We start from the raw sequence: 121,675 nt of genomic DNA, 5'->3' as shown, positions 1-121,675 counted from the left end.
CAGCTGCGCCGATCTCGTTTTTATTTATACTTGCACAACCCTGGCACGAGTAGGAACCTCAAGTTATTCTTCTGCAAATGCTCTGACGCAGCGAGTCCGAAACATCATCCTTGCAGCAGAGCTCTATAAAGTCTTCGAGACGCCGTGCTCGTCCCGTTAGATTCACGCAGTCACGACGATCCCTCGACTCCTCCCCAGAAGCTTTTCTCCTTTCTTCCTTCTCTTCCGTCGGGAAAACTGCCGCCACTCTCAGCCGCAGAAAGGGAGAAGGAAGAAGGGGCGCGTAAATTCGTCTTCGCTCTTTCCCGCCCCCCTCCCGCCTGAGGGGCAGCACTGCGGAAATAGCGCTGTTCCGCACTGGGGAAAGGCAGGTCACCTGGAGAGCAGCCGCCGCCGCCAGAGGGGCGGTACCTTCCGCGCCGCAAAGACGGAGGATCTTTCCTCCTCCTCCTCTAGAGCGAGTTTTGTACTCGCCTCAGAAGGGCGATTAACGCCCTTTCCCTGCAATGGAGCCGGCGGGAGCAGCTCTCTCTGGGCCGGCCGCCGCAGGAACCTCTGCACTCTTTTTGGCGGGGAACGAGCAGCAATATTTCTCCGAGCTCTTTTCGCTTTGCGGCGGCGGCCAGTCTGTTCCCGAGGTGGGACCTGGATTGGGCACCCCTGCTGTCGGGGGCAGTAAAGTGGCAGAATTGTTCAGGGCGTCGCAGCTCCCCGCGGAGATGCTCCATCAGGTACCTAAGAAACCCAGAGCCGTACGTAAGAGCGTAGGATTCCGAAGTCAGGAAGAGATGAGAGTATTCTGCCCGCATACAGAGTGCTTTTATCTCGGGAGAGACCACCTAGAACAGCTTTGGGGTGAGGATTTCGGGATAGAGGGTGTGCCTAGCCCAGACTGGAAATCTTACAGCTGGGGAAACTGCTGGTTTGCATCCTTTCTTCCTCTTAACTAGCGATATACCAGCAGATGTTAGTTATACTGAAACATGCTAATATGGTTAATTGGATCGTTCCTTACTGAATTAAAACGAGTGGTATAACACGCTGAATCAGAAAATAGCCTGACACATCTTGGCCAAGCATGTTGTATGAGCTTAACTGGTATACTTTATTCTTTTAGAGTTGTGAAAATTAATGTGCTTGGGTCAGTTAAGTAAAAACATGGTTTATAATGACTTTGAAACATGCTAGCAGGGATTTTTCATTGATTTCCCCCTCTCTTTTCACTCAAACACATCATTTCAGTGCAAATATGTTGCTGTAGCAAATATATAGTTGTTTTGTTCAGCTCAAAAACAGTTTGTTACCCCATCTTATTTGAAAGTACTGGGATTAACCATAGGTAAAAGACTTGAATCCTAAAACTGGTATGTATGCTTGGGCTTTCTATCTGATAATTGGAAGATGATCTTTTCAATACTGACTTACAGAAATACACTGGGTTGCTAAAGTTTGTAAAAGTTTATTCATCGACCTGCTATTATAAGAGTTTGTGTAGAAAAAACTAATATCCCACATATTGCCTGAGTGAACACATGCTCCAATTAATGCACACACCAGAATAATGGTTAAAACAGTTTCATATAAATCAACAATAGGATTTAAATATAAAAGCTATTAACCCTATGAAACATAGATACCCTATGAAAGATAATATACAAATTGGTCATTGGTTCTGCCCATTTTAATTTGGCACAAATTTTAGATTTGGTTTTTGAAATAATTAAAATTCAGTGCTTTTGCAAATATAATTTATATTGTAAATCTATTGTGAATCCCAAGTCATTAGTTTTGTTAGATGAAGTTCATACTATTTGAGTAACTATTAGGAAATTTTTGATTTTTGAATGCTGCTTATTAAATCTTATTTCTAATGTACTGCAATGTTATATATCCACTGGAGTTGGATTTGTATTTTGCTATGGAGAAAAGCCTTAATTTTATGTTGTGTCATCAGCCCACTAAGGGGGGAAAAACAAATGAAAACAAATCGTAGGTGTAGCAACACATTATTATCTTTGTCATGTTCCTCCTCCACTATCAAGTGCTGATTATGACGTCTTTCTGTCAGTGATTTTTTTTTATCTCCATTTTCTGGCATGAAATCCTTAGCCTTTGTGTCAAAATTTGACTCATAATTTTAACTTTTTCAATTTTTCAAATAACGTTTTATTATATTTATTACAGTTATTTATATGCTATCTTTTTGAATGACTCTAGGTAGCTTACATTGTAAAGATCCAACATACTAAAAATTGAAAATGTTTTAAATATAGACGTATATTCCATAAAATTCATTTCCCCTGAGCTTTATGGAAGAGGAAGATTTTTGTCTGCTCTCTAAAAGACAAAAGGTTGGAGGGCCAGCCTTAAATAAGAGAGTAAAATTCTTCCAAAGTGGGAGACTGCCTTGTTTTGGATTCCCATCCCATAGATATCTTTCAGGATGAGTACCAAAACATCTCCCAACAGTACATGTTTGCTTTCATTTTTAATGTGTGCCATTGTGCCCACAGTAAAAAAATACAGTAAAAGTTATCTGTCTAATAGTTTCTACTTAGAGAAGATAGTCCCAAGGAATGTCACATAAATCTTAGACATTTAGCATTTTAAACATTTGTTGCTCTTTCATCTTTAGGTTGTTTAATATTTTCATTGGGAAAGAGGGACATAATTATTAGTATGGCTATATGTACATGACATTAATTCTTTGTAATGAATTTAAGAGAGTGTTAGTTTGGTGTAGTGGTTAAGGCAGGCTAGAAACTGGGAGACAATTCTAGTCCTGCCTTCAGCATGTTGCTATGTGGGGGTAGCCTTGGGCTAGTCACTTTTAGCCCTAAAAAGATGACAAGGGGCAACCCCTTTTGAAAAACTTGCCAAGAAAATGAAGGAACTAAGCCAGGCTGTCCCTAGGAATCAATATTGACTTGAAAGGATACACAGTAAAACAAAAAGAATTAAAGAAGTATTAAAATGTAAACTCAGAGATAATTTTGAATTTTAAATATATTGGTCATAACAATAAAAAATTTACAATGGTTTGAAACTGAACTATATTCATTAGCTTTAGCTGTTATCTATGGACTTTACAGTTAAAAGCTGCAAGGAGAGAGATGCCTGCTCACCTATATATATATGTGATGCTGTTTTATTGAGAGACCACCTGGCCTTAAAAGGAATGTGCCCAGTCATTGATTGCTTCATTCTCAACTTTCTTTTATTCTACACAATCAGGGGGAAGAATGTGGGTAACAGAAAGTGTTGCAATTTTATTCTATCAGAGATAATTTTGTAATTACTGATTTTAGCTGGAATTATTCAGAATTAAGTGCATGCACAATTGCTGTCATAAGAATACATTTAAAAATTAGTTTACAAACTTTAAATTTCTTTTCATGTGCCTGCAGTAATTGGATTGTTCTTTCAAATTGTGTAAGCTGGATCACTATATGTTTTTTGCCCTCAGTTTTGTTAATGTATTAGAAAAATCTTGATAGGTGATTAAGGCTGGATTCCTAGATTTATAAATGAAGCTTCTGAATCAGAATATATGCATACAATGGTAGATACCTCTTTCTTATAAAGCTAATAGCATGGTGGTAACTTAATTCATTTTAACAAGATATTTTTATTGTTTATAATATTTTGAATTAATCCTTTATTTTTTACAGTAAGTAAACATAGAAGAAAATGTAGGCTTTGTGGGTTATATGCAGTTATATAAGCAACACTGTTCAAAACACTGCACAGAGAAACGGTGTTAAACTCTAACTTGGGAAGCAGGTAAAACTAGTTAAACCTTGAAGACTTTAATAACTGTGTTCTCTGTCTCCCATTAAACTCCCTGTCAGTTTATCATTACAAGAAGTTAGTAATTTCTTGAAACCTGTGTTTTGGTTTTTGGCATGTTTTTATAATACAGACTCTTATCTGTGTCACCTACCATGAAGTAATGGACCTCAGTGTACTTTGATCACTTTTGTGTGCAAAAGATAAGTCAATAGGGAACTTGATTTGCAAGCCTGGGAATATGTTTTTCTATTATTTGGGATCTTGCTCAAGATGTAATGAATCTTTCTCTATACATAGTGCTTAATGCTGTCCAAGTGTTAACTTGCCTCATCTTGAACAATGCTTTTGTTTCTTTACAAGTGTATTTAGAGCTATTCTTTTCTGCTGTAAGTATTAATAAAAATCAGACTTTGATATTAGCAAAATTGTTGTTTAAGCAATATATGACATGGGAATGAATTAACATAAAAATAGGCGAAACGAGCAATTCTCGGCGGTTTTTTTCCTGTTGTTTTACTTCATAATACTTGTTAAGCATTGGAATTTATTACTGTTCCAATCTAGCAGTTAAGACCTCAGAAGATTAGACAAAGGTTAATTCTGTCAAAATGTCAGTAACCCTTATGGAACTGAATCAGAAAATAATAGAATAGAGCTGGAAGGGATCTTGGAGGTCTTCTAATCCAGCCCCCTGCTCAAGCAGGAGAACCTATACCATCTCAGACCAGTGACTGTCTAGCCCACGGGTGTCAAACTCGTGATGTCATGTGACCTGTCACAATGTATTGTGACTTTTCCCATTGGCGGCAATGGGGTGGGCGCGGTTTTGGTGTGACGCATCTGGCCCGCTGGCTGGCAGTTTGACATCCCTGGTCTAGCCTCTTTTTAAAAATCTCCAGTGATGCAGCATCCAAGATTTCTGGGGGCAAGCTATTCTACTGGTTAATTGTCCTCGCTGTCAGGAAGTTTCTCCTTAATTCCAGATTGCTTCTCTCTTTGATCAGTTTCCAAACATTGTTTCTTGTCCTGCCCTCTGGTGCTTTGGTGAGTAATGTGACCCCCTTTTCTTTGTGGCAGCCCCTCAAGTACTGCAATACTGCTATCATGTCTCCCCTATTTCTTCTTTTCTTTAGTATGTTGTTGAAATAAAAATCTTCAGAGTCCAGTCCAAGCCGGGAATAAGCAAAATGGAGACTGCTTAAGAAAGAAGGTTGTAGTTTATTGAAGAACAGAACCACAAGACATGTGACTCTGGAGCAGCTGGCCACATGTTGCGGGGAGTGGTGGATTTTTATACCTTCTTGGGTTTTTGTGTTTGGAGTTGTTCCTGTGGCTTTGTATTCCCTGTGTCATGTACTTTGACCTGAGTCTGAGTGTGCCCCTTTTGGTAGTGGTGGGTTAATCCTATTATATTCTAAAGGTCATGTTTCCTGTCCTCTGTTTTTCTAATCCCCTCAGCTCCAACCTTCCTGCCCCCAACCTTTCTGAATAGGATTACCAATGTGCATTTCTACAGAGCTGGCCTCTGCCTTGGGGAGAGCGACTGGGGCTGGTTTCTGTCTTTTAAGATTTTCTTTATCCATTATTCTATTCCTTTGGGGAAATATAATATTCTGCCTTTTTAATATCCCCCAAAATATTTCCTTCTCTGGGGGCGGGGGGTGACTTCCCACAATATAAAATGCTTTTAAATTCACCATGACTCTGAATTGGTAACGCATGGAGAACATTCTTAGCAAAAATTCCATTTTTACATGTGCTTTAGATACATGCTTAAGGATTTATAGCCTTATGGAAACTGTTTCAAAATCTGTAGAAAAGAAGAGGTCATTTTGGTTTTGATATTTTGCTATCCTTTTTCAGGGCTAAGGATAATAGGGATAATCAAGAGATGCTCTTCTAAAATGTATTAGGGATGTGATATGACAATAATTAGGTAACACAAACGTTGGCAATAAAATATATACAAGATATACAAATGATATACACATTTTTGGAATGAGGAATCAGAACCATTTGTATATTAAAAGAATATGTGTTCTATGATTATTGATTTTAATGTTTTTAAGAGTCCAGAGTTATTGTATATGAGAGGGGTGACAAATTGCCTAAACTAACAAATAAATAAATAAATACATGGAAAAAGTCCCATATATTCTGGAAATTTATTAGGGAAAACATTGAAAAGGTGACTCAAAATATTCTTCATTTAAATTGTACCTCTTCATATTCAGTAGTATATCTTCTGATATGTTTATCAGCCAGTAAAAACAGCATATGTTGCTTTACAAATCAACATATTAATTGTAACTACTATAAAATGCTCAATATAGCTTTAAAGAGTAAAAATTTCAGTTATGCAGACCAACCACAAATGATGCAATTGTATATTGTATTTTTGATTTCATACATTTTGTTCAACAAATAATGGTAGAACATTTTCAGTGGCTAAAATCCAAATAAGCATAATTAGAACAAAAGCAGAAATGATAATTGATAATTTTGCAATGACAAATTCAAGATGTTGCGTTTCTAAGTTTTTTTGTGAAGATAAAGATAAAATAATATTCTAGATGAGCTCCAGTATAATTTGGTCTGACAATGAATCTTTCTAGGAAAGCTGATTTATAAATTGGATAAAGCTCTAAAATAAGTTTATTACCAGAATTAACTTGATAACTTCAGGATTATATTCTTTAAAATTTACTGAAGTGATGACAAAATATACTAATTTCACTCAACAGATGCTGACTGGCTATTGCGATAGTTTAAAATGTATGACCACTTGTATGTGACTTGACTTAACAGAAACTGTGAAAAGAGCAGTGCAGCTGCTGTTACTGTATTGTGAACAAGAAATATATGCTTAGATAAGCACACAGACTCAATTTTGATCTAAGGCAGGGGTCAGCAACCTGAAACAGTGAAAGAGCCACTCGGAACTGGTTCCCTCACAAAGGGAAAAACTGGGAGCCGCAAAAAATGTGTGCACATGCACGTACATGCGCACATGTGCAGAACAGGGTTTGACTGAAGAGTGGAGACAAGGCAAGATATGCACCTACCCTGCATATTTGAATTGATTGGTTGAACTTTTTTAGTCCCACTTTTTTTTGGGGGGGACTGCACATGGCAGAGGACTGAGAGCTGCAGGAGACGGCTGAAAGAGCCACATGCGGCTCCGGAGCCGCGGGTTGAAGACCTGTGATCTAAGGAATTTTTTTTTTTTTACAGCATTGTGACCCATTTTTTGACTATTCTGGTAAGAACTAATATATATTTCATAGCTTATCAAAGCATCAACTTGATACAATGGGCATCATGTTAAAATTTAAATCTCATATGAGCTAATCTCCAAAACTGCTATTTAAGTTTTCAGTCTGTTGGTTAATTAATTAGTTAAGTCCATCAGTATGACTTCAGCCATATAGATAGACCCTGCCAGGTTAATTTGTCCCCAAATCAGCCCTTCAAGTTCTTCAACAGTGTAGCTGTAACTCCACTATTCTGCTGGTCCTCTTTTTTGAAATCTATGACTTTCCTGGTTTTGCTTCCTTTCTCTTTTTGGTACTTCCTCTGATTGTTCTGATATTCAGTTTGCTATTTCTTGGCTTATTACAGTCTCTTTACATTTATCGTTAATAAGTTTATTTATTTCATTCCATGGTGTGTCTGATTTCCTAACAATGAGATTCAGAACCCCAAAGCAATTCCTGATATACTTGAAAATGGTAGGTATGTAATCAAGATCATAACATGTAAATGAATTAACTCGGTTCTTCCACTTTACCTTGAATTTCACTTGCACATTTGCAGTTTGTGATCTGTTCCACACTTGGCCATGGCAACATTTTTGGAGCTATAAATGAACTCTTCCATGTCCTTCAAACCAATAAGACAATTTATTCCTATGCGCAGCATCTGAGGATGTTCATATACCATGTTTCCCAGAAAGTAAGACCTATCCTGAAAATAAGCCATTGCTTGATTTTGGGGGGTGGGCCTAATATAAGCTCTACCCCAAAAATAAGCCCTAGTTTTGGGGCGAGGTGCATGTGTAAAAACCTAGGGGCAGGGTTGGGGGGCTGGAGCTGCCCCACACACCCTGCACCCACTTACTTTACTGATAGGACCACTGCAGCCAGGCCTCCCACACTCTGACAGTTGTTATGCCATGTGACTCATCATGCCAATGCCGCTGCATGTGGCAGGCCATACAGTGCTTTGGGCCATTGCCTCTGCTCATGGCAGGCTGCATGGTACTTCTCGCCAGTGCCACAGTTCACTGCAGGAAGCCATGCGGCGCTTCGGGCTGTTGCCAATACTCGGGCAGGAGGCTGCATGGTGCTTCACAAGGAAGCCATGCAGCACTTCAGACCGTTGCCCTGACACAAGGCAGGGCACTGCGCAGTGCTTTGGACCATTGCCACTGCTTGTGGCAGGAGGCTGCGTGGTGCTTCACGAAGGTGCCACCGTTCATGGCAGGAAACCACACAGCACTTTGGGCCATTCAGGAGGCCTCATAGTTCTTCATGTTGGTGCCGCCACTTGCAGCAGGAAGCTGCATGACGCTGCGGGGCTGTTGCCACTGCTTGCGACAAGAGGCTGCATGGTGCTTAACGTCAGTTCTGCTGCAAGAGGCAGTATGTTGCACAGCACTTTGGACCATTGCTGCTTGCAGCAGGAGGCTGCATGATGCTTCATGCTGGTGCCGCCTTGCAGCAGGAAGCCACATGGTGCTTTAGGCCATTGCTGATGTTCACCACAGAATACCGTGTGGCGCTTTAGGACATTGCTGCTGCTCTGAGCAGGAGGCCACAGGGTACTTCATGCTGTTGCTGCCGCTCACGGCAGGAAGCCGTACAGTGCTTTAGGCCGTTGCCACTGGTCATAGCAGGAGGCTTCATGATGCTTCATGTAGTGGCGCAACAGGTGTTGAGGTGTGGGATGCCTGGCTGTGGAGGTCCTAAGGTAAGCTGGTGAGACATTCCCTGAAAATAAGACCTGGTGCTCTTTTGGAGGCAAGAAAAATATAAGCCTGGTCTTATTTTCAGGGAAACACGGGTACTACATTCTTCCAGACTTAAGAAAAAAATGGTTATGCTTGATAAGTCACTTAAAAATGTTAGCTTTTAATGCTTTAGTAATTGAATTGGGAGTTTACATTATATAGTTTAATGTCAACTTTAAGGTAAAAAAGAGGTATCAGTATAATGATTCTGAGCTTTTACAAGCAGAATATTTCATCAGCTAAATATGGCTGCATCTTTCACAATTCTAGTATAAATTTGATTTATCTACATCAAACAACAAATACATGAATATTATGCATGTTTTGTTTTTAATATGGTTATTACATATTTTTTTCAACATTATTTGCCAAGAAATTCATTTCAAAAAATGAGAAAAGGGTTCTAAAAAGCATCATTTATTTTGTGGACACCACTGTTACAATATTTTTCTCACATTTCAAAGCAATAATTTTTCATGGATAGGAAAGTATTTTGTTGCACTCAGTATCTTTGTTATGATTTCAAGTACAACAGAATTGGCCTATATCTTGTGATTCCTTTAAATAGAAAAGTCTTTATTTATATTGATTATGTGCCATCAAGTCATTTTCAACTCCTAGCAACCATATAGACAGGTGTCAAGCTATTAATCCTACTGCCTTTAGGACCACAGTGTACTTCTAGCTTGCCAACAGAGTGGGGAGGGAGATGGGGAAAGCTTTGAATCCACAGGTGTTCTTATCATCTTGAGAAAGCTGGAGCTATGGAGGAGTTTTTTCTCATAACAATTATTGACATATTGGATAATGTGACTTGAATTGTCAGAGAGGAGAGGAGGAGATTCATTCTTTTAATTGCTTGTTTCCCGCTTTTTCTTCAGAGCTAGCTTTCACTTTGAACCTACCGAAATGATTCTGCTCAATAAAGATTACATTAGAGGACTTAATGGCTCTGGTGTTTTTCTTAGTTGGGTTTTTTCAGCCCGAGGTTGACAGTAGATTTTCTCCATGGCAATTTATTCCTGTTCTTTAAGGACTTTCAAGAGAAGTTATTGTTGTAACTGAGTCTTATCTACCTTGCTGCTGGCGTCTTCTTCACTTTCCCTCCGTTTTCCCTAGCATCTGAATGTTCTCACATAATATTACTTTTCTAAAAATAATTGTATCACTTTATCAAAATATAAAATGCAAAAAGAAATTAAATGAATAGAGAATTAGAAAAAGGGGAAGGGAAAAAAAGAAGATAGTGTTTGAAAAGAAGAAAAGAAAAAGGCACCAACTTGACACAGTAAAAGATAACATTACAGTCACAACTTTTTGCTTTTACACAATAGTATGTACAAACTATTTCTACAACAATACATCTATCTGATTAACAAAACAAATTTTCTTTTTCTTTTTCATTGCAAGCAGAAAATCGAAGCAGTTTCAAAATAGGAGCAAACTTAAATGTATTCTCATCTTTGGATAAAAGGGTCAGTTTAACTATCTATGCTTCTCATTGCTGTGGGGGATAACATATGCCTCTATTGATTCATTAACCTTTATCCTAATTCATATTAAAAGAATCTTCAATATAGATTCAATCCTAAAGAGAGAAAGCACTTTTCTTAGTTTTAATACTTTACTAACTTTAAATAATATTTAAATATATATAAAAATGAAAACAACAAAACTAAACAACAAAAAAACCCTTCATTTTAAATCCAAAATTACATTAGGGCTTTCACAGTTTTTACAAAAGAAACAGACAAAGCAAAACAAACAAACAAAACCACCAGAGGACATACATTTACAAACTTACTGTATGCATATAAAGCTATCTTAATGCTTTCTTTCAATACATATGTCAAAACTTATAAAAATCCATCCTAACTAATTCAATCATTAAATCTAAGTCACTCCCTCCAGGTTGTCTTCATAGAATGATTTTTTTTCCTCTCAGGGGTGTCACTTTTCTTCAAGAAGTTCTAAGCCTGTAAAGTTTCCATCTCTTAAGATGTCAATCATATCTTTCTTTCTCAAAGAATTCTTCACCTTGTTGATGTCCATAAGGAAAAAGTCACAAACTTGACCTCTTAATAGTTGAAAATTTATTTGACACTCTTGTTTCAGTTGCATTGGGAAGCTTTTATTCAAACCATCATCATAATAGAAACTGATGTCAGATTTATATTCCAAAGGTACAGTTAGGTTATTTGCGTTATCCAGCATTTGTAGAGTTGACACAGTGGGTTGATAGTTTCCTACAGTGGGTTGATAATCTTTTTTAATCTCCTCTGTATCTTTGACATCTTTAAACCCTAAAGAGTTTATTATATATTTGATTTTGTATATGTCTTTTATATCTTTAATAACAGATTCCAATTCAGTGTTAGATGTCTTGATGTTTAACTTCAGCTCCCTCTAGTGGTCACAAATTTCTTTCTTTCTTTCTTTCTTTCTTTCTTTCTTTCTTTCTTTCTTTCTTTCTTTCTTTCTTTCTCTCTCTCTCTCTCTCTCTCTCTCTCTCTCTCTCTCTCTCTCTCTCTCTCTCTCTCTCTCTCTCCCTCTCCTCTCCTCTCCTCTCCTCTCCTCTCCTCTCCTCTCCTCTCCTCTCCTCTCCTTTCCTCTCCTTTTTCTGGCCAATCAGAGCTCATAGAAATCGGAAAATTTCAACCACCAACACCACCCACCATGAGATTACAAATTATTTTAAATGTAGCAAATTAAAAGTCCCATCTTTTATCCTTATATTTCACCAGAAAAAGTACTTCACACTTCCTTCTTTTGGTTGCCTACAGCAACTCTCTTCCTTGTCATTTAACAACAAAGGAGTCTCCAAAATGGCATCTAACTTCAAAAAAGAGTATTAAGCTGTAGTTAAAGAGAGCCTCTTTTAGCTCATATAGGTAATAAGCTCATAAATTGATTGAGAAATGAAGGGCACAGCTTATTGGCTGTTTAAAAAATAAATTCCAAAAGGGCTGTTTTATCCATCTCCAATGTGATTTCTGCCCCTCCTCCCAGCTTCAGCTCACCCACTGTCCTGAAGCACAACTTCTAAAATGGCTTGCAGACTGATGCTGTTATTGGAGGATCTTGAGGGATGATTCTGAGACACTCCCTAATCCAGGAGGGTCAAATAAACAAGATGAAGCCTGGTCCTTCTGTTGCTGAGTTGGAAAAATGACATTCCGGGGTGGGGTGGGGGGTGATCAAGAATATCCCAATGGAACTGCTTCAAAAGTTCTTGGGTGCGTCTAGCGGTGTGTGGGTGAGCATTATCATGAACATCACCACACCGGAAGTCAGCATGCCCCAATGCTTGTTATGGATGGTTTGCCTTAGTTTTTGTAACATTTCACAGTAGACTTCTGAATTGATGGTCAAACCATGCTCCATGAACTTCACTAGCAGTACTTTTGGGGCATCTTCACATTAAGCGGGATTTTCTATGGCACCACTTCCAGTGTGTTGATTCATGTTAATGCTCACCTGCACACTGCTAGACATGTCCAAGAACTTTTGAAGTAGTTCTGTTGGGATGTTTTTTTATCACCCCCCCTCCCCGATAGCCCAGATTTGGTGCCGAGCAAGTACTACTAAGGAATTTCAAACCTTTTAAGACGTTATGACAATTGCCTCAATCTGAATGGTGATCATGTCAAAAAGTAATGTAGTGTTGTAGTTTTCAAATGTGTATAATAAAAGTTTTGTATCTGCGAGTGTCTGTCATTGATAAGAAATAAGAAATAAACCTCCAAGCGAAGGTTTATTTCTGAATTGCCCTTGTAGTAAATGCAATATTTATCAGTAGCTAAGCCAGTGATGGCAAACCTTTTAGAGACCAAACCCACTTATGTATCATCGGGTGCCAGGTGGGTGTGGCCCATTGGGTGGGTGTGGCTGCGGTGGTAACGGCAGACTGGGCGGGACTAAAAAGTTCAATCAATCAATTCCAACTTTCCGAGATCTTTTTTTTCCCCCACGAGAAGTTGAAATTGATTGAACCTTTTTTTTTTGCACATGTCGGTGGAGGCCTAAAGAAAAAGATTTTATAAAACTCAGCTGAAGGCCTAGGACTGGGCTGAGGGGGCGCGTGCCCACAGAGAGGGCTCTGCATGCCACCTGTGGCACGCGTGCCATAGGTTCGCCACCATGGAGCTAAGCCATTGCAGTTTTGACTTTGCAGTATATGTGTAATCTGACAAATAAACCTTTTTCACATCCCTTGATATTATAATTTTTTATTTTTCTTAAATCATTTTATATTGTGAACTCCAATATCTTCTTGACTATCACACATTTGTCCACAAACACACGAAAGGCAATAGTGATTAGCATAATCTAATATTGACATATACAATGGGACTTAAAAATATGTGAACCTTTTGAATTTTCAACGTTTCTCCGTAAAATGACCTAAAATATCTAAAAACTAAAACTAAAAGCAAGTCTTAAAAATTGGGTTAACAGAACCTAAGTAAACAAATGAGTAAAAAATAATATGCTTGTACATTCATTTATTGAGGAAAATGATCCAAAACTGTGTTATATTTCCCAGGAGTGTTCAACCAACCAAAGTCACACCAATATCAAGGTGCGTACTACTTTGGGAACCCAAGGGAACATCCCCAGGGAACAACTTAGGAATTAAAGGCCTTTCTTGCCAATGTCAATGTTCACGAAAACATTACTAGGAGAACAGTAAACAATAATGCTGTGCATGGTAAGATTGCAAAGAGAAAGTTACTACATTGTCAACGGGATCCACAATATGCCATTCCTGCTGGACCTGATGGGATAGGTAGATGTGACTGGATGGTTCCTCAAATAAAGGAAGTTTTCAAGCTTTCTTTAATTGGCACTTTCAGCTGAAAGCCATATAGAATTTTGAACTGACTGATGAAATAGGAAACGTACTTCATTTTATGCTTAAAATTTTAACATTTATTTTCTTGTGTATAATTCCAAAAGGAAATAACTCTGATTATACTGAGACTAAGAAGATTCATTTTATGGTTGGATCATGGGAATCCTGTTTGCTCTGTCCAGTACAACAAAAAATAGTGCTTAAAGCAACTATAAACAATAAAACAATAAATTAAATAGTATTGAAATAGACAAATTAAAAACTAATATTAAAACACGTTTACAAAACAACATTCTCATTTTATATCAGATTGAATAAAGCTATTTTTGACTTCTGATATATGAATAGCGAAGAAGAAATTATTTTCAGTTTCATAATCTAAATCTATTTCAGTGCTTAGGAACTGCCAGCCACTAAAACCCATTTTTTTAACAACCTCAACTAATTGTGTTTTCAATAGAAGAAGAGACTGGATCTTCTTTTCTTTTCCTTTCCTTTTGTTATTTTCAGGAGAAAAGAATAATGATTTATAGCATACATTTTGGAATGGAGTAGTTTGCAGCAATGATTCTTAAGTAACTTTCCCTTTTTATATATTGTTTGATCAGAGTTGTGATATTACTTAAATGGAAGTACCGGTAATGCAAAGATTGTTAGTTGAAGATTGAACCTTCTGGGATAGGTGGCATGCAAATAAATAAAATGGTGTTATTTGCTGTGCCTGAACTCAAGAACATGTAATAAAATAAATTATTTTTATTTATTTTTGGATAAAAAACCAGTGATGTCTGGGTAGCTCTGTTAATAAATTTACATTTGTGGAAGATTCCTTCTTCATTTATGCTTTTATATTTTTAATCCTGTATAGATCCTGCAAATTATGCATCCCCAACTGTCTAGAAATATATGGGAGATACAGCAAAATTGCTCACATCTTTTTATTAATGGAAACCTTTGAATGTCAGAGAGCAGAAAGTAGGGAGGCCACCAAATGCAGCTGCCTTGCTTATTAAGTGCAGTAATATTCAGTTCCATTAGGTGTTAAGACCAAATTCTAAAAATATTGAACTTTTCCATTTGCTGTATCTACCTTTTCATTCCATCTATATTTTCAAATACCCCATCTTGTATATATCAGGTTCCCAAACCCCAGTCCGTGTCATGCTAGAAACCAGGCTGCACAAACAAGCGCAGTCCCATCCGCAGGATGCAGACAGCATGCAAAACCATGCCCCCTCTGGTCCACGGAAAAACCTCTCTCCACAGAATCGGTCCCTGGGGTCCAAAACGCTGGGAGCCGCTCTTGTATATGCAAAAGAACGAAGAATTGGCCATTATTTGGCCTATGAAGAAGGGCTGTAGGACTTGGATTTGGCTAGTCTAAAGAAAAGAGGAAACGGGGGTGACATGATATCAGTGTTCCAGTATTTGAGGGGCTGCCACAAAAAAGAGGGCATTAAACTATTCTCCAAAGCACCAGAGGGCAGGAGAAGAAACAATGGTTGGAAACTGATCAAAGAGAGAAGCAACCTGGAATTAAGGAGAAATTTCCTAACAGTGAGGACAATTAACCAATGGAACAGCTTGCCTCCAGAAACCGTGGGTGCTCCATCACTGGAGGTTTTTAAGAAGAGACTTGTCTGAAATGGTATAGGTTCTCCTGCTTGAGCAGGGGCTGGACTAGAAAACCTCCACGGTCTATTCTATTCTATTCTATTCTATTCTATTCTATTCTATTCTATTCTATTCTATTCTATTCTATTCTATTCTATTCTATTTATTCTATTATATTCTATTATATTCTATAATTAAATAAAAATAATCATTTTAGCCATCGTCTTGTCCATTGCAGGATGAAGGCCTGTTCCGCATGCTTCCAACCAATACGGTCCTGAGCTTTCTTTCGCCAACTGGGCCCACAATAGTTGCTGATGTCAGTTCATCTTGTTTTAGGTCTCTCTTTGTGGACGCTATTTATCGAGTAGGATCCATTCTGTGACTGCCTTCATCTACCTGCCATCAGTTCTTCTTGCTATGTGACCAGCCCATTCCTATTTCAATTCTTTTACTCTCTTGATGACATTGTATACTTTGATATTGTATACTTTCATTTATTCTCTAATCCATGTGCAGGTCTTTCTTATCTTGTAATGCCGAGCATGTATCTTGCCATGGCTCTCTGTACCACTTGTAGCTTTTGTATCAATTGTGAGAATGGTGTCCATGTTTCACCAGCATATGTTAGAGCAGGTAGCACACACTGATCAAAACCTTTTCAGGCATAGGGGGAGGTTGTTCTTGAAAATTACGCTTAGCTTGCTGAATGCCTGCCACACTCCATTCAATTTCTTCAATTTCTTCCATTGAGATCCCTTGGCCAAGGTAAATAAATAAAAACAAGTAATATAACTTCAGCTGCTATCTTGATTTGAGAATGTTGATACCTATGTTTATATATCATTGTAGATATGAGCCAATATTTAGCATTTTTTCATAATGCTCTGGAGTCTTGCATAAATGCCTCTTTCCATAGCTCATTCAAGAATATAATGAGAGGGATTTTATAGCAATGAAGATACATTCCAGTCTTCTCTATCACACTTAAAATGTTATGACTGTCTTCGCTTTATTTGTAAAAAAATACAGTGAATGGTTTTAAAAAGTCCCCAACATCCAGGTATGGCTTCTCATATTTTAAAATAAAGAATGGTATTTTTGGATCTATTGGCTCTTGTCCATTTAAGTCTTAGTAATATATCATATATACTTAACAAAACAATGGAACATCTGGTATCTGTTTCTACATTTGTTTTTCTTCCAAATCAAGGAAAGAATCATAGAGCTGTTTCTAAAAGTTTCTTGCATGTAGTCACACATTGCTTAACCCTAAAGCCAACTTTGGCTGAAGTCCAGAAACAATACTCTAGACTTTATTATCATATGTTGTTTCAAAGGACAACAACTTTTATTGATTTTTTCCCTGTTGGAATGACATGTCTTATAATAAACATTTACTTTCTTTTTGTGGAATGAGAATTCCTTGAAAAATGAGTTGGATGTTATTTATGAAAAGAGAATAGTGCTGCTGCTTTGCCTCTTAAAATACATCTTTATTGTATAAATCACATATTTTATTTAAAGACGTTTATGCCAAAATTGTGCCTTCTGCATTTTTATTGAAGATTTTTGACTCTTAAAAGCTTATTTTTTAAAAAATCTAGAAAGTTATTGAATACATACCCTGCTATCATTTGTGCTTCTTCTTATAAAATTGAGCCCAAATGGAATATAAATCTCTTAGTGGCCTAAATCTAAGACTAATACTTTAATAGCTTTCTAGAAAAATCAATTTCCTTTGTAAGACTGTCAAAATTTTGAGATGAGTTTGGTTGGGAAATGTTTTCAGTATAATAGTATGAGGTCTTTCTGGAGCTTCAGTTAATTATTGTGATTGTGTGAAGACCAGTGTGAAGGTAGATATAGTTTTGAGCTTGTTTTTTCCTCTGAATTAAAGGAAATGGTATATTTTTTGAATTTTCTTAAGTTTTATTTCCCCCATTTTACATTAGTTATCATCACTATTTTCCCCTTTTTACATCTGCTATGATCATAACATCTACGTGGAGCTGCAGTTTTAGAGTTCTCTGAACTATAAAGCTCCACAATAATTTTTAGAAGTTTTTAAACATAAAAAATAAAAGATTTCAAATGAATTGTTACGTTATAAATAAAATGAAAAAGTTAAGACTCTGCTGAGGAAGAGCATAATAGTGTTCCTTCTCCCATGATATTTAATTTGTTCTCCGCAACGGGATATGCTGTCCATGACTCTTGAAGGAAGAAAGAAATAACAAGAAATAAGATTAAGCTTGTCTGGTAATATGTGTTCAAATATTACTTTTCAAAAATAATATTTAAGACGATGTTCTATTACAGGTAGTCCTCAAGTTACAAATGTAATGGAGCCTGCCCATTCCATTTGTAACTCGAGGATTTGTAGGAGTGAATCTCATACTTTGAATGCGATTCACTCCCAGCTTTCGTCCATGTATTTGCTAATTTAATGCAAGGGCAAATGTGCGGCTTGTTAACTGAACATGAGGTATCTCAGAGTGGGGAAGGTCATGGGGGGGGACTAGTGATGGAACAGGAAACTGGCTTCAGAGCACCCAAGCTCCCACCCCCGTGATACTTCATGCTGCCTCCCCTGGGATCCCCACAATTGTTCCCCCACCCAATCCTGCTGTGCCGGGTCACTTACCTTGTGAAAATCAGTCTCCAGCCTCTCAGTTTCTTTCTCCGCTCCCGGCAGGAGCAGAGGGAGGCCTCCAAAGCCCAGAACAGGCCTCCAAAAGCACGTGGCTACCACCCATGGCCTCTGTTCTGGGCCTTGAGGCCCACAGAAGCATCCCCCCGGCTTCCCTTCTGGATGGCAGCAGCCTAGAAAAGGTCTGGATCGGGCCTCCAGAGGCCCACAGAAGCATCTCCTGGCCTCCTTTCCAGGCATCAGCAGTCCGGAAAAGGCCTTTGACACCTTGATCAGGTCCTGGAGGCATGCTGAAGTCTCCCCCGGCCTCCTTTCCAGGTGGCAGTGGCTCGGAAAAGGTCTTCGACGCCTGGATCAAGCCTCCGGAGGCTGGCTGAAACTTCCCCCGGCTTCTGTTCCATTCTCTGTTGCAGAGAACAGAGGCCTAAATTACCATGAGATCACAAAATCAGTAGTGTGAAATCTTGCACTACTGATCTCGCATGATCTTGTGTTACTTTAGGCCTCCATTCTCTGAACGCATTAAAGGCCTGGAGCATCCAAGAAAGCGAAGGATCTCTCGATCTTCACAAGGTGAGTATCCATAGGCCTAGTGCCTAGGGACACCCTGGGCAGGGGGGAAGGGAGGTAATAGGGTGAATGTTGCAGAGCCACTGTGCTCGTTCAAAAGGGGGAATGACTACCATGGTGTGACAACATTCATAATTTCGGGACTTTTCCATAAACACTAGGGGGTGCTTATCACGTAACTTCAAACGTTCACTAAGGGAATGCTCATAACTCTGGGATTACCTGTATTAACAGGCAAGTCCAACCAACCCCATCATGTCAAACAAAGAGGTAGCGCCTAGTTAAGATTATTGACCTTGAAAACTTTAAACAGTGCTGTTGGAACTGAGATTCCAGAAAAAAAATAATCCCCAAAGACATTACTATTTTATTATTACTGCAGAAGCCACACTTTTATGTCTAAGCAGAACAAGGATACAAGGTGAAATTTGGAATTACTGGAAAAACAATAATACTGTTCATACGAAATTCATTGTTCTTTTTGTTACTCTACACTATTGCATTCCTACAGTGAAAATCTAGGAAAGCTGTTTCAAATCTGAGGGATAATTAAGTTAGGTACCTGTTAAGTGGTTACAGCAAAAGCGAAAGCATGCCAGCAACCTTCCTGTCCCCCCCCCTTCAGCCAAATGGCAGGACACCAGTATGGTGGACCTGGTAGCTATGCTTGGGATATAGAAGATAGCAGATTTCCTCAGATGCACATAAACCTTATTTAATTTTCGGACTTCTGGTTTTGCATCACAGTGAGACGGGTGCAAGGAAGCAGAGCTGTGTCTCCCATGTCCAATTTTGCCCTGCTAGGGGTCCAAAAAGGGCCTAAAGTCGCCCCAGAGAGGCAACAAAGAAGGAGGCGACTTGTCAATCGCGATCAGGTGGCGGTGAACTGCTGGATCCAAGGAAGCCCTCTAAACCAGCAGGTGAAAGACTGGCTGCAAGCAAACAGCCAGTCAGAAGTTACAGCCAAAAAAAAAGCATGACCAAGTAGAAAAGCATCACGTCTGGAATTGGGTGAGACTAACCTTCCTGCTCTATAACTAAGAACCTTTTTTAAAAAATATCCCAAAAGCAAAGCTCCCAGAAGCAAGAAGATGGGGGGGGGTTTCTGGCACCCCTCCCACTAGAAGTAGCAGCGGCTCAAAATCTTTGGGAGAAAAGAAGATAGTACAAAACTAACTTGGAAACAATTTAAAATGGTAAGACTGAAAAATTTGGGTAATCTAAAACGGCTTTTCAACCTTTTAACAAATTGTACCACTTTTAGGACATGATAATATTTGAGTACCACGAGTGCTTAGCAAGGTGTGAAAAACTGGATGACTAAAAAAGGGGGGATTTTGGGTTTTACTGATTAGATTAATTTGTTCTTATAGAAATAGCTAGTTTATAATATTATGGAAAAGTAAAAAGTTGAGGTTCAATGTTAACGCTTCCTTCTACTACAACAGAAGAAGTCTGTTCTTTTTCCCTTCTCCCCCTCACTTTTCCCCCCTTTTTCCTCCCCATGTGTCATATTTGCTTTTGTATTTTTGTATTTTATTCTATAATAAAATACTACAAACTGTAGAAAAAGGAAAAAAGTACCAGTTTTAATTTCTTCAGTGGCTGTTCCTTTGCTGAGTCACTTTCCCTTTGCACTGACAAATGTATGATGAATATATCCATGTTTATTAATATGCACCACTAAGAGCTAGCTTAGGAGTCTTCAAACTTGGCACTTTTAAGACTTGTGGACTTCAACTCCCAGAATTCCTCAGCCATCATGGCTAGTTGAGGAATTCTGGGAGTTGAACTCCACAGGTCTTAAAGTTGCTCCAGAAATTTTGAAAGATGTGGTGCAACGTTTCTGAGATAACATCTGCCAGCTCTTTCAGTGACAGTTGTTGTTGTTGTTGTTATTAGTTGCGAAGTCGTGTCCAACCCATCGCGACCCTATGGACAATGTTCCTCCAGGCTTTCCGGTCCTCTGCCATCTTCTGGAGTCCATTTAAGCTCACGCCTACTGCTTCAGTGACTCCATCCAGCCACCTCATTCTCTGTCGTCCCCTTCTTCTATTGCCCTCAATCTTTCCCAGCATTAGGCTCTTCTCCAGTGAGTCCTTCCTCCTCATTAGGTGGCCAAAGTATTTGAGTTTTAGCTTCAGGATCTGGCCTTCTAAAGAGCAGTCAGGGTTGATCTCCTCTAGGACTGACCGGTTTGATCGCCTTGCAGTCCAAGGGACTCGCAGGAGTCTTCTCCAGCACCACAGTTCAAAGGCCTCAATTCTTTTGCGCTCAGCCTTTCTTATGGTCCAACTTTCACTGCCATACATTGCAACTGGGAAGACCATAGCCTTGACTATACGCACTTTTGTCGACAGGGTGATGTCTCTGCTTTTTAGTGTGCTGTCTAGATTTGCCATGGCTTTCCTCCTGAGGAGCAAGCGTCTTTTAATTTCTTGACTACAGTCCCCATCTGCAGTGATCTTGGAGCCCAGGAAAATAAAATCTGTCACTACCTCCATTTCTTCCCCATCTATTTGCCAGGAATTGAGAGGGCCAGATGCCATGATCTTGGTTTTTTTAATGTTTAGTTTCAACCCAAGTTTTGCACTCTCCTTCTTCACCCGCAACAAGAGGCTCTTTAGTTCTTCTTCACTTTCTGCCATTAGAGTGGTATCATCTGCATATCTTAGGTTGTTGATATTTCTTCCAGCAATCTTAATTCCAACTTTTGATTAATCTAGCCCTGCCTTTCTCATGATGTGCTCTGCATATAAGTTAAATAGGCAAGGCGACAGTATACAGCCTTGCCGGACTCCTTTCCCAATTTGGAACCAATCAGTGGTTCCGTGTCCAGTTCTCACTGTTGCTTCTTGGCCCGCATATAGGTTTCTCAAGAGACAAATAAGATGTTCTGGTACTCCCATCTCTTTAAGAACTTGCCACAGTTTGTTATGATCCACACAATCAAAGGCTTTAGCATAGTCAATGAAGCAGAAGTAGATGTTTTTCTGGAACTCTCTAGCTTTCTCCATGATCCAGCGTATGTTGGCTATTTGATCTCTAGTTCCTCTGCCTCTTCGAAATCCTGCCTGTACTTCTGGTAGTTCTCGATCCACATACTGCTGGAGTCTAGCTTGTAGGATTTTAAGCATAACTTTACTAGCATGAGAAATGAGTGCAATGGTGCGATAGTTTGAACATTCTTTGGCACTGCCTTTCTTTGGAATTGGAATGTAAACTGATCTTTTCCGAATCCTGTGGCCACTGTTGAGTTTTCCAAATTTGCTGGCAAATTGAGTGTAGCACTTTTACTGCATCGTATTTTAAGATTTTGAATAGCTCAGCTGGAATACTGTCACCTCCACTAGCTTTGTTGTTGCTCAGCTTTTCTAAGGCCCACTTCACTTCACATTCTAGGATGTCTGGCTCGAGGTCAGTGACCACCTTATTGTGATTATCAGGGACGTTAAGCTCATTCTTGTATAGTTCTTCTGTGTAATTTTGCCATCTCTTCTTAATTTCTTCTGCCTCTGTTAGGTCCCTGCCATTTTGGTCCTTTATCATGCCCATTTTTGCATTGAACGTTCCCTTCATCTCTCCAATTTTCTTGAAAAGATCTCTGGTCCTCCCTATTCTATTGTTTTCTTCTATTTCTTTGCACTGTTCATTTAAGAAGGCATTCTTATCTCTTCTAGCTATTCTCTGGAATTCTGCATTTAATTGGGCGTATCTTTCTTTTTCTCCCTTGCCTTTCGCTTCCCTCCTTTCCTCAGCTATTTGCAAAGCTTCCTCAGACAGCCATTTTGCTTTCTTGCATTTCTTTTTCTTTGGGATGGTTTTGGTTGCTACCTCTTGTACAATGTTGCGAACCTCTGTCCATAGTTCTTCAGGCACCATGTCTATCAGATCTAATTCCTTAAATCTATTTGTCACCTCTACTGTATATTCAACGGGGATATGATTTAATTCATACCTGAGTGGCCTGGTGTTTTTCCCTACTTTCTTCAGTTTAAGCCTAAACTTTGCAACAAGAAGCTCATGGTCTGAGCCACAGTCAGCTCCTGGTCTTGTTTTTACTGACTGTATAGAGCTTCTCCATCTTTGGCTGCAGAGCATATAGTCAATCTGATTTCTGTGTTGACCGTCTGGTGATGTCCATGTGTAGAGCCGTCTCTTGGGTTGTTGGAAAAGAGTGTTTGCTATGACCATCGTATTCTCTTGACAAAATTCTATCAGCCTGTGCCCTGCTTCATTTTGTACTCCAAGGCCAAACTTGCCTGTTATTCCAGTTATCTTTTGGCTTCCTACTTTAGCATTCCAATCTCCCATGATGATAAGGGCATCATTTTTTGGTGTTAGTTCTATAAGGTGCTGTAGGGCTTCATAGAACCGGTCAATTTCATCCTCTTCAGCACCGGTGGTTGGGGCATAGACTTGGACTACTGTGATATTGAATGGTTTGCCTTGGATTCGAACTGAGATCATTCTGTCATTTTGAGGATTGTATCCCAGTATTGCTTTTCCTACTCTTTTATTGACTATGAAGGCTACTCCATTTCTTCTGAGGGATTCTTGCCCGCAGTAGTATACCTGATGGTCATCTGAATTAAATTCACCCATTCCTGTCCATTTTAGTTGGCTGATACCTAAGATGTCGATGTTCAGTCTTGTCATCTCTTGTTTGACCACGTCCAGCTTGCCTTGATTCATGGATCTTACATTCCAGGTTCCTATGGAGAAAAAATCTTTACAGCATCGGACTTTCCTTTCACCACCAGACATATCCACAGCTGAGCGTCCTTTCAGCTTTGGCCCAGTCGCTTCATTCTTTCTGGCGCTACTAGTACTAGCCCTCTGCTCTTCCCCAGTAGCACACTGGACGCCTTCCGACCTGAGGGGCTCATCTTCCAGCGTCATATCGTTTTGCCTTTTGGTACTGTCCATAGGGTTTTCATGGCAAAGATACTGGAGTGGGTTGCCATTTCCTTCTCCAGTGGATCACGTTTTGTCAGAACTCTCTGCTATGACCTGTCCGTCTTGGGTGGCCCTGCACGGCATAGCTCATAGCTTCATTGAATTACGCAAGCCCCTTCGCCACGACAAGGCAGTAATCCATGAAGGGGTCAGTGACAGTAGGAAAGTCAAGGTAAGATCTGGGGAAAAGCCAGCCAAAACAGTATAGGTAAGCAAGCAATATTCCTCCTCCCACCAAAGTCATAATGTCCATTTGAAATCCAGCCAATCCAATCCATAATGTCCATTTGAAATCCAGCCAATCCAATCTGAAGAGCGGGTAACTGGCACAGTTGGCGTGCATCTCAAGGTCTTCTCTGGTTTCGTTTCTTTGCAACCATCTACATGATAAGGGAGACACATTCCTTTCTAAAAAGGATGGAAGCAGTAGAAAGCAAAAGTTATCCCAAGCTAATGCAGAGCTCCCCCTCCTCCTAGCAGAATGGCAGGCCCCAAAAGTAGAGTATATATGCAAGATAAAAAAATAGGGTTTGGGGGATCTGACAGATGTGTTTGGAGGAATGTATACATTTACCAATATTACTTCAAACTCCTCATATCTAAATTTCATAGCTAAAATAAATCGAAAACTTATCTTCATTATATAGTTTATCCCCCTGCCATCGCAATTCTTGCTTAATAAAAATACATAGACCACCAGAGGGTCGCCTTTTGTTCTTTGGTTTTTGGGCGGGGGAAGCCCATCCTTGAAAACCTGGAAGTTGTACTAATTCATCCTCTTCTGTTAGCCAGGTTTCCTACGGGTTACACTGGTTAGATTTAGAGAATTTGGAAATGGAGCTATTGAAATTTCAAGAAAACTATCTGGAAAAATAAATTCTGTGACCTGCGTGAAACACTTGAGAAGATAGAAGGGATGACAAAGGATAGCACAGTTAGTTCTGAAAATGAAATCTTTGTTGTTAGCTGCAAAGTCGTGTCCGACCCATTGCGACTCCATGGACAATGTTCCTCCAGGCCTCATGAAATCCTTAAAGTGGGGAATTCTCTGCCAAATAATTTTAAGTCAATGAAAGCACTTAGGATTGCTTTCCTTACTTCATTTGGATCATCTTATGCTTGTGAGCAACTGTTTTCAGCTTTGAATTATGTCAAATCTGACACCAGAAACAAACTAACAGATGACCTGAGTGCCATACGTGTTGCTCTCAAACTTAAAAAATATGAGCCAAGGTTAGATAAATTACTACTAACTCAAAAAACGAGGAGTGGAACAAGTGGATACCAAGGCAGAGAGGGCTTTACAGAAGAATAAGCACAGTGTACTGAAAATCTAGACAACGAAACAATAACTGCAAAACTGGAAAAGACCTTCTATACAAACCAGAACAAATTTGAGAAAATAAGTAAGACCAGATCAAATTGAAGTCAACTATATCAGAACAAACACGGGGATCTGGGATATCAGGGTGACAGCCTAGTGATTATAAATGGGCCAGACCTTTCAGAAAATTGGCAATGAGATGGTCTCCTTTGATTCAAATAATATATACAAGAATGAAGGGAGATCTATCTGATGATTTAAAAGCGCTGGTTGGCAAAAGAAGAAAGCTAGAATTAGGTTGAAAAACTGGGGCCTTTTGATTTATTAGAGAGGACCCTAAACTGTCCGCTAGTGGGCTAAAGGGAGATTTTGAGACAAAGGGAAATTTGATTACTAGATTTAAAATAGTTGGAAAATAGTAAAAAAATAAGGGATTTGTTTAATATTGAAGATTTAGATTTACAAGGGAAATGTAAACTATTACAAAACAGGTTTGAATTATTCACTAGCCCAGAGAATATAGATGATGGATTTGAACTAATAAAGGACACTCTATTATCAAGGTGGTGATGTATTAGGATGGGAAGTAGAAAATGTTTATGGAATAGAATAAGAATATAGTTAAGTAATTAATATGTGTATTTTAGACATTATAATTTTTATGTAGTGAGATAAAGGAAATTTGGGCTACCTGAAAGTTAAATACTATGGATATTAAAGGTCAAACTGGAAATACATAATTAAAAATTAAAATTAGGTAAAATTTAATAACAGGACATTGATTGTTCATCGAGATTTATTAAGATATGTATAAGCAAAAAAAATGTATTTATAAATCTGGTAATGAAGTTTATACTAACTTTTGATACAATTAGAAATTTGTTAGCTTAAATATGAAATAGCAAATGTTAAGGGAAACAGACAAGAAATATTTGATGATGTAACCTGAGATACCTACTAAAGATTGTATTACTGAACTATTGTTTAACCCAATTACCACATTGCCTTCTAAATACTTATATGTGAAACTGGAAAATCAATAGAATATCTTAGATCAGGGGTGTCATACTCAATTTCATTGAGGGCCGCATCAGCATTGCAGTTGCCCTTGGCGGGCCGGGTGGGCGTGGCCTACTGGGTGGGCGTGGCCAGCTCTACATCATTCGCATCAAGGGTGCCAATGGGGGCCTGGGCAGGAGTGGGACAGATCTGAGGGTCTCTGGCAGAAGAAGATGGGACCAGGGCAAGTGCCAAGGCATGGTCCACTGGAGGAGCCTCACTGTTCCTCTCAGGCCTTGGGGGGGGGGGGTTGGACGCTGGCATGGAGGTCAAATGCCCAGCCCAGCCATCAAGAACCCATGGCACTAAGCCCAGCTCCACTTCCCCAAGGTGGCGCCCAGCTGCACTTACCTCCTCCTCAAGGCTGCTGCTGCTGTGCTTGCTCTCCTTAGGCAGGTTGCTCATGATGGGTACAAGGGCAAAGTCAAGAGGGAGGCCCACTCCCTCTCCATGGGAGGAGACCTGGCTTTGTATCCAAAGCTTCCTTAGCAATAGGATCGGAGACCCCCCCAGGATAGGCCAGGAGGAGGGGGCAAGGGGATGGTGAAAGGGCAGCAGGGCAGGACTAAGGCAGGACTTCCCTCAGACCCTCCCTCTCCTTCCTTCCTTCCAAGAACAGAGTGGTAGGAAAATATTTGAGATGAGGGAAGGAGAAAAACAGGCAAGAAACACAGCTGGAGAAGTTTCATCCGTGAGGAATGAAGAAATGCACCATTGCCTGGAAGTGGCCAGCACATGGCCTTCGCCTACTTCACATATCCGGCTTGGTGGGCTCTGGGGTAGGGGATGCCATGAGCAGCGTGAGAGTCGATGTTACCTGTGCAATGCTGCCCAGCCCCCCAGCCTGCCCGGTTTTGGCAGGCAGTGGGGCACTTTCCTGACAGTGCTGAGAGGCTGAGCCGGGTGGCACGAATCTGAAGAGAAGCACAATGCTGCCCAGGCCCTAGCCTGCCCAAAGTAGGCAGGGTCATATGCTGGCCACTTCCAGGTGATGGTGCATTTCTTAATTCCTCATAAAGGGTGCTACCTCCCCAGTGTGCACCCAGGGGGCAGTGCCAACGTGGCATGGGCCGGTCCCTCACTGTTTCCAGCTGGCCTTGTGGAGCTAAGACTGAATGTATTTCAGCATAGATGACCACCACGAAATTGTACATTGGCTTCCGGCTGGCCGGGGCCAAGGCAGCGGGGGCCGTTCCCTCACTGTTTCCAGGATGGCTTCGCGGGCCACATGAAACCACTTCGCGGGCCGTATCCGGCCCCTGGGCTTTGTGTTTGACATGTCTGTCTTAGATTATCAAAGGTGGCTTTGATTGGTGGGGGTTGTTGTGGTCTCGGGGCGCCCCAATATCCCAGCGGCCATCCCATCTCATGGGAACATCCAAGGCAGGGCACCAAACATTGGCAGCTGCGGCAGCAGTTGACCGGTGGCTGCTCCAAGTTGAGGGCTCGTGGTCCAAACTCCCAGAATCAAGCCTGGTTCTGAGGGGGTAATTGGTTGGAGACTAGTTGTTCTAGCAGCAGCAGTCATAGTTTTTGGTCTAGATTGAGGCAAAAGAGTCAGTGTGGCTGCCACAAATTGACCAGACCCCATTTGGGGGGGTTAGGTCCAGCCTTTTGGTTGGTTTTCCTTGCACATCCAGGCCGCTGAATCTGTCTCAGCTGCTCAACCAATTGACTGCTGCATGTCGTCACATATCTTCACTCTGCCAGTCCTCCCCATTCCAAAGCCCTCCTCTCTTCCCATATGTAGTCCTGGGCAAACTCTGGTCCCAAGTAGGCCAGTGGGAACTCGGCTTCGGCTGCTTTCAATGTGCCTTCTCGCCACCTTTCCACTCCTGGCACACGAGTGAGTCCTGTCGAACCAGTCCACTCCAGCATCGCCAATGATGCCAACTTCTCCACTTTTACTTTCAGGTGGGTAATAGCTGGTTGGGCACCAGGGTCTCCCTGGGCCCCAACTAGAGTCACACCCGTCGCCTCTGTCCTGATTTTGGACGGCTGCTCTCCCTTTCGCTCCGTTTCAGGCAACTTCCCCCGAGTCTTTACAACCCCTCCGGATAGGGCCTAGGGACTCAGGACTCCTTAATGGAGTTGGAATTTTGAAATGAGAGCTGGTTTAATGTCAAGGTTCCGACTGATGAACCTAATGAATTAAGCATAGCTGAGATGATCCAGTCTCTAATGCAAAACTTTATTGAGCACATCATTTTGGCACAGATGAAAACCAGTTCTGGTTTATTGGCAGCAAAATCAGTATATTAAAAGTATAGATTCTCCATCCCCCTTAATTGTGCAGGTCACATTGTCCAATGAAGTGTCAGACAATTATTATGAGAGTGTTTCAGTTCTCAGTAAACAACTCTTGAGCGACTTTGGTTCTCACGGCTTAGTAGTCCAATGTCTGAAGCTTGCATTCCATTCTTTCTTCCTCCTCCCCCTCCCCCCCCGAATTTGTAGGCAAGCTAAGAAGTAGTAATGGATGCCACAGCATAGGTATTCTTTGCAGCTTGACATCAAAGAATAAAATGGAAGATGGTAAATGGAAGATGTCTAAATTCACCATTGTAGACATTGTATGAGAATTTCTTTAACAGGCTCTCAAAATCCCAATCTTAAAAATTAACTTTGATAGTGACTGAGAATCAAAACTGAGAAATTACTGTTGGCAAATATTTATATATTAGAAGACCAAGGTTGGAACTTTGCTTTTGTTAGTAGAAACTTGTGGATTTCACAGATGACAGCCAAGATTGCTATAATCTAGAATTACAGAATCTAGAATTTCAAGTACAGAAAATGGCACAAAGCAGGTGGCAGAATTTCTGCAGTATTCCTAAGTACTACCTGTGGACTTCCAAATTGAAATTATTTTTTTAAAAGAGAATAGAAATATTTTTTACAATCCAGTATGTTTATCTCTTCTTCACATGAGGAAATCATTTTCCAATCTATCCATTCATTAGAGAGGGGCATTTAAACTGTCATTTCTGCTTGCTGAAGTGTATGAACATCGAAATATAATGTGTATGCTCCAACTAGGTAATGATCAGTGTCCATTGGGGGAGAAGAGTGACTAAAGCAGCTTTGCAGCGTTGCGTGCAATCCCCCTCTTTTGTACTGTACATGGTAATATTGCATGCATGTACAAAGGTGCAGAGTTTGTGGTGTGATTCTGTTTCCACCTTTCAACAAAAGGAGCAAGATCCTGCTGGTGCCCTTAATACTTATTTAGTTTGCCCTATTTAGGCAGATTTATTGTTCAGAGGTTAAGCCACAGATATATTGCATGTTGCTGAGAATGGAGCCAAGAGGACAAAATATTTATATAGGAGGATTTCCTCTGTGATTTCTCTGTTTAATATAGCAGGTTTGAAGCTATAGAATGTAAACCAGATGTCAGCACCACTGGTTTATTTGCTGCCAGTTTTTTTTTTAACTACATATTTTTGTAGCTTCAGTAATTCTTTCACAGTAAGCACCAGTATTTTTGGCATATGCTCATATTCATCCCTCCTTTTTATCTTTCAGATTATAGACTTGTGTGATGCTAAACATGCCGGTTATTTTGGTCGTACTCAGTTTTATGCTGCTCTGAAGCTTATAGCTGCTGCACAGTCTGGTCTCCCAGTACGAATAGAAAGCATTCAGAAGGGTAACTGATTATACTTAATTGCTTTACTTTGGAAAATTTCATTGCATTATTTATTTAAAATATTTATTAAATTGTTTTTATGTTTTGTAAAAAAAATACAAAATACTGTGAAAGAAAATATAATATAAATGACCATAAGAGGGAAGAGAAAACTAATAATAAACGACAAAAGCAGGGTAGACTTCAATTCCCCTCACCTGCCTATCTTGTCTCATGTTTTCCCTTTTGGCCACCCTGCACTCTTGCTTCAGCTGACCTTTGCCATCTTCCTCCCACTGCTGACGAAGTACACCTGGGCTGGGCCTTAGTGAGGCAGCTGGTGAAAGAGGCCAGTCTGAGCAATCCTCATCAAAAACAGGAAGAAGAAGATGGCAAATATTACTTGGGGTTGGCAGGAACTGCAGAGTGCAGGGAGTTGGAGGGCAGAAGGGTGGCAGGGACAATGGAATGCAGGGGCAATTGGAGTGATGGAATGCCAAATGGCAGGGGCAATGGAATGTGGAGTGGCCAAAGGGGCAGAGGTGGAAGAGATAGGCAGGGGGAGTTGAAGTGGAGATGACTGCAACAGGGAAGGAGAAGCATGAGCCTAATGACTGCATCCAGGATTACCAACACTGCTGTCTCTAGGCATCCTTACATGACATTTTGCCTAGTGACCACATAACTCACCAAAGATTCTAGTACTAATTAGGCACCTTAAGTGAGGATTTCCTGTAAGGAAAACTTCAGATAATTTATATTAAGCTAGATTGGTTTCCAAAGTTTTAAAACTTCAACTAGTCCTTTTAATTTTGGTCAATGCAGGTAAGAACAATCAGTCCAATTGGCCCAATATGTCTTCATAATCTAGCTTTTCAACCATAGTTTAAATTATATGGCATAATTTTGCATCTTAGTTGAGTTGCTACTTGTATGCAATTTCCTGAAGTTGCATCAGTCTTCACACAAAAACAAATTATAACACAACATACCAAAACAAAAAACACCAAATACTGGGAAAGACAAACTAGACAACAAAAATTAAAATAAGCAAGAGAACACCTATCTAACCTTGACGAATATAAATCACCCGGACCCGACAGATCTTGATAACAGGCCCTATCCAACAAAATGAGTTTTAATGTGGAGAAAAGCAAAGTTTTACATTTAGGCAGGAAAAATCAACAGTATACGGTAAGTATAGATTAGGTGAGACCTGGCTCAAAAACAGCAATTGTAAGTGGGATCTTTGAGTCCTAGTGGATGATCACTTGAATATGAGCCAGCAGTGTGCAGCAGCCAAAAAAGCTAATACAATACTGCGTTGTATAAACAGAGGCATAGAATCAAGATCATGAGAAGTATTAGTATCACTTTATAAAACCCTAGTGAGACCACACCTGGAATAGTGCAATCAATTTTGATTACCATACTACAAAAAAGATATAGAGACCTTGGAAAAAGTTCAGAGAAGAGCAACTAAAATGATCAAATTATTCTCCAAAGCACCAGAGGGCAGGAGAAGAAAAAATGGTTGGAAACTGATCAAAGAGAGAAGCAACCTGGAATTAAAGAGAAACTTCCTAACAGTGAGGAGAATTAACCAGTGGAGCAGCTTGCCTTCAGAAATTGTGGGCGCTCCATCACTGGAGGTTTTTTAAGAAGAGACTGGACAGTCACTTTTTTGAGATGGTATAGGTTCTCCTGCTTGAACAGGGGGCTGGACTAGAAGACCTCCAAGGTCCCTTCCAGCTCTATTCTATTCCACTGTTGTAATGTGGAGCCCAGCAGCTCTGCCTTACTCTTGGGCAATTCCAGATCCCTGACCAGGTCATTTAGTTCACCCTGTGAAATTAGATGTGGTTCAAGAGGAGCATACAGTGGGCTAAAGTTTGGATCCACTGACATAAGCTGACATGGATAAGTTGCATCCTTTTCATTATCTTCATCTGAGTCTAGAGAGTAGAATCCTGGTGGGTCTGGAATTGGCAAGTCATCACTATGAGGTACAGGATGCAGTGCGGATGGAATGTTTGCATATTCTATGGTCTTTCTTGCAATCTCTTTTGCAATTGGTGGAACCATGCGAAAAGAGCAGTCGCTACTATGAATTGGTGGGTTCCCTCCACACCATTGGAACAGCAAAAGGCATGGACTTTTTCTTCTGGTTTATCCAATGACAAAGATACTGTAAGTTGCACATGTAATGCAACAATAATGAGGGGGCCCAACTCTTGTCCTGACCCCCTATTTTGCATCCAAAATATAGGTGGTATGCCTTTTTACCATTGCCTTCATACTGCACTTTTGAGATCCAAATATAACCTCACCACAAATGTAGCAGAGTTAATCTGCATTGTTTACACAGTTTTGAGGCATCTTGGCTTCTGAAGGAAAATATCAATCAGCTGTTCCTTGGAAATGTTAGACAATAATACTTTCAAAGCCACCAGATGTAACTATATGATGCGTAGATCTGACTAAGACAAATGTACCTTACAATAAAAAAACAATAAATTACAGTTAGGTAATAATCTTTGGTCTCAAATGGAAAATAAATTTATACACTTCCATGTGGTATCATTTTCATTGTTCTACCTTTGTTGAGAAATTACGAGGCATCGTGATCATTAGACACCTCCCTCCCTTGTAGGCAAATATACTCACCTATGTATAAATCTTTATTTGAAATTTCTTGAAAACTTTAGCCGATCAGCACCTTTATCACCTGTTTTCTAATTTATATAATCAAAATATGTAAGAATTACCACATTTTATCTCCGAGGTTGATAATTTCCCAAAATTTGTAAAACAGGGTTATTTCAGTAACAATTTCATTAAATTGTTGGAAGTCAGCCAATTTGACATAAAAGCTATTATAAATTACTTATATCTTCTTGGTTTTGACACTTTTCAATTATGTAATATTCTGCATGCATAACTTATCATACCCTTCTAAAGCCCAAACAGAGCAACTAGCTAGGACTAAATGAATTCTTAGTAAAACAAAATCCATTAATATTTTTATAAGTAATACAAGTGGTTCACATAGTAAGCCAGGGGTGTCAAACTCAATTTCATTGGGGCCGCATAAACATTCTGGTTGTCCATTCTGGTGGGCGTGGCTTGTTGGGCTTGGCTGCAGAGTGACCAGTTCGATGTGGCCAGCTTCATGTCACTCACATTGAGGGTCACCTGTGCTGGGCTGCAGGGTCTCAGAGCCCCAGGGGCTTGAGGGCTGGGTTGGGTGCTTAGCCTCCACTGCCCAGGGCTCCGAGCAGCCCAGGGGACCATCAACACTAACCAGGTACCTGGATCCTCCTCCGGGCAGCTCCACCCCCGGCCTCCTCTCTGCTCGAGCCTTGGGGTTCCCTCAGCCCTAGGGTTCTAGGCGCCACTGTCCTTCTTGATAGGGTAGCTCACACATCGCTGGGTACCTGGCCATTCCAGACTGCTGCTCTGCATCTGGAGTACCGTCTTCACCACTCTGGCCCTGCCATGTGACGGAGAGGGTGACCCGGAGATGGCCCCCGTTGGCACTCAGCTTGGGCCGCTCCAGTCTCTCATCTCCCCACTTTTCACCCCACAAGCCAGGCCCCATCTGCTGCCCAGTACATAGGCCAGGCCCCCTCTTTTGGTCTTGTGTCTGTCAGGCAGCAAATGGTAAGGGATAGATCCCTGCTGCCGGCCACCTGGCCTGTGGGATGAAAGGCAGGGAGACAGGAGTGTGGAGCAACACAAGTGGAACATCGGCGGGGGCTGGCTCTGGGTCACCCTCTCTGCTGCATGGCGGAGCTAGAGAGGTGAACACGGCACTCACACCAGATGCAGAGCTGCATCCTGGAATGGCTGGGTGCCCGGCAAGACACAAGCCACCCCGGCAACGACAGCTGCACCCTGGGGCATGGGGCAAATGGAACACCATGGCCCGAGCAGAGGTGGAGGCCAGGCACGAACCTGCCCAGAGGAGGATCTGGGCTCCCAGTTAGTGTTGATGATCCCCTGAGTTCCTCAGAGCCCTGGGCAGTGGAGGGCAAGCACCCAGCTTGGCCCGCGAGCTTCCGTGGGACTGGGACCTGCAGCCCAGCCCAGCCCTACTTCCCCAAGGGGCCGCCCAGCTGTGCTGACTTCCTTAAGGCTACTGCTACTGGTGGTGCCAGTGCTGCTGCAGGATGAGGCGAGGCAAGGCCTGGCAAAGCGGGGCCGGGTGAGGAGAGGAGAGGCAAGCAAGGGAAGGGAAGGTTAGGTCCAGCAAGGCAAGGGCCGGCCAAGGAGAGACTTGGCAAAGCAAGAGCCGGGTGAGGGCCGGATGAGGGGAGTTGAGGCCTGACAAGGCTTAGGGGAGGGGAAGGGAGACCCGCCAAGGTGAGGATCAGTCAAGGGGACTTGAGACCCAGAAAGGCATGGGCCAGGTGAAGGGAGGAGAGGCCTGGCAAGGTGAGGACCAGGAGAGGAGAGACTGGGCATGACAACGGAAGGCTGGGAGGGATTGGGTGAGCAGGGCAGGACAAGGTGAACGAGCTGCAGTTACTGCCGGGCACCACCAGCCCCCAAGTACTTGTCACCTCCTGTTCATTCTTGCAGGGTGCCTGGCTAGGTTGGAGTGGGCTGGGGCAGTGGGGGGTTCACTGTCTCTGGGGTGACCCCACGGGCCAAATCTGGGCCCATCGCCCATACAGTAAAAACAGAAATATAGTACTTCAGGAAGCATATTTGTACAGATATGGAAAATCAAGTTATACATTTGCATACTCCTTAACCCAAAATTGCATTTCATTTTGCCTTAATGTGAAACACTAAAACATATTTATGTTGAAGTAGCTTTTTGCCCAGTTTTATCACAGCAATGTTACCTACATTTTTGAACTTCTCCATAAATTTAGTGTTTTAATATTGGTGGGCATTCACTTTTTATCTGTACCTACTACATAAAGCAAGTTTTTAGGTGGGAAAACATAATTTAAATATTTCAAGTTAGCTAAGAATTTATTCCTGAAAAAGGAGATTCCCTTCCCCAAATTAATTTACATTTTTGTTTATCAACCCTCCTTCCAAATTAGTTTACTTTTTATTTGTCAGATCCATCTTGCTTTTGTGGTCAAGAAAGCTTATAGATTCTTAAAAATAATCATAGAGTAAAATAATCTCTTAAAGTTCAGTAAATACAAAAATGTTCTTTCTCTTTGTATTTTCTTACTAACTTGGTCTGTACTATAATTTAGTTTTCCTAGTAATATAATTAATTGTCAAAGGGAGTCATTTGATCAATAGATAAGCTAAACAATATAATATTATTTAAACATTTTTCTTTTGTATTTATTTCTATTGTTTAAGAATTACCTTTACCTCGATTTAGTGCTCTGAAAAGTAATAGTGAAATAAGGTACATCAGTCTACCAGAAGCACATGGAGCAAAGTTTCAGAATCCACATACAACCTTTGAGATAAATTGCTTCAGAAGATCAGATGAAGAAGAAAATCAGGTAAAGTCCCTTTTAAATATATAACTTTTATTGTGGGATTAACTACAACCTTTTTGTTTTATGATACCATACTGACAAAATCAGATCTTGATTAGTATTTTAGATCATTTTATAAAGTCTCTTGACACAAACTGGTAATTACAGCTAATTATTTAGTCATTGCAGATTCTTTCAACAAGAAATATCAGTTGCCTATTCTTAGAGGGTTAAGATTGCTCATCTCTTATATGAACAACTTGCTGTTCATCTTAAGCAGATGAACTACAGATGAATTTTCTTTTAGATACAAAGAATTTTTATTAGATATGTGGAAAATGTGTGCCAGTTGTGACCCTATCTGGACCGAGATGCCCTACGCTCGTGACCTCCCAGTTAGACTACTGCAACGCTCTCTATATGGGGCTGCCCTCGAGGACCACTCGGAGGTTTCAGCTGGTGCAGAATGCTGCTGCGCGAGTTGTGATAGGGGTTTCCCGATACTACCATGTAACACCTCTACTCTGCGAGCTGCATTGTCTTCCGGTTGCCCTCCGGGTGAGATTCAAGGTGCTGGTGATGACCTATAAAGCCCTAAATGGCTTGGGTCCTGGATATTTGAGGGAACACCTGCTGCCGGCATCAAGTTCCCTTCGTCCTGTGTGCTCCCACATGGAGGGTCTTCTCAGGGTGCCGCTGGTAATAGACTGCCGGCGGATAACACCCAGGGGGAGGGCCTTCTCAGTGGGTGCGTCTGCCCTTTGGAACCAGCTGCCCGTGGAGCTTAGGACTGCCCCCGACCTTCGGTGATTCCTCCGGGACCTGAAGACCTGGCTCTTTGAGCTTTCCGGCCCAGGCTGAGAGTTTTTAACTGGGGTTTTATATTTTTCATGGATCAAATTTAATTATTTTTAACTCTTTTTAACTTTTGTATTGTATTGACATTTTTAAATACTTTGTAAACCGCCCTGAGTCCTACAGGAAAAGGGTGGTATATAAATTCAATAAACTTAAACTCAATAAACTTAAAATCACTTAGAGCCAAATTCAGTAGCACATTCACTTTAGGAGAGCTGTTTTTTCAGTAGTACTGAGATAGAATTGCTCTTTTCTTCATCCTCAAAATCTACTATAGTAAATCAAAAGATCCTTCACAAGATATAGGGGGAGAGCCATAAGAAAGAGAAGAAAGTCTCAATATAAGTAGACTTTTGTTTACATAGTGCTTTTGCTGACTCTGTATGAAGCAATAAAGACTTACTAACAACTGTTCAAAGTGTAAATGTTAAAACTTTAGGTTGAAATTTAAATGCTTCAACCTTTCAGTTTGCTTTTTATGAGGTGTCAAGGTATTAGATAAGTTATTACCTAACAAAAGATTGTTCAATATTAAATTCCTTTCTATTTTAAGTATTCTATAATTCAATATCATTCTACTTTGTGGCACCCACTCTCTAGAACAGGGATGTCAAACTTGCAACCTCACGTGATGTGTCGTGACATATCGCAACTTTTTCCCCATTGCCGGCAATGGGGTGGGCATGGTTTCGGCATGACGCATCCAGCCCGCAGGCCGGCAGTTTGACAACCCTGCTCTAGAACATTATTCCCTGGAGATTACACTTGTCCCAATGCTACTGGCCTTTTATCTTATTTTTATTCATTGTTAGCTGCCCAAAGTCACATATTTGAGATGGGAAGCTCTATAAATTGAATAAATACCCCATTAAAATGAATTACTTTTCTTCAACTGCCAAGAATCAGGTACTAAATATTAATATGGAATATGAATATTTACAGAGGAAAAACTGTGTACAAATTTGTTTCAGATCAAACCAAAATTTTGCTGACTCTGTTAACTGACTTAAATTGAGCAATCCAATTACATATGTTATTACAACATTTCTCTTGAAGGAAGAAGCACAGTCTCCCCCCATGTCTCCAACTGGTTCCCATCCTGCTTCTCCCTCAAGTTATCAGAGAATTCCTTTGGGATATGGATATAATATATTGAGAAGTGGGCTTGAGCAACAGCATGGAGGTAAGTTAAATGATTACCTTTGCTGTTGTTGTAAGTGTAAGCAGCACTACCAAATGATGTGATCAGGAGACTTTCAAGATTGAGGAGGAGCTATGTAGAATAGATGGGAATTAATAAGCCATCTTTACCAGCAGCTGAACAAGTCACTCTAAAGGTTAGTTGCTATAAGGAGCAATTTTTGAACTCTTTAACCACACTGACTTAGCAAAACTGGCACAACTGAGCAAGGAAGAGTAAATATACATTTATTGCAGACACATGTTGTATGGATGGAAGAAATGCTTATGGGAGAAGGAGGATCACCATATGCAGTCTAACCCCCCCATCATATACAACCTAACTCTTCCAATTGTTAAATCTCATTTTATACAAAACCTCTGTGAATTATTACAGCCACCTGTGTGCAAAACACCTGACCTAGCATGCCAGAGGCAACATTTTAAAATATTTGTAACCTGCCCCAATTTCTTGGAATCTTCCTTGGGAGAAGGAGGGAGAGCGAGGTAGGAAGTTAGCAAAAAGGCTTTTTATTCTCTCTCCAGAGAATAAACTTCCTACCTCGCTCTCCCTCCTTCTGGCTTGTCTCTCCGGAAAAGAGAAAATAAAGTCTTCTTCCCCCAGTCGAACTTCTCTTCCCCTTTAAAAATCCCTCCCCAAGAGCCCCGCCACCAGCCATCGTGGAGGCAACCAGAGCTCCTGACTTCTCTGCCGAATTTGCAGAGCTCTGGCAAAGCCTCCCAGCCAGCGCCAATCCCAGTCAGCACCGATCTCCCCCCAATTCCCCTCTCTGCTACACTTTTTTCCTTCCTTCTCTCCTCATCTCTTTCCTTCCTCCACGCTCAGGAAGGGGTGATGGGAGGGGGAGAGATTGCCAGCACTGCCATATTGCTGCCGGTCTTGCTATCCTGTGTGTGGGGGGGTCTGTCCCACTGAAAAGAAAGCCTTGTGGCTTCAACTCTGGAAGTGCTGGGAAGGGGTTGGCACTGATCTACAACCTGGTTGCATCCATCAAAGCCAGAACATGCTCAGCCTAAGATCCATTGGAACCAGCAAGGACCTGCTGCCTCACCACTTCTGCCCTGCCCCTGGATGTGCACACAGGCGACGGCCAGTGACAGCATCCTGGGTGAAGTCAGCCTGTGGGACAAGACAGCCAGCCAGCAGGGACACCGGACTCCGCTTGTGTCCCAGGGGCCAGGGCAGGGCTTCCCCGTGGACTTAAGTCTGAGCGCGTTCTGGCTTTGATGGATGCAACCAGGTTGTAGATCAGCGCCCGGTCGGCCTGGGCCAGGCCGAGGTGCGGCGGGCCAGTCCTTCACTCTTTCCAGAGCAGGTCCTCAGGCTGGATGGAACCACATGTCAGGCTGGATGTGGCCTGTGGGCCTTGTGTTTGACATGTCTGGTCTACATCTATATCCAAATCTATATATCCATATCTCTCTATTTCTCTCTCCATGCACATTGATACATACACTGGCATTAGTTGATATTTTTTCTTCTCCACCCTTTCATATCAGTCCTTTCAATCCTTCAAAAATAATGTTTACAAATGAGGGAGACTATAATACAAAAAGGAATTATTGTGGGGGGGGAAGGAGAATTTTGATAATGAGGCATGACCAAGTATCACTATTCTCTGAATAGTACAATAAAAATAACTAATTGCACAACTTCCTCTTTTCTGTATTACTGAAATATGATAAGCTGAAGTCAAACTCACTACCAAGCACTTCAAAAGCAACGCAGATGAAACTGGGTGAGATCTGATCTCTTTACCCTAAGTACTTTCTCTTCCTGTAAAAGCTGTCTGAAGTATCTTTCCCCCTGTGAAGAGATTGGGAAGGGAATTTCTATCCCACCCTCTAAGAATAGCGGCGTCTGACTACCCAGGGGAATTAACGCATTAAAAGAACAACTTTAATCTAATTGGATTTATATGTTCCTGGAACTTGGGGACCAAAATTTTTCCTATTTTTATTGGAGACTCTTGTTTTTATCTACAAAAAAGAATAAAATTGGAAAAGGGATTATAAAAATTTTGGACTTAAAAAACCTTAAATGGCATCGGTGACACCTTGTGGCGAAGCTTGGTAGTACAACTTGTTATTTCCTAAAAGAGTCTTGACTTGAAGCCCAGACCTTAGATAAGACTTTTCTGACCTTGACACCACCTGTGAGAGACTTAGCTGTAAGAGAACAGCTGGGCAGCATAACTGGCCTACTTGAACTGTAAATGTAAAGGTAAACCTTTACTGGCTCTCAAAGCTATATGTGGGAAATTGCTTTCCTATCTCTTTATTTGAGGAATATTGGTCACTATATGAGATGTTTAAATACCTTGGACTATAAAGTTTTGTTTGACAAACGACTTCTATTAGAAAGACTATTTATAAACACGTGAAAGAGATGGATGAAGATCAGGAAAAGATCCTTTCCATGTTGAAAGCAATACATGAAACCATTCTTGCAGCTTGTGATAAACTAAGACCTAACATAAAAGATCAAGACACCAGCTGAGATACACAAACCCAAACTTTGACTACAACCAATGAACCAACAATGCAGAAGATAACAGAAGATGTGGGACAATCAAATAATAGGACAGAGGACCCAATTGACCAACCAATACAGCTGGTGGAAAATCCAGAAAACAAAGTGACAACACTGAAAATGGAAATGACTTTTTATATAAATCAGAAGAAATTTGAGAAAGAAGAACAGATTGAATGGAAGACAAACATATCAGGGCAAACATGGGGAATTGGAATAACAGGGAGACAGTTTAACAAATACAAATGGGCTAGTCCTTCCAAAAAAATGGCAATTAAATGGTGTCCTTTATTTCAAATAACATATATATTAATAGAGGAAGATCTATTTGACGATCTAAAAGATTTGATATGGAAGCCTAGTTGGCAAAGGAAGAAAGCCAGAATAAGGTTGAAGAAAAATGGGGTTTTGAGTTATTAGAGGAGATTTCATATTATTAATTACAGGGTTAAAGAGAGAGGTTGAGATAAGCGGAATTCTGGTCATTAGATTTAAAATACTTGGAAATTAATTGAAAATAAGGACTTTATCTGTTTAATATTTAAAAATTAGACCTAAAAGGAAAAAGAAAATTAATTATTATGATTATGCTTGATTTATTGATTAACCCAGGTAATATACATAATGGTTTTGATTTATTAAAGGGGATATTGTATTATTAAGTAGATGATTTAATATGGTGGAAAATAGATAACTCTTAGGAAATAGATTACATTCAAATAGTTCTCTGTAATTATACCTAGAAGAAATAGTTCTGGCTTAAAATCTACATGTTTTGTTAACATTTTCTCTAACCACATGTGTATTTTTGACCAAATTTTTTTTACTTTAGGACATTTCCATCAGAGGTGATAGTACGTGCCTGACATTTGCCTACATTTCCAACAATTACTAGAGATGTTTTTAATCATTTTTGCTAATCTTGCAGGTGGTAAATGCCATCTATAAAACATTTTATATAGATTTTCTTTATAAGTAGCTGCTGTTGTTATTTTATAGTTTCTCTCCCACAAGTTTTGCCATTTTTCTAATTCTACATTGTGCCCAAATTTTTTTTGCCCAATTTATCATTGTTTCTTTAACTTGTTCATCTTGCATATTCAGGTTTAACAAACATTTATAGAGTTTTGTAATCAGTTTTTCATTTGATGACAATAGTATCTGGTCAAACACTGTTTGATATTTATAAAAACCATATGTTTTAGCATCTTTTTCGTATCTCATTTGCATTTGCAAGTGTGGCCAATGCCCTGTTCTTCCAATTCTTGTTTATTTTGTAATTTCCCTTCAGTATTCAAAATGTGTCTGTATGTCACAAGTTTCTCTTTGTTGATTAAATTTGGGTGCACAAACACTTCCATTGTCAAGATCCATCCTGGTATTTTCATATAAATTTTCATGTTTATCTTTTCCCATGTCAAAAGCAAGGCATTTCTTATATAGTGATTTTGAAAGTATTTATGGATTTTGTTCTTCTCATACCATAGAAAAGCGTGCCATCCAAGTTGTAGGTCATGTCCTTCTAGGTATAGTGATCTTTTTTGTCTAAGGGTTATCCACTTTTTTAGCCATGTTAATGCAGCTACTTGTTAGTATAGAACCCAGTCTGGTAGCCCAAATCCTCCATTTTCTTTTGCTTTTTGTAACAATTTCAGTCTCATTCTGTCTCTTTTCCTTTGCCAGATAAATTTCAAAATCAATACATTTAACTCATCAAAACAAAAATATCTAATTTTATAGGTATTGTTTGGAATAGAAAAAGTAGTTTTGGTAAAATATTCATATTCTTCCCAACATTGATAGTTGTAGATTTCTTCCATCTTTCCAAATCTAATTTTATTTGTTTTAATAATTTAAGATAATTATCTTCTTTTAATGTCACACACCTTGCTGTTAAGTATATCCTCGGGTATTTAACCTTCTTAACCAGGGCTTTTCAACCAGTGGTATGGGTACCACCTGTGGTACATTGGCACCTGGCAGGTGGTACGCGACCATCCTAGAAAAGTGGTAGCGGGGGAGGGGAATGGCAGCACCACACAAGCCTGAGCGAGAGACAGCTGGAGCTGCAGGGCTGTCAGGGCTCAGTGGAAGTGCCAGGATCAACGCCAGGCTGCAGCTGGAAAGCGGCACTGATCCTGGCGCTTCGGCTGAGCCCAAAAGAAGCGCCGATCAGCTGGAATGTTTCAGCATCTCCAGGGTCTTGTGATTTACATTCAGATGCTTGGCAAGTGATTCATATTTATGACAGTCACAGTGTCCCAGGGTCATGTGAAGTGACCAAAACTGCTGCAACTACCCAGCAGACGGGGGGAATAAAAACCAAACACCCCACCCCACCCCCACTGCCAATCCTCAACAGAAATGGTCACAACAATGAAAACCTCGGACAGGAGGAAGAGCGCCGCCAGGCGGGCAGGCAGGTGTCTTGCTCGGCTGTGGCTTGGGGGACACTTTTTTCAGTGCCATTGTAACTTTGAACAGTCACTAAGCGAACTGTTGTAAGTCGAGGACTACCTGTACTTCATCACTTTTTTCCTTTTTTTTTTTTTGGTCATCAAGTTTTTGACACCTTGCTAGGCGACTGGTGGTATTCAGATGTTGCCATATCCTAAAAGTGGTACAATGGGTGAAAAGGTTGAAAAGCCCTGTTCTTAACTATCTGGAGAGCTGTTTTTTTGTTTGTTTATCTTTTTATCTCTGTTTATTTTCAATCTTGCTACTTCTCCAACTTCTTTAATCTTTATCAATAATTTAGGGTTTGTCTCCAAGGGATCTTCTAGTATGATTACCAAATCGTCTGTGAATGCTTGTAATTTATATTTTTCATCTTTTATCTCCATACCTTTAAGTCCTGGGTCCTGTCTAACATTTCTATTCAGCACTTCCAGAGTTAAAATAAATAATAATGGAGATAGTGGACACCCTTGTCTTGTGCCTTTTTTAATATTAAAATTCTCTGTAAAATCTCCATTTACAATTACTTTGGCCATTTGTCTATGGTAAATTGTTTTGATTATAAAGTTTTCTCCAAAGTCCATATAGTTTAATTGTACCATAAATTGCCAATTAACATTGCCAATTAAGCTTTCTGCGCATCTAAGAAAATTAATGCCATTTGTTTCCCTGGATGCATTTCGTAATATTTCAGAGTATCTAAAATCATTCTTAGGTTGTTCTTTATTTGTCTTTTTGGTAAAAATCTATTTTGATCTGGGTGTATAAATTCAATCAAAAATCTCTTCAGTCTTTCTGCTATTATTGAAGCAATTTGTAACCCACATTTAATAAAGATATTGGTCTACAATTCTTTATCTGAGTCAAATCTGAATCTTCTTTTGGTATTAAAGTAATATTGGCTTCTGTCCATGTATTTGGTAGTTTGGCCTCCACTAATACTTCATTACGTACTTCTTGCATTAATGGGCTTAGTATATCTTGTAGGCTTTTAAAAAATTCTGTGGGCCTGATGTCTTGTCATTTTTTTTGTCTTTTTACAGCTTCTGTCAGCTCCATCTTTATTTCCCCAATTAACATGTTTTTGAAATTCTGTGGAATTTTTGGTAGATTAGCATTTTCTATATATTGCCTTATTTTTTCCTGAGTAGTTTCTTCTATATCATAAAGTGTTTCATAAAATTATGTAATTATTTTTTTATTGTATCATTTTGGCATTGTAAATCGCCTCTCACATCTTGCAGCATCTGTTTTTTCTCTCTTTCTTTTTTCAGTTTATAGGCTAACCATCTACCCAGCTTATTGGCATTTTCAAAAAAAGTTTTGTTTTGCTCTTTTAATTTGATGGGCCATTTCTTCAGCTTCTATTAAATTTAATTTGTGTTTTATTATCTCCATTTGTTTCTTTTGTGGGTCTCGTAGTTGTAATTTTGTCAATTCTTAGCTTCGTTTGTTCTTGTTTTTTTTTTCCTTGTTCACTTTAATCTTTCATAGGTTCCTATGAAGCTAGGCATTCTATTCAAGATGGATTGACTTCAGGGAATTATGGCCCCAAATCAGTGCCAACACGCTCATCTATTCAGGTAATTTGCATGAGATGCAAAAATAATTGAAAATAAATCTTCTGCATGTGCTAAAACAATATTGAAAAATAAAATTTGATTTTTATAATCAATGTTACATGAACTTGTCTTGAATTAGACCAGTAGAAAGATTTTATTTATTTATTTATTTATTTTATTGCATTTATACACCGCCCTTTCCCTGAGGACTGGTAGTATTTTGCAGCAGAGGACAATTGCAATCTAAAACTAGTAAGGCATACCTGAGAGCTAATATGAGCTCTGGTCTTTAGAATATGTATGAAATGGAAGCATTTTACAATAGTACACAGGATCAGCTAGACCAGGGGTCCCCAACCCCTGGTCTGTGGACCAATCCGGGCTTCGGCATGGCAGCAACCGGTCTGTACAAACAAGTAAAGCCCCATCTGTGGGATGCAGGCAGCACACAAAAGCATGCCTGCTCCAGTCCACGGAAAAATCTCTTTCCACGTAACCAGTCCCTGGTGCTAGAGGATAAAGTGAGATTTTCTTCCGTCTATTTAAATACAAGTAATCTTCAGTTTATCTCCTTAGTTTATAAACCTTTCCACTGGAAAAGATTATACATTAAATATCCACAACATTCATTTTTGACAATTTTTGATATGTATGGCTTCTGGAAAATAATGTTTTGCAAATTCAACCAAAGTATCAATTCTATTTATTTTCAAAAGAATGGCATAGTAGCAACAGAGCATAGTTAATGCTTTGAAACCTCAGGTTGCTCAGCTTTTTTGTTATCCTTCCAAATAAAACATTTTCCTTTTTTGAAGTATCTTTCAATAGAAACAGAACCACAGGACAGCAGTAGTAATTACCCAGATAACCTTTGGAGGGTAACTGAGGAACAACGAGACTATTACATCAATCAGTTCAAGTCTTTACAACCAGATCTCAACTCTTTCATTTCAGGTAATGCCCTTTATAAACATAGAAAGTAATACAAGACAGAATCCTGGGCGAGTAAAAGAAATTCTTATAGATAAAGTACAAAATGTGTAACTCTACGTGTGTGTGTGTTGTCAGGGGTAGGGATGGGTTATACACAATAGATAGAACCTGGTTTCTTTCTATCTGTCTGTCTGTCTGTCTGTCTGTCTATATATTAAACAAATACATAAACATAAACATGGGATTATTTACATGAAATTAAATGTTATAGTAAATTATTTACTATAATAATTGGAGTTCTATATTGTCCTATCAAAGATATCTTTTAATAGCAATATAATATTTAAGCTCAAGAAACTAGAGTTTCCCCTATTTATGCTTGATAGAAGTAATAAAAAGCATTCTGATAAATAAGGACCTTAAATATGAAAGCAGTTTACTAAAAACATTGATTTGTAGTTGCCAATAAAACCAAACAAATATATGTAGAACATGTACAGAACAATTACTCAAAGCCATTATTTTATTTGTTAGTTTTAATCCTACAATAACATTCTTTTATTGCTGCTTTTAATCTTATTTTGAACGATAAGTAGCCAAAGAGGTGATTTTGAAATAAATCCTATATTTTAATGTATAATATTCAATAAAACATAAAAGAGGGTTGATATAAACAAAATTAAATGCTTTCAGGTCCCATGTGGAATTGGAATGCTGATGAAATATTTATATAAAGTTATGGAATTTTATTATTTTCAATTTTCATAAATCATACTTTATAACTAACAATATTAACACATCATAGTACATTTGTTCTCCCTTCAGAGATAAAAGTATAATAATAATAATAATAATAAGAATTGAAACAATGAGATTTAGAACCGCACAAAACAACAGAATAACATCCCCTGCTCTCTAACTTTTTACAAAGAAAAAGCTAGCAAACTATTAAAAGATGCCAATGCTGTAATATCAGATATAAGCATCAGCTCACTGCAAGAAACAAAGCAACCGATGGGCAGCATGGCTGTAGTTATAACTGAATAGCTGAGATACAAAATCAACAAACAAGAAAAAAAAACTAAATAGTGCATCACTAACATAGAAGACCAGGCTGGAACACAAGATCAGCAAGCTAAGATCAGATGCAAGCAAGGTAGAACCGATGACAGAAAAGAAGCCGAGTTACAAGAAGACCAAAATGTTTCTGATCAAGAAATACCACCTAGAAACAAGAAAAATTAAGGAAGCACTAGAAATAATAAAGCAGCGAATAACAGCTATAAAATAGTCCTTGACCTGTATGACTACACTGAACCCAAAATTTCCATTGCTAAACAAAACAGTTGCTAAGTGAGTTTTTCCCCATTTTGCGACCTTTCTTGCCACAGTTGTTAAAATGAATTCAGTTCAGTTCTTAATTTAATAACACAGTTGTTAAGTGAATCTGGTTTCCCCATTGACTTTGCTTGTCAGAAGTCACAGAAGGTGAACCATGACCCCAAGAGATTGCAACCATCATAAATATGTGCCAGTTGTCAAATGTCTGAATTTTGATCACATAACAGTGGGGATGCTGCAACGGTAGTAAGTGTAAAAATGGTCATAAGACACTTTTTTCACTGCCATTGTAATTTCAAATGGCCACTAAATGAACAGTTGTAAATCGAAGTCTACCTGTAGCCAAGAACATCAGCAGATATGAAGCTGATATTTGCACACTATAGGCAGCATCTCCAATTTCAGTCGAATCAGAAAAATTTCTACCAATCCGTCAATGGATGGACCTGACCAAAAAAAATACAATTCTGAGCATAGATATGGGACAACCTAAAAAATACAATAAGAATGCATCTTGGCTAAAAGAATAAGAATGGATAAGAATGAAAAAGAAGTGGAAATGAAAGAATTAGTAATAGTAACAGAAATGGTGGAAAAAAGAGCCAGGAAGATCAAGTGTTGGTCAGCACCAGGTGAAGATGAATGAAACGATATGTCCAATTCTCTTGGCTGTAATGATATTGATCCAGATATCCTGTCCAGGTAAAGTCCAGTCAATGGATGGCAGGAGAAGGTCATAGGCAAAACCCCTATGGAACGGCCTTTTCTTGAAGTCAAACTGGCACAACTAGAGTGTCAACATTTCAAAAGGTGTTCAAAACAGAGCTATTTCAAAGGGCCTTGAAGATGATATCACTTCATATCAAATGATACACTGATAGTTCAATATGTGTTTTGAAGTTCTATTTATTCCTCTCTTTATAGGTTTTATTAGTGAAATTATTAATTAATTTCTATTGCATTATCAACTATTGTGTTAAATACTTTTTCAGACCTTAGTGGATTCCTATAGCATGGATATACATATATATGTTCTTTCCATCTAAGGTCTTTGTGTGTGCAGAGACTGCAGCAAATGCTAGATAATCCTACCTTGCTCAGTACCAATTTTGAGGTAGCATTTAATTATAGTTTGGAATTCAGAATATAATTTCAAATTCTGTTTTGCTTAAGATCCTGAAATATATGAGGTATTTAGTATTTGTGCTTAGGTAAAATAACAAAAAACAGATAAATATTATCTTTCAGAAGCCTCAAAATCTTTTTCTGAAAAATAAAATACTGATGAACATTGCAAGAAATATTGTAATTACTATTAAAGTTACATGAGAAAAACAGTGCTCTAGGCTAATATAAACAAGCAGATATAACCTGTAAATCGATTCATTTTTTAAAAGAAATATAAGGATACTGGTAGAAAATTTGTTGCTGAGTTATTTTACTGCTTTCTGGCCATCATTTTTAACAGGTTCTGTGGCTAAGAATTTCTTTACAAAATCTAAACTGCCGATCCCTGAGCTTTCACACATATGGTAAATACTATTTCCTAATTCATAATATTATTTTATCTCTCTCTGTGTGTGTTTTTTTCTATGACTGTATGTAAATCCAGTGCAACAGAAAATGTCTTCAGCAATTGCTCACACTGTGATCCAAGCAAAGCAGAAAGTAAATTAATATTTATTTTATCCTTTTATCTTTTCTGTGTCCTAACAAAATGTGAATGGTACTGTAATCTAAATATGTTCTAAAGAGAATATTAAGGAGCCTAAAAATACAGTAGTTTGAATCATTCAGATAAATATAATTCAGAAATATTAACATCATAAGCTTCACTTCTAGTTTTGCTTATGAAAACATATCCTAATTCTTTTAAACAGTAATAGTTTCACGTATATTAGAATTACTCATTAAAACTTTTTTTGGATGTTACATTTCTAAACTTGCCTAGTTAAACAAGTAAACATCATTAGGAAAATTACTTAAAAGTGTTATTACATATAGCAATTTTTTTAAAATCACAGTAGTTTAATTGTAATTTTATTGCAATTGCAATATATTTTTATTATAAAGTATAATTGAAATTTATATCTGTAATAAACATATTTGAATTACAATTAGAAATCGCATTCATGTAAATGTTAGTACCTGTGTGAGTAAAATGTGATGTAGCAAACAGGTTTTCATTCTCGAAAATAGGATTCTATAATAACTATCTGATTTGTAGGGAACTTAGTGACGTTGACTGTGATGGAGCATTGAGCTTAGCAGAGTTCTGTGCTGCCTTTCACCTTGTTGTTGCTCGGAAGAATGGCTATCTTTTGCCTGACAGCTTGCCAGAGATGCTCTTGCCTGACTATCTTCATGCAGGTAATGTTTCAGTGTTTGTATGTAAGTTTTCAGTTAATTAAAACCGTGTTTTAACTACAGTCTATTTTTATGCAGTAATTATAGGAAAGATGCTCTGAAACTGGGTAATCAGTGTTTGGTCTTTTAATAACAGCAGTGATAAGACTCACTTAACATCGAACCTGTGTGTAGCCAAAAAGCTTGGCTAACATTTGTTCATAAAGTCTGTGTAGTGAAAACCTTAAAATTATTAATTCACAACTTAGAAGCTGGAAGGCCTTTTTGCCCTACAGTGTTCATCTGGATCCTTCCAATATGATTATTTTAAACTGTGCTGACATTTTTAATCTTATATCCATAACCCTGCAATGCACTTTATAGTATTATGTCTCAATAGAATAACAACTTGAAACCATTACTGGATTTCTCTTTAAAGTCACTATTATTGCAAAAAAATGAAAACAAAGTGTGCCTTGGCATGATAGCAACTAATGTAGCTTTTATGGCTCTAATAAGGTTACTGCACTTCTATAAATCTTACTTTCCCAGTGAAAAATCAGTATAGTGACCTTTAGATACTAAAATACTAGTACAGAAAATATTTTATAAGGCTTATTTCCTTATTTGGGTATTGTTCTTACATTTAAAGAGACACTATGACACAAAGAAAGTTGGGAGCTTTATGGTGAACCACCCAGTCAGGACTTCTAAGTTTGTTTAGAAAGATTTAGTACCATTTATACCAGTTTTGTCTGCAAGAGATGAAATAGTCTTAAAATATATTGTCTGTTTTTTAAAAGGTACTTTTTAGTTACAACATTCTGGGAATAATTAGAAATTTCCTACACTTTCATCCCAAATAATGAATGAACAGTGAATGAATAGCATTAACTTATGTATCAAAAACTTTTTACTACTTTCTCCCTAATAGTTTCATTTTAGTTTACCAATCTCCTACAGCCCTAGGATTTCCTTGTAGTCTCCCCTCCAAGCATTAACTAAATTCAGCATCAGCTTAGCTTTTTTGATACATCAAAGTCAACTAAATCTGCTTACCATAACTTATTCATTCAATTTTTAAAAAATATTTTTAATATATGGGAACACTATTCAAATGATAATCACAAAATAAAAAACTCCAGTCTTGTATTATGAAGTAGAAGAGTGGCCAATTGTTATTATTAGGTTACAGAATATACTAAAGTAGAAATCAATGAGAAAATAAGTCTAGAAAATGATTATTAAAAAGATTGAGGTGCTTAACCATCTTTTTTCTTTTTATAGCTTCCCATAAATCTAAAGTTGAACATGTACTGAATTCTTATTCAGAGTCATTGTCAGTAAATCATTCAACAAGAGAGTTTAGTAGGACTGAGGTATGAACAACTCATCTTGTTTTAAAATATTTTAAATTATAACGATGGTGTATAAACAGTTTTCATGTCATAACTTCCTGTAGCAGTTTCTTTGCATCTCTTTGTGCTTCTTTAGTGCATTTATCTTAAGTGGGTTGGTGACCAATTATAAAGCAACAGTTTCTCCTCAACTTTTTTCCTTCATCACTAAAACTTAATTGTTGGCTGGATTGGATTGGCTGGAGGATTGGCTCAAGTGCAGCAGTTCAAATCCTTCCAGAAACCAATGTGAGTAGTGTAAGCACTAAAATCAATGCACCTCTTAAATGGAAGAGGACAAAGTAGAGAAAGAAGACTAGATTCAATTACCTGAGGTTTAAGGCTGAGAAGGTGAACACTGTAATCATAGTGCAGCTGCTAGATACCACAGCTATAATCAAAGTGTAATTTGCTCTGTTTGGGTCCAGCACAGTCAGCCAAAAGAAAACCTTATGAAGGTTGTCAAAGTTGGAGAAATTATGGGAGAATTTTGTTTTAAAAAATACTGAATCCTTGGCAAGAGAAGCCTTGTATCAAGATATGGAGTCAGCTGTGCATTCCTAGAGATCACTTTTGGTCAGCTGGTATCTGATTTTGTAAGTGTAAATGTTAAAGACTTTGCACACTTCATTAGAATTATTGATTTGTTGTTACAAATAGTCAAAATATTATTTAATTCATTCCTGAATTTTTAAAAGTAGAAACAAGCCTTCCTGTACTTTTCTCATTAGAGATGAATATTCATTCTCTCCATCACTTTCTCTTACTTTTCTAAATATAATCAGCTAGAAACTGTATGCAAAGATCCAAATAACTCAGAACCACTGATTCTGCTTGAGGCAACTTCTGTTCAACCAGTTAGCAACCATTTATTTTTTAGAATTATTGATCTAGTCAGTATGTAACAATTCACTTGCATGCCATTTGTGTTATTAATAATATTGTAGCCAATCCTTTCTCACTTAAATCACTTTGAAAATACAATATAAGTTTATTAAGCATGGAAACTAGTACAGTGTACAGTGGGTCCCCAGCAAAGCATTAGCAGCTTGCTAAGCAGACCTGAGGAAAAGCAGAATTACAGTGCATGTACCCTTAGCCTACTACATTGCTCAGGCAAGACAGAAAAAGGCCTACATAGTGTAAATTACTGCATGATGTTAAAATATTTCAGATAAACCATCTGGATTTTCTTTTCATTACTTATTCCTTCTTATTAGGTCAGTATGAGCTAAATTATCTTTCAGATATGGTTACTGAAAATAAACAGTCTGATTTAATGGGATCATTGATTCCTGACCCCCCAGCCTCTTGCCATTCAGGATTAATGGAGCTTATTATATTTATTTAAAACATTTATGTATCCGCCCATTTTTCAACTAACTCTGGGTGACTCCCAATCAAAGACCATAAGACATATAAAAGCACATTAAAACTATGCAACCAAATTGATGAAAGCATTAAAAACAACAAAAACCTGGTGCCAAATCAAAGTTCTAAAGTGTGATTATCTAGACTTCTCCCAGCACTTGGAGGAAAAGCCAGGTCTTCAAAGCCTTACAGAAGATTAAAAGGCTGAAAGCTTGCTGTGAATGTTTTCTTGCAAGGACACTTTAAGCCATTCACGTGGATCTTATTGTATACAGTTGACAGTAAATGTAATTCACATATGTATGGTCCTACCTTTTACTGCCACAATAAAATTATACTTCTGTATTATAGTCAAAGAAAAGGAATTACTGTTGCTCCATGATAGTATTCCTAGTAAGAGGCTTGATGAACTTTAACTATCTAACATGTTAAGGTCTGGTGTTTTACTGGGAGTGAACAGTGCTCATAAAATATTCAGGTTGTCCTCGTGTTTGTCAGGTGTTAATTTGCCATTGTAAGGCAGCACCATTGACAAATTGCAGTCTGTGATAAAAATAATGTTAACAGAATGATACTAGATTGCAATCCTGAGCAAACATATTAGACATCTGTAGGATACTTCTGGGAAAACTTGCATAAGATCATACAACATGTAATACAATTGTATGGCTCTTTTGCTGTACAAAATCAAAGTACCAGCTTATCCTAGCAGTTTTACTTTCAAAACAAAATTATAAAAATAATTAAGGAATTTTAATTTATCCCTAAAAGTATTTTCTTCCACATCTCTCCCCAGATTATTGGCTTCTGTCAGCCTGTAAATTTTTGAATGACCTGACTTCCAACTTATATTTGTGTCTTCTTTCTTTTACTTTTTAAAAAAAAATCTTCACAAATGGATACCTTTCTGCCATAAACAGCCTTCAGTTGATGAGAAACCTGTTAAGGCTGCCCAGATTCAAGATACAGTTACTGATGATAAACAAGGTACAGTTCTAAACTGTAGTCTCAGTTTTAAAGTGGTAATACTTTATACAATTTCTATTGGATATAAAACATGGCTAAGGATCTAGTGCTGTCCTGAAGGAGTACTAAACATGAATCCAAACCAGCCTGGCTGACAGATCATAGGGACAAGGGAAGAGGACAGTGTTCAGGAGACATGTGAGAATTGTGAGGAGGCTGAAAAAGAAATTGAAGGAGCGTTATATCAACAGTAGCAATGTTCATTAGGGGCTAATCCCCAATTTTATCCTTTATTTTGCTTTAAAAGCCACAGAGTTTTAATGGAGGCTTATGTACCATGTTTCTCCAAAAGTAAGACCTACCCTGAAAATAAGACCTAGCTTGATTTTTGGGGGTCCTAATATTAGCTCTACCCCAAAATAAGCCCTAGTTTTGGGGTGAGGCACACCCCCTAAAAATCAAGCGTGGTTGGGAGGGTGGAGCTTAGCATTGCAGCCCAGCCTCCCATTGATCGACACTTGCCTCACCAGAAGGAGCAGCTGCATTCTGCAGCTGAGAATGGAGCTCAGCCTGCATTTCACAGTCAGAGGCCTTTCCAGAAGGCCTGTGTACCCGAGAGCTTGGTTCTCGGCTGCAAATGCCTTCTGGCAAGGCCTCTGACTGCGAAATGCGGGCCGAGCTCCATTCTCAGCTGCAGAATGAAGCTGCTCCTTCGGCCACAGAAGAAGTGCTGTTGTTGCTGCCACTGTGAGGTGAGTGGAAAAGACACACACACCAAAAATAGGATCTGGTGCCTCTTGGAGGCAAAAAGAAAATAAGACCAGGTCCACTTACCGTGTTTCCCCCCAAAATAAGACCAGGTCTTATTTGGGGGGAAACACGGTAAGTGGGCTACTCTTCTCTTTGTAGCTTCTTTTGTATCACCTGGACCCCAGACATCCCCTTCCATGGGGCTGCCCTTGAAAAGTATTCAGAAGCTTCAATTGGTTCAAAATGCAGCAGCAATACTGGTTTTGTGCAGGCCTACATGTACATATGTGTCATCTCTCCTGCAGGAGCTGTATTGGCTGTCAATTTGCTTCCAAGTCCAATTCTAGGTGCTGGTTGTCACCTTTAAAGCCTATATAGCTTAGGACCAGATTATTTGAAGGACTGTCTTTTCCTTGTTACATCTACCTGACCCATCAGAACGGGGAGTCAAGAAATGCTATGGCTACCCTTTCCTAAGAAGAGACCAAGATTTGGTGGGACCAAGAATAAGGGCCTTTTTTGTCATTGCTCCCTGCCTGAGGAACATTTTATTTTATTCATATTTCACACTTCTTAACCACCCATCTCCCTCAGAGATCAGAGATATTGTGTTTGGGTTTTAGTACTGATCTCCCCGAAGTGCAAGTTTTCATTGCTATCTTGGTGGTGATCAATGTTTTTAACAAGATGGCTTCAGTTCATATTATGGTTCCAGAAACTTTATTCTAATTATTTAAGTAATTCATATAATTAATTCATGGGGTCCTTGGTACTGTTGGAGCTTGATTGTTTTCTTGCAGATATTTCATTATTCAACTAGGGTAATGCTCGAAGAGAGTGGAGTTTTTATGACAAGTGCCTTGCAAAGTGTCAATGTTGGTTCCTTAATTAGGCTATTGTTTACTGTTCGATTGTTTGTCTGAGTTAGTAGTTGCTTGACTGGGGTATTGCTTATTGCTTGATTTTAGTATTAACCTTGGTGTTATTCTCTGCTTATCAGGATGTTGATTGCTGTCAAGGAGATGTGGTGTTTTCGCTTTTTAATTTTCTGTTTTGAATGGAACGTAGATGTTGTTTATCTCTGTGTGTCTGTTGATGGCTGATTTGTCTTCCAGGAATTGTCTAGCATTTTGCGACTTAGCTTGGTCTACAATGCTCATAGTTTCCCAATTGAGTCTTCATCATGTGGTTTGACTGCTAGTTGGCTTTCGTTTACTGTATCTTCTTCCAATCACCTGCAAATGGATGGAGAGAGGGAGAAAATCAGTACAACTGTAAAAAAATATTTACGCTCATATCTTTCATATTAAAAGGAATATTAGCTAACTTTGTTGCCTTTAGAAAATAACTTGCCAGTAGTTATTCTCTTTGTGTGATAATTGGCACATCTAGGCAGCTACGATTGTCACTATTGGCTTTCAAACATACCCTCATCCTCTGTTCCATGAATTCATTCTTTCTAGGAGGAATGACAAACAACCCAACTCCTCCTCAAGGAACACCTTGATTTTAGTTCCAGTGATCCATCCAGGTTTTATTATTCTGTGCCCTTCATGTCTTCTCCATCCCATATACCCTCTTCTCCCTCCTGACGGCCTCCCAATAGAAATTTATAAGGAACAAGAAAACATTTTAGGATAACCTTTATTGGATGTGTTTAATGCGGTCCTGGATGAAGCAAAACCCCCAAAGTCATGGTCAGAGGTGAATATTGTCCTGATTCCAAAAGATAACACAGACCATACATCAATTCAAAACTATAGACCAATATCTTTACTTAATTCTGACTATAAGATATTCACAACAATTATAGCTGAGCAATTAAAAAGGTTTTTAAATAATTTTATACCTGTGGACCAGAATGGATTTCTAGCCAAAAGACAAACTAAACACAACATTAGGATAATATTGGACATAATATTACGAAATACATAGTGGACAACAAATGGCGTTATTATTCCTAGATGCCCAGAAGGCCTTTGATAACATTAAGTGGCCATTTATATATCAACAACTTAGGTATATGGATATGGGTGAAAAATTTATAAATATAATAAAGGCAATATATACTAATCAGGAAGCTAAAACAATAATAAATGGGGAAACAATCAGGAAATTTCAAATACAAAAAGGAACACGAGGATGTCCTTTATCCCCATTACTATTTATACTGACACTAGAGGTCCTAATGAGGATAATTAGAACGAACCGCATATAAAAGAATTAGAAATTTAAAAAGAAATTTTTAAACTTCAAGCATTTGTGGACGATTTGATCTTTATTATGGAGGATCCACAACAATCGGGACTGAAACTGTTGGAAGAATTAGATAAATATGGAGAGGTCGCTGGGCTGAAAATAAACAAGGGTAAAACTAAAATCATTGTTAAAAACATGACGAATAAACAGAAAGAAAACCTGGCTAGGATTATGGACATACAAATAGTTAAGAAGATAAAATATCTAGGAATTACTATTACGGCCAGATGCACTTCAATCAAAGAAGACAATTATGACAAAATAGTGAAACAAATAAAAGAAGACCTGGAAAGATGGGGAAATTTGAGCCTTTCATTGTTAGGGAGAATTGCTGTCATAAAAATGAATGTATTACCTAAAATCCTATTCTTCTTCCAAAATATTCCTATACAATTTGATCAAAAAAAATTTGGGAACCTGAATAAATTGACATAAAATTTTATATGGCAAGGGAAAAAACCAAGGATTAAAATGAAACATCTGCAGCATGTTAAAGAAAATGGGGGTTTTGGACTACCAGACTGGGAAACATACTATCATGCAGTGGCATTAATTTGGATTAGAGAATGGATAATTTTAAAGAATAAAAGATTATTAACTCTAGAAGGCCATGATCTGCAATTAGGTTGGCACGCATTCCTATGGAATGAGAAGCAAGGGTTATATCAACATTTTCAAAACCATCAGATTAGACACTACTTAAAATTTGGAATAAAATTAGAAAACAAAATTACATTAAAGGACCAGTCTGATTGTCCACCCTTGAAGCGATAGTCTACCCAAATTTGTTTAATTTTGGAAAACAGTACTACTTACAAGGATATTACAAATGAAATGGGAGAATTGAAATCTAGACAGGAATTAGAACAACAAGGGATAAAATTGGAATGGTGGGCTTACCTACAGATACAAACACGATATGGGAAAGATAAGAAAGAGTGGGGGATAAATATTCAAGAAACTGCATTGGATAAAATTTTATTGGGGCCAGATAAGAAACAAATAAGGAAATTGTATAGTTTGCTATTAGGGTACAAAATGTTTGAGGAACAAGTTAAAGAACCAGTGCTGATATGGGCTAAAAATTTGGGACATGGCATAGATTTTGATATTTGGCAAACTCTCTGGGATAGAAATAAAAAGATAATGCTGGCCTCAGCTTATAAAGAAAATTTATATAAAATGTTTTACCAGTGGCATTTCCCCCCAGCACGATTAGCCAAAATGTACAAGACAAAATCCCCTAGCTGTTCGAAGTGTTCCGAAGAATTAGGCACTTATTTTCATGTTTGGTGGTCTTGTAGTAAGACACAAAAGTATTGCCAAAGAATTCGGACAAGGCTAGAGGAAATATTAGGATGGAGAGTTGAATGTAAACCAGAATTTTTCCTGCCTGGCATAACAAAAGAGAAACATAGAAAAGAAGAGTTATATTTAATAATACATATCATCACAGCAGCGAGAATGACGTTCGCCCAGAAATGGAAAAACAGTGAAATACCGGAAGAGAGTGAAGTGATAAGTAAAATTTGGGCGTGCGCAGAAATGGACAAGTTAACTTTGGAAATTAAAAATAAAGTCATATTACTACAAAATTTGGAATAAGTTTTACTCATGGTGGGATCAGAAAGGAAGGTCACAACAGAAACACACAGGATGCTGATTTCACATATTACTAGAATAAGGTGGTTGATAAGATTGAATGATCTATAACTGTGTATAAATAATATGTACATAAAGTGTATATATGTATATAAAACACAAAAATGATGTAATGACAAGCAGGATTGTCAGACCGTTAACACCTTGTCCAAAGTTTTAAATAATAAAATTTGTTATAAAATAAAAAAGTGAGGATAAGACCTCATGTTGTGCCCCTTGTTAATTCCTTTAGGAACAGCATAGCTATTAGAAATCTTCAAGATAGCACACAGTATGAAAGTTGCAGCTGAGTCAGTGTCTCAGAATAAAATTGCTATATCTTGTAGTATGTAACAATATATGAATTGTTCTGTGTGGATACCTAAATGAGATAACCACCTAATTATAGTCCCAGACAACTCCAGAGTTTCTTCTATGTTATCAAGCAAAATACACCTCATAAGAGTAATTTATGTTAGGAGTTTTATGCTTCTAAGGTACTGTAGAACGAACAGCAACAAAATTCATGAATTTGGATATATTTGGAAGTATGTTTATACTTTACAACCTGAATTTCAAGCTCCATATAATACTCAATTCTTGTTAAGAATGCATATGTCTAAATTCATGTAGAGGTTGGCAGAAAGTAATCTGTATGTGTGTATCACTATCTACTCAATGTAAATCACTACCTATTGACAGATTATCCCACTTTTGAACTATAAAACTGAATATTGGGATACTAATTATGAACCTAGAAGCTAAAAATAATCATAGGTCCCACTCAACATTATGTGTTGTGTTCAATCTGTACTCTTATTATCAAAAAAGGTCAAATTCTTAAAATCTATAATGCCTATTGATTATTGTTTGCTTGTTTTGTTTATAGTTTACTTAAACACTTATAGGGCTAATTTGGGAGAAATGTGAGTTATAATTATGTTAAATAAGTTATTATAGGGTGCAAAAAGTTTCATTATTAGTTCTGCCTCTGATTCACCAAAAAAGTATTTGGGTTACAGTCATTAATTCACCACTAGCATTGCTGCTATACGATTTCTCTTTATTGCAATCAGTTTTCCTTTCCTGTTAGAATAAATAATGCAGCTGAATAATGTAACTTATTGTAATGTGCTTTGAATATTGCTTTGAATATTGGAGAGCTTATGTTACATTGTGTCATTGATGAATAGATATAGTTTGCATTGTGAAAGGAACCTTTCTGCTGCAGAATGAATTGGAATCTAACAAGCTTTGATCCACAGAACAAACAGTTTTGTTTTGTTTGTTGTTGTTTTTTTGCTAATTCATCATTCCACTGCAGCTCATTCTGTTCTGGAAACTTTCTCACTCTCAACAACAGATTTGATTGGTGAGAACACTCAATCCTTAGCAGAGCTCTGTTTGTTGAACACATTACATATATGATAATTTGAGTCTGATTTTAAGCTTTATGCATGAACTTTGCAGAATAATTTGTTTGTAAATTTGCTCTCTTTGTCAAGCATTGTTTCTTACAATGATGCAAAATATTCCCAAGGGTATTTCTAATGGAAATTAATAGTAATAATTTAGTCTCAAATAATATCAAATAATAATTCATTATTTCTTTTCAATTAGGTCTGAAAGTGAGTGGTTCTATCCAAGCAGCACCAAAGGAATTTAAACCTTTCAAAACAGGTAAAGAAAGTTTCTTGCATAAAAACAAATATAGACAGTGGGGAATTTCTAAATCTCTAATATTATGAGAAGAGAAAGTCTTCCCTTTATCAAATCCCCCAAATGGTGTCATATAGAGAAAATTAGTAAAGTCCCCAAATGGTGTCATATAGAACAAAAATGAGTAAAGTCAAGGTTAAAGGACAATGGAGAGTCCAAAAACCAGCAGGATCCAAGCCTAAGGTTTATAACACAGGGCCATTTAACAAGTAAAATTGAGTTTCATTAGCTAGTCTGCCAAACATTGGAATCTGAAAAGCATCCATTGTTCCAGCAGATCTAGAGCCTCAACTAACAGCTTTAGTCTGGTTTCCAAGTCCCATCAAGCTCTTGCTCTGAGTAAATAGTTCTGTTCTCAAGAAATCGTCTACTTTCTTTTGAAAATCCATTAGTTTCAAAGAGCTATCACTTTACAAGGAGTTTCATTATTGGGCTTTTATATGGAATCTTGTTCACTGGATGGCAATAGGTTAGCAATTCCTATTAATGATTCCATTCCAGAACTGTAAAATGTTCTAGCGTCTATCTTAGAATTCAAATTTGTCACATGTAAACCTTAGATGCAGGTTCTTCCAAGAGACAGATTCGATGCTGTTTCTCCTGAATGTTGAAGTGTATCACTGTCAGTACTAGAATGAACAGAATCAATCTATTTCTATTGTAGGGATTCTTTCATGTCTCTATCTGCCAATGTGGTACAAGTGGAACCACATTGTGGTACAAGAGGTTGTGGTCTAGAAATACAAAGATCCACATCTGATCCTCCCTTAGCCGCAGAAGGAAGGGCAGGACTGAATATGTGGGTGACTTTGGGCCAGTCACCCTTCTCAGTTCTAGATTGGGAAGTATAAAGCCAGTCTCCACTAGACCAACATGGTAGATTACAGTCCACAATCTCCAATAAAGGGGCCATCATTCCTTCAGTGGATGGATTTTGACTGATTATACATATAGTTACAATTAAGCACAATAAAAACTCAAGCAATGTAATATTTTTTCTTGATAGCCATTTCATTTTCTTTCTGTTTATTCTACAGATGTTCTGTATAACCTTGGTTTACCTTGCATCAAATAAATTTGGTCATAATACACGTCTTTCCATTTTTACATTTTCACCAAATCCAGTTGACATTTAAAGCTTGAACATAGTCATTATCAACAACTGTCAATTTTGTTTTTCCCTGGGACTTTGCATAGTAATAGCAATAGCACTTAGAACTTAAATACCACTTTGCAGTGCTTTACAGCCCTCTCATAGCAGTTTACAGAGTCAACATACTGCCCCCAACAATCTGGGTCCCCATTTTACTGACCTTGGAAGGATGGTAGGCTGAGTCAACCTTGAGCTGATCAGGATCGAACTCCCTAACAGTGAGCAGACTTAGCCTGCAATACTGCATTCTAACCACTGTGTCACCAGGGCTCTATCACATAGTATATTGCATAGTATATGACTAGGAATTCTTACTGATGGAATCTGATAGGGAATCACTGCAGTCCCTTTGTGCAGTTTCAGAATTCCAGGAATACTTGATGCTTGCTGGGATATGACTAAATGCTCTTTGTTTTTGAAAGAGAGAGAGAGAGAGGAGATTGCATTATAGTTTAATCAAATCATGTCTCACAGACTAATTGATGTATTGTGGCATCAGAAGTTGTAGGTAAATGCCATCTTCATCACACATCTAAAATGGATTAATAGCAAGTATGAGGTTGATTCCAAAAGAGTTTTTAATTGTCAAATATTATGTTTATTATTTTAAAATGAATTGCATATTCAGGGATTGCTGCTGTAATATTTTGCTTCTGTGAGCATCTAGTGCAAAAGTAGGCTTTTTAAAATAGCAAATCAGTGCAACCTGAACAAACTGGCTAATAGCAGAACAATGGGTTTACTAATAATAGTAAGAAATACAACCCTCAAAGATTCTCTTTGTTCCCTTCTCACACCCTCCCTCCTTGTTTTTAAAAATGAGGAATTATTCAACAATTAAAAGGACTTTTCTTCAACAGTGCAACTATCTCAAAGCCAAAGTGAGGAGAAGAAAAGGGTTTTAAAATACAAAAGACTGAGGGCTATTCTTTGTGACTATATTAATGTGCATTTCTCTAATCTATGACTTGGAAGAAAAGTAGGCTGCATAAATTGCACTTCCCTGACAGCCAAGCTCTTTTCTGTTTCATTGACAAACTCAGTGGACCTAGTTGCCATACAGTTTTAATGGAGAACAAAGTAAGGAAAGTGATGAGTGGATTCTCCAGATTCCCCCCCCCCCCTCTGCTACACAATGTCTCCTGGCAAAAAGAAATGGAGGAGAGAGCCAGAGACTAGGGAGGAGAAACATGCTAGCAAGGTACCTAACAGAAACTGGGGAGGTCCTGTCCTTTGATTGTGTCTTCACTGGCACGATTAATTATGTGTTGTGATCTTGTATCCATAGCAAGACTTGTGCTAGGAGAAAAGAAAAAATACTATTTTTAAAATGGAGCAACTAAAGACAAATTTAAATTCCTTTAATGCTGGGCTGACCATAAGATGGAAGGTAACAAGGTGAGGACATCTCTTTTAAATGTTTAGTAATCTTTGTGCCACAGTTAAAGAGATGTGAGGATTAGCTCTTAGTCATCCTTGCAGTTTTATATAAAAATTATACTACATCAATGTACTGGCAGTGATAATTAGTTCAGTCTAATTAATCATGTTTTAATAGAACAGAAATAAATCATTTCCCCTCATCCTCTTATTCCCTTTTTTCTTGAATGAGTGTCTTGTGGCTAACATTTTTTTTCCAAATGAGGGCTTCAATATTATGGTGTTTCAATGATGCTATTACCTATCAATGCATTGCAGGTAATGGTAAAGTATGCAAATTCACCGCCTGCCAACAGTGAAAGAACCTTGTCTTTTTGAGGAAGGAAAAAAGAAGGAATATTGTCATAGGATTCTGTTCATTTTGCTCATGCCTGGAAACTTATAAAACTGCTATTCAGTAACATTACATGTTAATTGTGAACCATTAATATGTAATTCAAATTTGACCTTACTCAATATTCTTTGTACTCTTTCAATGTTCACAGAAAAGTCTAATATAAACTGTACTATGGGAATCTTATTTTCTAATAGTTTTATCATGAAAGTAATGTTTTTACCTAAATGTAGTTGAGATCCATTCGCAGTTTTCATGTTTAGAGTGAGTTATACTGTTGCACCACTTGATATTATGAATAGTTTTATTTTCCCACAATGTTATTAACAAATTATCTTACATTATAGCTGCTCAAGAATCAAAAACACTTAAAGCAAGACCAAGGTCCAGGTAAGCAAGCAAAAATAAAAAGTCAATCTATCAGTATTTATTTTCCTGTTTTCACAACAAATTGCAATTCTAAAGTAAACCAGAAGATTTAGCTATTACAGTAATTTGGATAATATTTTTGAAGTGGACCTTCAAATACTACATTGAATTTGTCAAGTAATAATTTATTTTTCAATGCCTTTTGACTGATACCTTCTGTGCCTGATAGCTTTGATATAAAAATGCATCACATAAACTGTTTTAGATAAAATTCACTCCTCAAAACTAAGCATTTCATTTAGTAAATAGCACTTTTCTTTTATTTCTGCAGTTTTAATTACCTAAAAGTTTATATGATATAGTATATTAGGTAATTGTACTTTCCTGCATTGTTTTATTTTTGTGAAATGCATGGATTTTATTTATTCTATTTACTCTAATAAAAACATGTCACAGTAAACATATAAATAATAAAATAAAAACAATGTAGCACTAAATAAATTTCTAAACATATACAGTTAAAAGTTTCCTGTGAAAATTGTTTGTATACTTTTCACATTTAAATACGGTCACAACTAATTCTTATCTTCAATAAATGCCATACCCAACTTAATTTTTTTGTTATCATAACCTTATAATGAAGCTACAAGTGCTATAAGCCTAAGAAAGTTAAACTGTATAAACAAAGTGGATAACTGTCCTTCAAAAAATATTTTCTATTGTTCTTCCTGTAGTATTAAGATTAAATAGGGGGGGGGGGAGAAATAAGTATCAACCAAATAAGATATTCTTTTTGGGGGTGATATTTTTATTTTTTTCTAAATGACGACCTATGCAATTTTTAACCAGATGGTTTTAATAACTGTCAGAATACAGATTTATTAGTGGATTAATTTTTGTTCCTTCTCGCATATTTTAAAAAATTAAATCCCTGTATAAGAATATGTCCACTATTTATTTTCCCTTCAAAATGTGTGGTCCAAGATATTTGAAATATGCATGTTTCCAAAAGTAAAGACTGATTTGAAAGCAATAAAAACAAAACAAAATTAACTATAGCCCCAACTTTTCAAAGGTCAGCCTTACCTGAGTTGCAGTTGCTAAACTCTGCCTTTTCAGAATTCACTTTCGGGAGGGTCTTCAAAGTGCCTGGAAATATGAACAGCATTTGGATCTAGTTGAGTAGAGTCCCCTTCTGCTTCTTTTAATTATTGTTTTTGGTTCACTTTTCTCTATTGAATTTTGTTTTTTTTTTGTTTTTTTTAATAATGTGTGGTCACCTTTTATTAATCTTTATTTTTGTTAAATGCCTCTTGGAATCACATTTGTTGAGAAGTCAGAGGCCTTATAAATGTGTGAAATAAATATCTACAACTCCCCAGAGCGCTCCACTTTTCCTATGATTTTGCAGCAGCTACAAAGTGTAGTCACATAATCCTTGAAAAAGACATCACTGCTTCATAGTCATTCATAGTCCTACACACTCCACATTATTTTCTAGTAGCAAATACAAAAACTGGCACAGCTCTCTCTGAATACATTGTTCTCATGTGTTCCTTATTCTTTGTATGTATTCCCTGGAAACGTACTACTTCCAATTTAAACAAATTCATTCCCATAGCAGTTTGCCAGATACTAAATTGAGTGTTCTTTAAAAAAAATGAGGGTAAGAAGTCAGAGGCAGATGTGCAAGTGTCTACAAATAACTACATACTGTACATTCATTTTGTATCTATAAAACATGTATCCCAATTCGCTTAAAAACAAAATCCTACTTTGGAGTAACAGTACTCCAGGTACTCTGTGGAACAGTCTCATCCTGTTTACTATTATACCAGTCATCCACAAGTACTAGCAACAGAAATCAAGGAAAATAAAAAAGCTTCTTCCAACATATTAACAACAAGAAAAAAAATCAAGGAAAATGTAGGCCCGCTAAAGGGAGAAGATGGCAAGGAAATTATAGGCAACAGGGAGAAAGCAGAGCTGTTTAACTCAAACTTTGTGTCAGTCTTCACACAAAAAGAAACTACAGCCCAGCATACCAAAAAACCCCACTGCAAAAGACATAGCAGAAACAAAAATTAAAATAAGCAAGAAAATGGTAAGGGAGCACTTATCCAACCTTGATGAATATAAATCACCAGGACCCGACAGGCTACATCCCAAAGTTCTGAAAGACCTGGCAGAAGTTATCTCAGAACCATTGCATCACATCCTCCATAAATCCTGGAGAACTGGGGAAGTACCAGAGGATTGGAAAAGAGCTGATGTGGTCCCCATCTTCAAGAAAGGGAAAAAAAACGGACCCAAGAAACTACAGACCAATCAGTTTAACATCAATACCTGGGAAAATCCTAGAAAAGATCATCAAAAACTAGATCTGCGAACAAGCAAACAAAGTCATAACTAGTAGCCAACACAGGTTCGTCAAAAATAGATCATGCTAAACCAATCTCATCTCATTCTTTGATAAAATGACTAAACCAATAGACCAGCGAAACTCAGTGGACATAGTATACTTAGACTTCAGTAAGGCATTTGACAAGGTAGATCACAACCTACTCCTTGGTAAGCTAAGAAAAGGTGGGATAGACAACATCACTACCAGATGGATCTGTAACTGGCTAACAAACTCTACTCAACAAGTAATCCTCAATGTCACTACATCCACATGGAGAGAAGTAAGCAGTAGTGTACCACAAGGTTCTGCCTTAGGCCCAGTACTCTTCAATATTTTCATCAATGACTTAGACGAAAGAATAGAAGGGGAACTCATCAAATTTGCAGATGACGCCAAACTAGCAGGAGTAGCCAACACCCCAGAAGACAAACACAGGATCCAAAAAGATCTTGACCAACTTGAACAATGGGCCCTATCCAATAAAATAAGTTTCACTGTGGAGAAAAGCAAAGTCTTACATTTAGGCAGGAAAAACCAAAGACACAAATAAAGATTGGGCGAGACCTGGCTCAAAAAAGGTAATTGTGGAGGGACCTCGGAGTCCTAGTGGACGATCACTTGACTTTGAGCCAGCAGTGTGCAGCAGCAACTAAAAAAGCTAAACACAATCCTGGTATCAATGCTGCACACATTGACATGTTTTGCACTGACAATGTAAGAGACAGCCTTTTGTTTAAACTGCTTCACTTTGAATCTTGAAGGGAGGGAATTTTTCTAATGTCTATTTTGAGAATATAAGAAGCCCGTGTACAGAATGGGAGGAGAGACCTCATATGTGAAACTAATTGTATAATGTGATTTATGACATGTAGATAAGGGCAGGGATTGTTTGTGTGTTACGATGGGTTTGGGGGGAGGAGATTTCAGATTCTGGCATCCCTCCATGAGTGCCGATGTTTCATTTCATTACTAAGACTTTTTAGATAAATAATATGCCTACAATTTGTTTGATTTGTCTTATTCATCGGAACCATGACATCATGCTAGAATCTCCTTTCTTTCAAAGGGGGGTCCTGAACCCCCGCCGCTGTCTCTGGTAGGAGAGATAAGCTGGCAAAGATTCAGGGAAGAATCCTCAAGATGGAAAGAGAAGGCCTGATTGCTGGTGTTCTGTACCAGCCTGCTACCGGCCTTGCAGAAAGGCAACCCCTGTACAAACGGCAGAGGCTGGAAAACGTCTGAGGCTGGAAAACGTCTGCCAAGTTTAATTCACAAACAAAACAACAGAACATGAAACAAGATACCGGAACTTTGATCCTCAAACGGAGCGGTTGCTTTCAGCAACCAGCCCATCCCCAAACACTCCCTTTATTAGAGTTCAGGGCGTAGCCTCCCTGTGCCTCCTTCCGAGGAGTCCCACAGCCTTTCTCTGCTTGCTCCTGCTTGACTGCCTCCTGCGTCGGGCGTCCTTGAACAGGGCCAGCTGTGGGTCATCATCATCTGCACTGTCGGGCTCGGGCAGCTGAGTCTCCACCAAGTAAGAGGGGCCTGGCTGGGGGCTCTGCGAAGCCTCCAAGCCATCATCAGCAAGTTCGTCTTCAACACCCTCCTCCTCCCCCTCGTCTGAGTCATCCGAGTCATCCGACCCGGCTGCCGGACCCACAGGCTGACCCTGAATCACAACACTATCCCACACCGCAGGGCCCTTCCCCCGGGGCTGCCGATCCGGATGCGGTCGGGATGGGAATTGTTCGTGAAAAGCAGTCACCAACGCAGGGGCATGAACGGCGGTCGCGTCTTCCCAGGTGAAGTCCTCCGGCCCGTACCCTTTCCACTCGATCAGGTACTGGAAACGACCTTTCAGCCAACGGGAATCCCTGATGCTGGCGACCTCGTACTCGGGGGTGCTGCCTCCATCACGAGGTCCTGATGGGGGAGGTTCCGCTTGGCGGAGTGGACAAGCCGGTTGCTCGGGGACCAACAGAGACCGATTGAAGACGGGGTGCACGCGCAGGGAACGTGGCAGAGTTAAGCGATAGGCGACCGGATTGATGACAGCCTCGACTGGGAACGGTCCTAAATATCGGTGGTCTAACTTCCTCGCCAGCCGTGTGGACGGTAAGTTCCTGGTGGACAGCCAGACCCGATCCCCCACCGATAGTGGAGGCGTATCCCGTCTTGACCGATCAGCAAACCTTTTGTAATCGGCCTTGGCCTTCTCCAACTGCCGTCGCACCAATCGATGGATCGCCTGTAACTCTGCCATGAAGTCGTTCGCTGCCGGCTCCGGTGAGTCCACGGGAGAAAGGGGGAAAAACCGGGGGTGATAACCCACATTGGCCAAGAACGGTGTCATCTGCGTGGAGGTGTGCTGCGAGTTGTTAAAGGCAAACTCAGCTATGGCCAGATAGTCCACCCAATTGTTCTGCTGCAGGTTGACGTAGCAGCGCAGATACTGTTCCAGGATACCGATGACCTTCTCGGTTCCCCCGTCAGTCTGAGGATGATGCGCAGACGAGAGGCAAACCTTGATGTCCAACGCATGCATCAACTCCTGCCAGAAGCGGGCTGTAAACTGGGCCCCCCTATCGGAGACGACTCTATCGGGGAGGCCGTGCAGCCGAAACACCTGTTGGATAAACATACGACTAGTGGCGCGAGCTGACGGTAAGCCGCGACAGGGGATGAAGTGCGCCATCTTGGTCAGCATGTCCACCACCACAAACACTGTCGTGAAGCCGGAGGATGGGGGTAAATCCGTCAGAAAGTCCATGGACACAGCCCCCCAGGGTCTCTTGGGTGTTGGCAAAGGCTGCAGTAATCCAGGCGGGGCCCCTGTCACTGATTTGGCCTGCCTGCATGGGATGCAGGAGGTGACATAAGACTGGACATTGTGTCGGACTCGGGGCCACCAGAAGGTACGGGAGACCAGGTTCAGAGTCTTGAACAGGCCAAAATGCCCCGCTGCCGGGTTATCATGACACTGGCTGAGGACGAGTCCCCTGAGTGGCCCTCCCGGAACATAGAGCCAGTCACGATAATACAAGAGTCCATCCGTGACCGTCCAAGGCGAATCTGGCCCCACCTCCTACTTCCGCTGAGCCACCCACGCCTCCTGCTGCTGTGCCTCCCGGATCCGAGCCCGTATATCAACCGGCTCCCGCACCGCAGCAAAAGACTCGACGGGGATCACTGTCCTGGGCAGAAGCTTGTCTTCCACTCGGGTATATTCGGGCTTCCTGGACAGAGCATCCGCTCTCTGATTGTGCCCGCTTGGTATGTACCGAACCTGGAAGTCAAACCTCGCAAAGAAAAGAGACCACCGGATCTGGCGTTGGTTCAAATTCCGAGCGGTCTGCAGGCTTTCCAGATTCTTATGGTCCGTCCAGACCTCGATTTGATGCCGCGCTCCCTCCAGATGATGCCTCCAAGCCTCGAACGCCGCTTTGATGGCCAGCAGCTCCTTCTCCCAGATGGTATAGTTGCGCTCCGAGGGGTTCAATTTCCGAGAGTGATACGCGCAAGGGAAAAGAGTACCGCTGGGCGTCGTTGCCTGGAGTAACACTGCCCCAATGGCAATGTCGGAGGCGTCCGCCTCCACGACAAACGGCCGTTGCGGGTCAGGATGCTTCAAGATGGGCTCCTTCATGAAGGCTTCCTTCAAAGCCTGGAACGCCTGTTGTTCTGGTGCGTTCCACTGCAACCGAGTCTTCTTCTGCAGGAGCCGGGTGAGGGGGGCTGTCAAGGCAGCAAAGCCAGGGATAAAAGTTCGGTAGTAGTTGGCAAATCCAAGAAGTCGCTGAACATCCTTCACGTGACGCAGGGGTTGCCAACTCTGCAACGACTCCACCTTACTCGGCTCCATGGCGATGCCCTCAGGAGAAATGCGGTGACCCAGGAAATCAATAGTCACCTGGTAGAACTGGCACTTCTCCAACTTGGCAAACAGCCGGTGTTCTCAGAGTCGCTGCAGGACCTGACGGAGATGCTGATGATACACTTCACGCGACGGGGAGTAGATCAGGATGTCGTCCAGGTAGATCACGACAAACTGGTCCAACAAATCCCGGAAGATGTCGTTCATAAAATGCTGAAACACAGCGGGGGCGTTGGTCAGGCCAAACGGCATCACCGTGTACTCGAAATGTCCATAGCGAGTACCAAACGCCGTCTTCCACTCATCACCCGGCCGAACCCTGACGAGGTTGTAAGCTCCACGCAAGTCCAGTTTCATGAAGATCTTAGCCTCCCGGAATCGGTCCAAGAGCTCGGGGATGAGGGGCAGTGGGTAACGGTTGCGCACCGTGATGGCGTTGAGTTTCCGGTAGTCGCAGCAAAGCCGTAATTCGCCCGACTTCTTTTTGACGAGCACGGGTGCAGACACTGGCGAGGACGAGGGCCGGATGAAACCGCGAGCCAAATTCTTCTCCAGGAAGTCCCGCAATGCAGCCAACTCGGGCTCCGACATGGAGTACAAACGCCCCACTGGGAGAGGCGCATCAGGGACTAAATCAATGGAGTAGTCATAGGGCCTGTGCGGGGGTAATTGATCCGCCTCTGACTCGCTGAACACATCAGCAAAGTCGGACAGTTCGGGAGGCAAAGAAACCCCTGGGGAACCCTCCACCTGGCCGGCACAGATATGGCGGGAGTGGTCCACGCACTGCAAGCTTGGGAAGGTGACCAAGTTCTGTGACCAATAGATCTGTGGGTCATGCGCCCGGAGCCACGCCAGTCCCAAGACCACGGGGAAGTGCAGATCTGAAGTGATGTAGAACTGGATGGCCTCCACATGGGAACTGATGGCCATACATACTGGTTGCGTGGCGGCCGTAATAGGCCCAGACAGGAGCACTCGACCATCGATAGTCTCCACTAACATGGGCGGATCCACCGGACACTGGGGAACAGCCCATTTGGCCACAAAGGCTGAGTCCATAAAGTTTGTGGTGGCCCCAGAGTCAATTAAGGCATGGACTGGAATCCCCTCTGGCTTGCCAGGAAGGATCAGACGTGCCTCCAAAATCAAATGCCGTGGAGGTTCACAGGCACCATCGGAACGGCGTCGCTCGGTGTTGTTGTGGGACGCCCGATCTATCACACCGTCTAGATCGGGCTCGGGGCGTTTCCCAACAGCAAAGTAGGGGACTTTCTCGGGGCAGGCTTGGTCACTGATGCCCGCTGACGCTTCTTTGGGCAAGAAGCAGCCAAATGTCCAGGGTCCCCACAGTAAAAACACAACCCCCCCGATCGTCGTCTGTTCATTTCCATCACCGATAGACGAGACCTAGCGGCACCCAGCTCCATTGGCTCCTCCCTTTGGACTGGGGGCTCACGCACAACAGGGGCGGCAGGGGTCTGTGGGGTGGCACGGCGACTCTTTCGCTGCTGCAACCGGGCATCGATCCGCAGGCAAAGATGAATCAGCCCATTCAGGTCTGAGGGAATGTCCACACGGGCCAGCTCATCCAACATCTCCTCCGACAATCCATCCTGGAAGGCATCCACGAGCGCAGCCTCATTCCAGGCGGAATCCTGGCTAAGCAGCCGGAAATCGCTGATATAGCCCTGTAGGGGGCGTTGACCCTGCCTCAGAGCTTTCAGGCGTCGGGTGGCAGTCTGCGTCTTAATTGGGTCCTCATACATTAGACGCATATGGTCACAAAACCCCACAAAGTTGTCCAACAATGGGCTAGGTTGAGCCAGCAGAGGCGTGCCCCAACGAGCTGCATCACCCGAAAGAAGGCTTAACACAAACCCCACCTTATCGCGGTCAGTGGGGAAATCAGCTGCTCTCACGCTGATAAAGAGCTGGCATTGTCCCAGGAAAGCAGGAAACAGTTCAGGAATACCTGTAAACTTGTCCGGCATTGCAACTTGGCATTTTCTCCTGGGTGGGGGTGCAACATGAACCTGTGCTTGCAGTTGAGCCACCTGAGCTGCCAGCAAAGTGAGTTGCTGAGTGAGCTGAGCATTCTCAGCACGTAGCTGCTCCATAATAGTTGTAAGGGGTGGGAGGCTGAAAGCAAACTGTTCTGTACCAGCCTGCTACCGGCCTTGCAGAAAGGCAACCCCTGTACAAACGTCTGAGGCTGGAAAACGTCTGCCAAGTTTAATTCACAAACAAAACAACAGAACATGAAACAAGATACCAGAACTTTGATCCTCAAACGGAGCGGTTGCTTTCAGCAACCAGCCCATCCCCAAACACTCCCTTTATTAGAGTTCAGGGCGTAGCCTCCCTGTGCCTCCTTCCGAGGAGTCCCACAGCCTTTCTCTGCTTGCTCCTGCTTGACTGCCTCCTGCGTCGGGCATCCTTGAACAGGGCCAGCTGTGGGTCATCATCATCTGCACTGTCGGGCTTGCGCAGCTAAGTCTCCACCAAGTAAGAGGGGCCTGGCTGGGGGCTCTGCGAAGCCTCCAAGCCATCATCAGCAAGTTCGTCTTCAACACCCTCCTCCTCCCCCTCGTCTGAGTCATCCGAGTCATCCGACCCGGCTGCCGGACCCACAGGCTGACCCTGAATCACAACAGCTGGCAAAATTTCTGAAGAGGAAAAATTAAATAGTTTTCTGTGGGAAGATGAATTTGAGCCGATCTCCAAACTTCAGCAGATGACTGGGCTTATCTCGTCGTCAGTAAAGAATACATGCGGCAAGAGGCCCCAGAAGCAGAATGGGGAGGAGGGGTCAGCCCTTCAGCCTCTGAGAATCTGGGTGAGTGGAAAATCCTGTCTGCAGATCAGACTGCCTGCCAGACCCAGGAGTCCCCTGCCAAGCCCTCCAGACCCATAGAGACAGAGGACCCCAGCCTGGGGCCTCTGCAGCAATGGGAGGTTGGGAAGCCCCCACAAGTGAAAGGCCAACAACCTCTAAGCTTGTCCCAGCTAATAGAAGCCTTGCAACAGCTGGTGGTGGTGCAGAAACCTGAAGATCAGGAGCTGGTGGAAGGACAACAGCAAGGGTGGCAGCAGCAGGACCCAAACGTGCAACCCCTGAATGTATAGCAGGACCAGTGGGGCCAGCAGCAGTGGGGCCCCTGGCAGCCATTAAATCAGCAACCAGAGGGGGGCCAGCAGCAACTGGAGTCACAACAACAGCAGTGGGGGCCCCAGGAACCATTTAAACAAGGGTGGGGCCAGAAGCAATGGGGACCCCGGCAACCAATGATGAACCCACCCTTCAGAGCAACTTTCGATGGGGACCCAGAGAAACTAATTTTCTTCCTCAAGCACGTATGCTCTCATTTGAATAACTGGGCCCATCTCTACCCAGACCCAGGTTCTATGGTCGATGTGATTGCGTCCAGCCTAGAGGGAGAAGCATCCGAATGGTTGAACAATTTATATAACGAGCAAGCCCCTGACTTGGAGGACCCCCTCCTTTTCCTCCTAGGGCTGAGGGAAAGATTTGAGGACCCATCCGTCACCCTCAGAGTGGAAGAGCAAATCCATAAGATAAAGCAAGCTGGCCATGCAGGAGTTTCGAAAGCTGGCCGGTCGGATAGAGAGGTGGCCTGAGCAATCCATAATTCATCTTTTTAGAGAAGGATTAGATGACTACCTTTATCTGGCATGTATCTACCGAGCTGTGCCTGACCAACTGCATGAATGGTACCAGATAATGGTGAAATTAGATGTTCAGCTCACCCGCTATAAGAAGCCTCTCCTACCCAAACCCGAGCCAAGGTCAGAACAACCTGAATGGCAATCACCCCCACGAAGATCTCCAAGTACTGTGATGGTTGAAAGACCCAAGCCACCTGTAGACTCGTCAATTAAGTGTTTCCAATGCGGACAGCAGGGACATCGAGCAGTGAAATGCCCAGTCCCCTTTCACCAACAGCAGAACAGACCAGGACCAGCAGTGAGAAAGAAACCTGCACAGCGGCTAAAGGGAGAGAAATCCAACTGGATGGCACAGGAACCTGTTGTCCAGGTCACATCCCCCACACGGAAGGACGCCGGACTCAGACTGGATCCACCCCAGTTCTACCCTCTTTTGACAGCAACGACAAAGGGGAGAATGACCTGATGGTGAGTCGACGCATCCTACCCTTTTTATTGCCTGCTAAACTCATAATCCCTAAATCAGGGGCACAAATAGACACGAAAGTGCTAGTTGATACTGGCTGCTCCCGATGCATCATTAGCCGGTCATGTGCCTTGAGACTGGGCATATGGGCCAAGCCGCTCTCCAAACCTGTGAGGTTCGAGCAAGCCGATGGCTCCCTAATGGGAGGGACTTTAGTCACACAATTAACTAAGCCCTTGCGCCTGGAAATAGGCGAGCACTGGGATTTTTTTCGCTTCCTGGTAGCTCCAAAGATGTCTGAGACTGTGATCCTAGAACTAGCCTGACTAGACAAATGTAAGCCATTTATCTGGTGGGAAAAAGGAATGAGAACTGTGAGATTACCCATAGGGCCCGATCCCCCCATTGATTCAACAGATGTTACAGGAGATTTTAGCCCACCCAAGGAGCAAGCACACATGGCTGCCTTACGGCTACCTGGCGAGCCGCTTATCCCCAGCGAGTACCAGGATCTAGCAGAGGCGTTTAGTGAGAAAGAATGTGATACCTTGCCTCCTCACCGTCCTAATGATTGTTCCATCGAACTGTTACCAGAGGCCAAACTCCCCCAACCAAGAATGTATGCTATGTCCCCCCTTGAAATGGAGGAGATCCAGCAGTATGTGAATACAAACCAAGCAAGGAGATTCATTGAATGGGCCAAGTCTACTGTGGGAGCCCCTGTGTTGTTCAAAGAGAAAAAAGATGGGTCTCTTCGTCTCTGCGTTGACTATAAAGGCCTGAACACAGTGAGTGTGGAAAATAAATACCCTCTCCCCTCCTGAAAGACTTATTAACCCACCTGGCGAAGTGGAGCATCTTCACCAAGTTAGACCTGAGAGAAGCATATTACTGGGTAAGAATAAAGGAGGGGGATGAGTGGAAAACGGCCTTCAACTGCCCCTTTGGGAAGCTACCAATTCAAAGTCATGCCATTTGGACTGCAGGGAGCCCCAGCCGTATTTATGCAGTTGATTAATGAGGTCCTACATGAACAATACAGTGGTGTTCTGGTGTATCTTGATGATATTCTGATATACAGTACGAATATGACTGATCACATAAGACTGGTCAGAGAAGTGTTAAAGAAACTATTGAATGCCAAACTTTATGTCAAATTGTCGAAATGTGAATTTCACCAAACCTGATTAGATTATCTCGGCTATAGAATTTCCAACAAGGGCATCGAAATGGACCCAGCCAAAGTGAAAACTATAATTGAATGGCAGCCCCCAAAGACTCGTAAACAGCTCCAAAGCTTCCTAGGGTTTGCCAATTTCTACCGTCAATTCATTCCCTCTTTTGCCGAGATTGCTCTACCCCTTACAGAACTACTCAAAATGGGCAAGGGAGGGGAAAAACCATGACATGGCCAGCCACTAGCATGGACCATGAGTTGTCAGAAAGTTTTTGAGTATTTAAAAAGACTATTTGCGGCTGAACCAGTTCTAAAGCACCCCTGCCCCAGGGAGCCCTTTGTAATTCAAGCAGATGCCAGCGACGTGGCAGTCGGATCTGTGTTACTACAAAAGAATAAAAGTGAAGTCCTACAACCTTGTGCCTACACCTCTAAGAAATTCACGGAAGGCATAAAGAGATGGACAGTCTGGGTGGGGGCTATTAACCTGGCACCACTATTTAGAAGGGAGCAAGGTGCCTTTTGAAGTATGGACAGATCACAAAAATTTAGAGGCACTAAAAACTCCCCACAAATTGTCCCCAAAGCAAGTGTGATGGGCACAGTACTTTAACCATTTTAACTTTACTTTAAAGTACATACCAGGAAGAAAAAACTTCTTAGCTAATGTGCTATCCTGACTGCCACAGTACAAAAGTGAACGTGAAGGGGTCTACGAGCCAATTATCCCCAGTTCACAACCTGCTGCACAACTCACACCTTGCAGAAGCCCTAATCCTGATGACCCGGGAGTGAAGAAGATAAAACGAGAGCTCCTTAATGATCAATGGTTCAAAGATAATCAAACCTCCCTAACATGCAGGGATGGTTTGGCATACATGGGAGGGAAATTGTATCTACCTGAAACCCTCCGTCTCAATGCTCTCAGACACAGCCATGATGTAAAACAGGCTGGACACTTCAGATATTTAAAAACTCTACACCTCACTCACCAGCAATTTTGGTGGCGGGGACTAAAATGAGATGTAGAAAACTATGTCAAGAGCTGTACTGTATGTGCCACCATGAAAAGAATCCCAGGAAAGACCCCTGGGTTACTGCAACCGGTGGCTGAACCTTCTCAACCATGGGAAGAAATAGCTGTGGATTTTATAGTAGACCTACCCGACAGTAGAGGAAATACTGTCATTTGGACAGTGATAGACCTATTTTCAAAACAGGCTCACTTTATCACCTGCAAAGGACTTCCATCAGCTCAACGCCTGACTAAGTTGTTCCTAAAACATATCTATCGAATACATGGCGCTCCCAAGTGAATAATTTCGGACAGAGGGGTGCAGTTCACAGCGAAATTTTGGAGAAACTTTCTTAAATTAATTGGATCATCTCAAGGCCTATCAACTGCTTTTCGCCCGGCTACTAATGGAGCCACAGAATCCGCCAACAAAATGGTGGAACAATACCTCAGATGCTACATCTCTTACCAACAAGCAAACTGGACCGACCTCCTCCCTTTCGCAGAGGTGGCTTACAATAATTCAGTACATAGCAGTACTTGCTACACTCCTTTCTGTGTAGCCACAGGGAAAGAATTCAACCCCATACCAGAATACCCTCAGTTACCCTCCGCTTCCCAGACTCTTGATCATTGGGTGAGGGGTTGGGAAGAAGTTTGGAAAAATACAAAGGTGGCCTTAAAAAAGACTTTTGAGACCTACAAAAAGCAATCTGACAAAATGAGAGCTCCCCAAAGAACATTCCAAGTTGGGGAAAAGGTCTATTTGTCAACCAAATACCTATGCCTTAAACTACCCAATAAGAAATTGGGACTGAAATTCTTGGGGCCTTTCCACATTGTGAAAATCATCAACCCGGTCACATTAAAATTGAAACTCCCCAGACTTTTGGGAAAAATTCAGCCGGTGTTCCATTGCAGCTTACTGAAACCTTTTCGAGCCTCCACTTTAAGACCTCCCCCTAAGAAAGCTCCTGGACCCCTCATAGTAGCGGGTCAGACCCATTATGAAGTGAAATGTATCCTTGACTCTAGAATCTTTAAGGGAAAATTGCAGCTGGAAACTGACCATAGAGAGAAGCAACCAGGAACTAAAGAGAAATTTCCTAACAGTGAGAACAATCAGCCAGTAAAACAGCTTACTCCAAGAAATTGTGGGCGCTCCCATCACTGGAGATTTTTAAGAAGTGACTAGATGTCTGAGATGTCATAGGTTCTCCTGCTTGAGCACAGGGCTGGACTAAAGACCTCCAAGGTCCCTTCCAGCTCTGTTCTATTCTACTCTATGAAATAGTCTCATCCTGTTTATTATTATACCAGTCATCCTTAAGATGAAGACATTATTTTAATAAGCACCCATTCCTTCAATTCTTTTTTTTGTAATATATTTTATTGATTTCTTTTTAAACATAAATCACTTAATAATTGGTGAACAGTGTGTTGTCTGGGTTACATTTGTAAAACAATCATTAACAATTGATTTCTATAATCCATATTCCACATAATGGTTTTAGTTGATTTCCTCTTTTCCCAAAATATCCTCTTTTGCAAACATAGAGTTAATACAATTCTTATTGTTTTAATAGATAACAATTAAATATATAATTTTCCCAATATTCCTAAAAATAATAATCACATCAGTATAGTATTTCTTTTCTATTCAATCATTCTGGTTGCCTTATCATAGATCCTGTTACAGTCCTTATTTTAGTTTGTTTCTCCCACCAAATTCTAAGTATTCTCACTGGTCAAGATTTTCTCAAAAATTAATTACATTTAAAAATGTAACACTATTTTTTGATATGAACCATCTCACACTTTTACATTTCTTAAGGAATAAATAAAATAATGGAAAAAAAGAAAGGAGAGCAAGAGTAAAGAAACATAAAAAATAACATACTACTTAAAATATATATCCCTCCTAAGCTAATATATATTTTCCTAAATTTCTTATTCTTTTTAACATAATTAAAAATAAGTTTAATCTCTGTTCCTGGAGGAAGCTGATTATCTGGACCCGTACCAATCGGGTCTTAGGCCCAGGTACAGCATGGAGATGGCATTGGTCGCGCTGGTGAATGATCTCTGGCGGGCTCGGGACGGGTTGTTCCTCTGTCCTAGTCCTATTAGACCTCTCAGCAGCTTTTGATACCATCGACCATGGTATCTTACTGCAGCGCCTCAGGGGGTTGGGAGTGGGTGGCACTGTTCTACAGTGGTTCTCCTCCTACCTGCTGGGCCGCTCGCAGTCAGTGTTGATGGGAGGGCAGAAGTTCGCCCCGAGGCCTCTCATTTGTGGAGTCCCTCAGGGGTCGGTCCTCTCTCCCCTCTTGTTCAACATCTATATGAAGCCGCTGGGTGAGCTCATTCGTGGTTTCGGGGTGGGGTATCATCAGTATGCTGATGATACCCAGCTTTTTCTTTCCACCCCGAACCAACCCAGTGATGCCCTCGACGTGATGTCCTGTTGTCTGGAGGTGGTCCAGGTTTGGATGGGGAGAAACAGGCTTTGACTCAATCCTGCCAAGACTGAGTGGCTGTGCATACCGGCATCTCGGATTAACCAGTCTATTCCATTGTTAACTATGAGGGGTGAGGTGTTACCCCCCGTAGATAGGGCCCGCAACTTGGGTGTCCTCCTGGACTCACGGCTCAGTTTGGAAGATCATATAGGAGCCGTGGCCAGGGGGGCTTTTGCCCAGGTTCGCCAGGTGCGCCAGTTGCGGCCCTATCTGGACCAAGACACCCAACGTACAGTCACTCATGCGCTTGTGACCTCCCGGATAGACTACTGCAATGCTCTCTACATGGGGCTACCCTTGAGGACCACTCGGAGGCTTCAGCTGGTGCAGAATGCAGACGCGCGAGTTGTGATGGGGGTCTCCCGATACTCCCATGTAACGCCTCTTCTCCGCGAGCTGCATTGGCTTCCAGTTGCCCTCCGGGTGAGATTCAAGGTGCTGGTGATGACCTATAAAGCCCTAAATGGCATGGGTTCAGATTATCTTAGGGAGCACCTGCTGCCAGCACCCACTTCCTATCGTCCTGTGCGCTCCCACAGGGAGGGCCTCCTCAGGGTCCCACCGGTCAGGGAATGCTGGCGGGTGATCCCCAGGGGGAGAGCGTTCTCGGTGGGCGCGCCTGCCCTATGGAATCAGCTGCCTGTGGAACTCCAGATCGCCCCCAACCTTTGCTCATTTCGCCAGGACCTAAAAACTTGGCTATTTGACTTAGCCGGTCTGGACTGAGGGGTTTTAAGGTTTTAAATTTTCAATTTTAAACTGTTTTGGGGGCTATTAATTTAATTTTATTTTAATTTGTACATTGCACTGTTTTAATTTGCCCTGTAAACCGCCCTGAGTCCTTCGGGAAAAGGGCGGTATATAAATCGAAACAAATAAATAAATAAATTTAATACATCTAGTCATCTAGTCCTTTAACTCTTATTCAAAACATTTATTATCCATTATAATTTTCTTAAATTCAATCACATTTAAGTATCTACAACATTTCCTTTATTTAAGTCATTTCAACTTTTTTATATTACTCATATCAAGAAAGAGAACAAACAAAGGGGGGAAAGCATATTATATTATTTAGGGAATTCATCCCTCTTAAAATGACATATATATTCCAAAACTTTTCTATTTCTTTAACCATATTCAAACAAATGTTTCTTTTTAAGTATTCTCTCTGGTAAGTCCCATCATCTATTTTCTTGGTTTCCACTTTAGTCTTTTTCTTTTGCCCAGTATCTTTCTTAATCAATGTATTTTGCTAAATCAAAAAGTTTTTCCGTATGTTCATAAATGTTGCTGTAGATGTAAAAAATAAATCAGGTGAAGTGTCTTTATACGGGGCTTCTGCCTTTCTATGTTGGTTGAAAATCTTTTTCTTTCTCTCTGCTTCTCTTATCATTTCCTTTCTCTCCAATGTTCCTGACATCTCTACAGTCCATTTTATCCAATCTGTTTTCTTGTCCTTAGATTTATTTTGTAGTCTTAAGGAATAAGTTGTTTTTTCCAATTCTTGTGATTTTTTTCCCACTAGGATTAAATCATGTTTCCTTGTTTTGTTAAGTTCCATCTTTAAGTTTCTATTCTCACTTCTATATCCATTTATCTGTTTTATCTGCTCCTTCTCTGTTGTTGTTTTCTGGGAATTTTTTTGTTGTAGAGTTAACTTAGAAATAGATTGATTTATATTTTCAGAGTTGTTTTGGATTTCTTTGTGGTTTAAAGTCATTGTTATTTGAATTAGTTGCAGTATACTATATATCTCCTCCTGTGAAGTATTTATGTTTTCTTGATATGTTCTTTCTACATGTCTCTGATCCATGATGGCCAAGAATTTGAGTTTTTCTCTTCCTTTCTTTTCTCTGCAAATAGCTTTAGAGTCCCAATTGAATGTTGTTATTGTTTGTTAGATGCGAAGTCGTGTCCAACCCATCGCGATCCTATAGACAATGTTTCTCCAGGCCTTCCTGTCCTCTACCACCTTCTGGAGTCAAAATAAAAACAAATGCAGTGCATGGTTGTAACAGCCGAGGTCACATTGTTAATCTGTTTTGGAAAGCAGGCATCACATTTCCTTCCTTTGGTTTTGTAATTCACTGGAGTCAAAATGGCGCCCTGGACAGTGAAATGGGTTTGGATAAACAGAGCAACAAAGGATCCACTACCCATGGCTGGGTTTAATCTGATCCAGATCTTTCTCTTGAAATAATGTCATAATTGCAGCAGAACATTTTTACACTAATCGAGGTTTTGCTCCTCTAAAATGGGGACAAAGGACTGGAGAGAGGGGAATAATAAAATATCAGAAGGCAAGACCCCCTTCTCACCCAAAAGGAAACTTTTTAGTCTTTTCCAGCAGCCTCCTTTTTATTTTTCTCTTTCTGAATGTTTTGTTCTTTTTTCAGTATTTTTGGTGACTATCTTTCTAGTAATCCCTTCTTTATATCCTTTGTTGTTGTTGTTAGCTGCGAAGTCGTGTCCGACCCATTGCGACCCTATGGACAATGTTCCTCCAGGCCTTCCTGTCCTCTACCATCTTCTGGAGTCCATTTAAGCTCACGCCTACTGCTTCAGTGACTCCATCCAGCCACCTCATTCTCTGTCGTCCCATTCTTCTATTGCCTCAATCTTTCCCAGCATTAGGCTCTTCTCCAGTGAGTCCTTCCTTCTCATTAGGTGGCCAAAGTATTTGAGTTTTAGCTTCAGGAACTGGCCTTCTAAAGAGCAGTCAGGGTTGATCTCCTCTAGGACTGACCGGTTTGATCGCCTTGCAGTCCAAGGGACTCGCAGGAGTCTTCTCCAGCACCACAGTTCAAAGGCCTCAATTCTTTGGTGCTCAGCCTTTTTTATGGTCCAGCTTTCACTGCCACACATTGCACCTGGGAAGACCATAGCCTTGACTATACGCACTTTTGTTGACAGGGTGATGTCTCTGCTTTTTAGTGTGCTGTCTAGATTTGCCATGGCTTTCCTCCCCAGGAGCAAGCGTCTTTTAATTTCTTGGCTACAGTCCCCATCTGCAGTGATCTTGGAGCCCAGGAAAATAAAATCTGTCACTACCTCCATTTCTTCTCCATCTATTTGCCAGGAATTGAGAGGGCCGGATGCCATGATCTTGGTTTTCTTAATGTTAAGTTTCAACCCAAGTTTTGCACTCTCCTTTTTTACCCGCAACAAGAGGCTCTTTAGTTCTTCTTCACTTTCTGCCATTAGAGTGGCATCATCTGCATATCTTAGGTTGTTAATATTTCTCCCGGCAATCTTAATTCCAACTTTTGATTCATCTAGCCCTGCCTTTCTCATGATGTGCTCTGCATATAAGTTAAATAGGCAGGGCGACAGTATACAGCCTTGCCGGACTCCTTTCCCAATTTTGAACCAATCAGTGGTTCCGTGTCCAGTTCTCACTGTTGCTTCTTGACCCGCATATAGATTTCTCAAGAGACAAATAAGATGGTCTGATGCTCCCATCTCTTTAAGACCTTGCCACAGTTTGTTGTGATCCACACAATCAAAGGCTTTAGCATAGTCAATGAAGCAGAAGTAAATGTTTTTCTGGAACTCCCTTGCTTTCTCCATGACCCAATTGAATAGATATTTGTAATCCAAATAGTTCAAAAAAGATTTTTTCCTGAAATTTATAATTCTGTTCTCTACAGCCCAGATTATTTTCTTTTTTTGTCACAGCTGTCCTTTGTTGTTTATTTATTTATTTAATACTATTTCTATACCGCCCTTCTCCCGAAGGACTCAGGGCGGTGAACAGGGCAAGAATAAAAATACAAATTACAAAAGTTAAAACAAGACTAAATAAATGCCCACATACTAAAATACATCTTTAAAACCTAATAAAATAACAATAGCAACCCCCCCCCCAATCCCCTCATCAAGCCAGGCCAGCTTGTTCAAAAAAGTATGTTTTTAGCTCGCGGCGAAAGGAGCGAAGGTCGGGCACCGTCCGGAGCTCAACCGGTAGCTGGTTCCATAGCTCCGGGGCGCCCACAGAGAAGGATCTCCCCCTGGGGGCCACCAGTCGACATTCTCTGACCGGTGGCACCCTGAGGAGGCCCTCTCTGTGGGAACGCACAGGGCGGAGAGAAGTCGATGCCGGCAGCAGGTGTTCCCTCAGGTACTCCGGACCCCTGCCATGTAGGGCTTTGAATACCATTACTAGTACCTTGAATCTCACCCGGAAGGCAACTGGTAATCAATGCAGCTCACAGAGCAGAGGTGTAACGTGGGAGTATCGGGAGACTCCCAACACAACTCTCGCGGCTGCATTCTGTACCAGTTGGAGCTTCCGGGTGGTCCTCAAGGGCAGCCCCATGTAGAGAGCGTTGCAGTAGTCTAGTCGAGAGGTCACAAGCGCATGAGTGACCGTGCATAGATCATCCCAGCTTAGATAGGGCCGCAACTGGCGCACCAGGCGAACCTGGGCGAAAGCCCCCCTAGTCACAGATCCTATATGGTCTTCCAGGGTGAGCCGTGAATCTAGGAGGACTCCCAAGTTGCGAGCCCTATCTACGGGGGGTAATAGTTCACCCCCCATAGTGAGAAGTGGAATGTCCGAATAAACCCGGGATGAAGGTGTGCAAAGCCACTCGATCTTGTCGGGGTTGAGTTGAAGTCTGTTCCTCCCCATCCAGACCCAAACCGCCTCCAGGCAACGGGACATCACGTTGAGGGCATCACTGGGGTGGTTTGGGGTCGAAAGGAAAAGCTGGGTATCATCAGCATACTGATGATACCCAACTCCAAAACCACGAATGATCTCACCCAGCTGTTTCATATAGATGTTGAACAGGACAGGCGAGAGGACCGACCCCTGAGGAACTCCACAAATGAGAGACCTCGCGGTCGACCTCTGCCCTCCTGCCAACACTGACTGCGAACGTCCCTGGAGATAGGGGGAGAACCACTGTAAAACCGTGCCTCCCACTCCCAATCCCCTGAGACGCCGCAGCAAGATACCATGGTCGATGGTATCGAAAGCCGCTGAGAGGTCTAATAGGACCAGAACAGAGGAATGCCCCCTGTCCCAAGCCCTCCAGAGATCATTCACCAGCGCGACCAATGCCGTCTCCGTGCTGTACCCGGGCCTGAAACCCGATTGGTCCGGGTCTAGATAATCCGCTTCATTCAGGACCAGAGGGAGCTGATGTGCCACCACACTCTCAACAACCTTCGCAAGAAAGCGAAGGTTGGAGACAGGACGAATGTTGTTCAATACAGCTGGGTCCAAGGCAGGCTTCTTGAGGAGAGGCCTCACCACCGCCTCTTTCAAGACGGCAGGGAAGGTACCCTCACTCAGAGAAGCCGATATAACTGCCTGGAACCAGCTACGTGTCCTCTCCCGGACTGCATAGACCTGTTCTGTACCAGCCTGCTACCGGCCTTACAGAAAGGCAACCCCTGTACAAACGGCAGAGGCTGGAAAGCGTCTGAGGCTGGAAAACGTCTGCCAAGTTTAATACACAAACAAACAACAGAACATGAAACAAGATACCGGAACTTTGATCCTCAAACGGAGCGGTTGCTTTCAGCAACCAGCCCTTCCCCAAACACTCCCTTTATTAGAGTTCAGGGCGTGGCCTCCCTGTGCCTCCTCCCGAGAAGTCCCACAGCCTTTCTCTGCTTGCTCCTGCTTGACTGCCTCCTGCGTCGGGCATCCTTGAACAGGGCCAGCTGTGGGTCATCATCATCCGCACTCTCGGCCTTGCGCAGCTGAGTCTCCACCAAGTAAGAGGGGCCTGGCTGGGGGCTCTGCGAAGCCTCCAAGCCATCATCAGCAACTTCGTCTTCAACACCCTCCTCCTCCCCCTCGTCTGAGTCATCCGAGTCATCCGACCCGGCTGCCGGACCCACAGGCTGACCCTGAATCACAACACGACCAGCCAGGAAGGGCACGGGTCCAATAAACATGTGGTGGTGCTCAGCCTCCCCATGATCCTGTCCACTTCCTCTGGAGTCACAGAATCAAACTCCTCCCAGGTGATATCGACAAGACCGCCCGCGTCCTGCTCGACAGACTCTGCCCAGTCAGAGTCCAGACCGGTCCGAATCCGAGCGATTTTGTCCGACAGATGCTGGTTAAACTCCTCGGCACGACCCTGCAAGGGTTCCTCCCTCACCTCCTGATTCAGGAGGGAGCGAGTCACCCTAAACAGGGTGGCCAGGCGATTATCTGTGGACGCGATAAGGGTGGCGAAGTGGTTAGACCTCGCCTCCCTTATCGCAGTGAGATAAGATCTAGTATAGGTTCTTAGTCGCAATCGGTCGGATTCCGATCGGCTGGATCTCCAACCGCTCTCTAGGCCCCGTCTCCGACGCTTCATCTCCCGGAGCTCCGCGGAGAACCATGGAGCTCGACGGGATCTGCACCGGGCAGGGGCCGCAGGGGTACAACTCGGTCAAGAGCCTCAGTGGCTGCCCTTTCCCAGGCTTCCACTAAGGCGTCTGCCGAGCTGTGAGCAAGGGAGGCAGGTGGGGACCCCAGCGCCGCCTGGAACCTCTGGGGATCCATTAAGCGTCTGGGGCGGTACCATTTAATTGGTTCCACACACCCACGGCGGGGGGTGGCAAAATGGAAGACCAGCCGCAGGAGATGATGATCGGTCCATGACAGGGGCATAACAATTGGGGAGCCCCCACCAAGATCATCTAACCACCGTCCAGATAAGAAAACTAAGTCAAGAGTGTGGCCTCCCTCATGAGTCGGTCCTGAAATTACTTGCGTCAGGTCCATGGCCATCATGGAAGCCATGAACTCCCGAGCCAACTCAGATGATCCTCCCAGCGATGGTAGATTGAAGTCCCCCAAAACTATAAGTTTCGGGAACTCAATCACCAACCCAGTGAGGACATCGAGAAGCTCAGGCAGGGCTGCTGCTATGTGACTAGGCGAAAGGTACACCAGCAGCAAGCCCAACTGCGCACCAGGGCCGCATCTCAAAAAGAGAGACTCACACCCGACTATCTGGGGAACGGTGGCCTCCCGCGGACACAAGGTCTCCCTCATAACAACAGCCACACCCCCACCCCTACCCTGAGCCCGAGGCCGGTGTAGCACCCGGAAACCTGGTGGGCAAAGGTCAACCAGAGGAATCCCTCCCTCTGGGCCCAACCAAGTCTCCGTGATGCAAGCCAGGTCCGCCTGCTCACCCTCGACCAAGTCACGGACGAGAGGAGCTTTATTAGCGACAGACCTGGCATTCAAGTACACCAGCCGGAGCTCAGGAGGCTGCACATCCTCACTCCCAGAGCCCCGGGGCGGAGCCAGAGGGTCGGAGTGCCCCACCGCTTTTAAGCAGCGGAGAGGCCTTCCCTGAGGACGATACGGCCCTCTGCTCCTGCACCTGCTGCCATTCCCTAACGTCGTGGGAATAGGTATTCCCACAACCAGCCCTGGAGCCCTGGAGGCAACCGGCCCCCACTCCTCCCCCCCCCGCGAACTACCTTGGCACTGGCCTGAACAGAGGCTGTTGGACTGCCCCCCTTTGAAAGTCACAAACACAAATGAGCTTTTCCCAAGTTTTGCCAACTCTTATATTAAAGTCATAGCTCTCATAATCTTCTTCCACCACTAGGTGTCAGCAACTATTTGTTTTTCAATTTCCAAAATGAACAATTATCTTTAAAATGAGAGTCTTAGCCATTCAAACAATTTTAGATTTATTCAGATATAAGTTTTAAATTTCAGATTTTATACTTATTTCACTTCCACATGTTTTGATCCTCCATAAAAAGATTAATTCACCACTTCCATTAGTTTAAGGGTTGGGTGGAAATCCCCCTCCTTCCCTTTCGGAGATATTTTGCTTTTTGGGGATCTTTTCCAGAAAATTAAATGTAGAATAGAAAAGAGAAGATCAAATTCCTCACCCAGTTTCAAGCACGCTGTTCACAGTTGTGCTGGTTAGTACTTTTGGACTTCGGTTGCTAGTAGCTTGGGCTGGTCGATGCAATACCACCAGCCTTTCTCCTGTCGGGTTAGAAGGCTTTCCCCAAGTCAAATAGAATGGCCGCTGCTGTTCCAGAATCACTGGAACACCCTTCTTTCTTTGTCGCCTTTCTGGGGTCACTTAGACCCATTTAGGGTCCCCACGCAGGGCAAAATTAGCCGCAGGGGTGCAGGGAATCCGCAAGCCCATGACCGGTCGCTACCACACAAAACTGGAAGTCCCCATTCTTTCAATTCTTCGTTAAGGTGGTGTTGATGAATCATATAAAACAGTTCAATTTCAAGGAAGGTATCAGGGCCATGTCCAAACAGACAAGTAGGGATATATCATAATTTAATGAACAGCTTTCCATATCATTGTAAGCCAGTTTAATGTACTGGTTAAGGTATTTATGTTATACAAGTAGGACTGAAAAGACTCAGTCATTTGGTGACTTTGGTCAGTAGTACATTCTAGGCAAAACTGGGTCTGGAACACCTCGTCATGGCCAACTTGCCTTGACCATCTTGCCACAGCCAACTCACCATGAGATAACTCACCATGACCAACTCACTGCAGGACAAGAGTCACACTCATATCAAGAAACAGTGGATTAGAATCATTAAAGAAAGGATGCCAAAGGAGAGACAAAATTAAATGTGAACGACAAAAAATAAAATATTTTTTAATAATTCTAAATAATTAAATAGAACTGTTGAATTGTCCTGCGGGAGTTGTCATATTCTGGGCAGAACTACCTCACAAGATTTTTTTGTGCAGATAAAATGAAGAGATTGTCATGTAAATTGCTTTTATCTTTGATAAGTGATGAATGATAGTATAATGAAAAAAATGAGTGCTTAGAACTATTTGTAGTATGAGAAAAAACCATCAATAATTTTTTTTCAATTTCATATTTTTCCTCTGAGGTCTTACTCTAGCACATCTGTTGAAGATACAATGAACAAAGGGGGAGAACCACCAGCTCTTCCACCAAGACCTCAAAAATCACATTCCAGAGCTTCCTCTTTAGACTTAAATAAAATTTTTCAGCAAAACACTCAAGGTAAGCTATAGAAGGCTTTAAACTTCCCCAGAAGTTTAAATAATAGTATAAAAAATTCAATCAGTTTAAATTCTTACCTGCCAAAGTACTTAAAATATTGTCTGGGTTTCAGTGCTTAGTTTACTAATACATATTAAGTTCATTTCTCTCTGCCTCGTTTTTCTAACCAATGTCCCATGTTCTAAAATAAACTTGAGTCTTCTTTCTCTTTCATTTTCAATGTCAATCTATCCATTTCTGCACATTCTAAAAATTTTTTAATTAACACTTCCTCTGCTGGTAGATCTTCATTTTTCCAATATTGAGCGAATACAATTCTTGCTGCAGTTATTGTATGTAAAATTAAACATATACACTTTATCATAATTACCTACAATTATGCCTAACAAAAATAATTCTGGCTTAAACTCTATATGTTTTTTCATCATTTTCTCTAACCATGTATGCATTCTTAATAAAAATCTTTTAGCTGTAGAGCATGTCCACCAAATATGGTAATAAGTGCCTGGTTTTTGTTTACATTTCCAACAATTTCTTGATATATTTTTAAACATTTTTGCTAGCCTCACAGGTGTTAAATGCCATCTATAAAACATTTTATATAAATTTTCTCTGTATGCTACCTCTTTTGTTATTTTAGAATTTTTTTCCCAAAGGCTTTCCATTTTTCTAGTTCTATAAAAAGGTAAAGGTAAAGGTTCCCCCGCACATGTGTGCTAGTCGTTTCCGACTCTAGGGGCCGGTGCTCATCTCCGTTTCAAAGCCAAAGAGCCAGCGCTTGTCCGAGGACGTCTCCGTGGTCATGTGGCTGGCATGACTAGACACCAAAGGCGCACGGAACGCTGTTACCTTCCCACCGTAGTGGTCCCTATTTTTCTATTTGCATTTTGACGTGCTTTCGAACTGCTAGGTTGGCAGAAGCTGGGACGAGTAACAGGCGCTCACTCTGTTACGCGGCACTCGGGATTCGACCCGCCAAACTGCCGACCTTCTGATCGACAAGCTCAGCGTCCTAACCCACTGAGCCACCGCGTCCCTTTTTTCTAGTTCTATATTATATCCAAAATTCTTTGCCCATGTTATCATTGTTTCTTTAACTTGTTCCTCTTCCATCTTAGCATATATTTATAAAGTTTCTTAATCAATTTTTTCATCTGATGTCAGTAATATCTTATAAAATTCTGTCTGTTCTTTGTAGAATCCATATATTTTAACATCTTTTTCATATCTCATTTAGATTTGCAGATATGGCCACCATGTTAGGTCAATACGCTGTTTTTCTAGTTCTTGTCTATATTTTAATTTTCCTTCTTATGTAGTGATATTGAAAGTATCTGTGAATTTTATTTTTCCCTTACCATAGAAAGGCATGCCATCCAAGTTGTAAGTCATGTCCCTCTAGGTATAGTAATCTCTAAGAGTTATCCACTCTTTTAGCCATGTTAGAAAGGCTGCTTGGCAATATAGATTTCAGTCTGGCAGTCCACATCCTCCATTTTCTTTCGCTTCTTGAAGCATTTGCAATTTTATTCTAGCTTTTTTTCCTTGCCAAATAAATATCAGTATTGATTTGCTTAATTCATCAAAGAAGTTTCTCCCCACTTTCATAGGTATTGTTTGAAACAAAAAGAGTATTTTTGATAAAATATTCATCTTCACTGTTGCTATTCTCCTGAGCATTGAAAGTGGTACGTTTTTCCATTTTTCCGTCAATTTTATTTGTTTTAACAGTTTTACGTAATTATCTTCTTTTATTGTTGCACATCTTGCTGTTAGGTAGATTCCCAAATACTTAACTTTTTTTTACTATTTGAAGACCTGTTTTTCTGATAATTGATTTTTTTGTTTTTCTGTAAGGTTTTTAGTTAACACTTCAGTCTTTTTTCTATTTATTTTCCTTGTCTTGTGCCTTTTTTAATATTAAAGTTTTCAGTAAAATCTCCATTTATGATTATTTTTGTTGTTGTAATAAATTGTTTTAATTATATTTTTAAAGTTTTTTTCAAAATTCCATTTCATCTAGTTGCTGAAACCTTTCTGTGTGTCTAGAAATATTAATGCCATCTGTTTTCCTGGATGAAGTTCATAGTATTCCAAAATGTCTAAAATCATTCTTAGATTATTTTTTATTTGTCTTTCAGGTAGGAATCTATTTTGATCTGTGTGTATAAATTCAGTCAAAAATTTCTTTAGTCTTCTGCTATTATTGAGGCAAAAATTTTGTAGTCCATGTTTAATAAAGATATTGGTCTATAATTCTTTATTTGTGTCAAGTCTTTAGGTATAAAAGTGATATTAGCTTCTGTCCATGTATTTGGTACTTTAGCCTATAAAAGTACTTCATTACATAGTTTTTTTCATTATAGGACTTAAGGTATCTTGTAAAGATTTATAAAACTCTGCGGGTAGTCTGCCTGGACCTAGAGTCTTATAATTTTTTTTGTCTTTTAATAGCCTCTATCATCTCCCATCATTGTTATTTTTTCATTTAAAATATTTTGTATATTCTCTGGAATTTTTGGTAAATCTGCTTTTTTAATATAGTGCTTTATTTTTTCTTGTGAAGTTTCGTCTGTATTGTAAAGTATCTCGTAAAAGTCTTTAATTATTTTTTTGATTGTGTCATTTTGAAACTGTAAATCTCCTTTTGAGTCTTGTAGTTTATTTATCACTTTTTTCTCTCTTTTTTCAGTTTGTAGGCTAGCCACCTCCCCAGTTTATTAGCATTTTCAAAAAAATTCTGTTTAGCTCTTTTAATTTGTTGTGCCTTTTTTCAGCCTCTGCTAAATTTATTTTATGTTTTATTAGTTCCATTTGCTTTTTAAGTATTTTCTTTTGTGGGTCTATTTGTAGTTCTGATTCTAATTTCTTAAGTTCTTCCTGTAGTTTTAACTGGTTTTTTTTTTTGCTTTATTCTTTTTCGCCATGTAAGTTATAGCCAACCCTCTGAAGTATGCTTTAGCCATGTCCCACACATTTTGAAGGGATGTTTCTTCTTTTTTATTTATTTTTAAAAAGAATTCCATTTCCTTTGTTGCTGTTTGTGTACATTCCTTATCCTTTAGTAAAGATTTCTTCATAGACCATCTTAATTTTTTCTCAGTTCCTCTCCAAGTCATCTTTATTGGATTGTGATCTGCCCATATATTAGGTTCTATCTCGATCTGTCATATAATCATACTTAGTTCAGGAGATATCCATATCGTATCAATTCTGGACCATGATTTGTGTCTATTTGAATAAAAGGTATATTGTAATTTTTTTGGATTCTTTTCTGTCCATATATCCTAAATACAAGTTTCTTCTGTCATTTTAAAAAAAGTTTTAGGGAGTATATTTTTCCCATTTTTCCCTATTTTACTCCTTTTATAGTCCAGTGTTCCATCTGCTATTGCACTAAAATCTCCCATATTTTGGTATTCCAATTCCACTATTTTTTATGCAATTTTTAATAGAACTTTTCTTGTTTGTTATTAGGTGCATATATTGCTACTATCAATATTGTTTTTGGCTTATCATTATTTCCACCATCAATATTCTTCCTTCTTCGTCTGCATAGATTTCTTTGGGATTCATTATTTCTTTAATATATAGAGCTATTCTTCTTTTCTTTTGTTGAGCTAATGCGCAATGAAGTTTCCCAATTTTCTGTTGCTTCAACAGTTTGTATTGTTGTTTCTTAATATGTGTTCCTGGGAGACAAATTATATCCATTTTTAATCTTTGTAGATGTGTAAAAAATTTTTTACTTTTTATAGGGGAGTTCAATCCATTTACATTCATTGTAAGAATCCCATTTTCCTTCTCCATCTCCTTCAATTATATATAGGTCTTAACCTTCTAGTTTAGGGCTTTTCAACTGGTGGTATGCATACCACCAGTGGTACGCGAACACCTGGCTGGTGGTACACAAGCCCTAGCTAATTGTAGTGGGGGCTACAGCTGATACAGCCACCCAGAAGCACAGATCAGCTGTAGCCCGGCGCTTCAGTTAGCAAGCAATATGTTTTCTAGAAGCACAAGAAAGTGAGCTGGGTAGAAGCCCAGGATCAGTGTCTGCAGCTACAGCTGAGACGCGCTTCTGCGGAACCACCCAGCTCACTTGCTTGCAGAAAACATACTGCTTGCAAGTTGCATTGTCCCAGGGAGATCACGTGATCCTCTTTTGCAACCTTCTGAGAAGCAAAGTCAAGCTGGATTCAAACAACTCTGGAACTTAACTGCAGGGATTCACCAAACAAACTTGGCAAGAGAAATTCGTAAAATGGGGCAAAATTTCAACAGAGTCGGAAGTCAATGCTTTTCCTTTCTTATTTCCCCTTGCCCCACATTTTTCCCTTCCCTTTTCCCTCCCCTATTTTCCTACTATTTTCTCTTATATTTTTGTATTATATATTATAAGGGACACGGTGGCTCAGTGGGTTAGGATGCTGAGCTTGTCGATCAGAAGGTCGGCAGTTGGGCGGGTCGAATCCCGAGTGCCGCGTAACAGAGTGAGCGCCTGTTACTCGTCCCAGCTTCTGCCAACCTAGCAGTTCCGTGCGCCTTTGGCGTCTAGTCATGCCGTCCACATAACCATGGAGATGTCCTCGGACAAGCGCTGGCTCTTTGGCTTTGAAACGGAGATGAGCACCGGCCCCTAGAGTTGGAAACGACTAGCACGCATGTGCGGGGGAACCGTTACCTTATTATATATTATAAACTAATAAAAAATTAAAACGTACAACCTAGTGAAAAAAGGTCCATCCTTAACAGCATTAAACTGCCTGCCTGTTATTTTAGACAAACTCTTTGAATTTCAACAAGAAATCCAAGAAGAAATCAGCATGATTGCACAAAGATATCTCTGATAAACTGAAAGACAGAAAGGATAAGTACAAAAAAAGGAAAGAGGGACATATAACTAAGACAGAATATCAGCAGATAGCTTGAATATCAGCAGATAGCTTGAATGCAGAGAAGTCAGGAAAGCAAAGTCAAAGATAATAAAAAAAAAGTTTCTTTCCACATATAAATAACAAGCAAAAAGTCAAGGAAACAGATGGTCCACTAAAGAGAGAAGATGGCAAGGTAGTAACAGGCAGTAGTGAGAAAGCAGAGCTTTCTTTGCATGAGTTTTCATGCAAAAAGAAACTAACCCAGCCTACCAAAAACCTAACTTTAAAAGACAGACTAGGAATAAAAATTAAAATAAGCAAGAAAATGGTTAGAGAACACCTATCTGATCTTGATGAATATAAATTCTGCTTGAACAGGGGGCTGGACTAGAAGATCTCCAAGGTCCCTTCCGGCTTTATTCTATTCTAAAAAATCACCAGGACCTGATGGATTACATCCCAGAATTCCGAAGGAGCTGGCATATGTTATCTCAAAACCATTGTACCATATCTTTAAAAAATCCTGGAGCACCGGGAACTGCCAGAGAATTGGAAAAATGCTGATGTAGTTCCCATCTTCAAAAAAGGAAAAATAACAGACCCAGGAAACTACAGACCAATCAGCCTGACATCAATACCTGGGAAGATACTGGAAAAAATAATCAAAAATCAGATCTGTGAACATCTACAAACAAATAAATTTATAACAAGTAGCCAGCATGGGTTTGTCAAAAACAGATCATGTGAAACCAATCTTATTCTTTGACAAAGTGACTAACTTAGTAGACCAGCGAAATGCTGTGGACATAGTATACTTAGTGTCAGGGTTCTGATAGACAAGACCAAGAGATCGGTTCTGATTGATAGAGTCCTGCCAGGATGGTGGCAGGACATCAACTTCTCTGGCTGGATTATCCAACTTTTTGGCAGACCCCCATCATCAGACCCTCTTCAGTGGCCGGAGCAGCTGCTTGCGCTCTGATACCGAAATCCCCTGCTGAGACCAGCAGCAGATTCCTCTTTTCTCTCCATAGCAAGATCTTCACTGAGTCTTCGCTGTCCTCCCAAAGTGGTGGGTAGGGAGCCGGGGCTCAGCACCCCAAGAAAGAAAGCATTTTGAATGAGACTTGGTTTAATGTCAGGGTTCTGATATACAAGACCAAACAAATCAGAACTTTGAGTCCTGAAATGTCCTCAAAGAACATGTTTTTTGGTTATATAGTATCGGCATGGTCAAAAGTAAAACCAAGTCTGAAATTCCCTTTGAAAAGAGATAATATTACAAAGATGAACTTCCCACCCCAATGCCATGCAATCAGCTACATTCCCCAATAGAACAGTTTGGCGGGCTTTCTAACCAAATGCTCACACCCACATCTAACTCACAAAAATGACTTGGTTCTCACGGGACAGTAACATGTTTAGACTAGTAGTAATCCTCCACACCTCCTCCATTCTTGTGGCAACCTAGAAGGAGCAAAATGGCTGCAGCCAGGTTCATTGTAGAGTTGACACAGACTTCAGCAAGGAATTAGACAATGTAGACCACAACCTACTTCTTGGTGAGCTAGAAAAATGTGAGACAGACAGCGTCACAACCAGCTGGATTTGTAACTGGCTGATAAATTTTATTCAACGAGTAGTCCTTAATGGTACTACATCTATGGAGGGAAGTTATCGGTTTGTGTACTTGAGTTCCCACCTGCATTATTGTTATGACTAGTTGAGCTCAAGCATTCACCCAATTCCCCCTTCTACATCTGATTTCTAAACAGAAAAAGGAAGCTATAAGCAGAGTAAAGATGGCGGCAATTTCCCTCAGTTGTCAGAGTGGGAACATCCATTGTCATAGTGTTGGGAAGTTCTGTCTTAGACCCAGTACTTTTCAATATCTTTATAAATGACTGAGGTGAGGGAATAGAAGGGGAACTCATCAAATTTGCAGATGACACTAAACTGGCAGGAAGAGCCAGAACCCCAGAAAACAAGCTCCAGATCCAAAAAGATCTTGACAGACTTGAACAATGGGCCCTATCTAGCAACATGAAATTTAATGTGGAGAAAAGCAAGGTTTTACACCTAGCCAGGAAAATCTAAAGTACAAGTCCAGATTAGGTGAACCTGGCTCAAAAACAGTAACTTTGAGAGGGACCTTGGAGTCTGAGTGGACAATCACTTAAACATGAACCAGCAGTGTATGGCAGCAGCCAAAAAAGCTAATACAATCCTTGATTGTATAAATTGAGGCATAGAATCACAATCATATGAAGTATTCGTATTTTATAAATCCTTAGTAAGACCACACCTGGAATACTGCATTCAGTTTTGGTCACCCATTACAAAAAATATGTTGAGATTTTGGAAAAAATGCAAAGAAGAGCAAGGCCTGGAGACAAAAACATATGAAGAACAGTTACAAGAATTGGGTATGACCAGGCTAGAGAAAAGAAGGACTAGGAGTGACATGATAGCCGTATTCCAGTGTTTGAGGGGCTGCCACAAAGAAGAGGGGGGTCAACTTATTTGCCAAAGCACCAGAGGCAGGGCAAGAAACAATGGATGTAAACTACTCAAGGACAGAAGCAACCTGGAATTAAGGAGAAACTTCCTAACAGTGAGAACAATTAACCAGTGGAGCAGCTTGCCTTCAGAAGTTGTAGGTGCTTAATCCCTGGAGGTTTTTAAGAAAAGACTGGACAGCCATCTGTCTGAAATGGTATAGGGTTTCCTGCTTGAGCAAGGGTTGGACTCGAAGCCTCCAAGGTCCCTTCCGGCTGTTTTGTGATTAAACTCTGATTTTTGCTTACATGCTTAGAACTCTGTGACTGAGTATAATACAGAAGCATTACTACTTTGAAAAAAGTCAGATACTCCAAAACATAATTGTATAAATATTTCGTAAATAGCTTACATTCAAATTTTGTATAGTCAGATTTATCTGTTCTATGTGCTTTGATTGCTAAAATCCCGAATCTCTAGAAATGGCTTATTTTTCAGAGCTGAGAAATTGGTTTAATGTAAACTTGTTGTGAACAAAGCCATAATGAGTGTCATATTTTTCAATGGAGCACCAGTGCTACAGAGATATTACACTTCGAACTGTGAATAGCTGTTGTTTTTAATCCCCTTCCAAACTTAGTTATATAGCTGATGGCGACTTTCTTTAATTCCCATCAATTTCAATTCCTTTGAGATTTGCCCTGTATACATTTCCCAAGGATTGCTCATCTTGGGTTATAGCTCTCTTCGCCACAGGAATAATCAGCTACTGACTACTCAATTAAACATTGGTTTAAATACAAAATAAAATAAGTTACACTCACCTCTAATGTACATGCTTAAATTACCAGCCTGCACCACTTCATTCAGTACTATCTTAATAATAGACTGAGGTAAGCTGCACTAAGGTGAAAAGAAAATGTGCCTCCCTGTCCTGTGAAATTGATAACAATTTCTCAAAATGCTGTCAGATTCAGTGTCCTTTAGAGAAGAGTCAGCAAGGTTTTCCCAACCAAGGGAGATATGTAGAAGAAAATACCGATGCTTTAATTTCCTATGATCTGAGAAAATGAAAAAGAATTGAATAATAAAATTGAAACAGAGATTACAATTCAAAGAAAATACTAAAAATGCCATTCCAGACTTTTGTTCAGTTGTTACAGGAAACAAGTGACTTAGAACTGAAAATGCATATTAAGTACAAAGAATTAAAAACAACCCTAAGTTGAAAAATAAATCTGCTTCTCTGCATAGCTGTTATTTGAATTAAAAATTGAATACTTAAAATGCAAATCCGACACAAGCGTATTTAAAATAATACTTAAATATTGTTAAAATATTGTTTCCAGCACTCAAGACTCTTTTGACGCAAATATATACACGTATAAACATATGGGTATAAGTATACCAATGGTACCATATAATTAATTAAGACTTTGTATTATATCTAAATGTATGTTTGCTTTCAACTTGATTGTCATATTAAATGTGATACCTACCATGTAGTTAAAACCAATGTGAATATTAAAAATGTATTAGTTTGACATTTGATCTGCATGTTACCATTCTGATGCATATGTATATTTATTACAATTTTGGTAGCCACCCATTTCAATCCAACTCTGGGTGGTATTTAAGTGTTTGTGTGTGTGTGTGTGTGTGTGTGTGTGTGTGTGTATGTGTGTGTGTATGGAAGTATGGTAAAAAAATTGTTCAATTTTGTATTATTAAATTAATTTGTATGAAGTTAAATTGTCCTGCTAGACCCATATGGCTACCCATTACATTCATATGTGTTATTTTTGTCCTTTGGTTTTAACAGTTAGATCAGGCTGGATACCACCACCACCGGCTCTACCTCCCAGGCCCTTTGTATCACAGGTATGTTAACAATTTCAGCATGATGTTGTGCGTAATATCTATCTTAAAAGGGAGAGACAAAAAGAGTTTTTTCTTGCCAACCTTTCATCAAAACACACAAGACAATGACAGCATTGTTAATTATAATTTTAGGAACAAGACATCCTATAGTTTAAAAATAATAGTATTCAAAGGGAAAAGTGGATGGAAAAAATGTTTCCAAATAATCTGTTATAAATTCTGTAATTATTTTCTCCAAATAATCAGTAATCAATAACAATCCAAATAATTTTCAGTGATTCAAACAATCACTAAACAAAGTCGAAGACTATCAGTATGTAGCAACCCTTTAATGTTATAACTTATAAGTACTTTTTATACATTTTAGTAACATGTGTTTGTTGATGGAACTTAAGTAATTGATAACATCAGTTGACCAGTACAGCCAGTCCTATCCTTTCTGAATCTTTTATAATCATAGTTAGTTAATCCTGCTCTTGTTATGCAAAATGCAGTTTAAAAAAAGATTCCTACACATTGAAACTTATTTTGAAAGTCTAAATGATAGTTTGCTTAATTGCTTGTCTTAGAGATACTATCTTTAAGATTACTGATGAATTCTGCCCAATATTATATTAGCCATTTTTTAATTTCTATCACACTTTCAGGTGTCATGTGTAAATCAAATCTAATTGATATTTATAATGTTTACAAAAGGAAATTTCTATATGTCTTCCGTAAGTGCGTCGCAGACATTGCTGATTAGGTGGTGAGAACTGAATATTATACAGCATAAAGCATTTTGTAATAAATCATACTTCACAAATACTTGTTTAATCAGTTAAACATACAGTGAAGTGGGTTACTGTCCCAATGTTTCTTTTCTAATTTTATTGGAATAATAATGGGTATTTTTTTTCTTTTCTATTTTCATTAAAGAATGCAGTCTTGTAAAGATTTACTCAGAAATAATTTCCTCCATGTTCTGTCTACACTTTTGTCTACACTATGCTCAAACTTCTACATACCATATTTTCCGGCGTATAAGATGACTGGGCATATAAGACGACCCCCTACATTTCCTGTTAAATTATAGGGTTTGGGCTATACTCGCCGTATAAGACTACCCCTCTTCCAACGCACACCAAATAAAAATTAAAAAGCATCAGATTTGATTTTAATATGGTAATTTTAATTCAAATGCTTATGACATGCAGGTGCTTAGTAGGAAAACTGTCACTTATAAACATAAGGCTGTTTGTCATCAAACATGTAAACATAAAACAGTGCAAGTGGATATAATAATAATAATAATAATAATAATAATAATAATAATAATAATAATAATAATAATAAAATAATAAAAATAATAAAAATAATGATAATGATAATGAGTTGGAGGGGACCTTGGAGGTCATCTAGTCCAACCCCCTGCTAAGGCAGGAAACCCTATACCATTTCAGACAAATGGCTGTCCAGTCTCTTCTTAAACACTTCCAGTGTTGCAAGTGGATTAAATAATAATAATAATAATAATAATAATAATAATAATAATAATGATAATGATAATGAGTTGGAGGGGACCTTGGAGGTCATCTAGTCCAACCCCCTGCTAAGGCAGGAAACCCTATACCATTTCAGACAAATGGCTGTCCAGTCTCTTCTTAAACACTTCCAGTGTTGGAGCATTCACCACTTCTGGAGGCAGGTTGTTCCACTGGTTAATTGTTCTAACTGTCAGGAAGTTTCTCCTTAGTTCGAGGTTGCTTCTCTCCTTGACTAGTTTCCATCCATTGCTACTTGTCCTGCTTTCAGGTGCTTTGGAGAATAGCTTGGCTCCCTCTGCTTTGTGGCAGCCCCTGAGATATTTGCTATCATGTCACCCCTCACCCTTCTCTTTGTTAAACTACACATACCCAATTCCAGCAACCATTCCCTATTTTCCTAATTCACTTTTTCACTTTTCCTAATTCACTCTAAAGCTTTCCCTGCGCAGAGCCTTAAGTAACAGCAGCTGCCTGCAATTAGTGCAGGTTCACATCCCACCAGGCTCAAGGTTGACTCAGCTTTCCATCCTTCCAAGGTAGGTAAAATGAGGACCCAGATTGTTGGCGGCAATAAGCTGACTTTGTAATAATGCTGCTGGGGGGGGGGGGTGAAAGCCCTAATAAACAGGCATATACACAGAATGAAGGCTATTGCTAAGCACATTGATTTGTGCTTTAAATTGTAAGCCACCCTGAGTCTTCGGAGAAGGGCAGGATATAAATGGGATTAAAAAAAAAAGACCAAATGGGAGATCCGCTCCAGGTTTTCCAGCCAGCCCGCCCAGTTCCTGAGTCAAATGTGTCCTTAGAGCTAAGCAGCTGCTCTGGCTGCTGCCTTCCCCACCTGCCTTTCAAGTTGGGATATACTACAGCTGCTCTTCAACTTTAGAAGGAAAGACGCCCAGACTCCAGCCTGTAAAAAATCACAGACTGCAGCTTCTTCTCCAGTTGGTCCCGCTTTCCCTGCGCAGACTAAATGGGAGATCCGCTCCAGGTTTTCCAGCCAGCCCTGTCCCTAAATTTTCAGCACCCGGCGTATAAGACGACCCCTGACTTTTGAGAAGATTTTCATGGGTTAAAAAGTAGTCTTATATGCCAGAAAATACGGTAGTATCATTTGCTGCTTTAACTTGTATATGGCTTGTAAAAAAATCAGGCTGCTATAATCGCTTTAGTTTACATAAGGTAAAGGTAAAGGGTCCCCCACACATGCGTGCTAGTCGTTTCCAACTCTAGGGGCCGGTGCTCATCTCCATTTCAAAGCCGAAGAGCCAGCGCTTGTCGAAGGACGTCTCCGTGGTCATGTGGCCGGCGTGACTAGATGCCAAAGGCGCACAGAACGCTGTTACCTTCCCACCGTAGTGGTCCCTATTTTTCTACTTGCATTTTTATGTGCTTTCGAACTGCTAGGTTGGCAGAAGCTGGGACGAGTAACAGGCGCTCACTCTGTTACGCAGCACTCGGGATTCGACCTGCCAAACTGTCGACCAGCTCAACGTCCTAACCCACTGAGCCACTGCGTCCCTTAATTTACATATAATAATATAAAAATACTGTAGTAAAGCACCAGGTGAGAAACCAAGAAACAGTAAGTTCTAGTCCTGTCTTAATCACAAAGCCAACTAAGTGACCTCGGGCCATTCACTTTCATTGCAAACGTCCTGCCAGGAAAACTGTAGAGACTTGTCCAGTTGCTTGTCAGGAGTAAAAACTGACAGACAAAAAACAAAAAAACAACAAAAATAGTAGAATCTATGAGGATGCATAAATTTCACCTGATTATGATGCCTTTTATGACATGCAACATTTTCAGACTACTACTATTTCAGCCTATCAGAACAAGTTCAGTCATTGTTAGCAAAACTTAGTTATTGTAGCCTAAATATAAACCTGAAAGGAAAAAGTAGATTGTAAGTGGAAAATAGCAAAGAACCCAAAAACTCAGAACAATGTTAGGCTTAATGAATTCTGAAGAATTGAAGGGTTCACATATTACCCATTGAAAGCCCTTCTCAAGACTGTTTTGTTATTGGAAATATTTTTTAAAAGTATATGTCTAATTTATGCAGAACATTAGAATTTACTTTATTTTTGAAATAATATGATTGAGGGCTACTGACCAATATCTGGATCACACTGATTTCTTTTGTTTGAAGAGTGGTACCAACACTAAATTTTTTATAACTCGGAAAAGACTTCCTCAGCAGCCCTTCAGTTTACATCAAGCTCTTCAAACATCCATTATTTCTATCAGCCAAAAATATTGGGCATTCCTGAATACAGATAGTCCTCAACTTACAACATTTAGTAACCATTCAATGCTGGAACAGCACTGAAAAAAGTGATTTATGACTGTTTTTCACAGTTATGACCTTTGCAGCATCCCATGGTCATGTGATTAAATTCGGATACTTGGCAACTGGTTCATATTTATGACTATTGCTGTGTCCCAAGATCATATGATCATCTTTTGCGACCTTCTGACAAGCAAAATCAGTGGGGAAGCAAGATTAACTTAACAATTGGCTTATTAATTTATCAACTACAATGATTCACTTAACAACTGAAGCAAGAAAGATCTTAAAATGGGGTAAAACTCATTTATTTATTTAGCAAATGTCTCACTTAATAAGAGAAATTTTGGGCTCAGTTGTGGTCATGTTGAGTGTTGTGTAGTGAGTTCTTCGCGCAGGAAAGGAGACGAGGCAAGTGAGTTCAGCAAAGCTCATGGTTTATTGCTTGCAGGATATGAATTGAGAATTGGGCTGCAGCTTGCAGCAATTTATAGCCTGGCCCCTAGGCAGCGGCCAATAGGTTTAAAGTAACCTATTGCTGCCTAGGGGCAGCCAATAGCAGCACTGGAGACCTGGAGTCTGGGTTGCTGGAGAGCCGTTAGTTGCTCTAGCTTACCATGTGGTGTTACAATTAAGCCCAATACATAACACCCCTCTCCTCTTAGATCAGACAAACATCATAGCAATAATTGGCAAACTGCTAAGCTTGTAAGCCACCCTGAGTCTTCGGAGAAGGGCGGGATATAAATGTAATATAAATAAATAAATAAATAAATAAATAAATAAATAAATAAATAAATAAATAAATAAATAAATAGTACAAGTTACAAGACTTAACATCATAGCAACTTTTGTAAAACAGTACAAGTTACATTAGAGCATCAGTTAGCCAGAATGAATAGACTTCCATTATAGCACATAAGACAGTTAACATTATAGCTCCAATACTGTTTCAGTACAGTGACAAGTTACAGTACAGACAACTTTATAGTTCCTTTATTTTACAACATAATCAGCTAGATAAGGAGGCTTGCATGCCCTTGTGGAATGCCTTGGGGTTCCAGTCACTTTCTGGTCTACCAGCTTACCCATTGGGCCAGGTAGACCAATGTCTCTTGATGCACTTGAGTCAAAGGAATTAGATGCTCTCTGGCTGGCCTCTCCAGGTTGGCCCACCCCAGAGTCATACTGATCAGCAGAGTTGGCACAGCGGTTGTTAAAATCTGGTTGGCTTGCTCCTTCAGGGGATCCATGTTGCACTTCTGGACTCCCCTCCTCTATGCCCAGTTCCTCATTGCTTAAGAAGGAAGAGTCTTGAGAGTCCATGTATGGGCTGGCTTAGCTGCCAGCTTGGGGACTTTGGGAGGGACCTATGACGCAGTCCTCGCTTAGTGGCTGTTCTGGAAACCATTTTCTGAGTTGATCAATGTGGCGTCTGACAACTCGCCCTCCCTCCAGCCCCACTTCGTAAGAAAGGGGACCAGATGATTTGATAATTTGACCAAGAACCCACAGATTTCCATGTCCATAGTTTCTGGCCCATACCCAATCGCCCACTTGCAGCCCCCTTGGGGGCTTTGGTCGAGAGGCTTCTGCTGCCACTCTATCTGGATGCAACGTGTCCAGTTTAGTGATCAGTCGCCTCCCCCAACGAAGTTCTGCAGGACTTTTGCTTGTAGCAGTGCAGGGTGTAGAATGTTGGCAGAGTAAAAAATCTGCCAGTCTGTGATGCCAGTCACCTGTTGCGTTTGAGTGATTCCTTCGTGGTCCTCACCATTCGTTCACCTTGACCATTAGAGGACGGGTGAAAAGGGGCAGACGTTGCATGTCTGATAAGATTTGCTCTTAGGAAGGCCTGAAATTCAGCAGCAGTGAAATGGGCCCCATTGTCTGAAACTAAGACATCTGGCAACCCATGTGTGGCAAAGAGTTTTCTCAGCATCTGGATGGTCCTAGCAGTAGTCATGTTTGCAACTGGGATTACTTCCAGCCATTTGGAGTGGCTATCCACCACTATGAGGAAGAGCTGTCCCTGAAAGGGCCCAGCGTAGTCTATGTGAATTCTAGACCAGGGAGTGTGCATTTCTTCTCACCTGTGAACTGGGGCATGTGGCATCTCAGGCCTAGATTGCTGGCATGTATAACAACCATGTACCTGTGCCTCAATGTCCTTGTCAAGGCCAGGCCACCAAAGGTAGCTTCTTGCTAAACCTTTCATTCTGACAATGCCTGGATGGCCCTCATGTAATGACTGTAAAACCCTGTCTCTCAGTGAAGAGGGGATTATGACTCTGTTTCCCCATAGGATGCACCCCTTGTGAGCTGATAGCTCGTGTCTTCTGACAAAATAAGTCTAAAACTCAGAGCCTGGGCTTTTAACTGACCACCCCGTGTGTACCCATGAAAGCACTCCACTAAGTGTTCTATCTGTAGCTGTTTCTGCAGCAATGTCCCCAACATGGAGGGGAAATTCTTGTAGGTCCTGAATGCACAGAATTCTGGCCGCAAGGGCCGGGTCTGGTTCCGTTAGTGGCAGTGGAAGTCTGCTGAGGCCATCAGCATGGCCCATTTCTTTACCAGGTTTGTGAACCAATTTAAATGTGTATGCAGATAACAAAATAGACCATCTCAACATTCTTGGGGAAAGTATGTGGGGGGTTTGTTTGTCTGTTGTGAAGAGTCCCAACAGTGGTTTGTGGTCTGTAAAGACCGTAAGTCCCTGCCATATAAATAGTCATGGAATTTTTTTATTCCAGCTACAATGGCTAGAGCCTCTTTATCAATTTGAGCGTAGTTACGCTCAGCAGAGGACAGTGTCCTTGAATAAAATCCAATAGGGACTTGTGTTCCATTCTTTTCTAAATGACTCAAGACTGCCCCCACCCCATACGGAGATGCATCACATGCTAAACAGACTGGTTTAGACTCCCTAAAATGAGTTACAGTGGATTTAACTGACTATAGTGCCTTTAAGTCCTGGAAGCTTTTTTCATGAATGCTGGTCCATTTCCATGGAGCTTTCTTATCTAAGAGCCTGTGAAGAGGCTCTGCCAATGCAGCCTTGTTAGGCAGGAAGGCATGGTAGAAGTTGAGGAGGCCCAAGAATGCTTGTAGCTCTCCTTTGGATTTAGGACTAGGAGCTAATTGAATGGCCTTCACTTTGGATTCAGCAGGGTGAATACTGTTAGCATCAATTTGAAATCCTAGAAATTCCGTTGAAGGAACCCCAATACTACATTTACTCTTCTTTAATTTGAGGCCTGCTTCTCAAAGCCTCTGAAGAACAGCCCTGAGCCTGCTGGCTAACACTTCTGTAGATTCTCCAGCAATAAGTACATCATCAAAATAAGGGCAAACACCCTGAATGCCTTTAAATGTCCGTTCCATGATTCCCTGAAAAATGCCTGGAGCAACGCTAACTCCAAATTGTAAACACTTTACTTTGAAAGCCCCCCTGTGAGTCACGATCGTCTGAGCCGCGGCTGTGGCCTCATCAACTGGCAGTTGCTGATAGGCTTGTGCTAAATCTAATTTAGCGAAAATATTGCCCCCTTGCAAAGAAGCTAAAATGTGGTTCACCACTGGAACAGGGTAAGCGTGTTGTTTAAGGGCTTTGTTAATTGTACATTTATGGTCTCCACATATTCTGATTTCTCCGTTGGCCTTAAGTGGAGTAACTATAGGAGTTTTCCACTCCCCACCATCAACTGTTTGTAAAACGCCCTGTTCTACAAGCTTGTCTATTTCTGAGTCAATTTTATGTTTGAGGGCAAAAGGGACCCTTTGAGGCTTAACCCTAATGGGAACTACGTTGGGATCTAGCTTGAATGAGATAGGCGGGCCTGTATATGTTCCTAGGGCTGAATCAAAAACATCTGCAAAGTCCTCGCAAACTGACGAAAGGTTTGCAGCTTGTGTCTGGTTGATACCAGTTATTTGAATGCCTAAAGCATCAAACCAATTGAGTCCTATGAGACTCGTTCTCTGGCCCCCTACTACTATGACATCCAGGTACTCATAAAACCCCTTAAATTTTACGGCCAAGGTGGCTTCCCCCTTGAGCCTTTTGAAAGTCAGTTAAAATTATGTTGGAGGGCCTTAGCTTGGCCCGTTTTCTACTGTGACTGCACACGAAATTGAAGGTGTCCAGGGAAATAATGGAGACAGCAGAGCCAAAGTCCAACTTCATTTTACAACGGACTCCTTGTAGCTCTACCTGCAGTTTGAGTTTAGGTTTGAGGGGGTGTTGGGCACCAGTGCGGCCTATACTTCTATGGCTTCTACAAAACCCCACACTAAACGGACCCTGGGCCCCGGTACCTCTCCTGGTTGGATTTCTGGCGAGCTCTGCAAACTGGGTGGCCGGTCCCTCTGGCGAGCTCTGCAAACCGCTGCAATGTGGCCTGTTTTGCCGCAGGCCCTGCATGTGGCTGACCAGAATCTTCAATCAGCGTGTTGGTGGTTGCCGCCGCAACCTTTACATCTTTTCGCTGTTTTTCGCTGTTTTGGGCCGCCATGGGCCGTTGGATCAACATTGCTATTTTGAGCAATTTTCGGCCGTTCTCGGCAGCGTTCTCGGCGTCCTCGGAGCTCCAGCTGATCGGCGCTTCCGGGAGAGGAGAGGAGAGCCTGTAGGAGATGCCTGTGGACTATTCCGTCGGCGGCAGCAGCGGCGGCGACGGCGGCAGCGGCGGCGACATTTTGTATCACTCTACCTGCCTTGGGCCGTCTTTGATTGTTGCCTCTTGGCCCGCTCTTGTTAGACCGTTTGCTCGCTCGATCGCTTGCCTGACCGTCCGCCCGCTCCCGCCTGAGCCTTTTCGGCCCGTTTTCCATCGGCGGCGGGAATGGCTGGATCGTTTTTTGTTCCGGCGGCATCCTGGTGGCGGCAGCAATGGCGGCGGCGTCTGCAACGGCGCTCCGGTGGTGGTAGCGGCCTTGGTGGCTCAGCAGCGATGTTGCACTCGACTTGTCTTTTCCCCCGTCTGCTTTGCTTGTTCCAGATGGCCTGGTACCCTCATTGTTGCTGGTGGCCCTGGAGATTCTTGGGTTAGCCGGTTAACTCCGGTGGATCCCAATGGAGCCCAGCGGTCCCTTGGAAGACCTATGCTCTCCGTGGCACCTGTTGTGATCCTGGTCGGTGCCAATGGATTTTTGGACTTAAGGGAGTTAGACTTAGTAGACCACAATCTGGAAGGCCCCAATGATTGCAGAACTGAGGGCCCAGGGAGTTGTGGCCATGAACAATCTCCTGGAATGGCAGAGCAACGGAGGACTCGGCTGTTTAGCAGTGCAGACTTTGATGGCGTACTACGATGGATTATTATACCACCATACTTTTGCCTTCGGACTGTTGTTTATTGTCACCTATATATCATCCCCTATGGATTCAGAGTTCCCTGGGTAATAGCCACCGTGAGAGGGTGGCTTGAACTTACATCTTCTGCCCCTAGAGGTGAGAGCTCTAGGGGACATGCTATACCCAGGATGGGTGTTTCAGACCCCCCCCAGGAATAGGCCTTGCGACTGTCGTGAGAGGACGGTGGTTGGCCTGTCCTGGGGGTGCACCCAGCTTAGTGGCAGTGGCTGGGTGGAGGGCCGGGACACCTATTTGTTCTCTGCTTAGACCCTCCTTACTGACTATGGACCGCCTGCATCTAGACTGCTCTTATGCCTTATCTTAGGTATTCTTCTACGGACTTGCTCGCCCTCAGGGGTGCTCCCCCTTCCTGGGGGCGACCCGCCTTTCCAGCCACGTACAATCTCGAGGAAGGGCCCACTTGTTGGGACCCTGAGAGATGGCTGGGCACGGGTAGGGGCCTCCGACGTAAACCTAATAAGAGGCCCCTGGTTTGTTTTTTATCGAAATTTTTTCGGGGGTTAGGGAGGAGGGAGGGTACTTCTTTTGGTTGTTTGGACGAGGGGGGCAGTCCAACAACCTCTGTTCAGGCCAGTGCTGAGGCGGATCGCGGGGGGGAGGAGCGGGGGTCGGTTGCTTCTGGGGCTCCAGGGCCAGTCGTGGGATTACCTATTCCCACGACGTTAGGGAATGGCAGCAGGTGTAGGAACAGAGGGCCGTATCGATCTCTGGGAAGGTCTCTCCGCTGCTTACAAGCGGTGAGGCACTCCGACCCTCTGGCTCCGCCCCGAGGTCCCGGGAGTGAGGATGTGCAGCCTCCTGAGCTCCGGCTGGTGTACTTGAATGCCAGGTCTGTCGTTAATAAAGCTCCTCTCGTATGTGACTTGGTCGAGGGTGAGCAGGCGGACCTGGCTTGCATCACGGAAACTTGGTTGGGCCCAGAGGGCGGTATTCCTCTGGTTGATCTTTGCCCACCAGGTTTCCGGGTGCTACACCGGCCTCGGGCTCATGGTAGGGGTGGGGGAGTGGCTGTTGTTGTGAGGGAGACCTTATGTCCACGGGAGGCCACCGTTCCCCAGATAGTCGGGTGTGAGTCTCTCTTCTTGAGATGCGGCCCTGGTGCGCAGTTGGGCTTGCTGCTGGTGTACCTTTCGCCTAGTCACGCAGCAGCAGCCCTGCCTGAGCTTCTCGATGTCCTCTCTGGGTTGGTGATTGAGTTCCCGAAACTTATAGTTTTGGGGGACTTCAATCTACCATCTCTGGGAGGATCATCTGAGTTGGCTCGGGAGTTCATGGCTTCCATGACGGCCATGGACCTGACGCAAGTAATTTCGGGACCGACTCATGAGGGAGGCCACACCCTTGACTTAGTTTTCTTATCTGGACGGTGGTTAGATGATCTTGGTGGGGGCTCCCCAATTGTTATGCCCCTGTCATGGACCGATCATCATCTCCTGCGGCTGATCTTCCGTTTTGCCACCCCCCGCCGTGGGTGTGTGGAACCTATCAAATGGTACCGCCCCAGACGTTTAATGGATCCCCAGAGGTTCCAGGCGGCGCTGGGGTCCCCACCTGCCTCCCTTGCTCACAGCCCGGCAGACGCCTTAGTGGAAGCCTGGGAAAGGGCGGCCACTGAGGCTCTTGACCGAGTTGTACCCCTGCGGCCCCTGACCCGGTGCAGATCCCGTCGAGCCCCATGGTTCTCCGTGGAGCTCCGGGAGATGAAGCGTCGGAGACGGGGCCTAGAGAGCGGTTGGAGATCCAGCCGATCCGAATCCGATCGATTACGACTAAGAACCTATACTAGGTCTTATCTCGCTGCGATAAGGGAGGCGAGGTCTAACCACTTCGCCACCCTTATCGCGTCCGCAGATAATCGCCCGGCCGCCCTGTTTAGGGTGACTCGCTCCCTCCTGAATCAGGAGGTGAGGGAGGATCCCTTGCAGGGTCGTGCCGAGGAGTTTAACCAGCATCTGTCGGACAAAATCGCTCGGATTCGGGTCGGTCTGGACTCTGACTGGGCAGAGTCTGTCGAGCAGGACACGGGTGGTCTTGTCGATATCACCTGGGAGGAGTTTGATTCTGTGACTCTGGAGGAAGTGGACAGGATCATGGGGAGGCTGAGCACCACCACATGTTTATTGGACCCGTGCCCTTCCTGGCTGGTCTATGCAGCCCGGGAGAGGACACGCAGCTGGTTCCAGGCAGTTATATCGGCTTCTTTGAGTGAGGGTAGCTTCCCCGCCGTCTTGAAAGAGGCGGTGGTGAGGCCTCTCCTCAAGAAGCCTGCCTTGGACCCAGCTGTATTGAACAACTTTCGTCCTGTCTCCAACCTTCGCTTTCTTGCGAAGGTTGTTGAGAGTGTGGTGGCACATCAGCTCCCTCTGGTCCTGGATGAAGCGGATTATCTAGACCCGTACCAATCGGGTTTCAGGCCCGGGTACAGCACGGAGACGGCATTGGTCGCGCTGGTGAATGATCTCTGGAGGGCCCGGGACAGGGGGCATTCCTCTGTTCTGGTCCTATTAGACCTCTCAGCGGCTTTCGATACCATCGACCATGGTATCTTGCTGCGGCGTCTTAGGGGATTGGGAGTGGGAGGCACGGTTTTACAGTGGTTCTCCTCCTATCTCCAGGGACGCTCGCAGTCGGTGTTGGCAGGAGGGCAGAGGTCGACCGCGAGGTCTCTCATTTGTGGAGTTCCTCAGGGGTCGGTCCTCTCGCCTCTCCTGTTCAACATCTATATGAAACCGCTGGGTGAGATCATTCGTGGTTTTGGAGTTGGGTATCATCAGTATGCTGATGATACCCAGCTTTTCATTTCGACCCCAAACCACCCCAGTGATGCCCTCACCGTGATGTCCCGTTGCCTGGAGGCGGTTCGGGTCTGGATGGGGAGGAACAGACTTCAACTCAACCCCGACAAGACCGAGTGGCTTTGCATACCTTCATCCCGGGTTTATTCGGACATTCCATCTCTTTCTATGGGGGGCGAATTATTACCCCCCGTAGATAGGGCTCGCAACTTGGGAGTCCTCCTAGATTCACGGCTCACTCTGGAAGACCACATAGGAGCTGTGACTAGGGGGGCTTTCGCCCAGGTTCGCCTGGTGCGCCAGTTGCGGCCCTATCTAAGCCGGGATGATCTATGCACAGTCACTCACGCGCTCGTGACCTCTCGACTAGACTACTGCAACGCTCTCTACATGGGGCTGCCCTTGAGGACCACCCGGAAGCTCCAACTGGCACAGAATGCAGCCGCGAGAGTTGTGTTGGGAGTTTCCCGATACTCCCATGTTACACCTCTGCTCCGTGAGCTGCATTGGTTGCCAGTTGTCTTCCGGGTGAGATTCAAGGTACTAGTCATGGTGTTTAAAGCCCTACATGGCAGGGGTCCGGAGTACCTCAGGGAACACCTGCTGCCGGCGTCAACTTCCCTCCGCCCTGTGCGTTCCCACAGAGAGGGCCTCCTCAGGGTGCCACCGGTCAGAGAATGTAGATTGGTGGCCCCCAGGGGGAGGTCTTTCTCTGTGGGCGCCCCGGAGCTATGGAACCAGTTACCGGTTGAGCTCCGGACGGCGCCCGATCTTCGCTCCTTTCGCCGCGATCTGAAAACATACCTGTTCGAACAAGCCGGCCTGGCCTGAGGGGGGATTGGTGGGGTTTGACTATCATTTTATTGGGGTTTTATTAATGTATTTATTGTTGGGCATGTATTTAATTACTTTTTAATTTTTGTAGCTTTGTGTTTTATTCTTGCCCTGTACACCGCCCTGAGTCCTTCGGGAGAAGGGCGGTATAGAAATATTAATAAATTAAATTAAATTAAATTAAATCTAGGTAAGAGAACTGCCTTGTAAGTGTTCTCTTGCTGTTTGATGCTGCAGTGCATCGGGTTGCTTGTGAAGCTTGTTGACTTCAGGATCTTCTTCCTCCGAAGATTCTTCTGAGCATTTGGCGTCCTTGTGGTGGACTGTTTCTTCGTGCTTCATCGTTTTGGCAGGCTGGACTGTCTGGACTGCATCCCCGGTGGCTTCATCTGCCATTACTTGGTCTTGGGTTTCGATGAAGGTTAAATTCGTTCTGGCAAAAAGTCTTTGCTGGAGCATTCAGTTCCATAGGCTGCAGACGAGTCGGTCTCGCAGTCGCTCCTCTATGTCGGAAAATTTACAGGGGCCTGCGGCCTGCCTCAAGGCTGCGATGTATTCTGACGCTGTTTTGCCAGGCTGCTGCATTCGCTGTTCAAACTTGAAACGCCAAGCAATCACCTACATCTTCTGCTGGAAATGCTCACTCAGCTTTTTCTTGAGGTCCGCATAGGAAACTGACTCCAGTGGCATCGGGGCGAAGAGGTTTTTGGCCAGGTCGAATGTATCTGGGCCGCACACACAGAGCAGCTTGCAGCAATTTATAGCCTGGCCCCTAGGCGGCAGCCAATAGGTTTAAAGTAACCCATTGCCGCCTAGGGGCCGCCAATTGCAGCACTGGAGACCTGGAGTCTGGGTTGCTGGAGAGCTGTTAGCTGATCCAGCTTACCATGTGGTCTTACAATTGAGCCCAATACATAACATTGAGGACTACCTGTAGTAATGTAGACTCCAGTAGACAAACATAATACTTTCACTTGTAAATTTGGGTAAATTAAAAATCCTAATTGTAAGTTTGCAGCTACAGTTTTGTTTAGATAAATACTAAAAAGACTAACAACAAAAAAGAGGTTGACCAGTACAGAAATATTAAGAGCAGTATTGATCTTGTTAATTTTATGTTAGTTATTCAGGAAGTATTTCTACAAGTTGCCATTTGGTGACAATTTTCCTTCTATATCTTATGTTTTCTCACATTCCTTGACTTCTGGCTGTCATTTTCCAGGGTCAGTGGAATTCACATTCTGGTAAACATAACAAAATTTGCTTCTTTTTAAACCAAAGTTTGGTTTCCTGTTTAAATGTTTATTATATTTATTCATTTTTCTTCTGAATTCCTACTTCACTCAAAAGTAGAAATTTAGAAAACTATTCTAAAATATTCTGCAAGTTTAAAATTAAAGTTAAAATTTCAACCTCATATATATTTATCTAACTATTGCTTCTTCTGATCATGTTACATAAAAAGATTGACTGTGATTGTGTTCTGCAGATTTCTCTTCCTGTCATAAATATTGAGCCAAGCACTCAACCCAAATCAAGCTATATGAACTTCAGTCTTCAGGAACAGGTAGATTTTTAAACTATAAATATAAAATCAACATGCTTTTTTATTCTTCATAGTTTATATCCCATCTCTATTATTTTTATAAATAACTCAAGGTGATGAACATACTCCTCCCTTCTCTTATTTTCCTCACAACAACTATCCCTTGAAGTAGGTTCGGCTGAGAGAACGACTGACCCAAAGTCACTCAGCCGACTTTCATGCCTAAAGTGGGACTAGAACTCACAATCTCCTTGTATCTAGTTTGGTACCTTAACCATTAGACCAAACTGGCCACACACATACACACATTACACACAGAGAGTAAGAACATAGGTGAAAAAGCAGGTATTTTTAATTGAGGATAGCAACCTAATTTTATTTAGTTATGTATTTATTTCTATATACATGCTAAATGTATGACTACAAGTTGAATTGGAATTATGTGTGTATATTTGTTTCTTAGAACAATGAAATTTTCATTTGTTCAAATACAGACAGATGCAGTACAAGATTGTTTATCATAAAACTATAGAAGTGTAGTTTTAGGCATAACATAATATAAACTACTCTTAGCACAAAGTTGATTCTTCCTTCCTAGTAAGTTATGCTTCTAACCATGGATCGTGTAAGTAATAGAGAAGTCTCTGTTATACCTAATTGTAAAAAAAAACCAGTGCATTCATGAGGATATGCAAGAAAAGAGTTTTGTTGTTTTTGTTTGGGTTTTTTTTCAGCAGCCTTATACACAGAGATGTCTGAAAACTCTATATTACTGGTCAAGGACTTTTTTTTCCAGGTTTTAGTATTCTTGAAGTTCAAAAATGTTGGAACTGATATACAAACCCAATTAAAAAATCAGACAGAATATGCTTGTGTATCCTATTTTTTTGCACTCTTGAGCAGCTAGACTAAGCTTAATCTTAAAGAGAAATTGTTAAAATTGTTTCTAAATCTATCAAGTTTTGCACGATATAGTTTATTCCTCAAACCATAGAGAGAGATTATTGTATACCCATGAGAATGAAGTGTAACTTTGTAAAGAGTCCCTAAAAGGTTTCACCAGGATTTGAATAAACACTGAGCTACAGTGGTAAAGCTTTTTTGTTTTGTCTGTTAAAGGACAACTATTAATTTTCTCTACATCATACTGTCATTATCATCATTTCTGTAGCTGGAGAAAATAATACTATCGAATGAAGCATAACTTAATTTTAAAAAACTCACCAAAAATTGGTATTTTGGCCAAAGCTAAAAGCCATCCACACATCTTGTATGTCTCTAGGTATTAAAGCAATCAAAAAGTTATACATACTAGTTGGAACTTATAAATCAGCTTTGTACAGAACTGGAATTGTTGTACACATATGGGTTATATTACTTAATGGGGTTCTTGGCTGAAAAGAGCATACCAAATACAAGTGAAAAAAACCAGTTTTCAGAATAAAGGAATGATGGAAATGATTCAGAGGGAAGGAGGATTTTGGCATTGCACATTCTTTAGCGTCTTTGATTTTTTGTAACTGGTTTCATAGAATTATTGCTCTATATTGTCATGGCCAGATAGCTGCATTATTTTAAGACTGTTATTACGCATAGGTTATTGAGAAGCATTGGGATATTATACATAGCATTCTAGAAAAGGACTGAACAGTTTTGCACATGTTCAATTTTTTTGTCTGACTGGCTTACTAAAATATATATGATATACTTCAGGAAGATGGGTGGGAAATAATATAACTTGGTTCTAAAACTTGATTAATTTCAGTAATTTTTAAAACCCTCACAGGAATAACTGCATTTAGAAAGCCAGATGGCAATCTAGGCCAACAGAAAGATAGAACATTTCTTTTTTATTTATAATATTATTTAATATCAAGTACCAAATTAAAGTAGACCTCCTTTCTTTGTGCTTTGGGCAAATAGTCTTTTGTTTCTGTGGCTTTCCAATGAGGAGCGTATGGTAGCATCAGTAGGCAAAATTATGAACACTTCCAGAACTGGTGCCTCCTTTATAACCCCATGTATTTGGGCATTGCTCACATAGAGTCTTAGAAGACCTGCTATTGTAAGGACCTGCTCCAGCTGGTCCTTCAGGAAAGTAAAACTCTTGACTCTATTGAGGTTTAATCAAAAGAATTTTTATTGAGAGATAGTGGTTGCAGAGAAGTCAGGTGGAATCTGAAGGTCCCACACAAAGCGCCAAGCAATTATTTTGTTTTCCACAAACCCAGTCACCTAACCAATCCATCGGCAGCCAATGTGATGTTGTAGAGATGTTATGAGAATGCTGAGGTGCTGGGTAGATAATAGATCACTCTCAGGACACAATGGCCTTGGAAGCAGAGGGGAACTGGCTGGGAAGGAATCTGTTTCTTCTCTGAAGACAATCCCCCTCCCTAATTCCCAAGTGATTACAGCAAAAACGAAAGCATGCAAAGAACGTGTTAGAATCCTACCTTTCTATGGATATGAGGTTTCTTCTTCTTTCAGGTTCTGCCATTCACCTGGGGGGGAGGGGGAAGCCTGGGGTTGCTAATGTGTGTTTCCTTTGCTTTGTTCCTTGCTCTATACTCTTTGATGTTTCTCTATTGGGGTGAGAATGGAATATGCCTCCGGCCATCTGCCTTATCTCCAGGTGTGGAAGAAGCAGCGCAGAGACTTAACAGCCTTGGAAGCAGTGCCTTATCACTCTGTTCCCACATCGTCTTCACACCTGCGGATTGGCCTGTTTGAACCGTCCAGATGGACAGTTGGGGTGGGGTTACTATTGACTCTTGACTTATTGATTCAGGTGGGAAACCCTCAGACCCTGCTTTCTATTCCTGCTGTCAACATCTCCCAATAAAAGTTGCTTCTGAAATGATGCAATTTCAAGAGTTCTGCTTTCTTGGAAGAACTGACTGAGGCAGGTCCTTACAGAATGCCAGAAATCTTCCTGCCCCGCTCCAAAAGAATGGCAGGACACCAGCATGGTGGACCTGACATGCTGCGCCCTGAAAGAACAACGTTAGTCCAGCAAAAGATAATAAATAGGGAGAGAAAGAGAAGATGAAATTAATGGAAAACTCATTTAGGTTATTAGGGTATTGGTTATGAAAATGTTTTGCAAGTCTAGAAGCTCTAATGTGATGGTGATTCACCCACTCATTTTTAGCTTTGGGGAAATTCTTTTACGTAACCAAGTATTGGAGTTCTTCCCTATGCCTGCGGAAATCTAAAATTTCATGAATATCAAAATGTTTCTCCCCTTCGACCATTATTGGCTCAGGAAGTGGTGGAAGGCTTGGTCTAAGGGGAGAAACAGCCTCAGGTTTTAGTAGACTACAGTGGAACGCAGCGTGGACCCTATGCAGTGATTTTGGCAATTCTAATTCCACAGTCATAGAGTTTATGATACATTTGATGGGAAAGGCCCCCATGAACTTGGATCCTAGCTTTTTCGATGGTTACAAAGACTGTAGGTAATGTGTGGAGAGGAAGACACGATCACCAATTTTGAATGGTTTAAGTTCTATGCGTTTCTTGCCGACTTGAGCTTTGTAAGGTCAGGCATCTTCAAGAACTTTTCTCACAACAGGCCATGTATTTCATAATTGGGAAACCCATTCTTTTAACAACAACACCAGAGGGTCATTCAGGGGCAGTTCAACCATAAGAGTAAAGTCTTGACCCATGACCACCCTGAAAGGGGTGAATCCTGTGCTACTATGTACAGAATTGTTGTAAGCCACTTGCAAAAGGCAACAAGACAATCCAATCATCTTGTTGATAATTAGTAAAGCATCTGAGGTATTGTTCCAATACTGAGTTCGTTCACACACACACACACACACTTTGGGGGTCATGACTGGAACTGAGCCCCTGATCAGTACCAAGTTAAGGAACACCGACCAAAATGTAGAAGTAAATTGCACCCCTCTGTCTAAAATGATGCATTGAGGTGCCCCATGTAATCAGTAAATATGAAGTAAAAATAACTTGGCTAGTCCCTGTGCTGATGGGATTTTTGGACATGGAACAAAGTGTTTAGAAAAGAAATCACAAACCATATAATGGTGTTTCTCAAGCTTTCGGGGAATGATCCATGGAGATCTGTCTCCATGATGCTGACAGTGTGAGCCAGGTTTTATTTTCAGTGTAAAAATGACAACAAATGAAGTTGCAACTGTTTCCTTTTCTTTCTCTCCACACCACATATAGGCATGAACAGCATCTTTTCCTAATAGGTGGGAGAAAGTGTGTATCCAGGAAACTAATTGGGATGGAGAATAAACTTCCCAACCTTTAAAAACTAAGTCCTATCAAATGTTAAAAACTATCAAAGGCATCCATAGAATCCAATAATCAACCCTGGGAGATGAATTCTACTCTTTATATGTGGAAGCATGTTATGTCTGAATGTGCCTAGAAAAGTGACAGAGCTTGTATCATGACCATATCCAAAGTAAGAATGAAAACAGGCTGCAATTTTTGATATTACAGAAGTTTTTATATTATTACAGATAGAACAAGACTATGAAATAAACTCACATTTGCCAATGAATATTTCTCCATCACCAGAAAGCAGCCCAGCAAAAAAGGTAAGGACATATCATGTAATCTTCAGTAGTAAGTCCTCTTTCCAGATCTACAGTATAAAATTAATTATATACTTCCATAAAAGTAAAGGTAAAAGTTCCCCTGCACATGCGTGCTAGTCGTTTCTGACTCTAGGGGCCGGTGCTCATCTCCATTTCAAAGCCAAAGAGCCAGCACTTGTCCAAGGACGTCTCCGCAGTCATGTGGCCGGCATGAGTAGATGCCAAAGGCGCATGGAACGCTGTTACCTTCCCACCGTAGTGGTCCCTATTTTTCTACTTGCATTTTTACGTGCTTTCGAACTGCTAGGTTGGCAGAAGCTGGGACGAGTAACGCGCTCACTCTGTTACGCGGCACTCGGGATTCGACCCACCAAACTGCCGACCTTCTGATCGACAAGCTCAGTGTCCTAACCCACTGAGCCACCGCGTCCCTTATACTTCCATATATACATATAATTACATTGTTCACTATGGCATAGATAACTTCAACGTTGTCCTTTACTTTTTTTTTCTCAAATTTTGTTTTTATTTCCCATTGTTTATGCCATTTTGCCATTTTTAGTGTCTAATAAAATGTGTTATTGTCATTATGTTTTTATGAAACAGAAAATATTAAAGCTAAGAAATTTGCTCATATAATATTTTAATCTTGGTCCCTGAAAACTGAGAAAATATAAATCTGTCTTCTTAAAATGGCAGTCTTAATCAAAAAGCTAATAAAATCAACAGATGTATGATTTATTAGTTGTTGTTTTTTTTAAAAAAAATCCTGTCTTTATTATTCTTATAAATAACTCAAGACAGTGAACATACATCTGAGCATCTGAAAATCTTTCAGAGTTTTTAATGCAAGGAAAGATTATCTCAATATTAGGCCTAAAGAAAAGAAGTATACCTATTTTTAAATAAAGATTGGATAATAATATCCTATTGCCATTGAAATTATTTCTGGTAGAAAGAATCAGACTTTCCCATCATTAATTAATTTTCAAAGTAAGAATTTTTTCCTAGGATTTCATAATGATAAATTCATGGTTATATAATTAGGAATTTTGAGCTGAGATATATTTTTTACTTCAGTTGATTAATGCTGTGACAATATTTTTAGCACAATTCATGTTGCATTTATAAAGGTGAATTATTTGGCAGAAGGACTCCATGTATGTATGAATCCAGTGCTACAAAAGTATAATGTCCCTGGCAGAATGTTCAAGTAAAATACCTGGATTGGAATCAAGAGGTTGGCAGCAATTGCAAGCTGCCAAATAAACAGACGTGCCCTTAACATGTAAAATTCTACAAGATGGCACAATACTTCCTTTTTTAGCAGTAGTTCTGTTAACATTAACAGATGCTTTACAGATGTTTTTCAGCTATAATTAACTTTCAGGCTAAAATAATTCATTCTTCAAAGCTATGTTTTTCTAGAGTGATGGTATTGTAATGTGTTATATTATTTGTATTGATATACTGTACATTCCCTTATGAGTAGCCAAACCTATGTTCCATAGTATATTCTGCTTCATATTTCAAGTAACATTTCTTTTAAAGTGCTCACTTTTAGTCCAATTTTTCATTTAATACTTGAAATATTGCTTCCTAAACAAAGAGTTGCAGAAATATCTTTGTATCTTTGTATTGTGCCAGTGTCAAAGCTTATTGCTGAAGTTAATAAAGATTTGGGCCTTAGAACACATCAATAAAGCATATGATGTTGCCTGTTCATAAAGAGGATGCCACGATGGGCTTTTTCATTGACGAAATACCCTGTTACCAAAAGACAAACTTGTATGTTATTCTCAATGTTCGAATGGAATAGAGCAATACTTGTCTTATGTTCGACCCAGTGCAAACTGTGTTTACCTTGAATATTTAAATATCCCAAAGTGCCTTTAAGTGTTTGCTGTTTTTGTTAATTCCACTGTTCCCAAACTGTGCACTGCAGTATCCTAGGGTAATGAGGTGCACAATTGGAAACTGTGAGGCACTATGAAAAATATTACTGAGACACTAACCAAGAAAGTTTGGGAAATTCTGGTTTGGAGTTTAATAGTCATTTTCAGGCTTATAAAAAGATATGGTATATTCCATTATTCACAATCAACTAACAATACAGTATACAGTACTGGAAAATTAAAGCTTTTAAGATGTTTGTAGATCCCTTGTTTATTGTTTTATCTCTTTTGTTTTTTGTTTCTTGTCTTCAAATTTTCCATATTTTTTTGAAATGTCTAATAAAAATATTTTAAAAAACAATGGTTTTTTTTATTTCACAGGACCTTGTACTTACTCAGCTGTCATCAAAGCCAATTCATAGGAAATTCCGACCTGAAAGCCACATGCTGGAGAACCAGGAACTTTCCCCAAAGAAAAGTGCAACTGCTTCTTCCTTACCTACCATCAAACCTCACCATGCATTTCCAAAGTAAAAGGGCTGACTTATGCTACATGAGAAACTGGGAGAGGTGTGGGTTTTGTGACAACACAGAGGGGCTTAGATTTCCTTCAGAGGTAATATGGGATAAAATGCAAGTCAGCTACTTTGAAAATATCTCTTTTTAGGGACAATACACAGTACACAAAGAACAGATAGAGATAGCATTTATGCAATCCATTTCTTCTTATTAGTTTAGGGAATACAAACCCATTGTAAAAATGTCTGTGCTGCTAAAATATTACCCTCTAGACTATGTAGAGGACTCTCTAGAGAACAGTTAATCCATGGTTCAGTTGTGGGTGGAGAACATTGATCTTTGCAATAGCCTGGACAGAAAAATTGTATGTCCCTTCCACAACTCTAATGTGGTTAACAGATGAGGACAACTAAATGTGCTATAGCACTGATACACACAGAAGCATTTTCTAGCCTTTGAATCTGTTCAACATCAGTCCTTGCTTTTCCCCAAATGTTCTGGGGAAATAATGTGAATAATGTGGAAGTTTGAAATCTTCTTAGAACCGGTGTGATCTGCAGGCAGTATTCTTGTTTGAGCCCCATTTACAAGAAATGTTTCCTACTGGCATAATATATTAGAGGGAAATGCTTGAATTAAACATGTTTGTTTTCCACAGTTAGAATGAGATGGGGAAGAACTCAGTTGAAGAGACTATGAACTTTTCAGGAAAAGGCACTGGGAGATTCAAGAGCTCAAACTGTCAATTCTGCTTTAGAAAGACAGAGCAAGTCAAGGATTTATTTTCACATAAGTTTTGTGAGTTTGCAAAATTGAGAACCGTAAAATACCTCTCAGAAATAATTTTGCTTGTGTTTTCATCATTCATTAGGTTTTTTATAAATAAAATTGTAAATATCTTTCTTTTTAAAAGTAGAATGGAAAGATATAACAAATCCTGAGGGTCATTTGCCCCCAAAAATCTGTTTTAGTTTGTGGCATCATAATTTAGGACTGATTTATATGTTATAAAGAAGTAGGGAATGTAGACGTGCATGTAACAAAAGATAGTTGCCCTACTTCTTTGTAATATATAAACTGCTTGAGTTGGAAGAAAACTAACCAAGTATTATTTAATAAAGGAAAACAACAAATGTATCTGGATGCAAATATTCCTAATAAAGTTTTGAAGGGAAAGAAATAGAACAGAAATTATAAGTCTGTTTTATAATATAAGCTATATATACTGGATATTTGCATTTAAAACATGTGTTGCTCGGAATCTTATTGTAAGTGAGTGCCTCTTAATAAATAGAAGACCTAGCTATTGCTCATTCATTCATTCATGCACTCATTCAGTTTCTATAGCCGTACATCTCAGTCAGTGACTGATTTCGAAAAATATAATGTACTTGACCATGAGAGAATCAATTTGATGTAGTTCTTAAAGTGCTGGGCTAGAAACTAGGAAATTATTTTCTATTCCTCCGTTAGGCATGAAAACTCACTAGGTGACTTGGGGCCAAGTTCTGACTTGGGACTTTTTCTTAGTCCACTCTCGGTTACAGGATGTTGTTGGGGAAAATAGAAGGTGATAGCATTATACCTTGAATAGTACAAGATAAAACTGGATATAAATCAAATAATTTCCCTGTGGCACATCATAGGTTAGACAGTGTCACCACCAGAAGGATTTGTAACTGGCTGACCAACTGCACTCAACCTGTAGTCTTCAATGGAACTGTATCTACATGGATGCAGTGGGGTACCCCAAGGCTCTGTTTAGGGCCAGTACTTTTCAACATCTTCATCAATGATTTGGATGAGGGGATAGATGGGGAACTCATTAAATTTGCAGACCACACCAGGCTGGCAGGAGTGGCCAACACTCCAGAAGATAGGCTTAAGATACAGAAGGATCTTGATAGACTTGAACATTGAGCCCTAGCTAACAAAATGAAATTCATTGGTTAAAAAAAGTAAGGTTCTATATTTAGACAAGAAAAACCAAATGCACAGATATAGTATAGGTGGTACCTGGCTCAATAGTAGTAACTGTAACTGTGAGAGGGATCTTGGAGTCTACTGGACAATCATTTAAATATGAGCCAGCAGTGTGCTGCTGCTGCCAAAAAAGCCAACACATAGGCTGCATTAACAGACGGATAGATTCAAGATCACATGAAGTGTTAATACCACTTTATAATGCCTTGGTAAGACCACACTTGGAATTCTGCATCCAGTTTCAGTCATCATGATGTAAAAAAAATGTTGGGACTAGAAAATGTCGAGAGAAGAGCAACAAAGATGATTAGGGGACTGGAGGATAAAACATATAAAGAATGGTTGCTGGAAGTGGGTATGTCTAGTAACGAAAAGGAAGGATTAGGGGTGACATGATAGCAGTGTTCCAATAACTCGGGGGTTGCCACAAAGAAGAGGGAGTCAAGCTAGTCTCCAAAGCACCTGAAGGCAGGACAAGAAGCAATGGAATGGAAAATGATGAAAGAGAGAAGCAACCTAGAACTGAGGAGAAATTTCTTGACTGTTAGAACAATTAATCAGTGGAACAACTTGCCTCCAGAAATTGTGAATGCTCCAACACTGGAAGTTTTTAAGAAGAGATTGGACAACCATTTGTTTGACATGGTATACGTTTTCCTGCCTGAGCAGGGGGTTGGACTAGAAGACCTCCGAGGTCCCTTCCAACTCTGTTATTCTATTCTGTTATCTTGCCTTTGGCAAAATTGGTCTCATCTCTGCCAACTTTACAAAAGTTCCTTAAAACCTGGTTGTATCAACAGGCCTTAGGGTCCTAAGGGAATGGAGATCTGATGAGATGGCTCCATTGTTCATAATCTGATGTCTTAGCCTTTTCATAATAATATTAACTTTTTTTTCCTAAATGTTGTTTTAAATAATTTTTATGGGTTGTTTGTATGCCACACAGAGAGTGAAATGACCATATAAATGGAAGGCAGTTAGTTCAGTTAGATCTCTAATCATCATTTTGGATTAGAGATCCCTCCATATGGATTTACCTGAAACTAGATGAGTGTATATTTATGGAAATAGTCTTTTTAACATCTAGAATTGGAAAATGTTTGTTAGAATGTTGCAAAACATACAATTTACAATAAGGCTGTTTATGTCAGTTCAGAAAGATCTGATTAAGAGTTTAGGATATTTGTGGGCCTAAGTTGTTCTTAGAAATAAAGTTGATTCTAAAGGCTATTCAGGAAGGAAACACAGAGGAGAATTCTGTAGGGAAATTAGATATCAGGTTGGAGACCATAACAATAGTTTACTTATACTTTCTACGGGAGTTACATATTTTAAAGAGGCACACCCCAATATTTCCCCTTGATTTTAATTCAAGTCTACCATGTCCTCTTTGTGTATCATCCAGATTGTTCTACTAATTAAAAATAGGGATTGTCTTTTTCTCTGGCAGACAGTCTTCAAAACAGAAGAAAGCTATTCAGACTGCTATTCGTAAAAACAAAGAAACTAATGCAGTGTTAGTTCGGTTGAACAGTGAACTCCAGCAACAATTGAAGGTAAGGAATGCTCATGCATCTCTTTTTGCACTTATACATGAAGAAAATGTAAGAATTAGTATAAAGTAGAAATGTTCTTCTTGAAATAGAAGAACGGATGAGAACTGGAGTGAAAAGGAATCTTCCACAAATTAAATAAATTTAAATATATTAATGGAAATGATAAATATGAGTTCCCTACATCATCGTACCATTTTCTACACTGACAGAAGCTATCCCCTCCCTTCATGTCCCTGTATGAATAAATGTTTATATGTAATCATATTAGCACTTTAAAAAACCCAAATTTGTGGTCATGTGATGAAGAAATGTCCTTTTTGGCAGACATAATCCCATTATTCAAAATGTATTTGAAATGGAAAGTAAGATGTCTTCTTTCTATTTAACTAATCTTTTTGAAGCAGAAGGTACATTGCTACGGTGATAATTTGGGTTTTTAATATATGTATATATTACATATTATATATGTGTGTGTGTGTGTGTGTGTGTGTGTGTACACACACACACATATAGAATATATTATAGCACGTAGGATACTCATCAGAATTCTTTTTCTTAACTGCAAATAAGTCACTTTCCTACAAATAAAACAGCAAAAGACCTAAATTACAAATAAAATTGAGACAACTTGTTTTCTGAAATATAATTTATTTACTGCCTACATCTGTATAAAAATATGTCATATTATTAACATTAATCTTTCCAGTGGTACTACTTTTTAAGTGATTGATATGGGTTATTGACTGCATTTCTTTCATTTTTTTTACCAAGTTGAGTTAATTCGATGATGGTCCCTAAAACTCTTTATCAACGAATATCTTCACCTGATCAATATTACAGCAATGTTCAAAGATAGATTAAAAGTCCATAGTTCAGCTTTCAGGAACTTAAAGCATATTTTGGGGGAAAAAGTTTGTAATCTTAATATACGGTATTGGAACTTCTTGAGGAATCACAATGTAAACTACACTAAAAAAAATCAGGGGAATGATGGTGGAACATTCAAATTAACAAGTTATCCAACAATTGAGTGTCAATTTTGTTATTGCTATAGTTTATTGAAAGGACACATAGTGAAACTCAGAAACTGCAAAAGTAAAGTTCATACATCTGCATTTTAAAACAAGATTGTTTTTATATTTGCATGTTTCTACCAAGATGCTCTCTAATTATTTCATATCATTTGTTCTATCTAGGAAGTTCACAAGGAACGAATTGCACTGGAAACTCAATTGGAGCAACACCGACCTGTAACTGTCTTATGACATTATTTTTACATACAGTTTGTTCTATGAAACATGACACTTTGTATAATATGTTGGCATATTTTTTTTTCTAATAAGGCAGCTTCATCTGGAAAAAATAGTTGCAAAATACCTTTACATTTCTTGTACCAGTTACCTTATTGGCAAGAAGATGCACACCATCCAAATGACAACCATAATACCTAGTCTGTTTTCCCAATAATCTAGCCAACCCTTTATTTCCAAAGGACAGGGAGGAAGACATTTATATTGTGCATATGTATCCAAGAAATTAGTTTATATTTTGCTTAATACTATCTTATATTTTTAATTATCATTTTCATATGCTTTCTATGAGCATTTATAGCACATTGTATTTATCATGTATAATATCTTCCTAGTTTTACGATCGCTAATCACCTTTGGTAGAAAGCACAAATCTTGTATTGATAAAATATATCCACCCTCTTCTCTCTACAGCTTAACACTGCATATCAATTTCTTGCCTATTTCAGGAAGCTGACATGCTGCCACTATTCCCATATTTCTGCTGCAGTTT

General features: G+C 40.7%; 1 protein-coding gene across 1 annotated transcript; it reads left to right on the top strand.

Moving 5' to 3' along the window:
• Positions 1-506: 506 nt before the first annotated feature.
• Positions 507-121,422, top strand: REPS2 (RALBP1 associated Eps domain containing 2; the record flags this gene model as incomplete). Its single annotated transcript, XM_083361282.1, has 20 exons — positions 507-731; positions 29,366-29,489; positions 29,741-29,876; positions 34,825-34,951; positions 36,842-36,968; positions 43,470-43,558; positions 44,353-44,491; positions 47,280-47,343; positions 48,039-48,181; positions 49,445-49,536; positions 51,846-51,912; positions 58,162-58,221; positions 61,535-61,577; positions 85,571-85,707; positions 94,906-94,964; positions 109,283-109,360; positions 113,842-113,919; positions 116,196-116,344; positions 119,767-119,872; positions 121,069-121,422. 20 exons carry the CDS (start codon positions 507-509, stop codon positions 121,135-121,137), a joined length of 2,112 nt encoding a protein of 703 aa, XP_083217408.1. The 3' UTR covers positions 121,138-121,422.
• Positions 121,423-121,675: the final 253 nt, after the last annotated feature.

This window comes from Vipera ursinii (genome assembly GCF_947247035.1).
Source record: "Vipera ursinii genome assembly, chromosome: 4".
Lineage (NCBI taxonomy): Eukaryota > Metazoa > Chordata > Lepidosauria > Squamata > Viperidae > Vipera > Vipera ursinii.
Note: the sequence above shows the minus strand (reverse complement) of the source record. Positions and strands in the feature narration are given on the sequence as shown.